Source organism: Nanorana parkeri, unplaced genomic scaffold (genome assembly GCF_000935625.1).
Source record: "Nanorana parkeri isolate BGI_ZX_2015 unplaced genomic scaffold, ASM93562v1 scaffold176, whole genome shotgun sequence".
In the NCBI taxonomy this organism is placed as follows: Eukaryota; Metazoa; Chordata; class Amphibia; order Anura; family Dicroglossidae; genus Nanorana; species Nanorana parkeri.
This window is the reverse complement of record NW_017306444.1, coordinates 958,573-1,102,751: the sequence shown is the minus strand read 5'-3', so window position 1 is coordinate 1,102,751 and position 144,179 is coordinate 958,573. Positions and strand designations below refer to the sequence as shown.

The window sequence follows — 144,179 nt, the reverse complement described above, 5'->3', positions numbered from 1 at the left end:
CAGTGACATGCCGCACAGTCAGGTGACAGCTTTCACTGGACCGATCTGTCCTGCTAACTCAGCTATGACCCCCCCATCACCTCCCCTCCAGTCCAATCACGCAAGTGGGTCACACTCACTTTCCTTGGAGGAGGCTGCATCCCTCCGGCTTCTCCGCTCTCTCCTGTGCTGACAGTACAAGGTGGCAGCAGCCCGGAACTCGCATCACCTCTACCAACTCTCCGCCCCATCCCTCTCAACCACGCCCACCTGGCGGTCCTCTCTCCTGAACCCCACCCCCTAAATACCTAGTGACACGCCCATACGCTAAGCTGGGCGTGTCCCGAGTGCGTCAGCCCCACTCACTTCACTAGTGTATTACTATTAGTTCCCGCCCATATGTTTGACAAAACACGCTTTTTTTATTATTAGCCCCGCCCCCACCTTCAGCCTCACGCTTCGCCCAGCCCTCCGGTGCTGCAAGTTGTGTTTACTCCCAGACCGCTCCCCCTCGTTATGTGTACCTGGCCAGTGCTGTGCTGTGTGTAGTACACTCGGCTGGTCGCTGTGCCAACACCCTATAACGGTTTTAATGGTTTTACAATAGTTTCATTTTACTAACTTGTACGCACACTCCTGTCAGGTCAGAGTGCGGGGCGAGCGGGTGGACAGGACTATTTTATGTAAAGTAAACGTTCTTTCCTTTATACTCTGGCTTCCGGTCTGTTTGCCTAGGCAGAGTTTTGGGATCCTCGGGTTTCCCAGGAGGCTGATGGAAGGCTGTGTGATGATCAAAATGGGCAAATGGCAGAGGTGTAACTAGAACCGACTCAGTATCTGCGCTTATGTACAGACGGGATTAATGAGGAAACCGACATTTCTTTACAAGGTGTTCGTTTGCAATTGTTGATTGTGACCGTTAGTAATATCCCATCCATGGCAGTAAATGATGGGGGGAATATTATTAACGGTCACAATTAACGATTTACACAAAATACTTAGTGAATAAATCCCTGTTCCCTTAATAATACTGGTCTGTGCACAAGCGCAGAAGCTGAGGTCGGCAATTTCGACTACGTTGGCGTTCTCGACAGAACACCGGTATCTGCGTTTAGTATCGGGGCATTTTCACAAGTATGAGTACTCGTGAAAATGCCTAGTATTGGGACTGGTGCATCCCTACTTAAAAATATAATGCATTGCTGGGACTTGTAGTCTTACATAGTTGGAGCTATTCTGCATTGCTGTATAATCATCATACAGCAATGCAGAATACCACCAGCTATGCGGGACTACAAGTCCCAGCAATACATTATAATAAGTCATCTATGCAGAATGCCACCAGCATCCATACACTATAATGCATAATCATCACACAGCAATGCAAAAAACCACCAGCTATGCAGGACTACAAGTCCCAGCAAAGCATTATAATAAAAGTGAGCACTATATCATTCTGCCCACTAACACAGAAGCCAGTCCAGAGTGCCGAGAGCTGGGCTGCGATATCCTGCAACAGGGTCTTGTTGTTTCCCTTTCACCCAGCTTAGCATGCAGAGCGAGGTAGAGATTGTGTCTCCAGACAGGGGAGCTGACAGGCTGCAGATCACACAGGCAGACTGCCACGTCGGGAGGGTAACAGCCAACGGACAGGACGGAGCAATAGAAAGAGCAGTAGCCAGTCGGGAAATGCTCAGCGCTTTAGGTAAAACACTGAGCATTTCAAATCTCCCGGCTTTATGGGGACGGCTGCAGCGGACCTGAGTCACGCCGAGGGAGTGGGCGGAGCCGAACGCCGCTCTAAGGACGTGGCCAGGTGAGTCTCTTACAGGCAGGGAAGGAGCGGCACTCTCTCGGGGGGCCCTCTTCTTCCTCGCTGGGCCCCCCCAAGTGGCGGAACGCCAGGGCCCGGTCGCAATTGTGACCGCTGCGACCCTGGTAGTTCCGCCAGTGGCAAATGGCCAGTAGCTGGAGTCTAAGGTCAGTAACTTAAGATGTATAGTCAAAACTTGTTTTACTTTAGTTTTGGATAGAGTAGGATTTTTTTTTTTGCTGTCCCAATGGGGAGATTTCAATGCACTTCCTGTTTTGGAGACGCAGCAGGAAGTGCTGGGAAAGCTTCACAAAATGAGGGGAACCACCTTTTTATTCACACAACTGTAAACAAAACATTATGAGGAATTTATCAAAACTGGAGCAGACAGAAACGTGCACAACGCGCAAATAACCGCATGCTGAACACGCACGTACATACACGCAAAAACTATACCACCTAGGTGTGAACCCGACCTTAATGACAGGACTGGCCTTCTTGTTGTTTATAACCTGTGCATGCACGGGGAGAGAATGCACCCTGCACATGGGAAGTGTTTGAATGACCCAGAGTGCTCATTTGTGCGCTGATGTGGCCGTGCACGTATAAAACCTTTTTTTTTTTAATACTACTCACCTGATTCCTGCATCAGGGCTAGAAATATCAAATGAAAAATAGATATGTATATGAACGTAGTTCAAATTACAGTCACAATCTAAATTCAAATCTAGATAGAAAGCATATTGGATCAATATTCAAAAAACACAGAGCTCACCAATAGTGAAAATACAGGTTTATGTGAACACAGGTTTATGCATGTCTATATAAACACAGGTCTATATACACATTCTTATAATAAAAAAAAATTCTTATTAAAAAAACGCTTTAACAGCGGTTTAAACTTACCTTATTTTTGCTCCGTGCTCCCGCCCGAGAAAACGACACTGTTCTTATGGCCGCAAAGCATCTTGGGGCGGGCGCATGCGCAGTTCGGATTCTCGGCCGGGAGACAAGCAGAGACGCAAGGTAAGTCTATGGACGCGTGCACCCGCATGCAGACACCGTGGGATCAGAAGTGCCAGCAAGCTCAGAGGAGTCAGCGCTGGATCGGAGAGCCGCCGCGCTGCTGGAGGGACAGATGAAAACATCAGGAAAGAAGAAGATCGGATTAAGAGACATCATTTAAGGTTAGTGCTGACATTAACATTGGGGGGAGGGGAAAAAATGTATCCTTCAATGTCACTTTAAGTTTCACCTTACTGATACGTAAGATGGCTTATATGCCTCTTCCCTTCTTAGTCCTCAGCTTTGCAAAACTCTGCTTTTGTCAAGTTTGTACCACAGATCTTCTAGTTTTAGAAGCAAGCTTGCAGCATAATCATATTCAACCCAATTGCAACTACGAACCAGTCTATTACAGTGCAGTAGATCTACATTTGATTGTCATATGATACAGTTGACTCCTATGGGGATCTCCTATGGGGATCTGGATTTATGAGTCTGGAGTGTGGCATTTCCTAAGAAGATGAGAGTGTAAGTACATTTAATGACATCACTGTACTCGATACCCTTACACATTCCTCTTCTTAGAAAATGTCACAAAGCATGGAAAGTGCTTTCACTTCCCCAATTCATCTGATTTGGCCATATAAGCAATCAGCAGATCTACCCAGTGCCGGATTTACTCTCGCTGCTGCCCCAAGGCTGGGTTCCTCAATGCGCCCCCTTCCTGCCAACCCCCCCTTTTTCCAATGGAGAATGGCAACCAGATGTTGGGGATGGTAGGGTTTTAATTTTTTTTATATATTTTTTTTCTTTATTATTGTTTTCATTTTTTTTTAATTTTACTTTTTTATCTTATTATCTTTTTTTATATTGCTATGACACAGGAGCTAACAAGCCCCTGTGTGATAGCATTTGGAGGTGGCAGGTTCTCTTTATGTAACCTGTTACCTCCAATACAGGAGTTCTAGCACAACACTGAGTGGGAAAGGCTGCAAGTGCAGCTCTCCCGACTCAGTGTTCACATTCTGCTCCCGGCTCTCCATCCTGAAGTGATTGCCGTGGTCCTGTATATATATATATATATACATACATGTATATATATGTATATATTATACAGCATATGTATGTTATATACAGTATATGTATATATAATTTTATTTTCATGCCCACATTCCTACTACTAGTCCTTCCAATTGTTTCTTGTTTAATAACAATACAATTGTGATGGTAAATTGCTCAATTGCCTGTATAGTTCTGTACTTTATAATGCTTCAGTCTCAGTATGTTATCTGAACTGTAGATAGCTCATATCACACTGAGGCCACATTTTCCTGTATAATGTTATTTATGGACATGCATTTTAAACTGTCATGTTCAACTTTTAACGTTTAGCAGTTGTGTTTTCTGTCTTTTGTAAAGCTGCAGTCAAGGAATTCTGGCTCGTTGACATTTATGCATGTTTTCTTATAACAGTTCAACTAGATTAACCACACATATGTACTTTAAGTAATATGTATATTTAGCTGTTTGTCTGGAGTTTAAAAGCACACATGTAGTGTTTATAAGGTATTAAAGCTGAAGTTTAGTCTGCGTATATGTTGCTTTTCCTGGTTCGCCCCCCTCATCGGAATGTTTAAACAAAACCTTTCTGTTTTCATGATATACCTTATTTTAGACCTAGTGAAGGGCCTCTGTGCTTTTCTAGACAATGCAGTCAGATCATGGTAGGTGTGGAGGGCCAGCAGGGTGCTGTACATAGATTCCTAAAAAAAGAGCCCTCAGACCTGATGCAAGCAGTGGGCTGGCTCTTTGGGGGATGCTAATATAAAAAAAGTGCCTTGATGAGTATATGTCAGTCTGGAGGCATAGGCATTCCTAAGCAGGCTGTATTTGTATGCATACCACCCTAGATAACACCCACACTTGATGAGGAGCCTCCGTGAATGAAAGATCTGAAATCCAATGAATGAACATGGCAGACCAAGGGCCCTAAAGCTGGGGAGAAAAAAAGATAGATGATGCTGGAAGTCCTTTAGGAAATGGGATAGGCTCACCGTCTGCAGTTATATCAGAGTAAGCAATTTCAGTACAGGAGAGAAGAGGAACCGGTACCACTGTGCAAGACCAAAGGTAAGGCTGGAGTTCAGCTTTAATGAACCTCTGTCATCAACTTTGTTTTTTCTTTCCCTATATCGTTTCTCACTTGCAATGGGAACCTGCTTGAAAAATTCACTATCAAACACCAAATGGTTTCCACTAATCGACGTCATTGAAGAGTCCAGATGGAACACATGTTAGTTTAACCCCTTGCCGTCCGCCCGTTGTAAGATTACGGGTGGACGGCGGGTGGATGTACATTTACGTGATTTAATTCCTGGCTGCGTGTGTCCCCTAGCGGATGCGCGCCAACGGGATCACACCAAGAATCTAAACAGCCGACACCAGCTGTTATATACAAACATTCGGTCAATCGCTTATATTACTGTCCCCCCTGTGGTGCAGCGCTCCCCCGTCGCTGCCGGTTATCCCAGGCTCCGCTGTCCTTTCTGCGAGCTCGGGACTGGCACAGCCACTACCCGTAGTGAGAAGGAGGAGATCAGCATTTCCCCCATCAATTACATCAATTACGCCTTTAGCTGTCATTCCTCTGGCTGAGAGCCAGAGAAGAAGCTGATGAAGCAGATCCCTGCTTCATCAGCTTCTTTGGGGGTCCCTAGGTGACATTAGGGGTCTTAGAGACCCCTAATGTCTCCATAAAGAGGACCTGTTTTTGGCTATCGCATTGGGGGCTTTCCAGCCCCCTATGTGATAGCAATCAAGTTAAGTGTAAAAATAAAAAAAATCTAGAAGTGTTTTTCTTTTCATTTAGTGCATTTTTGTTTGGCGGGTTTTTTGCACGCATTACAAGGAAATAGCAAAAATAGCGGAAGTCGCCTACCGGAAGTAGTTTTTGCGCTCCATCGAGAGAAAATAACCCAGGCGGAAATAGTTTTATATAAACCACCAAAACAGATTATCCCAATATTTAATACATTTGATTTCTCTTCGAATGGTAATACAAAATATGCATTCAACATTGTACCACAAGTGCATAAAAAAAAAAAAGATTTCAATTGTTTTATAAAAAACAGACAACTGTGCAAGACCAAAAGTAAGGCTGGAGTTCAGCTTTAATGAGACCCTGTCATCAACTTTAAAAAATGCAGCAAAAGCACAGAAAAAATAAAATCATGTATTTTAAAGGGTTACCTGTGGTGTTTTTCCTTTTCCTATATAGTTTTTTACTTGCAATGTGAACCTGCTCGAAAAATTGACTAGTCAGTTCCCTAGCTTAGCCCTCTCCTACCTTGCATATCATTGCCCTCTCCTCATCTGGGAGTGTCTAATTACTGTTTGTGCTGGCACAGCTCCTCCATCTCTTCCCTGGTAATACTATAGAGCCTTGGTTCTCAACTGGTGGGTCCTGACCCAAAAGTGGGTCGCGGCCCCGTGTTCAGTGGGTCCCCGTGTGCTTTCCACTTTTCTAGGTGAGAGGTCAAGCAGCTATTCAAAATACGCTGCCCAGTACCGAGTGTCAGCTTGAGGTGGGGTGGGCTCCATCCCTAAGTGCATTGCTTACAGATCCCTCATATGTCCTGTGCCTGGACCGCAGTGACATCACATTCTGGCTCCCGGCACCTCTACAGGGTGTGCATGGGAGTTGTACAAGCAATGCACATATGGATGGAACTCCACCACAGCACAGCAGCCCACTCCGGACCCCAGGCTGAGGATCCAGTTCTCGTAAGAGAGGGAGACTGGGTGGATCTTAAAAACAAAAATTGTTTGTTTTTGGGAGTGTGTATGTATGTGTGTGAGATTGTGTCTGTGGTTGTGTGCGTCTCAGTGTCTTTGAGGGCCCATTCACACTCGTACAGTGCGTTAATCGCACAGTCCCGTGCGAATAACGCACTGTACCACGCAATCGCACCTACCACGTGTGCTGGTGTAAGAAGTGCATTGCATTGCCATTCATTTGAATGGCACCCCAAACGCACCTCCCGCCCACAGTTCTATTGCCCGCATCGGAACTCGCAGTACCGCAATGCCGCGCATTACATTGCAGTGCAACTTGGGTACAACTTAATGACCAAGGACAAATGTGGGTCCTGAGGTTACACAGGTTGAGAACCACTGCTATAGAGTGTCACTAGAGTAACAGTTGTGTGTCTGCTTGGGCTGCCAATATCGCATCCAAGATGGCATTAGTGTCAGGGGTTTGGGATGCCTACACAAAGGAGGCTTTTACAGGTAAAAACATGCAGACATATGTTAAATGCAAATATAATCTTATGGGGAGAAAGGAATGGTCTGGTGACAGGGTAGGGGGTTTAACACCGCGGATGTCAACTGGTTAAAGAAGTAATACATTCTCAAACTTGTATTCAATATTGAATTCAGATCAAAGAAATATAGATTGCTCAGCAAAGTGTTTCTTTAAGTTTTTGTCCAAGTACTTACTGTCATCATGTTTCGGATCAGCTGGCTCCAAGTCTCTCAGCTCCACTACCCTGAACTTCCTGTCTAGTACAAGATCAAAAGAGTCAGAGCAGTCTCCAGAAACCATCCATCTACTAAGTTGGAGAAATTAGAAGGGAGGAGGAAGGAACAGGGAGCTGGAGAGTGGCTTGTCTTGCTGCGTCTGAGCGTTTGTGGAGACAGACACAGCTTACTAGCATACACAAGGGAGGCTCCATAGGACCCTGCAAGGGAAAGAAGCCACCCTTAAACAGGATATCAGGGCTTTTAGCTTCTGCAGGAAGCTAACACATTTAAACAACAAGCGTCAGCATCCATTGTAAGTGATTTCATCAGAATTTGAAATAGCTGAAAAACATTTTTAGTTTAATATCACTTTAAAGTCAATTTCCACCTTTGTAAGTGGTTGGCATTTATGGTAGTAATGAAGAGGTGCAGTGATGATGTATACATGTGCACATTTTGATCACTCACATTGCAGGCTTTCTTCATTTTTAATATGAAGGTTATATTAGGCCTGACACCTAAAAATTCAAAACTATCTCCACAGGAAATTCAGTCTGACACCAGGGTGTCAGACTGTAATCAGCAGCCCCCTCCCTGTCACCCATTGTAACAAGATCAGTAAACACCAGCTCTGCCTTTACACACAATACAATGTCCGGCGGGGGGAGAAAGATATACACACATTGCTTGCTCATTACAGAGACAGCAATTTCCATGCGGATATGAAGAGGAAAGCTAACAAAAAAAAATGTAAGTTTCTGTTTTAATATACATCAACTCCATACAACCGCTTCATGTTCACTCAGTGTACATTGCTGGCATATGTTTTAAAAAAAAATACCTCTGCAAAGGTTGAAATGAGCTTTAAGACCAGATCCACACAGTTGAATTTCAGCAACATGCAGCAGCGTACCTACGGTGAAGCGCATCACAATGTTTAACACACTATTGAGCTTTGTGGTGCACTGCGTTGCTACAATTAGTACATGCACCTTTTTGGAGCATTTTGGTGTCTTAGAAAGCCTACTAAAATGAATGAGCTGCCTTAATGCAACGCACAGTAGCACACAACATACACACATTAACACATGTGCTTGAACACGCTGCAAAGATAGGTATAGGTATGGGCTGTACACCCAGGAGGGAACCTCTTCAAGTGTGGTTTCCGGGGCTGGAGTGACCCACATTATGAATTCCATGGATACAGATGTACAATTGGGACAAGGACTGACAGAAACACTCTATTTCCTACCCAGGAATGTCTTGATAAATGTGGCCATCCTATAGTATATACTATGTTGGACATTTTGAGGCCTCTACTGACATCTTGTGTTTAGGCTGAGATTACATTTCAACTTCATTAAACAGAAATTTTTTACTACATTAAGCTAAAAATATTTTTAACATTTGTAACTGTTTTACCTGATTTGTCCCCATTCTTCTGCCTTGGATATATTGACATTATGGTATTACATATAATATACTGTACAATATATATGTAACATACATACTGTAATTAAGTGAGCATGAGAAATATTGAGCGCAGTCTAATGCTAGTTGTTTTTTTTTACATCAATAATAGTTATTTATACATGATACAAGTATCAATGGCATATATAAGGTATAAAAGCTGTATATTGTAATATATTATTTGCATCTTGTAAACAGTATATATCTAACCCAGCGTTTATTAACCCTTTTCCAGTTACAGCACCCTTTAACAGTATGCTAAATGCCTGCAAACCTTTCAAAAAAAAATAAAAAATTCAAGGGACCCCGAGGAAGCCAGAAGGTGCCCCGGGGTGCCACAGAACCCGGGTTGAGAAGGTCTGATCTAGCCCATCACATGCAGGGCTATTTTTCTGTTGGTATGCACCGGTACCGACACCTACCATCAGCCCTTTCATTTTGTAATTTTTTTTTTGCAATATTGAACCGCTCCAAAAAAATGTAAAAAGGCGCCCTCGCGGCAAGCATTATCACCCTCTTGATATGAGAGAAATGGCACCAGCACACCAAATTGCTTCAAGGATAATCAATCTTGGATTTATTAAAAACTCATGTCAAAAACACAAGCGCTTTTGGGGCCGCACAGGGTCCCTTCATCAGGCATAGCAATGGCATAGTTGCAAAAACAATGAGAGTATATATAGACAAACAAAACTGCAAAAAAACAAAAGACACTCCCCTTGGTGTCGCTATGATGTCACAAAGACAGCCAAACAGCTTTAAACATGTCATTAGGCATAAAAAAGACTTTCAATGGACATTTTACATGGGAAATGTTTGACCAATGTAACACAATGTAGTTGGTAGTGATAGGCCGAACACCCCTGTGTTCGGTTCGTATTCGAACGGCCGAAAAGTTTGAACTCGAACTCAACGGCCAGACAGCAGGTGGTTAAAAAGAAAAGAAAATTATTTTTTTTTCTTCACTTACAGTGTGCAGTTCCCCCTCCCAAACAATACCAGACCCTTTAGGCCTGGTAGGGTAGGGACCAATTTTTTTTTTTTTTTTAAAGTGTAGGGTTCCCCCTAAAAGTCATATCAGACCCTTAAGGTCTGGTAGGAATATTTAGGAGGGACCCCATGTAAAAAAAACAAAACAAATGTGTATGGGGTTCCTCCTTAAAGTCATACCAGGCCCTTAAGGTCTGGTAGGAACTGTAAGGAGGGACCCCAGCCCCAAAAATGGGGGGGGGAACGTGGGGTCCCCCCTAAAATTCCATACCAGACCTTTGATCCGAGCATAGGCTTGGCAGGGCCGGAAAGGGGCCCCTCCCTTCCACACCAGGCCAAATGCCCTCGGGACACTGGGAGGGTGCTTTTCCAGGGTCGTCCATGGAAATGCACCTTGTCCCCGTGCCGATGGAGATAAGGGCCTCTTCCCCACATCCCTGACCCAGTGTTTGTGGGGGTCTGCGGGCAAGGGGGCTTATTTGCATTGGGGTACCCCTTTAACAAAGGGGGCACCCACACTGTATATAGAATGCTGTATATAGAACGCTGTATATAGGACACTGTATATAGAACGCTGTATATAGTACGCTGTATATAGGACGCTGTATACAGAACGCTGTATATAGGACACTGTACATAGAACGCTGTATATAGCACGCTGTATATAGAACGCTGTATATAGGACGCTGTATATATAATGCTGTATATAGATTTCTGTATATAGATTGCTGTATATAGGACGCTGTATACAGAACGCTGTATATAGCACACTGTATATAGCACACTGTATATAGGACGCTGTATACAGAATGCTGTATATAGCACGCTGTATATAGCACGCTGTATATAGCACGCTGTATATAGCACACTGTATATAGAACGCTGTATATAGGACGCTGTATATAGGACCCTGTATACAGAACGCTGTATATAGGACGCTGTATACAGAACGCTGTATACAGAACGCTGTATATAGAACGCTGTATATAGGATGCCGTATATAGAACACTGTATATAGGACACTGTATATAGGACGCAGTATATAGGACGCTGTATATATGACGCTGTATATATGACACTGTATATAGGGCGCTGTATATTGGACGCTGTATATAGGACGCTGTATATAGGACACTGTATATAGGACACTGTATATTGAATGATGTATATTGAATGCTGTATATAGGATGCTGTATATAGGACGCTGTATATAGAACGCTGTATATAGGACGCCCTATATATAGAATACCGTATATAGGATGGCGTATACCGTGTTTCCCCGAAAATAAGACACTGTCTTATATTTTTTTGGGCTCAAAAAAACACACTAGGTCTTATTTTCGGGGTAGTTCTTTTTTTTTATGTACAATCCACGCTTATTCATGTACAACAGTCTACATGTATTCATGTACAAAAATATGGTGATCAGGGCAATCAGGGGTGCCGTACCTTTCCATGAGCAATTTGCTATCCAATCGCTGGCCAGAATGAGCGAAGCGCACTTATACTATGGATTCCTCACAGGCGGAGTGCATTTGGTATCACTCCGCCTGTGACAGGAGTCGGCACTATAGAGGTGCCGCCTCGCTTCCTCTAGGGCTGGCTTCGTTGGCACCGCTGATTCTCTCCCACGGCTCTTCAGGTTCTCCCTTATGCCACCACCGGCCCTGGGAATGGTCACAACTAGGTCTTATTTTCGGGGTAGGTCTTATATTTTAGCAATTCACAAAAATAGTACTAGGTCTTATTTTCGGGGTAGGTCTTATTTTCGGGGAAACAGGGTATATAGAATACCGTATATAGGACGCTGTATATAGGCCGCTGTATATAGGACGCTGTATATAGAACGCTGTATATAGGACACTGTATATAGAACGCTGTATATAGGACACTGTATATAGGACGCTGTATACAGAACGCTGTATATAGAACGCTGTATATAAGACGCTGTATATAGGATGCCGTATATAGAACACTGTATATAGGACACTGTATATAGGACGCAGTATATAGGACGCTGTATATATGACGCTGTATATATGACGCTGTATATAGGACGCTGTATATAGGACGCTGTATATAGGACACTGTATATTGAATGCTGTATATTGAACGCTGTATATAGGACGCTGTATATAGGACGCTGTATATAGGACGCTGTATATAGAACGCTGTATATAGAACGCTGTATATAGGACGCCCTATATATAGAATACCGTATATAGGACACCGTATATATAGAATACCGTATATAGGACGCTGTATATAGGACGCTGTATATAGGACGCTGAATATAGAACTCTCTTTTTTAACTCCAGCAACACACTACGTAGGGCTACGGTGTAAGCACGCAGCCTTCTATAGTGTGCTGCTGGGACTTAGCTATGAGCCATGATTTGGCAAAGTAAGTCATCATGACTTTGCTCAATCATGACTCTAACTGAGTACTGAGCCCTAATTGGGCAAAGTCTTGCACCTGACCTGTGGTAGGACGAAAATTGAGCAGATTAGTGCCCTTGTGTATCTTTGGTAATCCGAACAGGACAGGAGTGCGTGAGTGATCATTATAGAGGAATTCAGCTGTAGCATCATCAAGCCATGCATTTGTCTTACCTACGCCAATAATCACACGTAGTTCTGTGCGAATACTACGCATGTTCTCATGTGTTGCTGTGTCATAGCTGGAAATATCAGCTAACATGGTCAGTATACCTTATTTTTTAATGCAGTTAATGCGTCTTTGTCCACTTTAGTCATATTTGAATGCATCTTGCCATACTTATTAGCTTCCATCACATCATGTTTGTTCATTCGAACATAGGTTTCAATTGATGGAAACATGCATGGCGGAATAAAGCTGCTCTTAAGTTTAAAAGGGGAGCATTTGTGTGGGTTGGACGGTTGGGTAGAGAAATATTGTTTGATCTGAAGTAGTCTTTAGAATTTGAACATTTCAATTTCAAAACGGAAAGGGTTCAAAGTGATTGGGGGGGCAGAAAGATAGGCCCCTTGACAGAAATCAGCACTCCTCATCTGTCACAGGTCTAGAGGACAAATCGATTACCGAGCTCTCCGTTGGAGTGGACCTCCCTTGTTGTCCATGGATCTGGTTTCTCTGATTCTTGGGCTTGTATCCCCTCCTGGATCGCCTGCGTCTTTGACCTGATATAAAGGGAACCTCTTGTTTTTACGTGGTGAGGTTGCTCCTTCTGCTGATGCTTGTCTGTCGCCATGTCCGTACATTTGCCATACAGGTAATGCGTAAGTGTTTGTGCGGCAAGTGTATGGACACGGCGCATGAAGACAAGCGTCATTACCCCCGTGCAGGGTGATGATGCTTGTCTTTTGGAGCAGTTTACCACCAAACAGATGGCCACTGACAATAAACCTCATTGCCGGCAGGTATCTTGCACATGCTTAGTCACTGCAACTAAGGGGCCAAGCCCAACCCCTGAGAAACAACCCCACACCATAATACCCCCTCCATCAAACTTTACACTTGGCACAATGCAGTCAGGCAAGTGACGTTCTCCTGGTAACCGCCAAACCCAGACACGTCCATCGGATTGCCAGACGGAGAAGTGTGATTTGTCACTGCAGAGAACACTTCTACTTCTCTAGAGTCCAGTGGCAGCGTGCTTTATACCACTGTATCCAACACTTTGCATTACACATGGTGATGTAAGGCTTGGGTGCAGCTGGTAGGCCATGGAAACCCATTCCATGAAGCTCTCTTTGCAGTGTTGTTGTGCCAATCTGAAGGCCACACAAAGTTTGAAGGTCTGCAGCTATTGACTTCTGCGCACTATGCACTTCAGCATGCGCTGACCCCGCTCTGTCATTTTACGTAGCCTACCACTTCGTGGCTGAGTTGCTTTTGTTCCCTGTTGCCTCCACTTTGTTATAATACCACTAACAGTTGACCGTGGAATATTTAGTAGCAAGGAAATTTCATGGATGGACTTATTGCACAGGTGGTAACCTATCACGGTACCACGCTTGAATTCACTCAGCACCTGAGAGCGACCCATTCTTTCACAAATGTTTGTAGAAGCAGTCTGCATGCCTAGGTGCATGATTGTATCCACCTGTGGCCATGGAGGTGATTGGAACACCTGAATCCAATGATTTGGAGGGATGCCCAATACTTCTGGCAGGATGTGCCCTGAGCTGCTGTACCTGCATAGGTTCTCATGAACGTGCAGCAGCAAGCTGCTGTCACACAATGGGGTAGGAGGATAATAACAATATTGTTGGGATCGCTTCTTAGCACAGAGCTTAGCCCTACCCACAGTATATTACATTTAATTTTAAGCTAATGGTGCATTTTTGATTACAGGAGTACATTGCAAAATGTACTCCTGTATCATGAGGAAACTAAATATGCAAAAAAAGTATACCCCATAGCTCTCTTTTAAACAATTTGCCACTGTGCATTGACAGACTTGGTATCCATTATAATAGTGGATGTGGTTACTAACTGGGTCCCATTCAAGAAGTTTTATCAGGTGATTCCTATGCTGGTATTTGTTGCAGTTTTAATGGTGACACAGACTCCTAAAATGTTCTCACTGTGTAAAAGTATAAAACAACACTTAATTAATAAGAGATACAATTATTTGTTGTTATAGAACAAAAAAAGAGACAGACATCAAAACAGCACTAGAGCCCCTAGATACGGCACTGATGAGTATAGGAAATTCCTAAGCTCGTCAGCGCAAATCAATGGGCGCCAGTACCGTGTGAATAGCATCACCTGGCGGAGATTTTACAAATGAACCCCCAGGTTAGTTGTAGGTGTTATATTTTGTGACATGTCAGTAAATTATCCATGCAGAATTGTAAAGCTTCTTAAAGTGTTCTGGAAAAATATTTGTGTACAAACACTTTTGGCATAAATTGTGCTGACATAGTTTCGATAATGCATCAGTCAACAAAATAGCCACAGATGTTATGTTGATTCAAGATGTTATGCTGATTACACAAAACAGACTTAGATGGCAATGTTTTGACCAGAAAAGGAGGTCAAAAAGCATTGAAGAGGAGGTACTTTTTCAACTTCAGTACACACCATGCTGTAACACTTCTGCTCTGGTGATAGATGTATCCTGTTAGTGAAGCAGAAGATTTCAGTAAGAGCAGATGCAGGCAGCTGGGCTGGAGCAAAGTTCATAATGTCTTCACAAGTTTTATATACTGCTGTGATTCTCTTCACTCTTTTGAGCATCTCTAATGCAGCCTGCAATCGAGGTAACTATTAATATGGTCTATTATTAATGTGGGTGAAGTTTAAAGGATAAGCAACTGGAAAACGATTTATTGGGTTTTGGGTGGATTGTGAAACAAAAGGGAGAGTATCTGTATGTTGAAAGAAATTCTTATGCAACCTGGTCTCAGATTTTGTTGATTATATCCATTCCCTATCTTCGAGGGACTGGCTGTAGATTCTTTTCTTGTGTAATAGGAGAACCAGTGAACCGCTTTGTGTGAGCCACGCAGAACAGACATTCTTCTACAATTTCACGTTTTCTTAACTTACTCAGTAATACAGTGTATAGAGCAAAGATGTGCAAAGGGCAGCAACCCATAGCAATCAGCAACCTTCACTGATATGACTATAACATTAAAAATTGCCAGAATAGATTTTACGGATTTGGCTCCCATTCATTTAATTGAGGTTTAGATTAATGTTCAAACTTTGAAACAGTTCAGCAAATAGAATATTTGTGTATCATTGGTTGCTGTGAGTAAAGAGACCATTTTACAATGTGTACATCTTCTGCACTATTATGTGATAATCTTCTCTTGTGTGTAAAGGTAATAAGGATAGATACTGGTTTCACCAGCAATTTTTGATGCAATAGTTTATTAATTTCAATGATTATAGAAGTAAGTTAAGATAACCTACCAATTCTGATTACTACTTCATAGGCAGCAGTGAGGAGACCACAGTACCTGCACTACATTAGGGACGTTTTGTAGGTTTCTAAAAGAACTGGGGAAAGCCCAGAGCACATAGATTAAAATGTTAAAGGGTTTGTGGTATACCATGGTAAAAAGTGGGTGAAGTTGATTCTTACTTCTTTGACTGAACATAAAAATCAAATGTATGATGTTGCTTAAAAAAGAAGAACTAATAATATATTCCAAAAGCGCAATGTGTATATCATATATATCATTGCTAATCAATGGTCTAATATTGTTAATGAAAACAAAATATGCATTGTGAGGCCCAGGTAAACGTAGATGCCAAGCATTCATTAAAAATGCCAGTTTCTATAATTATCTATCCAACATTATTCTAAAGAATTGTGAGGGGAATATGCAGTTACTAGTGGCAGTAAAAATGGAAGATAAAAATTAGAGGATCATACTTGGGATGGCAAAGGACACCTGGAGCTCTAAGTAGAAGACCTGGGGCACATGCCCTGGGTGCCAGGGTCTAGCAACGCCTCTGCATTACATAGTGGCTGCGTAGGTTGAGTAGTCAGAGTTCATATGCAGCTTCTAAGAAACTCTAATTTGGAACTGCTGAATGGGTCAGTCTGGTTTACAATCATGCTCCTTTACACTAATGTTACCCCCACCAGGTCCAACTTCAGATGACTATTTTCTCCCTGGCACATTCTTTTTTTTAATTCAGTGTGATTTTATTAGGGTTTCCATTCTAAAGGACGAGAAATATTTAACAGGTAGACAACGGTTACATCTTAGCCTGTTTAAGGTTGAAAACACATATCTTCAATGCTTTCTACAACAGCATTGTCATGAAACCCTCCAGCCTTTTCATGCAGGGGATGCACCAATACCGTTTTTAACAGTTTTGAGTACGAGTACCAATATTCTTTTATTTGGCACTCGCCAATACCGAAATACGATAACGGCATCTGTGAGCCCGGATTATCAGGAAGCCAGGCGGCAGGTCATGGCCCGCTGCCTGGCTTCCTTATTGCCTGTGAAGCCAGTGTTTTATCAAAAGAACACCGGCTTCACTTCCCTCGCAACACTGCAAGGCAGCCTGGCTTCCTGACCAATCAGAAGGCTGAGCAGCGGGTCATGACGTGCTGCCGAGGTTCCTGATTGGCTAGGAAGCCGGCTTCAATTATTGTTGACAAATCAGGAAGCCGGGTGACACCTCAAGAACTGCCTCCCGGCTTCCTGATATGCCTGGAAGCCAGGCTGCCTAGCAACAAGTAAAGCCGGCTTCCTAGTCAATCAGGAAGTCGGGTAGCATGTCATGACCCGCCTCCCGGCTTCCTGATTAGCCAGGAAGCCGGCTTAATGAAAAAAGGCAGCCTGGCTTCCTGACCAATGAGGAAGCCGGGCGGCGGTTTATGATTGGTCAGGAAGCCAGGCTGCCTAGCACCAAAGTGAAGCCGGCTTCCTAGCCAATCAGGAAGCAGGGTGGCGGGTCACAACATGCCTCTCGTATCTGATTGGCTAGGAAGCCGGCTTCACTTATTGCTAGGCAGCCTGGTTTCCTGACCAATCAGGAAGTCAGGCTGCCTAGCATTAAGTGAAGCCAGCTTCCTAGCCAATCACGAAGCCGGGAGGCGGGTCATGACCTGTCTCCCGGCCTCCTGATTGCCCGGGAAGTTGGATCCATGCTCCCTCGCAGCGCTGCCGGCCAGAGGGAGATCTCCCTCTGACCGGAAGTTCCAGTATCGGTATTTCATGCCATACATATATAAGAAAACTACAATCAGTAGTACATACATAGTACATTGGAGGGGGACACAGATCTCCCTCTAACCGGAAGTTCCGGTATCAGGGGTAGGTATCAAAGTATTTGGGTGAGTACGAGTACTACTATCAGTATGGGTGCATCCCTATTTCATGCCATATATACATAACAAAACTACATTTAATAGTACATAGTACATTGGAGGGGGACACAGAACTATATCACAAGACATAAAAAAGGGGAAATAAAGGGGAAATGAAGAAGGGATAGGGAAAGGGCTTGGCATTGGGACCCGTGACCAGCTGACACACTGAAACAGCTAGACCACCAGTGTGAACTAAGTGTATGAGATGACCATGGTTACAGCTAGTTACTTAGAGATGCAATATTAGAGTTATATACAGGTGAAACTCGAATAATTAGAATATCGTGCAAAGTTCATTTATTTCACTAATGCAACTTAAAAGGTGAAACTAATATATGAGAGAGACTCATTACATGCAAAGCAAGATAATTCAAGCCGTGATTTGTCATAATTGTGATGATTATGGCTTACAGCTCATGAAAACCCCAAGAACCCCAAATCCACGATCTCAAAAAAGTAGATTATTGCATGCAATCAATAAAACAAGGATTGTACATAGAACAATATCGGACCTCTGAAAAGTATAAGCATGCATATGTAATATGCATTACTTTTGCACGATATTCTAATTATTCAAGTTTCACCTGTATTTTGTAGTGGATTTGAAATGGATCCAACAAATCCTGATGTAGGTTTGGTAATCCGTCCTTTGAACTAGCCCATGTGACAGAGTGACAACATAGGAGCACATTTGGGAGACAGGGACAGAGCCTGTTCACTAGGCGTTATTTTAATAGAAATTGAAGATTTACAAAATATTGCAAATTCATTTTGAAATTACATTAACATGTTAAAGCTTGTATGAGAATTTATTGATTGGGTTAACGTATGCTTTAATATCTTTGAAGTTACAGGCTTCTGGGCTTTATAATTTTGTAATTGTGTATATTTAATTACCATGTGTGTCTAGTTATTTCGTAGTACAAGCACTTTAAATGCATTTGGCATCTCATGATAGCATCACACCGTGTTGACTTTTTGTTTACAGATCCAGGTCTGGTACCAGCATGGGCTAAATGGGATCCCCTATAGTGCTATCGTTAGTAAGAGGGGGATCATTGTTGTATTAATCATGATCTTGAGCCTAATTTAGTATAATGTTAATTATTTTAGGATAAACTGTTTTGTTTCTGGTTCGGTTGCTTATATAAATATTTGCTGGTTGACCATTCCGTTATGAAAGATACATTTTTTCTAGTTTACTCCATACCAAGGTTTGCTGTAGAGCAGCGCTTCACTAGCAATCCTGATTTGCTCAGGAAAGGAAACTGGCAAAGTAGTCCAAGGAAGGTGCCATTATGCAAAAAACGATTATTATTAAACACCAAAAGCGCTTTACAAATACAATTAAAATTTGAATACAGCGAAGGAGAACTATGAGGTGAGTGGCAACAAACTGTTTGAGATTAACTCCATTACAAAGACTAGAGGCCACCACCTAAAGTTGGTGGAGAAAAAATTCCAGCACAATGGGCGAAGAGGGTTCTTTACAGTAAGAGCGGTTAAGGTCTGGAACTCACTGCCATCGGCAGTGATTTCAGCCAAGAGTGTACATTTGTTCAAGAAACGTTTGGACAATTTCTTAAGGGACCGTAATATCCAGGGATACCAGTATCCTTAAGAATGAGATGATGCGTGGACCTATATGGGTTGGACTTGATGGACGTATGTCTTTATTCAACCCCAAATACTATGTAACTATGTAACTATGTAAATATGTAAAATTACACTCATCCTCATAGTTAGAGCCGACGTGTGACATTAAAACTGTCACACGTCGGCTCTATAGATCGGGAAGTGAGCGAAAACATATCGTTGCTCGCTCACTTCCTGATCATCTCCCTTCAGAGAGCAGTGACTGTCAGGCAGTGATCCCCCCTCCCCTCTCCAAACCTCCAACACTGACTGGAGGAACAGACGGGGGGCGGGCACAGCTGGCTTTGCCTCTAGATAGGCAGAGCCTGCTGTCAATCAGCCAGCTGGGTGGATCTCGACAGTATTGTCGGGATCCGTCCCGGCTGCGGCATCTCAGTATAAAGCTCGCTATATACTGAGCTTTGGGTGGCAGGAGGACGTAAGTATATAGACATGTGCGATTCGTTTCGTTCCGAAACAAAATTCAGACGAAGTTTCAGAAATTCTGAGATTCGGATGTACCTGAATTCCGAATTACAGTTAATAACGAATGCAAACAAATCCGAATTTACGATTCTGAAATTTGTTAGCGGTAGTCTGTACGAAATTTCCTTTGTTGGACGAAATTTCGTTGTAGCAAAATGACATTTGAGAATTTTGTTTTTTCTCAAATGGCACTTTGCTGCAACAAACGAATCCCTATACGAAATGAAAGTTCGTACAGACTACCGATAACTAATTTCGTCCGAATCCTGAAACAAATTTATTTTCGGACCTTTATATTCTCCTGTGACCCTAAAGAGAACTATGGGATAACAAGGTTACCACATAGTTCTCTTTTAAAGCACAGTGGAGAAATTGCAGAAATAAAGAAATATATACAAAAAACACTGTACATCCTGTTTATGCAAGTTTTGAGAAATAAAGACATTTCCTCATGTTTAGAATAAAGTTTTTTGCAAGCATAAGTTTGAGGATGTAATACAATAATAAAACAAAAGACAGTCTCTCTCTCTCTCTCTCCAAGCAAAATCTCTCCCGTTTAAACCCCAGCCGTATGTACATTCCACCTATTTTCATAAATACAATTTCTATGTATCCAGGATATGATGAAGCAAGGCACATTGCAAACCACTTTTTGTTAAGCAAACGTCCTCAGCCTTTTAGAATCGTGTTCTTCCTTTATATGGTATGTGAATCTGTAGTTTATATCTTATCGTGCCTGGAATTCTTCAGAGTCTTCAGGTGAAAACTGTGTCAGCAGCACGCCTCTGACACCCAGGGAGTTGGAGCTTTCCATAGAACACAGGCAGTTCTACGGTCGGCAGCAGTTCTGTGTGATGAGTGGGCGGGGATAACCTGATTCCCACTCATTGGCTGCTGCGCCGGCTCCATCATTCTTCATGCTGCACCCGGAACAATGTGCAGGGCCCAAGACAGGAGGAAGAGGTCCCGGTATTGATATTAGCGGTTACCGGGATATTAAATATCCTGGTAATCAGCGGTTACTACGGGCCCGTCCTCCTGTCCTGGGACCCCTCTAAGGCCCCATTCACACGTAGCGACATACCTTTTGCAGCGGATCGGCGCGGCCGGGATAGCGCGACTTTCGGGGCGACGTTCCAGCGACGATCCAGCGACGGTAGAGCGACCTTCTCCGTCGGGCTCCATTAGAAAAAAGCAAAATCGCGCAAAATCCGCCGAAAAAAGGGTCATGTAGAAGCGACTTGCGATGCATGACATGGAGCTAAGACAGCTCCATTGAATAGCATTAGCCGGCGACTTCTCGCGATATTGCGCGGCAAAAATGCGCGATATCACGGCGGAAATCGCTACGTGTAAATGGGGCCTAAGTGGCGAAACTCCAGTGCCCGGTCGCACCTGCAACCTCTGCGACTCTGGGTGGAGGGATAGTTGCCATATTACAGTTCAAATATCTGGAGCATGTGATTTCATTTGCAGACTTTGTTCACAGTGGGGGGATTTATCAAAACTGGAGCAGACAAAAACTGGAGGAGTTGCCTATCGCAACCAATCAGCTTCTCGCTTCAGTTTGTTCAGTTAAGCTTTGAAAATGAAAGAGAGATGCTGATTGGTTGTTGTGCACAGCTGCTCCAGATTTTGTCTGCTCCAGTTTTGATAAATTCCTGTCACTGTATGTATGTATGAAGAGTGGTCATTGACATTTTTTTATGCAGCTTTTTGGTCTGTGAGCTGACTGCTGTCTTGGCACCATGAAAACAGTGGTCAGCCATGGGCCGGATGATACAGTGTTCAGCCAGCTGCATCACAACACTACCCCTTAACAAGGAGTGTAAAGTAACCTGCGCTCTAAGGCTCACCATACACATTAAAATATGACTGTGCAATCTCTGTACAATCAACTTTAGACTGAGCTACCAAAACAAGGTGATGTGATGACCTACCTAAACTATCACCTACCAAAACGATATAATATGAGTTAGGTGGGAATTTCTCCCAGCACTTTTACTTTGATTGCTAGGGCTCATTTACACAGGCGTGCACTTCTGTACGAAACCTGCTCCTGGAAGGGACATGTGCAGCGAGTAATTGTGTGCAACCATCTGTAACTCCCGATGGAGGTCCTGCTGACAATGTTTTACCAGACAGGAAGTGAGGGGAACACTGTAAGGGGCCCTGGCGGCCGGGGGGGTGGGCTCCAAGCTATAATTTTTCTGATAGAATTATATGAATAATTACATTTGCATGGTCCCGGGCCCCCCCCCCCCCGCGCTATTGGTATCTTCCGCTGAAGTGCTTACAGGGACGGAGCCTAATTTCACGGACGGAAGCGCCAGAGATCGAGGATGAAGAAGAGTATGTCGGCTGCTGCCTGCCTGGCACTGCAGCACTTCAGACAGAGGCCCCAGGGATGGTGGGGGTTGTGAGAGACTGGGGGGGAGAGAGACAGATCGATCGACGCTGGCAGCTTCTTAGCGTCGGTCGGTCTCTCTCATGCTTGCCTCCCTCCTCTCAGCATGGTCGGTCTGTGTCTCACTCTTTCCCCCCTCCTCCTCCCCTCAGAAAAGGGGGGGAGAGTGAGAGAGACTGACGGACACTGTAGAATAAGAAAATGCTAGTTGCAATTTTTTATGTTGCACGGTTTTTGCGCAAATGTTGATCAAACCAGTATCTTTAGGAAACAATAAACTAAATAAAAATGTAGTGCACAGAAACATAATATAATCAATTTTTTGGTAAAATATAAAAGACAGGGTCACACCGTGTATGAAAACATGTCAAGCCTTAAAAATGCGTTCGCCCGTGAAGCCGCAAAAATTAAATACCCCAAATTTCCTATAGGGAACATTTTAAACACGTTTAATGCTCATCAGTTTAGTGCTAACAGTGATTGATGGCCCTAGAATTATTGCTCTCACTCTGACATTCGCGGCGATATGTAACATGTGTAGCGCAATTGTCGTTTTCGCACGTAGGAGCCCCGACGCGTGTTTGCGTGCGTATGTGCGTGCACATGGGGGGCGGGGGACTTAATTTTTTTTTTTTGCATTTTTTTAATTTTTCTTATATGTCACTTTAATTTTTAAACACTTTTTTTTTTTTACATAGGCTAACAAGCACCCTATTTAATAGCAGATAGGGTGTGACAGGTCCTCTTTATGGAGACATCAGGGGTCTTTAAGACCCCTAATGTCACCTAGGGGCTGCCCTGCCAGTCAGATAGTTATTTCTGTCAATGTCTCTGTTGCTGGTTTTCTCTAACTTCCTGTCTGGTGAAACCGTGCTCAGCAGGACAGGAAGTTAGGGGAAATATGTCCAACAGAGCCCCAGATAGCAGTTAAAGCCTGACAGGTGTTCTATTTCTTTACCAGTCTATCCAAAAACTAATAAAGGTTTTGTTCTTGACTTTTATCCCTTCTCCGTTCACTAATGATTTTAGGACCTTTGTCCACAGTTGATACATTTCTGCTGCCTGGTAAAAAAATGGACTGAAGACTATATTACATAATTCTGTAGTTGACGGATGGATTTACAGAAATGTCAGAGAATTAGTGTATGTTACTGATCAGTGGCTAACAATCACCATAGCGACCCAGGCACCCCTTTCCTCTCCCACAGCCTGTGCCTGCTACTGTGCCACCCCTTTCCTCTCCCACCACCTCTGTGTCCACTGCCCACCAGCTCTCCCCCCAGGGTACAACACACTCACCTGGCCTCTCCTTCTGGGATGTTTCCGCCGGGCGGTCTGTACTCACACAAATTAGGCAGCTGCAAAGCCCCAGCGTGGGCTAAGACGGCTGCCTAATTGACCTGAATACAGTGCAACCTCTGCTTTGGGTCCCGATTGCTCGGTGCGGCCGGCCCAACCGAACAATCCAACCCCCCGCCGCCATGGTACTGTGTGGTTAACAGGAAGGCTGCCGAGGTCCCCAGCATGCGGGAGACCTCAGGCAGCCACTTCAGTATAAAAATTGAGTGCCTGTGTTCTGTCGAGAACGCCAACCCAGTATCTGCATTTGCGCACAGACGGGCTTGTAGTCCTGCATAGTTGGAGCTATTCTGCATTGGTGTATAATGATTGTCCAGCAATGCAGAATACCACCAGCTATGCGGGACTACAAGTCCCAGCAATAAATTGTAAAAAAACAAATCAGCAATACAGAATACCACCAGCATCCCCCCCGCGTGCCTCCCCCTTCCCGCTCCAGATTTACCTGACTCTCAGGCAGGACCCTCTTCCGTGTCTCGGTGTCCAGGGGGCGGGACTAGGTAGAGAAGGTCCTCACACAGCAGAATGTGCTGCCTGGCGATGCCTGCAGCACATTCTGCTGTGTGAGGACCTTCTCTACCTAGTCCCGCCCCCTGGACACCGAGACACGGAAGAGGGTCCTGCCTGAGAGTCAGGTAAATCTGGAGCGGGAAGGGGGAGGCACGCGGGGGGGATGCTGGTGGTATTCTGTATTGCTGATTTGTTTTTTTACAATTTATTGCTGGGACTTGTAGTCCCGCATAGCTGGTGGTATTCTGCTTTGCTGTATCATCATTATACAGTTATGCAGAATACCACCAGCTATACATTTTACATAAAGTCAGCATACCACCAGCCACAGTCTCCCAATCCCCCCGGACCAGCCATCACCAATAGACCCCCCTGACTCACCTAGCTCCTGCAGAACCTCTTTCCTTACAATGTCCTTAAGTTACAATGACCCACACAGCATTTTCTTTTATTCTATTGATATTTTTTGATGTATTATAATTTGTTATGCTTTTATCCTCTACATATTGAATCCAATGTATGTATTGGTGTTTGTGTCTGTTGTTTCTGACCTTTAGTATCCTGGTTTGTTATAAATAAATATTTTTTTTTTTTAAAGTGACCTGCACATGTATACAACCTTGTGTTTAGTTATCCTTTAAGCATTGCAATGCAAAATGGACCCAGAGCCCGACAGTGGAACTAGAGAGAGGAGGGGACCTGGTGGCATACCTGGTCCTGCCAGGTCAATATCCCCTCCTCTCTTTGCCAGTGTCCATCACCAATGTGTGATGACGTTACACCACAGATGTCATAACACATGTGCCGCGGCTGCACCGGGTGACACCCACCCTGGTGCCGCCACTGTGCACTGAATCACAGTTTGATGATTTAGTGGCAAGCAGATGATTTAGGTTTAATGGCAAGCAGATGATTTAGGTTTAATGGCAAGCAGATGATTTTACATCATGACGTGATCTGGTGCTCTCAACCATTGCCAGCAAAAGCGCTTGACAGCCTATGCCCCATACTTGTATTACCATGTTACATGTACCTGAAGTGTACCTTTAAGAAAATACATTAATATTAACTGGTTTTGTTCTGTTTATTTCTACAGCTCAACCAAAAGGAAGAGTTTTACTGCTGGACAATTGTAACTCTTCTGTTTTAGATGCCAACATTAAGTACCATCTAACATCATCTGTCACCGTCCTGGTTGTACCAACGTTCTATGCAATCGTATTCCTCTTGGGTCTTCCAGCTAATGGAATTGCTTTCTGGGTACTTCTTTTTAAATCCAAAAAGATGCCATCCACCCTTCTGCTAATTAATCTGGCAGCCGCAGACTTGTTTTTTTTGTTGGCATTGCCTTTTAAGATTGTCTATCACTTCCTGGGAAACAACTGGATTTTTGGGGAAACTATGTGTCAATTAGTCACTGCGGTGTTCTATGGAAATATGTACTGCTCTGTGTTCTTTCTCATGGCCATCAGCATTGATCGATACTTTGCTTTGGTCCATCCTTTTCTGGCCAGGAGCCTACGCGGTTGGAGAAGTTTTGCATCTGTTGCTACTGGAATCTGGTTGGTTGTTATAGCCGGTGTCTCAATATTCTTCCTAGTTCCCCAAATAAAAACATTTACCGATCCAAATATGACAACCTGCCATGACGTATGGGCAGTTTGCTATGGTTATGAGTGGTACACCACATATTTCCTTGTTCTTTTCATTGTGGGATATGCCATCCCTTTGATTATTATTTTCATATGTTATGTGTCAATTTGGTTCACCTTGTCAAGGAATAGGGGATCTCACAGTCAGGTGATGAGATTGATCATTTTGGTGGTTTTCATGTTCATCATCTGCTTCACCCCCAGTAATATTTTGCTTATCTTTCATTACTTGGAAACACAGTGGGATTGTCACAACCAACTGTACATCTGGTACATGGTGGCATTCTGTTTGACATCATTCAACAGTTGCATCGATCCATTCATATACTATTACATGTCAGAGGACTGCCGGCAAATGGTAAAAGATACGCTTGGCTGGAGCAGTAGTGGAGACAAGGAGTCAGTAGATTGCACGAAGAGAACTAAACTGACTTCAGAGATGGGCAGAATAAGTACTTAATATGTTCCTATTACCTGGGCCATGTTTATCCTTCCTTCATCTCATCATACTGACCACATATACAAAATATGTATTAACTTTTTGCAAAATTATGTATTATATTTTTCTTGGACAATTATGTATTATATTTTTCTTCTTGGACAAATGTTATTTTTCCTTCACGGACATGTGATAAATCGTATGGTATGTTACTGACAATAAAAAAAAACTGCAATAAATGTAAATGGCTGCTTATGTTTCATAAGCAATAGACTGTATGTTTGCAGGAAATATTAAGATTATCAGGGTTATTCACATATAGGAGAAGAGTTTGGAGAAGGCAGGAGAAGTGACCAATTTAGGACAAAATAGCTGATTGGGAAAAATTCTCCAATTCAGCTCACTTTCCAGTTCAGTTAAGTTGTCCTAGATTGTTCACTTCTCCTGCCTTCCCCATACTCTTCACCGTTTTGTGAAGAACCCTGTACAGTATATATGTGTTTGTTGTAGTCTGTGGGGTGTTTGAAGCTTTTCAAATAAGTCTCTGTAAAGAGGATAGTGGTCAAACTGGGGTGTAGTAACCAAAGCAATAAAAGAGTCTGTAGTTAAATGTAGGGGTTATGAGTTGTGCACAGCTTCCAGCTGTCCATTGTTTGGAGGGACTGTCCCTCTTTTGGAACCAAACACCCTTTGTCCTTTTTTGCTCCTCAGTTGTCCCTCACTTTGCTTCTAATTAAAAAAAAATCAGCATTTAACTGCCAATGGTTACGCTACACTAGCATTTCTCAACCCTTTTTCGATCATGGCACATGTTAAAAGTATGCAAAATCTCAAGGCACCCAGTCTACAATATAAAAAACGAACAAACAAACACATAAATGTGAAAAATTATGTGATGGTCCCTCAACATCCATATCAGACCTGTATCCTGAATAGGTGTCTGGTATAGATTTTTTTTTACAATACATTTTTATTGAGATTTTTTCCCAGTTTCTTTTAACAAGGTAATCAGGTACAGAAAACATAACAAAAACACAAAGTAAAAGAATACAAAAATAGCAGTCATCATACAGTTGTTGTGAGCAGCATATAATCCAGTAACCAATAGTTTAGTATCGAGTAGATGTATTTAAGGCTCAGCGCAAACCAATCAATGTATCGATCTTGACCAGACGTTCCAGACTTACAATGATATGGGACCTGACATAATCCCGCACTATATGGAGCAAAATCTGGCATTGTTGTGTCAGACCATCGGACCCACGGGAGCCACTTCTCCTCAAATTTTGGTAGTGTCCCTTCTTTATATGCTATAAGTTTTTTGTGGTGATAGTGGAGCTTCACTATGGATAGGGTTTCGCTAATTGAGTGGGGGATTGCACATTTCCATTTCCTGACAATAGTAATCCTGGCTGCCAGTAGGATATGTATCGTTAAGCATCTACATTTTGCTGGGATGTGTTCAATCTCCAAGGAGAGGACCGCCAGGGCAGGTGATGGGTCTATCAGTATTCCTGTGATGTCAGCTATTATCTGGAAAGTCGCCCTCCAAAAGTTCGCCAGGTGTCTGCACTCCCATAGAATGTGGTGTAGGGTGCCTTCTAGCCCGCAGTCCTTCTAGCCCGCAGTCCAGCACATTGGGGAAGTTGATGCAAACATCCTGGCCAACCTGTGTGGTGTATAGTACCATTGCAGGGCTATTTTGTAGTGTAGATCCCATAGTTCCACACATTTAGTGGTCTTGAGCGTGCAAGAAAGGGCCTGCAACCACTGACTCGCGGAGAAGGCACTCTTGAGGTCCCTTTCCCATTTCTCAAAAGGTTTAACCTTGACAAATGAAATGTTATTATATAGTAGAGAGTAGAATAGTGATATCCCCCCCTTCTTAGGTGAGTTCTTGAAATAGAATCTCCAGGCTGGGTAAGGTATTTTGCAAAGTACATGGGGATTAGAGTGTAGCACCTATTTAATTTGGAGATATTGGAGGAAACAACTAGAGGGGAGGCCATAGCTGAGAGACAGGGCCGAGAAAGGCCGTATTTTACCATCAAGGAGCAAATCTTGAATGTGGCGTATCCCTCTAGATGTCCAATCCCGTAGAGATAAAGAGGGAAGTAAAGCTCTAAGTGCTTCCAATGGGCAGAGTAGAGTGTGCAGTGAGTCGGATGAATGGCGAGGAAGGAGTAGAATCCTACACGCCATGCTCGAGGCCTGGATACGGGGAGCGAGTGTCTTCAGTACCGTCTCAGGGAGCAGATGGGCTATATACATGAGGTGTGAAGTAGCTCCAGGGGTCAGTGCCTTCTCTACATTTTGCCAGTGGGTAGGGCTTTGAGAGTGGAACCATGGTCTCATTAGGATGGTGAGAATGGTCAGGAAGCCGAGGATGGTCAGGATAGTCAGAATGGAGATGATGGTGAGGATGGTCAGTATGGTCATGATGGGGAAGAGGTGAGAATGGTCAGGATGGCGGGGAGGTGAGGATGGTGAGAATGGTCAGGATGGCGGGGAGGTGAGGATGGTGAGAATGGTAAGGATAGTGAGGAGATGAGGATGGACAGGATGGTTAGAATGGTCAGGATGGTGAGAAGATCAGGATGATCTCTCAGGTGGGCTATGCACAGTCTCTGGTATGTGTGGGGTCTCAAGTGGACTCTGCAGGGTCTCAGGGGGGCTCTGCAGGGTCTTTGGTGGGATTGTGGGGGGTCTATGGTGGGCTCTGCAGTAGTGAGCATCTGAGTTATCTGTTCTTCAGAGCCAGCAAAAGAACGTGTTCTGAAGGTAGGTCAGAACATGGGCCCTGTGATTTCTAGTTACGCCCCTGGTCTCAACTGATCTAGCAAAACTGCCATGTAATAATCTTTTAAGTCGGGATAGCTCATGCCCCCTACCTTCCTATGTCTGGTCAGGACACTCCTGGAACACCATGGCTTCTTTCCCTGCCATAGAAAAAGATTGAGGACCCTATGTAGTCCCTTAAAGTAGTGATCTGGGATAGGGAGGATCAAGCGAGGTAAAACCATCATCTTAAAGACTGCCAGTCTGGCAGACGAGGACAGGAAGGTTTTATCCATGGATTTGAGCATACCTGGCAGAGTCCCCAGGAAGGGCTGCTAATTGCTCTCAAACAGGGAAGAAAACTTTCTGCTCATTACAGTGGCTAAGTATGTTATGCCATCCTCTTTCCACACGTAAGGAAAAGAGGACTGCATCTCCCTCCTAGTCTTAAAGTGTACCCCCAGATCAAGGATATGTGACTTGGATGCATTTACTTTGTAATATGATATTTTGCTAAATTTGCCAAGCAAAGTAGATACCGCTGTCAGTTATTTGGTAGGATCTGTGAGTAACAAAAGAAGAACATCATCTGCAAATAAACTAATAACATGGGATTCACCATTCAGAGTTACACCAGAGATGTCAGGATGTGATCTAACCATCTTAGCTAAAGGTTCTATTAAGAGATCAAAAATGAGGGGGGATAAAGGGCAACCCTGTCTCGTGCCATTTGAAATAGGAAATGGAACGGACAGGGCTCCAGAGGTATAGACCTGGGCAGTCAGGGTAGAGTACAATGCTAGGACAGCCAACAAAATCCGATGATTCGGTCAAACGCCTTCTCTGCGTCCAAAGTGAGGAGTGGAGAAGGCGTTTTAGAACATTCTATGTAGTGTAGTAGATTGATGACTCTACGAGTAGCATCTGGGGCCCCACAATTCTTAATGAAGCCTGATTTATCCGGATGGATTAGAGATGGGAGCACTTCCATCATGCGGAGTGCCAGAATTTTTGCATAGAGCTTAACATACACATTTAGGAGAGAAATAGGGCGAAAGTTTTGAGGTACATTCGCATCTTTGCCCGGTTTTGGTAGGGTGACTATCAGAACTTTCAACATTTCTGGTGGGAAAGAAGCAGAGGTTGAGGCCTGCTCAAACACCCGTAGCAAAAGGGGGCTGAGGATATTGCCAAATTGCTTGTAGTATTCTCCAGAGAAACCATCAGGGCAGGGGGATTTATTTAAGGGTAAAGATTTGATGGCATTGAGAATCTCCTCAGTCGTGAAGGGAGCATTGAGTGCTAGGCTTTGGGAGGGTGACATGCTTGGAAATGCAAGAGATTGGAGGAACAGATCTATATCTGCTTTACTGGGGTGGGGGATAGAAGCATCCTCCCTGAGGTTGTATAATTGGCTATAGTAAGCACTAAACGAGTCAACTATATGTTGTGGGTGTCTCAGTTTGTGTCCACCGGTAGGGGTAAGTAAGAACGGGATGCGAGTCTTTGATTGTTGCTCTTTCACTCGTCGGGCTAGTAGTTTGCCTACTGCTCTAGCTCTACTGCCCTGTTAGTAAAAGGATGCTTTCATATGCCTGAAGGCCCTATCAAATTGATCCAGTAGATGGATCCTAAGATCTTCCCTCAGCTTGCGCAACAGGACGGCATAACGAGGGGCTTCTTGTGTACAGCACCAAGTTTCATCAACAAACCCCTAATGTATGCCTTATGGGCATTCCACACACAGAAAGGCTCTTCTACAGAATTCACATTGATACTAAAGTATTCGGATAGATGTTCCCTAAGGAGTTCAGCCGTCTGAGGAGTTCGGCCAGTGCCATGGATATGGGGGCGTGGTTAGACCAGGATATCTGATGGTTGTCAGAGGCCGACACTCCCTGGAGAATATCTCTTTCAACCAAAAACAGATCAATTCGGGAATATGAATTATGAGGTGGGGAATAGAAGGTATAGTCTCTCCTGGATGCATGTAGACAGCGCCATACGTCATAGAATCCCTCTTGGTAGAGGAGGTGGCTAAAAGAAGGGTATCTATGCTGGTTCGTGAAGTCGATGGAGGAATCAGGGGTAACATTGAAATCACCACAGATAATGACATTGCCCTGGCGGACCCGAGAGAGAGTTTTAAAAATTTGATTAAGGAAACGGATTTGGTGGGAGTTGGGAGCATAGATATTTGCAATAGTATATATCTTTCGGTCAATGGAACACACTAGAACTACAAATCTTCCAGCAGGATCCAAGATCCAAGCAAAATGGACATAGTCCCTTACGGCCACCAGCACCCCTTTAGATTTAGTCGGAGAGTGAGCAGCAAAAATATGGGGGTAGTGTTTGTGGGTGAACATTGGAGTTTTGGATGTGTCTCTTGGATGCAAAGAATGTCAGCACCTAGCTTGGTCGCCTCTTTCCATAGGCTGTGCCTTTTGGCAGGATGATTCAATCCCTTGACATTAAAAGAGACGACTGTTACAGCCATGGCAGAGGGGGAGAGAGCGATGTATGGAGTGGTAGGTTGTACTCACTGAGGGTATACTTTAGTAGGTCAGGTGTGGAAAGGGTAGCTTTTTGTCTCTGATGGTTGGAAGTCCGCAGGGCACAATATGTATGAGCAAGAAGTCCAGGAACGTTGTCTGGCTCTATGACTTTGTGGCTGCTAACAAAAGAAAACACAAAACAGGCAAAAATCAACAAGCAAACGTTAGAACAGTGGGTGAATAACAAGGAGACACCCCCCCCTCCCCCCCCGTAGGGATTGTAGCCGCAGTACTACGTACTGAGCATATAATTGGAGGTGAAACAGTAAAAGCGAACTCAGTGTCCTCGAGGCACTTGAGGATGGCAAAACGGAACAATGCTTTGGCACATGATGGGGCCAGATCAGGTGGTCGGCTTTCCCCTCTTCTTGTGGGTCACCGTACGCCACTCCTCTTGCAGGAAAGAGATCCGCTCAGACGATTTGGAGATGTTAACGGTGCCAGGTGTGATATCCCAATCCTTAAGTAAGGATAGACCCTGTTCCAGGGTCGTGATAGAGAAAGTCTCGCCAGCATTGGTGATGATGAGTTTTGTGGGATATCCCCATCTGTACATAATCTTTTGGGAGCGGAGAGCTTTCGTGATGGGTACTAGGCATCTTCGCATACTCAGGGTATGTTGGGAGAGGTCAGTGTAAAACTGTAGATGGTCATATGAAGAAGGTAGGTTGGAAGCAGAACGAACCGACAACATCAGCCGCTCCTTGACGTGAAAAAAGTGGATCCGCAGGATCACATCTCTGGGGATCTTGTCAGTCAAGTGTGAAGATTTTGGCAACCTATGGATGCTGTCCACAGTAAGCTCAGAGGAGGGGACATCAGGGAGGATCACCGCGAGCATATCCTGGGCATATTGGTGGAGGTCAGCATTACATACCGATTCTGGAATACCTCTGATCTTGAGGTTGTTCCTGCGGGAACGGTCCTCCAGGTCTGCCACTTTGGCTTTGAGCCAATTTAGATCTTCATCTTTGTCATTATGCGAGTCAACCAGATCATTAAATGTGGAGGCAAATTCTCCCATCTTTCTATATGCGAGACCCTGTCCCCCACCTGGCCGATATCTGCATCATATTTTCTCATCATATCCTGCATATCTGTGTGCAGCGATCCCCTCAGGGACATGAGCATATGTTTTAAAGTGGAGTCTGAAACCGACTGATCTAGGGTGGGGTATGCGTCTATCGGCATGATTAGTTCCCTGGTATCATCATGGGAAGAAACAGGGCTCACCTCATATTGGGCCTCTGGAGAAGGAGCCATCCACGGTCTAGATTTCACAGGACTGCGGCTGGTAGGAGAGGCAGGCCGGCTGGAAGTGGCAGAGGGCTTCTCCTGATGTCAAGTGTGAGAGGAGAGGCTGACCTGGGATCCCCTGCCGCTGCTCGAATCCCCGGACGATGAGGCGAGGTCCCGGCGCCATCTTGGGCCTCTGGAGAAGGAGCCATTCGCGGCCTAGATTTTACCGCGCTGCAAGCGGTAGGTGAGTCAGGCTGTTTGGTAACGGCAGAGGGTTGTCCCCGGTGCCGGACATGAGATGGAGGACCTGCCTGGGAGCTCCTCGAGCCACCTCTCGACCCCCGGGCGACGAGAGGGGTGAGGTCCCGTCGTCATCTTGGATCCGCCGTTTGTCCGGGCCGAGCAAGAAGTCCCTTAGTTTCTTCAGGCGTGTGGCTCCCCGCCGTTTCTTACTCATCTCTGCCTCCGTAGTGCTCGTGAGGGGAGATGGTAGGGAGGAAATCTGGCCCTAAATGCTGGTTAGACGTGCCTCTTGGACAGCTGTTGCTCAGAGCCTCTGAGACTTGCTGCCATCCAGCTCCAGCCACGCCCCCCGTCTGGTATAGATTTTAAGAGGGACCCCATAAAAAAAAATACAAAAAAGGAAAATGTAAAGGAATTCCCGCCTTCCTATCAGAAGACCCCAGCTTCACATCAGAGCCCTCAGTCCCTCCTTCATCTCAGAGTCCTACCCTATAATCTTCACAACAGTGCAGCTAAATGCTGGGGGTGGTCCTGGACACTGCCCACCCTGGATTAACGTCATGCATTTCCATTGTGATGGTGATTGTTTCACCTGCACCATGGAAATGCATGACTATGTGCTTCAGAACCCTGGTTGAAAGCCTGCACTACACTTCTATATTATTGTTTTTGCTATTTTTAAAAGCTAAGATAAGGGAAAAGCAGTGGTGATTTATTCTTCACGGCTGACAGAACTGGAGGTGTGTCCTTTGCGTACATTGTGTTATATTTAGAAAGTTTTGAGGTATGCATATGGTTGTTGTTAATTATAGCACTTTATACACTGCTTTTCAGCATGCTTGGTTGACTATTTTCTGCACTCCAGCTGAAAAAATAAATAAAATTCATTAAAAAAGTCTTGTTGCTGGCATGTCAGAGAGCTGCAGAAAAAAATCATACCGTGAAAGGTGGGCTCCCCTTTTTTAATAGGTGCAGTTTTGCAATACATCAAAGAGAAACTCCATCTTGTCACATACTGTATGTCCTCTATGCATTTACCTAGTTTTTGAAATTGGTGATGGAGGGAAGGAGGATTTATTAAAGCGGGAGCACACAGTGGGGGGAATTTAGCAAAAGTGCAACAGACAGAATCTGGAGCAATTGCCCATGGCAACCAATCAGCATTTTACTTTAGTTTGCTCAGGTAAGATCTGGAAATGAGACAGAGAAGCTGATTGGTTGCAGTGCAAATCGGCTCCAGATTTTGCCTGCTCCAGTTTCGATTAATTCCCCCACAGAATCTGGAGCAGCTGTGTATGGCAACCAGTCAACTCCTATCTCTAGCTAGAAGCTGATTGGTTGCCATGCACAACTGTTCCAGATTCTGTATGCTCCAGTCTTAGTAAATTCCCCCCAGGGTGTCTTTAAAGTGTAACTTTAATAGCTTGAAGCGGCTTCGGCAGAACTGAGTGTAACCTGCCATGTCTCTGATATTTATATGGAAATGTTGGTATTGTGAGGCACTGACCGCCAGGCTTGTGGATGGTGTGTATGTATCACATAGGTTTCTATCATATACATAATAGGGGCTCCAGGGTTTATGGTTAATATGGAGAAAAACAAAACATTTTTCCTCATATCTTAATTCTAAGCTCTTTTGGGTCCTGGATCCATGGGGCTTTGTAGAGCTTTTTGTGGGATAAAGCCTCCATTCCTAAGACCACAGCTTACCTGGTAGCCAGAGCTCATTATCCACTGTCCACACACATTAAAACATGTGAGCTCAGGTATGTTTTTCTTACTCTCTCTGATGTGGAAGCCTGCTGCTGTGTGAAAAGGCTGAATACTGACAGGAACTGACCATAGTTTAGCAAGTAGTAGTTAGTCACATTCAACTGGATTTGTTCTGTAATGTGGACAATGTTTCATAGTTTATCCAAGCCACTTTGTGAGTCCTGATGAGTAACAAGAAAATCCCCCTTTATTGATATAATGTAAGCAAAGTGATTTAGTCTTATTAACTGGAAAAAATCATGCTCTGCTTTATAATGGCACATCTTATGGTTTACAGTTTGCATTAAGTCTAGACATAACTTCCTCTTTAGTTAAAGTTGTAGGAAGATCACGAGTAATGCTGACATAGAGCTGAAGTCAGACATCAGGATCCTCTAGTCACAGATCCACTTCTGTGCAGTAAGGAACATTTGCTTATCTTTTTTAGCAGCTTAGATTTATTGCCCTCTGAACTTCTGCCACAGACTGTCAGGGCCACAAATATAATGAAGTGGCCCCATGGGATTGTGTCATCCCCTGCACCCACTTAATTCAATTAAATTATTATTTTAATCCAACAATAGTTTTAGTCACGATAAGGTACAGTCTTCTGGAATTTTCCGTTGGGCTGTTTCTGGTTTCCCATTCTGTCTGTTTTTAGTCTGTTTAAACAGCCCCGATGCTGGCGACGTACACTGTACGTCGTCAGTCACGAAGGGGTTAAAAGTTAATTCGTTTATATATTAGTGTTGTTGAATTTAAATAAAGAATTTATATTTTGCTTTTAACCCCAATAAAGGGCCGCGGCCAATATTTTCCACTCATATCGTTTGTATAGTTTTTATTTATTCTGTCATATATTTTAATGTATTTATAGGTCTATACCTAATGCAGTCACAAATCCCAGAGCGTCACCTCTGTTAAAGGAGAACTATGAGGTGAGTGCTTTTCACTCACCTCATAGTTCTAGCCGACCTGTGACAATGAGACTGTCACAGGTCGGCTCAGTAGATCGGGAAGTGTTCGAACACATACCGGCGTTCGCTCACTTCTCAATCCTGTCACGGCTCTTCTGTAAAAAGGAAATCATTTTGTAACCAATCTGACAACAGAAAACTGAGATCAGATTAGCTGTATTGTTTACTGATTATTGCACATCATTGGTGTTCGTTATTCCCGCACTCATTAAAGGATAATTAAAGCCTCGGGTGTTTCTGCATATATCTACTGCTGGTAAGCAGTAGATATATGCAAAAAGTGTAAAAAAAAAAGAACGATTTGAAAAGGGTTAATACTTACCTGTGTCTTCCCCGCGCACTCCCGTCCGAAAATTTGAAAATTCTCGGGCGGCCGCAAAGCATTTTGGGGCGGGCGCATGCGCAGTTCACATTCTCGCCTGGGACGCGAGGAGAAACACAAGGTACGTCTATGGACGGTGTTTCATTGAAAATTCACCCCGAGCCAGACTCGGGAATACCACCAGGGAGGTTAAGGTAAGTGCTGACATTAACATTGGGGGGAGGGAAAAAGATTTTTGACTTTAATGTCACTTTAGGCAAATATTTCCTGTTTGGTTGATTAGAGTAGGCAGGCCTGGATTTTTTGTAGATCAAACCGTGGTCTTATATCCATGTCAAAGGCCAACTGAAATTTCAGTTTAAATCAACTAAATATATTTTAGGTGCATCAAAACAAAAATGTGTTTGAGGTCTTACAGTTCATTTTCTTTAGAAAGCAGCCACATCCAGAGTTGGGCTTAAAGTGAAATTCCAGTTAAAATGAAAAATCTGCCTAAATACACATTGGGGGGAATTTGTCAAAAAATGGAGCAGACTAAATCTGGAGCAGTTGTCCATGGCAACCATTCAGCTTCTCTCTTCAGTTTGTTTGGTTAAGCTTTGAAAATGAAAGGTGGATGCTGAATGGTTGTCATGCACAGCTGCTCCAGATTTTGTCTGCTCCAGTTTTGATAAATTCCCCTCATTTGTTTTCCAATCTTCCCTTGTGTCCCCAGTTGTTACCGGTTGATCATGCCGGTGCTACTATGAAGCCTTCATTACCCTGTGTAGGGCCAGGAACAATATGATACCACTGCGATATTTTCAGCAACATTGTCAGCCATCTGATCTGTGCCTCCCCATTTCTATCATCACACCATCCTAGAGATGTTATAAGCTGGGAAACAGTGCCAACATCACCTACAATTTAAGAGCATACTGCTGCACCCCTCCTATCATCTTCAGTGCCAGTAGACACTGCCCTGAGTGGAAGAAGTCTGAGCAGGATATCACTGGCCATGTGTCTGCAATTCTAAGGGCTATTCATGTGGGATGGACTGTTCTGTATGTTTGATTGTGTATACTTGACATTACAATATACTATAAAAAAGTGTTAAATGTTCAGTAAATTACATAATTCTTAAATGCATTAATATGAGAGAGGCTTTTATAACAGTAATGGGTATATACAGTATGTAAATATTTAGAGGTCATAAGAATTATCAACCCTTGGTGACCATTACAGAAACCTACAAATTCTTAACTCCATAAAAATAAAAGTATAGTGTTTTCATAAATTTTACTTTGCAATTGTTTGTCGCACATAATCAACTAACAAATTAATTAACATCTATAAAAATAATAATAAAAAACGACGGATAGCATATTTAAATGTTTTTAATTAAAATAAGCAAAAGTTCCATCACAAACATATTTGATTACATTTGGACTTGCAACCTTACCTCATTTTAAAACCGTTTTGGTGGAAATCACTTTTGTTTAGAACGCTACTTGACTATTCATCAATGTTTTTACCCAAGATTCACCTTTTTTTTTTTTTAATGAGTCATATGTGAACATGGTGGAAATTATGTAATTCTAGGACGAAAACATTAATAAATAGCCCCCATATTGTCAAACATGGATGTATAGTTGGGGAGAGTAATTGTAAGCCTTGAATGGCATTGCTGTGTAATCAGACTTTAACTTGTTGTGTAATCAGACATAAAAAAAGACAAACATCCAAATGGCATAACTATTATTCCGGCAACTTTACCTTAATAAAATATATATAACTTAATAGTCACAAGAATTAAATAGTTTTAACACATCATTGACTTTATACAATAATGGGAATGGATATTGAGTAGCAATGTGCTGAAGCATGGTACTGATCTAAAGATGAATATCTTTGTACAAAGAATATTTAGTTTACATTTAGGACATATCAAAGCTAAAAGCCAATGACTTCATAGTGCCATGTTAGCTCATGGTTACAGTTTTCATCTGGACTCACGTTCATATTTCAAATCAATATACAACAGAGTGCCATGCCAGAGTTCAAGACTGAAGATAATTCATAGGATAGGGACATACTAGGTCACGTCACTTGCTGACCTGCTCCTGAGCCAGTTTCATTTTTCTTATTAAGCATGGAGTTGAGCTCCTGGACCAGCTTATCTTGCATATTCATAGCAAGAGGCAAGGTTTTCTTCCACACCGGAACCTTTGGTGAGTCTGAAGGGGCTGTTGGCTCAAAAAACAGTGGTAATGTGCTCAGGTCGAGTGTGCTTTTTCCACCCTGTGTTCTTGTAGTACCTAGTGGAGTTCGATTTGGCTCCACCTGCCTTTCTAGGGAATTTGATTTTGTGATGCTAGGACCGGCACCTCTGTCTGCCATGACTGATTTATTGCTATCACTTGGGAAAGTCTTCAAATTTTCTACACAGATGTTTCTGTCTAGAGAATGAGTCTTGTTATAATGCTCTCTGTCGGTCCTCTCTGGGGAACTGGGTTTTGTTGGGAGCGATGTAGTCGCCTTTATCTGGTTTTGATTTGAGTTTAATACAGGCTTTTTTGTCCGGTCCAGGAGGAGAGGCAGATGGACTCGTTCTGTTGATAGTATGCAGTGAAAATTTCCTACTTCTTCATACACAGGCTCATGCTCATCATCTTGGATTTCCTGAAGCTCTTCTAGAGAATCTTGATGCATCTTCATAGGCTAAAACAATACAAAACCTGTCAGAAAACAACATAATACTTTCCCTATAACCACAACAGCTGTAAAGAAAACCTGTGCTTTACTCATGCAGAGCAAAGCAACCAGTTTGCTTTAATGACGTGAAGGAAATACCTGATACGTTTGGGTATTGAGAAGTATGTGACTCACTTCGTATGACATTGCTGGTTCTTCTTGATTGACCCAGCTCTCCGAGGACAGTGAGAGTTCCCCACACTGTTTAAGCTCTTACAGGGGCAATTACAAACTTACAGAGGGCTTCCTTTTTTTATCTCAGTGGTTCCAGAGAGCTCAGGAAAAGTGAGTATGTGCCACTAAGGAGTCTGTCCCTGTTCTGCATTGGAAAATGACAGGTTCACATAAAGAATGTTTTTCCCTAAAGAGTGAATGGCATTTACTTGCCACAAGAACTTGGATTTACTGAACTGCCCATTGAACACTGCATGGCTGGATACAGCAAGGTATTTGGGACAGGGTCAGCACTGTGAATGATAGATCTCCTCCATATGATATACACCAATACAGTGGCAGGTGTGTTCACTGTGATGTTCAATGAACATTCTATATTTTTACAGCTGAGTTCCACTAACCCCGTGGTCTATGCAGTCTAACATAACAGAACATAGAGAGAAACCTGGTAGTTTTTTTTTTCAGTTAATGCAAGTAGTAATACACAATCACATGGTAAGCAAACATACCTTACATGCACATGCAAACTCAAGTACATTCAAGTTAGTCTGTAGCTAAACACCAAAAATAAATATTTGAACCTACTCCCACCAACTGCTACTGGCAACCAAAACCTGTGCCACCAATTGCTCAGAGCAGCAAAGTAATAGACAACTTTCCTAGTTCTGATATGCTGACCATCACATTGCTTTTTAAGCTAATATGATTTGGATATGGGTGCTACTTATGAAAATCTGTATATGTATTCAACAGTTAATGACTGATTTAAAAACAAATGTATGCTAAGGAATGAACATCTGCAGCAGTCATAGAACAAATCTCAGATCATGCTTACTTATAATGGTACTGGAAATCCTAAAACCACTAAATAGTGCTCATTGGTAAAGCTGCTCTCCTTTCACCCAAAGTAGTCATATATCTGGTGTAACAGTAAGACTGCAGAATTATACAGTATCAGTTACAATTTGAAATTTGTCCGCCCAAAAAATATGTGACAGAAGAATTATCTATACTGAAATGGTTTCATAGCAGGGATACATCAGTTGTAGAGCCCTAAAGCAAAATCAGTATAAGGTCATTCTCAATGCAGATTCACCCTCTCTATTTAAACTGGTGACCATTGTTTCCAGGACAGAAAGTAATGGGAAATTCAAAATGTTAAACCCCAACTGAACATAAGAATTATAAGTTGTGATGATTCCAAAGCTATAGGTCTGACTAAGCAGGGGAGTACATCAGACCTATGCAGAGGGAACACTGCTTCCACACAGAGAGCAAGGGTCTTTCTCTACAGCTTGCTGACAGGGACATACTTTCCTATTTAGACTGTGGCGATTTTCTATTAAACTGTAAGACGTTGCACAGTCTTGAAGCATCTGTGCTTCAAGGCTTCATAGCAGTCATATGATCTTCTATCACTACTGTTATGAACTCATTTAGTTGCCCCTATGTAGTCTTACAATTTTTTGGGTAACTGGCAAATATTTCAACTTCTTAATACATTAAGGATAATCTGTTTCATTTACCTCCCACCAGCATTACAGAGAAGACCCTGATCACAGCAGAGCCAGCAGATATGGGGAGGACCTGTCCTTTTTTCCCCCATATGTTTCTAACATCACAGTCAAAGTTTGTACCCTTAAGAAGGCTGGCATATACATGGAGAACTGATAGTTCAGAATGAGTTAACTAGAACCCCAACAACAGGATACCAGGTAGAAAAAAAACAACTTATCCAATCGCAAGCAAAGCTGTCGATCACTCCCATGCCATACATGGCTAGCATATACATGGAGAACTGATAGTTCAGAATTAGTTAACTAGAACCCCAACAACAGGATACCAGGTAGAAAAAAACCCACAAACCAGCAATGGCCTAACTCTGAATACTAGGAAAAATGACATGCTTATTTATGGCTGCCTTTCATGACAACCTACTTTCTGTAAGAGAAAAAAGTGTTCTGTTAGGGTTAAGAAGTATCTTATTTTGCATGCATTTCTTTTGGTTTAGTTTTTTTTAACATGCAAAGTAGTGGTTATAGATGTCAGAAGATTACAGAAACCAGCCGACACAACATTTGTGGCTGCCATGCTCTAGATGTCTAGAAAACTGGTGTGCATTGTGCAAAGCATGGTGAGTGCACATGCAAGGGAGTATACTACCACATATATACTTACAAAGAACATTGACAGAGTCCGTCTTGTATGGAGACGACGCTAAGGAACAGAAACATGGAGGCAAAAACATTGTTAACAAAGGTCAAGGGGTATTCCCTTGGCTTGGGCTGTAATGGTTTCCTCATAAACTTTCCCTTTTGATAATCCTTGTGACTTTTTTAAATTTACTATGGACTCTACTCTCTTTGGATTGTCTTAACTCCATTTCAGAAAGGTCATTTACAGTAACAGTACACTTATCATAAACCTACCAGTAGACTTGCCACAGGCATTTCATATGACGATGCAGTGAATAAGCAGTGACAAAGATGCGTCAAAACGATCAGTAACTCTAAAGATAATGGCAGCTGAAGGTACAAGGAAATGAGGGTGGCCTCATCCCCATCTACCTAGTCATCAATGAGAAAGCCTTATGGAGCGAAAAATACGGTAATTGTTGTGATAATTCATTTTGCAAAGAATCACGTACAAGGAAAAAAATAAAACTAAGTGGAAATTTACTTCAAAGTACAAATGCTGTACTCCTTTATCATAAAGATTGCCCTCTTGTATTTTGTGGGGACTTAAAAGTGAACAATTTTCCAGTGATATACTGCAAATCTTAAAGGAGAACTATGAGATGAGTGATTTCCACTCACCTCATAGTTCTAAGCCGACCTGTGACAATGAGACTGTCACAGGTCGGCTCAGTAGATCGGGAGGTGAGGGAACACATACCGGGTTCCCTCACCTCTTGATCCTGTCACAGCTCTCTGCCGTGACAGGGGGAGGGGCTGGATTCCCCTCTCCCCGCTCCGATCTGCCAGTGCTGACAGGCGGAACGGACGGGGGAGGGGGCGGGTAAAGCTGGCTCTGCCTCTAGATAGGCAGAGCCAGCTGTCACTCACGCAGCTGGGCGGATCCCGTCATCTAAGTCGGGATCCGCTCCAGGTGCGGCGTCTCAGTATACCGCGAGCTGTTGCTCGCTGTATACTGAGCTTAGGGTAACAGGAGGACGCTAGTTTGTGTCCTCCCGTTACCCCAAGGAGAACTATGGGGAAAAACACTGACCCCATAGTTCTCCTTTAAGAAAGGTTCAAATCCCAGTCAAGGCACTATCTGCAAAGACTTTGCATGCTTGTGTGGGTCTCCTCCGGGTACTCCGGTTTCCTCCCAAACTCCAAAGACATGCTGGTAGGTTAACTGGCTCCTGTCTGAATTGTCCCTGTATGTATGCATGTAAGATAGTAAGATAGGGTCCTTAGATTGTAAGCTCCTTGAGGGCAGGGACTGATGTGAATGTGCAACTCTGTAAAGAGCTGTGTAATTTCATATTTCTTGTAGTTGAGGTTATAAAACAAATCTTCGAAAAAGTTAGCTGCAAGGCAAACCAACAAACCTAAAGTCAAAGTTTATTTTAAAGAACAAAGTATTACAATGAAAGAAGCAAGAAAGAACTGAGAGTTCAGTATAGTGTTCTCATTAGGATTCATTTAAAGTCATAGGGGCTGATTTATAAATCTTCCGGCCCAGCATATAGTTAGGTGAATGTCGTTTGCATGGCATTACTGTCACGAGATAAAGCCAAAGAGCACAAGAAATTCCTATGCTCTTCAGTGTCATCTGCAAACCACATTCACCCAACCATAACCTGGTGGGAAGATTTATAAATCAGCTCCACAGTATTACAATGAAAGAACCGACAATTAACTGAAAGTACAGTATAGTGCTCTCATGGGGGTTCATTTCAAGACACGGTATTATAATGAAAAAAACCCCAAAGAACTGAAAGTGGAGGACAGTGCTTTCAGTTTATCATCTGATGTTGGTTTTGTTCCAATTTTAGCCTAAATCAAAACCACAGGCTACAATGTTAGCTCTACTCTGTTAAAGCATACATACGCTTGGTAGATTTCATTATGTTTTGAAGGTGGACACCCATGGTACTTTGTTACAGGATAAAACTCCAATTTCTGTAAGAGGGTATGAAGCATTGCCATTGCCAGATGAATCTGGTGTAAGCTATAGACATCGTATAGGGATTGCATTGCTACAAGTCTGAAAGGTGGGAGTTCTGTCCCTCATTTATTTAGAAGCTTGGAGCCATACATAAATGCAAAGATACCATTGTCAGTGTTGTAACACACAGTGCTCTCTACTTAAAAGTATTCGTGCACCGAAATAAAAATGTCAAAACCGAAAAGAAACCAAAATAAAAAAGAAAATGTCAAGCCGAAACCGAAAATGTTTATTTTTTTAAAAAATTTATTTATTTATTATTTTTATACACTTTTTTTATATTTATTCCTATTTATTAAATGTTTTTATTTTTTACTTTACTTTTAGGGCCTTCGGGGTCCTAAAAGTCCTCAATCTCTTTCTCTGCAGCCCCTGTTATAAATAAACAGGAATCCTTTATGGGTGTTCCTGTTCATTCATAACATGAGGACATAGTGTGTTTACTATAACCACAAATATGAGTGATGAGAGGTGATGTAGATCACTTCCCACTCATTCATAATTGAGGCTATAGTAACCATACTATGTCCTCAATTATTTACAAACACTCAGCGATCACTGAGTGTTTGTACCGCTCTCTATCCTGACAGCTGTTCGCTCGCTCAGCCTGCTGTGACAGCGCTGGCTGTCTCCGCCCACACAGCTCTCCTCTGATCTGTGGCAGGAGGCTGAGCAGTGTGGGAGAAGAGACGTCGGTCGCTCACAGTGCTCTCCTCCCACACCGATCGGCCACCTGTGACAGTCTCTCTCCTCAGTGCTGGGACACAGAGCAGTGCCCAGTGTGGAGGAGAGAAAAAATGGATGCACCGCTGTATCGGCCAGAAAATTGCACTTTTAGCATCATGCCAAAAGTGCCATTTTCGCCCGATATGTTTCGGCGGCCCATATATCGGTGCATCTCTACTTAAAAGTAATGTCACATGCAGGTTTCTGCTTTATACAAAGACTGTGGGCAGCATGGTTTCTTAATGGTCAACACTCTTGCCTTACTGTGCAAAGTACAGTTCCTACAAGGGACACTATGGAATTTCAGCGTTGCTCTTATTGTGTGTATGGATTTTCTCTGGGTAAATGATTTTCTTCCCACGACTCAAAAACTTCCAAACTAGCCCAACTTTGTGGATCTGTGGGTAGGGTTATAGTATTGCAATCTCTTTTCTATGTAAAGACTGTGTGAGTTTTAGCTTCCAATGGTAGCGCATTAAGGACGCATCCACATGAGCCTTGAACCTGACCCAGCATCCTCCTCATAAAGGGCTTTGCACAGGTGCACCATCATTTGGTGCTGGTGGTGGCCCAGACCCAGGAATGAAGATTTCTTCCCACCCAGTTCTCTTAGAATTCTACCGGGTCCAGGATCCCAACTATAATCCAGAAAACCGGAATGAGTTGTAAAACCAGCTCTTTCCTGGTAACAGTACTTTCCTGGAGCCGCTCAGCCAGAGCTGAGAGTCCTGGGTGACCCCTTTCCCACTCTACATAGTGGCATTGCCATGCACTGCCACAACTGATATAAATGGTTCTATGGATTCTGTAATGGATACTGCATGTTGATGCTATACACATTACTATAACAAAGATCATTTCAGAAATTATAGCAACAACATGTGAACAGACCATGCTTACAGTGCAGACATTTCAAAGCATGTCTCCTGATCAGCTCTGTAGTTTGGTGTGGTAGCTTGGTAGCTCTTTGACACGGCATTTGACACACAAACAAGAACTTTACAGCTGACATTTTTTGTAATACTATTTTAGGTTTGTAATATATATATCTCTATCTATAGATATAGATATATATATATGCAACTTATAGAGGTTGTCTACGAAAGTGTTAAACACTATTCCTTTGCTTACAAAGAAGGGGATATCTGTAATGGAAGTGGTTAAGTACAATTATGACAAAATGCCTATCTCAATAGACAATTGTAATACATATATATGTTAAGTTGCTTTTTGCTCGTTTGCCTTCCTCAAAACCTTACTCAGATCCGAAGTACGCAGTAGAAATAGGAACCAAGTTGGCGCCTCCTATTCAGACAACACCCAAGACGAAAGATATAAACATCTATAAACATCTTGGCAGGAAGTTATGCATAAATGGATCTAACCAATGATAAGCTAGAATATATAAACTAACATACTTTTCTGCAATGCTACGCTCAAATATACACGTTCACCTGTTAAATAAAAACCCTGGAAAGGAGAACAGTGTTTTTACACTGACTGAGTTAGCGTGATTTCATTTTTATCTCCGAGAGTATACTCTATTGAATCAGGCCAGGCGGCAGATATAAGTACGGAACTTTTGATCCGATCTAAATTTGGAACCAAGTCCAAAACATATCCTCCATACATTTTTGTGGAAACGCCTGAGTTCGTGGATGTTTTAGATATATCTAAATAACCCTTCTGAGATGGACTGGATGTTAGGGGAAATGCTGCCATAGATATCTATTAAGTTTGCATATCATTGAAATCATTATAAGGGGCTTATTAGCGCTTTCCATAATGCTGGAGCAATGAGTGCCCATGGGGAAAGGGCTCACAGTATCTTGCTTAGATGAAGACCTTCCCTCTGACTGGGTCTCATTGAGCATATTAGTTGTAGGGGCCAGCCACTTGGGTGGCTGCCAGAGCAAGAGATGCAGATCTGCAAACTTAGCAGGGTGGTGAACTATGAGTGTAGCTTTATGTTGGAGTTTTAAAACTGTTGTGTTACCATTAGGGCCAGCTGCAGACGGCTGGATTCCTCTTTGTGCCAGACCTAGCATTGCACTAAAAGAGCAATATTACGCTGTCAACTGTTACAGATAGATCTTCAAAGCAGTTTTTGGGACTGTCACCTAAAAAGTATCATGTAGAGCAGTGTTAGGCTACAACACAGTTATTGAATCAGCAGGGGTGATGGTCATAGTGTAACTGACTGTAAGTTGCTGTTGCATGCTAGAATTTGTATGTACCAGAGCAGGGTCGTCGCTGTGGTGAGTAAAGTTTACACTTACACCAGAGCAGGGTCTTCTGCTGTAGTGAGCAGAGTTTACACATGAACCAGACCAGGGTCTTCTGCTGTGGTGAGTAGAGTTTACACATGTACCATAGCGGGATCTTCTGCTGTAGTGAGTAGAGTTTACACATGTACCATAGCGGGATCTTCTGCTGTAGTGAGTAGAGTTTACACATGTACCATAGCGGGATCTTCTGCTGTAGTGAGTAGAGTTTACACATGCACTAGAGCAAATGGTTTTCTGCTGTGGTGAGTAGAGTTTACACATGCACCAGAGCAAAGTCTTCTACTGTGGTGAGTAGAGTTTACACATGCGCCAGAACAGTCTACTTTGTGGTGAATAGAGTTTACACATGCACCAGAGCTGAGTCTCCTGCTGTGGTGAGTAGAGTTTACACATGCACCAGAGCTGAGTCTCCTGCTGTAGTGAGTAGAGTTTACACATGCACCAAAGCAGAGTCTTCTGTTGTATATGCACATCATATAGGATATTAGGTATAATTGACAATGTAATCCTTCATATTCCAGCCACAAAACATCACCTGACTGGACTTGAGCTCAATATCGCACCTGTCTTAAATAGATTTGGATTGACTAGTAATTTTTTTTATAATTCAGTCATTTGATGTCTTGACCAAATTTCTGGATCAAGCAGCACAACAGACAAAATGTTGATTACAGCATTAAGGCCTAAATGTAGTTATCATGAGCTTTACTTACAACTTGACCTTACTTGGCCTTTGTTAGCAGAGATCCTTTAAACCAGCATGATGTCAAACTATATTCTTTAGAGCAGGGGTGCCCATTAGGTAGATCATGATCTACCCGTACCTCTCAAAGCTGATGCTGGTTGATCACGAAATGTGTGAATGGCGGCCCCTTTACTCCATTTTGGTATATTTATTTTGCTGTGCACTCATGATTACCTATTAGCCTGAGATTGCTGAGCCAAGCTCCCTGAGACCTTTCTGGTGGTTGAAGTGCTATGTATTACATCAAAGAATATTAGTTTACACAGCCTGTTGCACTACACTTTTTGCAAAATACAGCAAGGTGAGCCTGGAGAGAGAGCGGGGAGAGACAGACAGGAGAGAGAGCAAGGAGAGACAGCCAGGGGAGAGAGCAAGGAGAGACAGCCAGGAGAGAAAACAAGGAATGACAGCAAGGAGAGAGAGCGCGAGGAAAGACAGCCAGGAGACAGAGCGAGGAGAGACAGCCAGGAGAGGGAGAGAGTGAGGTAGGTTTTTTTCGTTGGTAGATCTCATGTAGCTCGTCATTTGAAAAGTAGATCTTCACACAAAAAATTGTGGGCACCCTTGCTTTAGAGTATACAGTTAGCATTCATGTGGCTGTAAAAACAGAAGTAGAGCGTCATATTGAAACTGCATCCTGTTTTGCTGATGTGCGAGAACTTCTAAATGTGTCTTTTTAACTTTTCTCGGAATAAGAGTGGAATTGGCAATGTCTGGTCCTAACAAAATGCTGGTAAAACCACCAAGATTTTAAAAATTTTCCCCAACTATAGAGAAAAAGGTATTAAAAAGGCACTTCATGGACACATTTGGTTTCCAACCACAGAAAACATTATAACTTTAGAGCTTCGCAGTAAATATCTGCGAAGCAAATCTGTCATAAGAGAAACAAAGGAGTAGCCAGTGCTAACCTTTCCTTCTATAGATACTTGGTTGTCATCCTTACCCCATTGCTACAATATGTAGAATCACTGGGCAAATACAAGTATTCAGACAAGGACTTTCAATGTCCATACAATTTCCAGGTCAGTGAAAGCATTAAAGTGAGAAGGTCAGCATTACAACCAGGCAACTAATATATTCAGATAGAAGTGAGCAATGGCAGCCCCTGTATTTCTCTCATAACAAGCTTCCTCAAAATACAACTATTTGAAGTCTTGAAAAGTTAAATAATCTGACAATATTTTGTATGTTAGTGAGGTATCTGCTCTTGACGTCATGGACATTCACACATGCTGTGGTCATCATGAGGGGTTCCCACTCTCCCTGTAAGGTATTTATTTTATTTATTAATTTGATGTATATTATGAAGAATGCAGGAGGAGAGGAAACACTTAAAGGTTAGCCGGAACTTCCAAAACTCCAAGTTGGACAGGAACAGAGTCATGAGTTATGGAGGGGAAGTCCAACTGTTGTAGTCTAAAAGACATACACAAAGCCGGGGCTGACCCAGTCCACCAGGCTCTATAAATAACTAAACATGTTTCCTGAAATCTATCATGTATTTATTTTTTCAAACTCTCAGGAGTTAGGATGGGTTCACACCTTCCTGTATGTGTTTTTATACTTGGTGTTAACACGCTATTTTCACCGCATTTTCATGCATTGTGTGCTAGTTTGTTGGGTTCTGTCAACCAATGCAATGTTGAGGAAAGTTGAAGGTTGCAATGGGAGGGGCTGGTTACTATGCGCTAGAATGTGTCAAAACACGTGTTTTTGTGCATTGCCATTTCCTTTAATAGGGTCTGCAAAGTGCGTTGACGTATCAAAAACAGGCATGGGCTTTTTTCAGCCTACGCATGTCAAAGCACCGCACAGATCAGTGAACTAGCACCATTAAGCAGAAGGAAGAATTTACATGCATTGACACGTCTGCATTCATAACATGAAGAGCGCCGTGTGGAGCCTGTCCTATTTGTTATTAGAGTAAGGACTGGTTACGGAATTTGACAGGTCGCGTAACTGGGCTCTACTCCTGTTAGATTTTTCTTATTTTTCTTCAATTCATTCATCAATTCTTTTTAACTGTGCTCCACTTGCTTTGAAGACCTGAAGCAGGCAGAGTGTAATGGACATTTGAAAAGCTCACTGCTGTTCAATGTGTGATGTTTTCTTGTGTTTATTAAAGGAGAACTATGAGATGAGTGATTTCCACTCACCTCATAGTTCTAGCCGACCTGTGACAATGAGACTGTCACAGGTCGGCTCAGTAGATCGGGAGGAGAGCGAACACATATCGGGTTCGCTCACCTCTCGATCCTGTCACGGCTCTCTGACATGACAGGGGGAGGGGCTGGATTCCCCTCTCCCCGCTCCGATCTGCCAGCGCTGACTGGCAGAACGGACGGGGGAGGGGGCGGGTACAGCTGGCTCTGCCTCTAGATAGGCAGAGCCAGGTGTCACTCACGCAACTGGGCGGATCCCAACGTCCAGGTCGGGATCCGCTCCGGCTGCGGCGTCTCAGTATACCGCGAGCTGTAGCTCGTGGTATACTGAGCTTAGGGTAACAGGAGGACGCTAGTTTGTGTCCTCCCGTTACCCTAAGGAGAACTATGGGGAAAACACTGACCCCATAGTTCTCCTTTAAGCTTGAGTTATAGCTTCAATAAGGCCATACTGCTGCTTTATAACTAGGGCCCTTAGTTGTTTTATCCAACACACCATACCATGTCCATTTAGCAGGCTCTACTTTTCAACTCGGTACAGTTTGCTTGATAGAACTAAATGGACCTTACAAAGATCTCTCATCCCAAATGATAATGGATGGGCCTGGAGATTTACACCTCAGGCACCCAATGCTAAATCATGTTGGAAAAGGGTGGGAAATCATGCGTTGCCATATTCCAGTGGGTAAAAGGGACAGCAAACAAAGTGTAAGTATACACAGTGGGAGAAGTCAATGGTGGCATCATGGGGAGGTACTGGGAAGCAACCCATCCATTCATTCTTCATGTAGCATTTTTTGTGTCTTGAGACAGCTCTGGGTGGGGCATGCAAGTGAGCCTGTCCTGCATTGGCAGTGTACAGCTATACTTTGTGACTTGAGCTGCTATAAACAATGGTACTTCATGTGTCCATCTATTACCTTTTTTTCAAATGGCAGATGCATTGAGACCACGTTGGCAACTAGCATTAGCATGTGGAGATTACAGTTAAAGGAAATGGGGGCCACATTTCCAGCTTTGGTCTAACACAAATTCCATTTTATACACAGTCTTTAGAATTAGTGCACATTATCGTGTAAGAAAACTACAAGTCTGCAACACTAAACTTAGCATGCATCATTTTGCCCCAATCATCCTTGAAGCTCCGCTACTCAAACTTACCAGTGTCTGATTAGCTGTCACCATGGTAGAGTTGGTGTCATCACCACGAATCGGAACTAAAGGCATTGTGCCAAATTTTTGCTTGGTTACATCAGAGGAGGAATGGCGCCTTAAAATCACTGGGCGGAGGTCATCATGCTGCAAAATATTTTGTTTTTAAATAGAAATATGAAATGGTTTAAAATATTGTTTTACCATTAAAAAAGGATGCGTGATGTTTGGACATGTTTGTTATTTTTCTCTTTAAAGGGAAACTCTATGTGTGGAGGCAGCCACCTTGTTAGGGGTGGGACTTTGCTTCCTCAAGTTAGAGAGCTGTCCCCCTGATTATTGGTGATCTGGGTAGGGGTAATAGTCAAGAAGCAGCAGGAGGGGTCAATAAAGCAGAGGTCCACAGAATGAAGCAGTATCAGAAAACTGCATGCATTGATGGTATTCCGATACACCTTTCTCTCCATCACAGAAGGGACAGCGAGCAGTACATTGGTAACATCAAGAAATCTCATTCCACCCAGGTGAGTATACACGCTCCATAGAAATGAATTGCGGAGGCAAGTGGGTCTCTTCCATTCTTCCCTATAGAGAATATGCACAATAGCACTGTACCAGAAATATGGTGAAGAAAATTGAAAACCAGTAGCTGAGCAGTGTAGAGGGAACCACGCAGCTTCCAAGCTCTGATTTTTTTTTCTTTCTTTGTGTATACTTTTTAAAGGGGGAAGGAGTTGGGGAGACACATAGACAGTTTATGTACAGCTGTCCATTGAAGGATAAGTCTCCCACAAATGCTTCTCCTTACCACCGCCCTCAGTATGAAGAATCCCTCTAGGACCACATTCCTGATAACTATGGTATATTTTCAGTTAATATGCATTTGAGTTATTAATGTGATTTCTACCTTATTGTCATTTTTTAAAAATGTAATCTTCACATTTTTAGGTTTGTGCTACCATATTTCCATTATTATATTCTACATGCAGATTTATCAGTCCTCCCCCTGTTGGGTATTCAGTTAGCCTTCTTAATCCCCCCAAAAAGTTAGAAAAGTAAAATAAAATAAATACTAATAAAATAAATATATTTTAAAGCCCCATTCCCTGCATACATGAACATGCAAACAAAAAAGTCAGTTAAGCCTGTAAGTGGAATGTGTAGATTCAGAAGTGGATGAAACTCCATTGTATAAAATGGATATTTTGTGTCCACAAGCTACAGAAGCAGCACTTGCTCTTGTTCTAGGGCAGAAATGGGCAACTCCTTCCAGCTGTTGTGAAACTACAAGTGCCATGAGGCATTGCAAGACTGACAGTTACAGGCATGACTCCCAGAGGCATAGTGGGATTTATAGTTAAAGCACAGCAGGAGGGCTTGCTCTAGGTTCTGTGGCCCTTGATCTAGGTTCTGTGGAACAAAACAATGGTTGTTCACTTCATTAGTTTTTTTTTTAAGTTGCCAAAAGTGAAAGATAGAAGCTGATTGGTTGCCTTGGACAACTGCTCCAGATTCTGTCTGCTCCAGTTTTGATAAATTCCCCTCGTTATATATATATATATATATATATAATTAAATTACCTGTGCCTTAAGAATACTAGTGATCCAGTCCCACATCTCTGCCTGTGTTATGCAGCATAGGCACCTGCAATATAATATGTAAAGACAGGTTTACATATAACAATTAGATATTTTTTCATGAATATAGGAGCAATCATCATGCCTTGGCACAAGTATCTTAGCGCTCAGTATACTTACAACTGCTGTTTATCCAAGTGTATAGTGAAGCCCCATCTAATGAAGAAACAGGGAATTGCAATCAGTAAAATGTAATAAAACACTGGTAAGCTTTGTCAGGAAGGCAGCACAGAAGACAAAGTTCATTTTAAAATGTATATCATATAAACCCTAACAGTGAACTTCCTTTATATGCTCCCTTTTGGTCTGTTAACTATACCATTAAAAATGTTTGGTTATAATTAGGGATGCACTGATACTATTATCGGTATTGGTGCCGATACCGAGTATTTAGGCGAGCATTCGTACTTGCCCAAATGCTCAGATACTGGAACTTCCTGTCAGTGGGAGATTTCCTCGACCCGAAGTGCCACAAGGGAACATGGATCCGGCTTCCCAGCCAAGCAGGAAGCCGGGCAGCAGGTAATAACCAGCCATTCAGCATCAATCCGGCCAAAACAGCATGGAGCTGGCTTCCCGGGCAATTAAGGTTCTTTGAGCTGTTTTCTTCTCCTACCACCATTCAGTAGTTACAGGGCACAGGAGGTCAGTGTTACTAACACTGTTCAGGAATATTGGTTGTGTTCTGCACTTTATTTTGTCTGTTTATATGCTAATTTTTGCTTTCAAATTCTGGCGGGATTTGACGTCAGTATGACGTCATGGGGAGGTTCTGTGGTGTATTCTGTGTGGTTCACCGGCCCGTTCGGCATTTGTCTCCCGAGCACCGTTCAAACAGGCCGAAAATCTTACGATTTGTCCCTAGACAAAAGACGTGCGACCGTACAGTAGAAACGGTCACACGTCTTCATTCACACTGCTCGATTCTCGTACGATAGTGGGATTTCCCGCAATTCTCGTACGAGAATCGAGCAGTGTATGGGCACCTTTAGAGCTCTGGGTGGGATGAGATCTCCAGTCCTGGGGCCAGGTGTTACCAATGACCAGCTTGGGCTGATCAAGCAGCTGAGAGTAGCCTTATTAGGAAGCCAGCCCAGAGTTGTGGGAGAGTTGTGTGGGTGCAGGAGGCACACGGACACACGCAGACTCGGGTGCGTGCTGGACACGTGGAACAGCCAGGGAAGGCTGGGAGAGGTCGGGAAGGTCGGTGACCCTAGGACCTGTGGGACACGCTGCTGAGAGAGCAGAGTGAGGGCTCACGAGGGGTGAGCAGTGCCAGTTTCTTGGAGCTATGGAAAGCTACAGAGCGAAGTTAAAAGACTGTCCTTTATGTTGCTGCCAGAAACTGTCTTGTTCAACAGGGGAGGTCTACCCTGTGGATGGAACGAGATGTTTGGAGTTTGCCCTTAATAAAACTGCATTTTACTTGCACCCCCTGTCAGTGGAGTGTCCTTGTTACTACATATATATATATCTCATTATTATTATTATTTTTTGATGCAGAAATCAAAAGTAAAATGTAAATCAATGCATTTGTGATAGCTGAAGTAGTTATTCCTAAAATGTGATAAAAGATGAACGTACGGAGTTGGCGGTTTCACTTTCTTTCTAATTCCCATGTAAACCTTGGCAGTTTCAAGAGTCCACTCTCTTTCTGGTTTGGAACTCTGCAACATAAAATAATACGTTCAATCAGTATTTACATTTAGGCTAGTGCATATGTAAACCCAATCACAAAAAAATATCAAATGTCATATTAAATATATTTAAATCTGCATCTTTCATAAAAAAATATCTGGTGATCCTGTCATTAAGGCCCTTGTTTAGATACAAAGGAGTCTCCTTATAAACAATTTGGAAAACCATGTGTTCTGCGTATCTCTGCATACCTTCCAGGCAAAAACAAATGTTCTTAGTATATTTTCTTTTCAAGTTGAATGTCACATTTGGAAAATACTGCATTCCTGCTGGTACAAATATATCCTTTCTTATGCACCTATGTGGCCATAATGAGTATTACATGACATTTGCAGGGTGAATTGTTTATACAGAGACCCCTTAGTGTTATGGGGTGACAACACTCTGTGCCTGTCTCCCAATTGTCACTCTGCGACCCGAGCATCCAATGGCGACCAAAAACATTTTGCCACTGCTGTCACTATCAGGACACCTGCTTTCAGAATTGCCATACAGCCATCACTGCATGCAGACAGGAAATGGCTGCAAAGAGACTTCAAGAGATCAGCAGCACTAAGATGCAAAAAAGGATGAAAAGGTACAAAAAAAAGTATTTTATTTAAAAAAAATGCACAGGTTTATGATACACAGTGCTCCAGCAAACTAAATGGCAGTCTGTTATGGCATCTCAATAGCAGCACATTGATTTTAGTGTACTGCATATGAGGAAACTCTCTGCAGCAAGGAGATTTAGGGGTCTGTTCATCATTTTTTTTCACCCAAGATTAACACATTTTTCTAACTGAATCTGATGTAACAAAGTTTGTATCTGGGGTGTTCAAATCTGGGGTATATGAATCTTACGTGAACATATTGATAAATAGACCCTAGCCTTCAATGGCAACTAGCAAATTAAAAATGTGTCATGAGGGTTAAACTCTGTTTTCTTAACCAATTTCTTGATTGGGGTCCATAGCTTTCCTAAATGTAGCTGCCGGTACATTTGAGAGAACTGTGGCTGCAGCGGCCTGTGTCACTTCAAATCCCCGCTGCTCTCTGCGCCTGTATTGGCAGAGGCAGCGGGGACACCGACCGCTGCATTCCTAGCTGCCCCTGTACCTCTGCTGTTGTCCCAGCGTCCTCTTCCCGCGGGCCGTCTTCTTCTCTTCCCCCGGTCCGGCCGATCCTCCGCTCCGGCCGCGGCTCCTTTGCCCCGCCCCCTGCTTCCTCTTCGTCTGCAGGCTGGGAGCCATACCCAGCCTGCTATTGGATATTGTAAAATGCAATAGCCAATAGCAAGCTGGCTATTGCACCCGCCCACTGCCTGCTGTCAATCAGCATGGGAGGACCTGATAGAGAACTTTCTCCTTCAGGCCCCTCTTCTGCTGAGTGACAGCAGGCAGATGCAATAGCCAGCCTGCTATTGGCTATTGCAATTTGAAATATCCAACAGCAGGCTGGCGCCCAGCATTAAAATAAAATTCAAAAAATAAAAAAAGTTTTAAAACAAATAAAAAACTAAAAAACTTAAAAAGACTACAAAATTTAGAAAAAAAAAAGTTAAATAAAAGTTAAAAATGCAAAAAAAATAAAATAAAGTATATTAAATTAAAAATAGAAGAAAACACTTTTTTGGGTGTGTAATTTTGAATACATTTTTTTTTAATTATACTATTATCTTCTGAACAACAGGAACAGACAGCAAAACAAATGTGACCCTTCCCTATGCTATCCAAAACTAAAAAAAAATTTTTTGGCTGGAGTTACACTTAACAAATGAACCTGTTCCGACTTGCATACAAATTCAACTTAAGTACAAACCTTAAGTGCCTATCTTGTATGTAACCCGGGGACCGCATGTAGTGTGAAAGCAAAAAAGAGGAAGTAAAATAAAGTTATAGGAAGTAGAAGAGGGTTTAAGACGTACACACCTTTTTCTCTTTAAGCAGAAGAAGTTTGCGATCCTTGATAACAAAATATCTCTCCTGAAATTTGCTGGCCAGCAGCTTTGGGGTCTCTTCTCTGCATTTCAACAAGCCACATTTTGGGGTTTCTCTCTTTGTACCTAATGAACACATGTAAGTTAGGGGTGCATTTGCTTTTGAAAATCTTTATTAAGTGTCAAATATACAGTACATACGGTATGCACATTTAAATAAGTAGGAATTCCTTCAAAGCAGTGTCAACCTGTGGTTAGGCTATGGACATCACTGTCCTCTGTAGCTGCAGGCACAACTCATCCTTAAATGAGTGAAAATCACTCATCCTCATAGTTCGAGCCGGCGTGTGACAATGAAACCGTCGCATGTCGGCCGAATAGATCAGGAAGTGAGCGAACACATACCGTCACTCGCTCACTTCTCGATCATCTCCCTGCAGAGAGCCGTGACTGACAGTCACGGCTCCCTGCAGGCATTTTCCCCCGCTCCGATCATCCAGCGCTGCAGCTCGTGATATACTGAACTTTGGGTCACGGGAGGAGGTTAGTATATGTCCTCCTGTGACCCTTAGGAGAACTATGGGGGAAAACACTTACCTTATAGTTCTCCTTTAATAACCCTGAAACAAGTGTGTAACACAAAAGGGGCCATTTAGAACGGAGATCAGATACCTCCATCAATAGGACACCGCCATTATATTACAAAAATGCAAAGCACAGCGTGGAGCCTGCAGTGTTGATCAGAGTGTTTACATTACACTGCAAAGAAAACTCCATGATAGGGGGACAGCCCAGTTATATGACCTTTGAAAGTCATGTGACTGGTGTCTTCCTGCTCCTCCCAGAACTATGGGAAAAAACACTTACCCCATAGTTCTCTTTTAAACTCGCAGCAGAAGCAATGAAATTCTTCAACAAGTTGACTCTCAACAGCAGAGCTCAAACTGCTCGCAACTTCCAGTACCAACTTAGCTGCCTTCCAACCTTCTAATCTCTAAGGCTGGGCACACACCTTACAACCATCGCAAGGCTTTTGTCTTGCGATGGTTGTAAGGTACTTAAAAAAACGTACGATCTGCCTATCTTGCATAGGCAGATCATACTTGCGATGATCACAAGCCACGCCCCCTGAGGGGCGGGCTTCCGATGACCGCAATGCTGAACGGGCAGTGTGCGCTTGCGCACACCGGCCCGTACGGCTTTTATCGTACGGACATGCCACAAACCCGCCGAACATCGTACCATGCTCGGCGGGTTTTCGAACATGTCCGTAAGTTTAAAGTCGTGCGACCTTACAGTAGTAGAGGTCGCACGTCTTCCACACACCTTACGATAATCGTACGATCGCGGGATTTCCTGCGATTATCGTACGATTAGCGTAAGGTGTGTGGGGACCTTAATGTAGGGGTCAGCAGAGTGAGCTGAGCTGTCCAGAGTATAAACTTAGCTAACTTTAAGTGTGGTTTGGACTAACAAATATAAAAATATAACCAAGGCGCTGCTCAAAAAACAAAAACAGTCTTCAGATGAAATGACCAGATAACCAACAAAGAAGGATCACAATAGACCTTATTTGCTTCTAGTCTGGACATGTATGAATCACCTACAACTCTCCTGTGATATAGTTAATGGAATTGATAATGCTTATATGAGATGAGATATATGATCATGCAATGACTGAATCAATATATAGCTCTAGCTCGATCATTTCCATTGTCCCCCCAAATTATATGTATGCTTTGTATCTTCCTAGATTGTCAATATTTGTCAGATTTTCCCATCATCACGGAGGGCCATATTTCTTACAGATTAGGACAGTATTTCTCAACCTTTCTCGAGTCACAGCACACTTGTAAACTCTGCAAAATCTCAAGGCACTCCAGCCCAAGGTGTCATGTTGGTGCGCGTCTTGTCGCGTGTAAGCTTATTCATTTCATTGGGCTGTGGCAGGTGCAACAAATGCGGCAAAGAAGATCATGCAGCATTTTGAGCAGAAAGCTTCACACGGTGTTTGACCATGCATTTGTGTGCATTTGACGCGCCTCAGCGTCAGGCAAAAACATGCATTTTACCAGATGCGTTTGCGGTGCCATTAACAAGTATTGATCCCACAAGCACGTCACATGCATGCACTACTTTATTGTGGTACCATGCGTTGCATTGTGGGTGAAAGGTGTGCTTTTAGAGCCATTCAAATGAATGGCTACACAATGCACTTGCTGCCCTTTAACACATGGTAGGATGCTCTTGCATTTGCCGATGCTCTCGGCAAAGTATGTCACATATCATTGTTTGTCCCGCAAGTTGCCTGACTGATTCCTAGCAACCAATGATGTCATCCATCACTAAAGATATTGTCAGCAGTCACAGTTTAAGACTGTGGCCGCCAACAGTGTCTATAGCGACAGATGCTTTCATCAGTGGCTAAGATTCAGTCGGATGCCTTGTGGGATGCCCGCTGGCTCCCTTGCTACTGTGGAAATGGATACCCACAAACTGCAATAAATTTGTGTGGGCTTTTTGGATCCATTTTGCTGCGGCATCCTGGATAAACTCAGGCGGCACACCAGTTTTGCGGCAGCACCCCAGTTGAGAATACCTAGATATGGGCCCATAAGAAATAGATACCATGAATAGCCTGATCTTCACATGTATGAGTCCTGTGCATGTGACAAACATGAAAATGCTGAGAGTCAGCAGTGGCCAATGGAGAAGATGACTGTTTTGAGAAATGGGGCAGTGTCAGAGGTAACATACTTCTACAGAGGTCTGTGGCCATGATCTACCTGTAAACAGACAGCTTCCTTCAGCAAATGAAATCTTCTTCACAAGCAGGTAAGCAGAGCTAGGCTCTGCCAGCTTGCACCACTGCAGGGCTTGCTCTAGGACTCTCTCCTTGGGATGTAATGGTCTCTCTGTAGAAAAATAAGAACATAGTAAATATCAGCAAAGAGTGATTCAGGAGTGGACTTGCCATGAATAGACAAACGTGGCTTTTTAAAGCTGCTTTTGCATTCTCATAAACTTGTATGGTTTGAAAACAAACAATAGACCATGTTCACAACCCCTTACAAAGCTCTTCATACTACCCCATCATTTTACAGGTTTTCCCTTGTTTGTTTAACTATTAGAGGTGCAGAGGGTAACTATTAGAGGTGCAGCCCCTGTACCCATGAGGTCAGTGGGCCCAACATTAATACCTCCCCTAAAATGAACATTAACAGTAAACCTCCCCCTCAAACACCTAACCCTGAAGCAACCCCTTAATACCGAACACCCTCAGCACTAACACTTAAAGCTTTAAAAAAGTGAGGTTCAGCAGGTTTAAATCTTTAAAAGATGGCTGCACTACTTGCCTTCAATCCAGAGCTATCCCCTGCAGTACTTCTTCTCTACCACTAGTTGCCACCAACCTTCCAGGTTGAACGATGCCCAGCATCAACCTACTGCTTTGAGCCCAGGCCATCATGGACAGAAAGAGCTGCAGTATATGTTAGTGCTATAACTTGTTCAGTAACCATCCTGGCCACATTTTATCATTAGCATTCATCGCCTTTGCTTACCCAGTTCACCATTTTCAAAAACTTCAAAGGTCAACCAGATGTCTGTGCTGGCTGGAATATTCCTCATGTCCAAAACCTGATTGGTCAGTTCTTCTGCAGTCATTATAGGAGAGACCTAGAAAAAAACATAATTTTTATAGTAAATCTTCCTCCCACTACTACCCATGGTGAACATTTGTCATTTTTATATAAGACGTTACGAACTAAACTTTTCTTTTTATAGCTTTTAGAAGCTATTGATATGGGTGTCCCTTTAGGCCTGGTTCAAACTGTTTGTTGGTGTGCTGTGGTGCCATTCATTTTGAATGGCACCCCAACACACCTTGCCAACACACGTGCATTGCAGCACAGCACAGCTCCCACTAATGTGCATTGGTGCGCCACATTACAAACACACCTCTTTTTTGGTGTGTTTTAGTTGGTTAGGCAACCGTAAGAATGCCCTTACTCAACACATGTTGCCTGTGATGTAACACATGCATTATCACACCACAACCGTGTGAATCCAGGGAGTAAGTGGCTCTAAAATTCTGGTGTAAATGTCGATACTAAAAAGAAAGAAAATGTGACACTTCCTGAGTGGTTTAATGATCTCTTAAAGACACAATCAATTATGTAATTTTAAATAGTCCATGTTTTTGAGTTTGTGATATTACTAACAGGGTTGCCCATGAAGTCCATTAAATAAAAATTAGGGATGCACCCATACCGGTATTACAGCTTCCCGATTAGCAGGGAAGCCATCCCCATGCTTCTCGTCACTAGGTGACGAGAAAGCATGGAGCCGGCTTTCTGACCAATCAGAGGAAAGAGGTTTAACATTGAGGAAAAGAGGTTTAAACTTTGCCTACGAAAAGGATTCTTCACAGTTAGAGCTGTGAAAATGTGGAATAAACTCCCCCAGGAGCTAGTTCAAAGCTAGCTCGGTTAATTGTTTTAAAAAATATCTGGATGTATTCCTAAATGCACAGAATGTTACTGGATATTGAGTTATTATAGGTATATTAGGCATCGGAGATTGTGGATCCAGGCAATATCCGATTGCCTTATGGGATCAGGAGGGAATTTTTTTTCCCCCCTGTTGGAGCAAATTGAACCGTGCTTTATAGGGTTTTTTTTGCCTTCCTCTGGATCAACATTGGGTAATTGTGGGCATAGTGTTCTGTTTAGGCTTTTCTTTTCTCTATAGGTTGAACTCGATGGACTTGTGTCTTTTCTCAACCTGACTAACTATGTATAACTATGTGTAATGACTCCCTGCCTGGCTTTCTGATTGGTTGGGAAGATGGCCAATCAGGAGGACGAGCACCATGTAATGACACGGCACCCGGCTTTCTGATTGGCCCGGGAAGCCGGCTCCATGCTCCCTCATCATGAGGTGACGAGGGAGCATGAAGCCGGCTTCCCGGGCCAATCAGAAAGCTGTGCGTCATGTCATTACATGGTGCCCGGCCTCCTGATTAGCCAGCTTCCCGACCAATCAGGAAGCCAGGCAGGGAGTCATTACACGCTATCTGGCTTCCTGATTGGTTGGGAAGCCGCCTCCATGCTCTCTCGTCACAAGTGCTCGGCACCGATACCGATACTAGTATCAGTATCGGTGCATCCCTAATAAAAATGATTCATTATTGTTCCTTTGGGATGGGGGAACCCTGAAAATGTCTTTGGATTTATACATATACCTGTGTTATAGTTCCATATTCTACTATGGTGTAATGATCACTGACCTTTAAAGTGACACAGCAGTCTTGTTCTTTCCTTTCCAAGTAAACCTCAATAATGAGATCTCCGGCTTGTGACAGCTGTTTAGAGAAAAGTATCTTTTTTATTAGATTTTGCCCCTAGTTAATAATTCAAGAACATCACTTGTTTCATAGTAAACATAAACTCCTGTAAAACATGAAAACATTTACATTTAAAAGATAAGTTCACTTTCATACTAACCCCACCCCTGACCTAAACAATCCCACCGTTCCCCTCTGCAGATCCGTACTTACTTAGATCTGATGGGCACAGTTCTTCTATTGTTCACATTCAGCACTGCTCCCTCTGCTGCCCAAACCTGCACATTACAGTCCCAAAGACTTATATGGCGCTGTCTCCCAGAAGTGGAAGAGATGGGAAGTGTCATGTGTTCCCCCATACCCCGTTAGACCAGGTTTTTTTAAATTTTTTACTGAGGCTCTGGCAGCAGATGGTGCTGGTGTTAGCGGAGAAGAAGTGTCAGTATAGTGGGATCTGTACTTTGCAACACAACTTAAAAGCCACTTTTTAGCTGTATGAAGAAAGAAACCATTGACAAACTACACAGCAGAGGTGAACGGCTACTAACCCCTCAAAGGCTATTAAAATGATGGTGCCCGGAGTTCACCTTTACCTCGTTAAGAGATTCAGGGCTTGTTGACACCATCCCCAGACCAGAAAAAGGTCATCTTCATTTTTGTTTCTGTATTCTGATGCATTTTTGTTAGTCTCAACTGACTTTCTGGTGTGTTCCAGGGCATTCTGGTGCGTTTGCATGCGTTTACATGCCGTTTAGTGCGTTCCAGAGCTGAGAAAATATTGCATGCAATATTTTTTTTTTTAAACGTTCTGGAATTGAACGCACCTCACTTTTTACCGTAGCAATGAATAGGGATGCATTTTCTGGTCTGGATCTGGTCTGCACATGGTGTGAATGGGTCCTAAATTTCGATAGAATGCATAACAAAGAAACACTACAGGTCATGTTACCTGTACATCTTTCCAGGAGGTGATTAGGCTGTTTTCCAAATCCATTTGTGTCACCTGCTCTTCATCAATCTAAAACCAATAATAAACACATTTATTTTTAGTTTTTGTTGTCAAAATTGTAATTAGACAAATGATATAACCACTCCATCATTCTAGAAAAACTGCAAGTATACGCTCCTCATGGTACTTTCAAGAGTGATTTGTTAGCCACAAAGCTGTATGTGGTAGACATTGTTCCACTTCCTGTTTCCTTCCTTTTTGAGTAAAATAAATGACAAGGGGGGGAGGGTGTTCATTTACTAAAGGCTGCATCTACCGTACGGTCGCACGATGTTTGTCTTCCTAGCACGCTGGAAAACCTGCCGAAAATCGTACGATTTCCGGCGGGTTGGTAGCGTGTGCGGAAGACGAAAGCCGCACGGGCCGGTGTGCGCAAGCCGATGTGCGCACACTGCCCGCTCAGCATTGCAATCATCGGCAAGCCCGCCCCTCAGCGATGATCGCAAGTACGATCTGGCTGTCCAAGATCGGCAGGTCGTATGAAATTTTAATGACCTTACAACCATCGCACAACAAAAGTTGTGCGATGGTTGTATGGCCAGCTTTACCCTGCAAAGTGCAAATTCCCTTGAAAAGTGAACAGCCTCTTTGTCTTTAGCAAATCATCCCTGGCTATCAAGCCAAACTGCTCCACTGTATTCACAATAGCCAAAAGTGATATTGATCATGGCCCAATTTATAGCATATATAAAACTAAAGTGAGTGTATGTATCAAGTTCTTTTCATATTGTTATATAAGATTTATTTGAATTGGTTATTTATCCAACTTCTTTAATTATTTTGCCATCTGCTGGAGAAATGTAGGCATTACATGCACTGTAGCTTTAAAGGAAAGTTATACTTTAAAGCAGGGTAGCCAAACTCCGGCCCTCCAGCTGTGGTGAAACTACAAATCCTATGATGCATCTCTCTCCGGGAGTCATGCCTGTGGCTGTGAGAATCTTGCAATGCCTCATGAGATTTGTAGTTCCACCACAGCTGGAGGGCCGGAGTTTGGCTACCCCTGCTTTAAAGGGTATCTAAACCCCAAACAAAAATATAATATATTACAACTTACCGGTCCTTAGATATAGTTAGTTCCCCATTAGTTTCCTTTAACAGGCATTTTCCCTTTCTACCTGGTAATCCTGCCAATAAACACACTTCCTATCCCTTTGTATCTACACTTTTTTTCTCCATTGTATCTACTTAAGGAGCCAAGGTTGTCACCCAAGCTGGACTTTAAACATGTCTATCTTTAAATCACCTTCATTATATAGTGGATTTAAGGGATTAGTAGATTACAAAACGAATGTTGTTTGTACTTTCTGATAATCTCCAGGAAGTGACAAGTGCACTGTATTTTTAGCCACATCAACTGGTGTTTTCTGTACTTGATGAAAATGTTGGTAGCTGAAATAAAAAGGATTGCAGCCACCACATCTAAGGACTGTTCAGTTGCAATGTATTAAAGTTTTGATAATGGTTTCAGATATGCTTTAAAGTCATAAGAAAAGTATGGGGCTGCCATAGCTGACCTCTCCTATGAGAATATTAGTTTGCTGGCTGTCCTGCTGATGCTTTGGCTTCAATATTTTCTTTGTTGTTGACCCAGAACAAATAATTAGAAAAGGAAATTATCCAGAGTGAGAAAGAGCAATGGCAGACACCACACCTTTCTTAGTTACTTGAAAGTAATGTAGGAAATACTAGCCCCACTTGCTCTTAAAAACATTACTATATGCCCTGCACATACCTCAAATTAGACATGCATCTGCCATATCCTTTACAGCAGCATAAGGGACTAATGTGTGGCCTGTGTAGTGCATGCAGCCTTGGGGGAATTCAACTGACTTTAAAATAATTTGCAGAAATACGGGAGCTGCAATTGATGCTTGCTTCTGACATGCACCAGGGCTGTCATCCTTACTCTTTATTCTACCTTTTGAGTCACTGATCTGGCATAGGCGTTACACATGCTTGCTCCAAGTCAGTCACTTGCTAAGTAGTAAAGAATGAGGATGCGAGCCCTGCAAACTGCACATTCAAAGACAAGTTAGTAGTAGTATATGCCATATTTCTTACATGACTAGGTCTACACCTGAGATCAACAATAGCTCATCCAAGCAGACAAACATTTATAAAGTACATTACTTACATAGAAAACACTAGGATAATTGTCAATCAAATCCTCCATTATCTTCACTTCATGTTCTCCTTTGCCCTCTGTTTGGAACAAGCTCGGAGCAAACAAAAGTGAAAGATTCTTGGTGCACATCTGGTTTAGGTCTGCACATTTTTGGACCCTGGAATATCACAAAAAATAAAAGTTATATGGAGAGATTATAAAGGAAAGTCTACAAAGCCAATATGTAATGTACCTTCTATGGTACCAAAAAATACTCAAGGACATCTAAACATACATTAACAAATTATTAACAGAGGAAATTAACATTCCAAATGTAACTCACACAACAGGGTTAGCTGATCAATAAGTATCAATATTACTTTAAGTAGAAACTCCAGCCAAACCTGTACTAAGCACAAGCGACTTTTACTAAGCGCCTGTGCTTTTCTCATTGAAGGCCTGAGGTTGAGTTGGATTTGCCAGTGCTTCTTAGCCCTGCAAGGGAGTCTGCTTACAAAGCTGCAAGGGTCTTCTACAAAAGAGCCAGGTAAGAACCCAACCAAATATGTCACTAGTACATTAAATGCAGAGGTGCAAACCTGGTCATAACAATTACACAGCAGTCTAAAATAAATACATGAAAAGAGACCAAACAACTAACATGAGAGCCTGTATGCATCATCTACTGCTTTTTTTTAGCACTGTCCATCTCATTGCTGTCACTTTATTGGCTCCAATCACACTACCGTATATAATATTGACTATATCTCAAAATTAGTGTTTTTTAAAAACTTTTTGCAGTGTACAAATTGACTAATTATGTATCATAAACAATTAGGTTTGGAACAATCACTTGCATTTATGATAATTGTCCTATGTACCTGAAGTGAAATGATACAAGCATCAGACATTACCTGATATAATAGCATGTACACAAAACAATGGAAAAATGCATAATAACTGAGATGAATGTCCTTCTCTGTGCTGAGGAAAACTACACTTGTAAAAAACTACAAAAAAAAACTACATACTGCTATGGTTTTTTAAAACAATTTCAACCACTTTCAAATAAGCCTACAATCACAAAAACAATGGCATGGATCAAAGCAACCAAACAATATCCCACCATATGAATATAAAAATTAGGGGTGCACGATACCGTTTTCTCAGTATCGAGTACAAGTACCAATAATTATATTTCGGTACTCGCCATTACCGAGTACCAATACCGGAACTTCCGCTAGCATGGATCCGGCTTCCTGGTCAAAAAGGAAGCCAGGCGGCGTGTCATTACCCACCGCTCCACTTCTTGATTGCCCGGGAAGCCGGCTCCATGCTTTCTGGCCAGCTCAATGCTAATTGGGCATGGAGTCGGCTTCCCAGCCAATCAGGAAGCTGGGAGGTGGGTCACTACCCAGCGCCCCGGCTTCTTGATTGGCTGGGATACCAGCTCCATGCTGTTTGGCCGGCTCGATGCTGATAGGCCGGGAAGCCGACTCTATGTTCCTTCACGGCACTGCCGGTCAGAGGAAATTTCCCTCTGACCGGAAGTTTAGGTATCGGAGCATTTGGGCGAGTACGAGCACTCACCCAAATACTCGGTATCGGCACCGATACCGATACTAGTATTGGTGCATCGCTAATAAAAATATACATTCTTGGTGGTAGGTTGCTTTCAACTGGACTATTTTGTTTTTATAATTAAAGGTTGGTTAAAAGTACTAGAAAATTGCTCCATGCATGCGGTTGTGAAAAATGTTTCTAAAACAACATAGTCAGCATAGCCAGATTCAGGCTTTATTTCTTATGGTACAGGTTAGCAGATAAAAAGGAAGAATCGGGTCAGTATGAGCAAAAGAGACACTGAAATTTATGTACATAAGGTCCACTGGTTGAGAATCAGCATTATACGCAAATTAACTGTCAAAAATTAGTGAAGAGGAAACCCACACCACCAATAGTGGACTCTGCTATTCTCTTAGCTAGCATGTATGTTAGATACCACCGTTAACTGTTTTATTGAGGATGTTAAACCTTATTCACTTTGGTGCCTAAGCAAAGTGCACAGCAGATATCTTCACTGCAGGAGGGCCGCAATCCATTGCAATGCCAACTCCTGCAGATCACTATCCCAATAAGCAGGTACTCATTTCCTTATAAAATGTTATCCTTTGGACCACTTTTCCAGTTAACAGATCAGTTTGTCTACAGCAGTGGTGGTGGTCAAACTCCGCCCCTCCAGCTGTTGTGGAACAACAACCCCCATGAGGCATTGCAAGATTCTCTTAGCTTCAGATATGACTCCCAGATTTCTGAGTCTCACAAACCAGTTTGCTGATCTTTATTAGTCATGACATGTCATGCCCCCTTAGTTTATTAGTTCATTTTCCGGACTTCTAAACATTAAAAAACCATGACAGGTTTCATGGGTTATACATACTACTGCATATTGCAAAAGTTCTGTAGGCACTCAAACAGGTCTTCAAACAGGACTAAAAGTGTAGGTTTTATTATACTAATGTTTTCGCAGGTCGCTGCCCCCCTTTCTCAAGAGTGCCTACTGAATTATTGCTATACTACTGCTACCATGTTTTTCTGGATTGTGTGCTGCTACCAATTTTCTACATAGTATTGCTGCATAATAATATAATATTATAAATATATTTTACAGTTATGGCAAGTGTAGTATAAAGTATTACCGGTAGAGGTGACCAATCAGGGCAGCCAGTGTAGCTCGATTGACTTTAGGAAGGTGGTCAATCAGCTCCATGTATTTTTCTAGCCTCTTTGACCTTTCTTGATGTTCTTAAAATGAATAAATAAGAAAAATGTAATGTCAAACATTTAGACAGTAGGATGAACTGTAAACAGACATATGATGAAAATTCTCATCAGCATAATAGGGTTTTTGTACTCTAAAATCCTTTTCTTGGGAGTCAATTGAAGGTCACAGAAAGTCTTTAACCTACTGGAGGACTGGACACAGTAGCGTCACGAGAGCCCGGCAGTTGCTCGATCGAGGAGGGAATCCTGCAGCATACCGTATCCCACCGGGCGAATGTCCCCTCCTCTCTCTGCCGGCGTCCATCACCAAAATGGATACCAGCAGGTAGTGCGTGATGTCATACACTTTGTAATGTCTCTCTGATACAAAGTGGCTATCTGATATTAAGTGTCGTCATCAACTTCACACTTAGAAAATGGCACTAGGAAAAGGCACACACATAACTGCCTTGCTCCATACAGACTGCAGGTAATCCTGTTCACTCCATTCACCTATGTCTCTACCAAATTTGATTTCGACTCTCCATCAGTTAACATGCCTTCTCTACCACTGCTTTTCACAATTATGTCCTCACTTCTTAAAATTTATTTTCTTTACTCCCCCTCTCCACCCCACAAATTATATATTGCACCGTCTCTCCTACCCTCTCCCTATTACTGCACTCATCAACTCCTGCTCATTCTTAACCCACATGCAAGGGTTACCTCCAGATCATTGGGGCATGTTCACTCATATAAATCTCACTCTCACCTTACTTCGCTCACCCTTCTGCTTCTCCTTACTTCTTGGGATATGTGTCCCAATCCTGGCCCTATGTTTTATAATATTCACCCTCCGAACCAGCACTCCCTTTCCTCTGGCAGCAGCCGCAATCAACGCACCCTCATTTCTATCCCCCTGCTTCCTAGAACCAGCCCTTCCTTCTCATGTGCCCTCTGGAATGCCCGTTCTGTCTGTAACAAACTCACTGTGCATGGTCTTCTTATCTCCAATTCTTTTAACATGCTTGCGGTCACTGAAACCTGGCTTCAGGAATCCGACTCGGCCTCCTCTGCTGCCCTCTCCCATGGTGGCCTCCACTGGACGCACTCACCCAGACCCAGTGGACGGAAAGGAGGTGGAGTGGGAATCCTTCTATCCCCACAATGCACTTTTCAAGTTCTGCCTTCGCCTCCCTCTCTATCCCTCTCCTCATTTGAAGCTCACTGTATTCGTCTTTTTTCTCCAGTTTCTCTGAGGGTTGCTGTAATATACCGGCCTCCTGGACCAATATCTCGCTTTCTTGATTACTTCTCTGCTTGGCTACCGTACTTTCTCTCCTCAGAAATACCCACTATCATTCTTGGTGACTTTAACATCGCAAATAACAAACACCCCAGCTTCCACTCAATTTCTCAACCTAACCTCTTCTTTTGACCTAACACAATGGACACACACCCCTACTCACTCTGATGGTAACATACTAGATCTGGTTTTCTCTCACCTGTGCACACCTTGCAACCTCTCCAAAATCCCTTTTTCCCCTCTCGGACCATAACCTTGTCAGTTTCACCTTCACCCTGTCCCCAACCATGAATCCCCCTACACGGCACACTGTCACCCGGAGAAACCTTCGCCACCTCGACCCTTCTCTTCTCTACTCTGCTACTGACTACCTCTATGACAAAATCTCACCCCTGTCCTGCCCTGACCTGGTTACTTCCGTATTCAACAGCTCGCTCTCATCCTCCCTAGACACCTTGGCTCCCCTCACTACACGCAGACTTCAACCATGTCAACTACAACCGTGGCAAACTAAAGAAACCAGAAACCTCAAGAGACGAGTGTGGCGTAAAACTAGGTCTCTGCAAGACTTTACCCTGTATAAAGATGCCCTCCTAAAATATAGCTCCTCCCTCCGTGCTTCCAAACAGACTTATTTCGTCACCCTTATTAACACACTCTCATCCAAATCTCGTCAACTCTTTTCTACGTTTAACTCTCTACTATGTTCCCCACCGCCACCACCCATTAACTCACTCACTGCCCAGGACATTGCCATTCATTTCACAAACAAAATAGATGCAATCCGAGATAAAATGCCCACTGTCCAGTCACTTTCCCCTATTTATGTACCAGGCCCACCATCACCCTTGTTACTTTCCTTTTTTGAGCCTATCACCACAGAAGAGGCTGCCAAGCTTCTCTCTGACACCCACCTCACCACTTGCCCCCTGGGCCCTGTTCCCTCACCACTACTCCGATCACGCTCTTGCTCTATCCTACACTCTCTTACTTACATTTTTAATCTTTCCCTCTCCACTGGCATCTTTCCCTCCCCTCTAAAACATGCACTGGTCACCCCAAAAACCTTCACTGGACCCCACTAACCTCAGACCAAATCTCCTTACTCCCCTTCACCTCCAAACTCCTCATCTTCAATCGCCTGAGCCTCCACCTCACTGATAACAACCTTCTCGATCCCTTACAGTCTGGCTTTCGCCCCCCAACACTCCACTGAAACTGCCCTCCTAAAACTCACTAATGACTTACTAACAGCAAAAAACAACGGCCTTTACTCCTTACCCTTGCTATTAGACCTTTCTGCTGCTTTTGACACAGTTGACCACCCACTGCTCCTCAAAAAACTCCACTTGCTTGGCCTACAAGACTCTGTTCTCTCATGGTTCTCTTTCTACCTATCTAAGCGCTCTTTTAGTGTAACCTACAAATCTACATCTTCCTCTCCTCTCCCCCTGTCTGTTGGGGTCCCCCAAGGCTCTGTCCTCTGACCCCTTCTCTATCTCCTCTCTTGGTCAGTTAATAACCTCACATGGCTTCCAGTACCATCTCTATGCTGATGTCACTCAAATATAGCTCTCCACTCTACAACTCACCTTCTCAGTCTCCTTACGTATCACTAACTTACTAACTGACATATCAGTCTGGATGTCGCAACATTTCTTAAAGCTCAATCTTTAAAAAAATGAGCTCATGGTATTCCCTCCCCCCCATGCACCCTCCCGCAACTTTTCGATTATGATTGATAACACAACCATCGTCAACCCTCACCCCATGCCAGGGTGCTAGGTGTCATCCTTGACTCGGACCTCACCTTTCTTCCCCACATCCAATCCCTATCCAAATCCTGCCATCTTCAACTTCGCAACATCTCCAAAATACGCCCCTTCCTCACCAATGAACCCACAAAGCTACTCATCCACTCACTTGTTATCTCTCGTCTCGACTATTGTAACTCCCTCCTCATTGGCCTACCTCTACACAGGATATCCTCCCTCCAGTCTATCATGAATGCTGCCGCCAGACTTATCCACCTAACCAACCGCTCAGTATCTGCAACCCCCCTCTGTCACTCCCTGCACTGGCTTCCAATCGCCCAAAGGATAAAATTCAAAAGATTAAAAGCCACTGACAAAGCCATTCACAACTCATCCCCAGGTTACATCTCCAACCTTGTCTTTAAGTATCACCCTAACCATCCCCTACGCTCCTCCCAAGACCTCCTGCTCTCTATCTCCCTTGTCAACTCCTCCCATGCTTGCCTCCAGGACTTCTCTAGAGTCTCCCCCATTCTGTGGAACTCTTTACCCCAACCCAAGTCTATCTCTCACTCTGACTGCCTTTAGGCGATCCCTTAAGACTCATCTCTTCAGGGAAGCCTATCCCACCTCTAACTAACCACTGAACCATCACTTTCTCAAACAATTCATCCCCACACAGCTACCTCCTCATGTATCACTTGCCCCTGCCTTTTAGATTGTAAGCTCTCACGGGCAGGGCCCTCCTTTCCATCTTGTCTTGAATTGTATTGTAATGTCTTCCTTATATTGTAAAGTGCTGCGGAAACTGTCGGCACCATATAAATCCTGTATAATAATAAATAAATAATAAGGGTGAATACCCAAGGTGCAGACAAGAGGCCGAAGGGCAAAGCCCTACTAGTGGTGCAGATGTCCCATAGTTTTTTTGCATAATTTCTGGGCATTCAGATCAAGATAGGGTGGATGCCCTCATTAGGAACTGGGGCAAATACATCTTAATCCAGAGGATTTTAAGGGGCTTGACGGAGATCTGCTATTCAGTACAGTAACTGGTAGTGAGAAACGGAGGGGAGTGCAATGAGCATCCAGGTATCTGAGGTGCAAGCTGTCCATGTGTTCACAGACCTAAACCTTGTGAGAGGACAGATAGACAAGCTTGAGGGGGTCTCAAAGTAGAGGTTGAGGGAGTGGAGCAATCAGATGGACATTTAAAAGTCAGAGAGGGAGATTTCACCAGTAGCATCTTTGTTAATATTATCAAGAGCTGGTCCAAAGAGATGTTGTCCCTTAAAGGCCATGCAGATCAAATGCTTTTTGCACAAAGGTTTCACAGCCCAGCACTTTAGCCAAGGTACCCTACGCATATGTACTGATATGAGATACATGCATGAAAGAAGAATCTTACAGAAAACTGTCAGAACTGAAGTATAATGGTACAGCTATCTGCTTCACGTGTTCAATAAGCAAGGGCTCCACTTTAGAAGGAGATAGATCTCGTTTAAGGGATTTAGACCAGTCAGACAAAGTTAAGTCACAGCCAGAACAGAGTTAAGAGCAGGGCCCACCAGAGAGAACAAGAGAGAGAGAACAAGACTCTACAAAGGGCTTCCAACAGTTTGTTAGCTGGATCCTTTAAAACAGATTACCTTCTTCACCAGTATAGTCTTGTTAGATTGGAAATGGATACAAGGCTAATAAGTGCTTAAGGGGATCAAATAACTTACCAATATGTTTCTCTTACCAATCTGCATAGAGAAACATTTGAAAAAAATAAGTCTCTGGAGCCGATGGCTCGAAAGTAACACGGGCTGAGGGCAAATCAAATATAGAATCTGCAGAAAAGGCTGCAATCAGAGTAAGCAAATACCTGCGTGATTTGGTCCATAAAGTCTTGCATAACCGTAGTAAAGACCCCAGCCAAAAGGGCAGAGCTCCTAGCCACATTTGACAAAGATAAAGAGGTCCCTAAGACAGGTGGTAATCTGGTTCCAGACTGCAGACGTCAGCAACGTCAGTAGGCGTGCTGCAAGCAATCCCAAAGCCCTATGTAGAAAGTGAGCTGGGGGGGCATTCAGTACAGTAGGACTGCCCCTCCTATCGCTAGACATGTTGTGGTCATGTGGAGGTAAGGCAAAGAACAGGTATAGGTATTACAAATTCAACCTGTGAATGTGGCGCACTAAATTCACAGGTTAAAAAGATTAGCGCAGCATACTCACAGGTCAATTAAGATTCATAATCACACATTATAGTGCTTGCTGCTGAGATATACAGTATATTGGCACAAGGTGTTTTATAGGTATTAGGTATAGGCTCAAGTTAAGAAGCAAAGGCACTCATGGAACCCAGGCAGCTGGTAGCAGGTTAGTGTTGGATGGCTGGAGATTCCCAAACAAGCAGAAACGGACTGAAGATCAAAGTTCCATGCGGCTCTTTGCAAACATGAGCAGCAGCGTCCTTGATGCTTTATGGTTGGAAAGAGGGCATGGAGGACACTCCACTCAGGAAATTGCTGCAAAGTCAGTGCTCAGCTCCACAGCGCTAATCCCTTCCACAGTAAAACCGTCTGGAACAGGAAATAAAGGTGCCCAGCGCCCTATGTAAATGAGACAGTGTGGCCTACTCACTGAGTCTTTACAGACAGTGCAGGTGCTGATGCAATGCAAGCGGTTTTGGACCTGGAAAGTGCTCCACAGCAAACCTTTGCCAGAAATGAGTCTTGAAAGCACCCAAAGCGGAACCCAGTGACCGATGGTCACTTCCAAGCTATCTCTGCAATGTCCAACTGCAATTCAAAAGACAAAACTCCAGCAATAACAAGAAGGGTCTTTAATTAGGGAAAATTGAAGACAAAAAAGGTGCTAGCAAAATGAAAGTTAGTCTACCCACAGCAGAGCTGTAGAAAAGATGTACTGTACATCCTCCTATATCATCCCTCAAATAACTGCAGTTTCAGCGCCATAGAAAGCATGTCGGCAAATGAACAAAAGGACATTTTAGTTATTTAACAAGATTCATCCAGAAGAAGATTTGTCCAAAGGTGAAAAATAACTCCTACTGTACTATCAACCTCTGCCTTGGCAATATTCACCCAGCAAATGTCATATAATACATAGCACAAACCCTACCAGAAATTGCTGGGCAAATCCCAACAAATCTTAATTTGGGTGAATTTAGATATTTTTACTGGGCAAATTTCACAAGTGAATCATTGATAAATACTCCCCTAAATGTCCCTTTTGTCTTTCATAATGATACAAAATATGTAAGCTGACTGTAAGAGAAAAACAGAATCGTTATCCGTTTACAGCAAGAAGGATTAATAAACATGCAAATAGAGTGCTTCGCCTCCATGTTACTGTTCTTGATTTTTAATTTCATGGTTTAATGAACAGTATTTTAGTTTTATGGTAAACAGCAAAACAACAAAGATAAATGTGTTGCTGCTGTAACAAAGAGTCGGAATGTCACATGTGAAACAGTACACTTAGCTAACACAAAAGATTTAAAGAAGAACTCCATCCAAAAATAACAAGATAAAAATTAGCTAATTAAAAAGATAAAAATCCCAAACCAGCTTTTGCTGTAATATTCACCCTCAATCAAGAGCCTGAGATTATATTTTAACTGACAGGGGCAGATTTTATTTTGGTTTATTACCTGCAGCTTCTCTCCACTGCGGATGGCGCTCTGTTGTGAAAATAGGATCATCCAGCTCCCTGAAAAACCTCTTCAACACATCTGTGACATCCTCAACGAAATTGTCGCTGATGCGGAGTTTGACGTTTCGGGCATCTTTTCGGAACTCGTCCATCAGCAGTTTAATCCGAGATTTGGCTCCATTTTTTCTATATATCCCCTCGTGGCGGAGACCTGTGCAAACACACTGTTATGAGCCCTAAATATCTATATATGCCTGGCAGATGTGTTCCTGAGACAGGACAACTAACCAGAATATGGTGAAATAGGCAAAAAAAATATGGCATGCACTAAATTCTTTATCTTCTGCCTGTGTACTTCAAGATGCAGAACAGCGCGCCTCCACTGTGCCCTCTAATATCTCAAATCATGGAACATCTGTGTATTGTATAATGTGGAACTGAGCACACTCTAAGCATGTTAACCCAATATGCTTCAGATTTATAAAAATCTAATCCAGTCTTTCTTAACCGTTTTACCTCTTAGGCACCCTTGAAATCATTTTCAGTTCTCAGGGAACCCCACTAAAGGCAATTTATCTGGGAACCGAGGGAAAAATACACATTGCATTGGCGCTGAGTGGGAAGAATGCCCCCCTTACAGTGGTGACCAGAATGTCATGTTTTTTTATAGCTAAAAAGATCATTGTTGTCATGCTGCTGGCTCTTTCAAGTGGCACTGGCCCAGGAACTATGCAGGTACCATCAAACGGGAGGTCAGTATGGCACAGCTCAAGGAACCCCTGGCAGTCTCTGGTGGAGCCTTAGAGTTCCATTGAACCCAGGTTGAGAATGGCTAATCTAACATGCAGGAGATTTATAACAGGCATTATCTGTCTGCCTCTTATGGGTCATGTCAATTGCTGTCATTTTGACATGAAAGAAATATATAAGAAATCTCTGTACCATCCAATGTGCATGGAACTACTTAGTAGTTCTTTTAGATAGGTAAAGATAACAGGCAAATTTCAAAGAATCTGGTTCAGTTATATAATCCATAAAGAATCCTAGAACTTTAAAGATCCTATTACTCAATTCTCTCTCTAAACAAGTTGAGACCTACAACATGCAAATTAAAAATTCTATGTTGACAAATATATATATATATTATTTTTTTAAACACTGATCAAATGGAGTCCACATGTTTATTAAAGGAGAACCACAGGGTTAGGGATTTTCCCCATAGTTCTCCTAAGGGTAACGGGAGGACACAAACTAGCGTCCTCCCGTCACCCAAAGCTCAGTATACCGCGAGTTGCAGCTCGCGGTATACTGAGACGCCGCAGCCGGAACGGATCCCAACAATTATGTCTGGATCCTCCCAGCTGCGTGAGTGACAGCTGGTTCTGCCTCTAGCTGGGCAGAGCCAGCTGTCACTCACGCAGCTGTGCGGCATCTCAGTACACCGTGAGCTATACCCGCCCCCTCCCCAGTCTGTTCCGCCAGTCAGCGCTGGAGGATCGGAGCGGGGAGGGGGGAATCCAGTCCCTTCCCTGCCACGGCTCTCTGCCGGCACAGGATCGAGAAGTGAGCGAGCGCCGCTATGTGTTCGCTCAATTCCCCATCCACTGAGCCAACCTGTGAGTTTCATTGTCACAGGTCGGCTCAGATTTTGAGGCTGAGTGAAAACCACTCACCTCATAATTCTCCTTTAAGCAATCTACTACCTTTTAGTGAACATACGTATATGATGCTCATCTCTTCACATGTACTGATGTGTGTTACATAACAGTACATGATGTATGTACTGATGATCAGCGTATATATGCTTATCCTTTATGCTCCCAATAAAATTCAATGTAAAATTTTTTTTTAATTAACCTCAAGATCAAAACCTACATGACTTGGATACTAAATAGAATATAAAAAAAAAAACTATTACTAGCATACAGAAAGATTCCCATTCTGGCACAGATTTTTAGATGCTTCACATTGTAAATGATTCGTTTCCTGTTAGTGGCTATTTTAGGCTAAGAAAGAGATGACTGCTGTTTGAATGTTACTAATATCCATTAAACTGTTTATACACCATATTGTAATTTAGGACTCAAGTGTGTGTTATATTTTTTTGGAAGGTTAAATACAGAGTGATGACTTTTAATTGTATCTGGCAGCAGTGTTGGTATATTGGCAAGTATTGATCAGGTAGGAAACAATTTTTAAATGACATGTCTACAGTGAAACACGTGAAGACAATCAAAGCTAAATATAGAATGAACAGGTTGCACGTAATCTGATGCTAGAGCTTATCAGTGATCCCCTCTGTGACTCTACTTTCTATAGACTCCATCAAGCACAAACAATCTTCCAGAGTTTCTTTAGATTTTGCATATTAAATCTCCATAATATTTCTGGTAAAAACAATCACACTCACCGTACTGAGTGAGAAACGCAATGCAGCTGTCCACAATGATGGGAATGTCATTCCTACTAAGTTGCTGGTCACGTAACATGTTGCCACCACTGCATGCTGCTGTCTGGATATCTGAACTCCATGCCAAGAAATCTGCCCTTGTGAAACCCTGCAAATACAGGGTCCTACAGAGTGGAAGTAAATATCAAGTCGATTTAAAAAAACTGAAAATATTCCCCGCACATAGAAAACATTGTTTGGTTCATGTACACTTTACAAAGCTATAAAATCTTCTTTGGCAACCATTTTCTCATTTGCAATATAGCAAGTGCAATTACCTGAAAACTATCCATCTGAAACATATAGAATGGCCACCAGGTGGCAGAGGAGCCCCATATAAAATAATCTGACTTCTTTTGGAATAAAGTGTGAAATAGAAATCACAAACACAAAAATAATTAACTTAAACGTACCTTCCTTTTTCTACCAGTATTAATATATCTTTCTTCTCAGAATTTTCCGCTGCTGGTGATACAGCTAAATATCAAGAAAGAAATACGTAGAGAGATGCTCATTAAAATCAACAGACTCTAGTTTCTAACATTTTATACACCTGCTTATAAAAATAGCACAAGTGCTTAAAGTGACATTAAACCCTCAGATTTTTTTTACATAAAACAATACTGTAATGTGTGCCTTACTGTAATCCATGGTTGTTTCCCTTCTCTTTGCTGTTCTTCCTTTTAAATCCTTCTCTCTTCTCATGATGGCCACAACTTCTGTTTTGCAGCAGACTGCCTTGTCTCTGAAATGGATACATGGTGTCTGTGTGTAGGTTCACAACCTGAGACAGCACTACAGGAAGAGGCACTCAGCTGCAAAGGAAGTTCTCCCCAAGCATGAGAAGAGATGAGGATTTAAAAGGAAGAGCAGCAAAGAGAAGGGAAACAACCATGGATTACAATAAGGCACACATTCCAGTATTGGTTTATGTTAAAAAATCTGAGGGTTTAATGTCACTTTAAATCTGGACTTCAAGCACTTTTAGGGTTCGTTCACACAGGTGCAGAAGTCCACATACTGTGGAGATGACACAGACAGTCTGCTTCCAGGGATACGCAAGAAAACACACTGAGCAGTGTCTACCAGTGTACAACTGCAGCAGGTAATTTACTTATACAGACGGGCTGTATGCATAACCTATAGCTCCCTGGCACGGACTTCTGCACCTGTGTGAATGAGCCCTTATTTAAATACATTCCTCAGTAGTAACGCAGGACAAGAACCAACTTTGTGTGCACCAAATTACTTTCTAAACCCAGATGTTAGAGATGCTTACTAACAGCTAAACACTGCCTGTTGTGTGTACACATTGGAGGCTTATCAGGCTGCCAAGGTTCTATTCCAATAAAAGATAATTGGAAAATAGTTAAGATTTCTGTGCCATTGTTAAGAACTTTAAAGATTGATTTCCACAATGGCTGTGGTTACAAGGCTGGTTTTAAAGTGATTTGACCACTACAAATACTGCAGTGTGCACTAGTCTGGGAATGGTAGTGACTGGCTGAAGAAGTAATCACCCTTCTCCAGAAACTGAGAGGCATACTAGAATCATAAGGAATACTGAAATCATAGAAAACAGATTGTTTTCTTTCCTATAAATTCAGTTCTACTGGTTATACTCAACCCCACAATACTGGCTGAGACACAAGTGGTTCAGTGTGGCCAGTCATAGTTAAATCCATGCACACAATACCCCAGAATAGGGTACTTCAATAAATCATAGACTAAGAACAGGGCCATGGCTATGTTGGCTAGGGGGAAATAACACAAGACATTTTTCAAATGGTTGTAAAAAAAACAGTGGGTGCCAACTGGTCCCTAGGGCACATTGGTTGACAAGACAAACTTGGCCTCAACAGCACACACCCAACATACTAAGGGCACCACCATTATTCTGTTACAGGTACAAAAACCTAAAGAGGAGTGGTGGCCAGGGAACCCACCCACTCTTTCCCTGGATAGACTTCATAGGGATAGCCCTAATGAGACAGAAATAATTTTGTGCAACATAGACCCTGTTTCAACTGAGGCCATTTGTAACATCTGTAGAAAGCTGTCTCTATAATACTTACTGAGCTCCTGGAGACTACGCAAATTGACACTGTCTTCTGCTGCATTCTGTTCCTCTGGACAGATAAAAAGATGACTTTTCTGTAACAGAAAGAAGCCTTCCTTCCACTGATCTGGGTTCAGCATTGCTTTGTAGCGCATCTTACCCACTCGCTGGAACTCATATACTAGCAGACAGTGGCAGCTGATTGGGGTGAACCACTGCATGGAAAGAAAAAAAACGGTGTCACAGGTTTTAGAGCATAACCCTTCAAAACCTAAAAGACAACTCTAGCAAGTGAGGATTGGGGAGAGAGAGAGAGAGAGAGAGCGAGAGAGCAAGAGGAAGTCAGATTTTCTAAAGGCATGGAACAAGGTTATAAACGGCAGTGTCATTTATTCTTTTTTCTTCCAGTCCACTATTCTCTGGATGCATTGTATGGAGTTGTTCTAAAATAAAAGACACCCTTTTTCAGTTATGCATTCATATACAGAGTTATTCACAAAAGGGTGAAGAGTTTGGAGAAGGAAGGAGAAGTGAACAATCTAGGACAACATAGCTGATTTGGAAAGTGAGCTGAATTGGAGAATGTTTCCAAATCAGCTGTTTTGGCCTAGATTGTTCACTTCTCCTGCCTTCTCCAAACTCTTCACCCTTTTGTGAATAACCCTGTAAATGTTTTTACTTTATATAAAGCTATAATATTTCAGATTTATAATAGCTTCCAAAAACTCCTGCTCAGCTGGACCAAGAGAGGACGAGGCAGTATTGTGAGGAAACAAAGCTCTGCTTCATTTAATTGCTCGTAGCTTACGTATAAGAGGAGAGAGCACGAGGATGACCTCATAAATGAACTGCTGCTATTTTGCTATCCAGTCACAAGCTAAGAGGAGTCAGTAACTAAGCTTTGAAGCTTCAAGCGAAACTTCACCCAGATCCACAAAAATAAAATAAAGGCACTACTATAAACTCTGTGAAACTGCAATTAAAAAATATATATTTCCTGTTATAAGCAGGTTGTTGTTTCCTTGATTACCTTTTTGTTTTTAACTTCTGGACCTTTATTCTGGTGACCATTTCTAGCAAGGGCAAAGGATTATGTCTCCCTTTGCTTCTCTCAATAACTTTCCAGCCCCCCATGATGTGCAGAAAGACCCTATGTCTGCACAATCAGCATATACACACAGTTTTATGAATGAATTAACAAAGTCTTACATGATTTAGTTAATTCATGCATATCTCTGTATCTGCCTTCCTGCAGACGTCATCGGTTGAAGAAGAAACAATACTTTTCCAAAATAGATCTTGGTAGATCTCGTAGTTTACTAGCAAGATCGCCCTAAGAGAAGCTGGTGATGTAGCCCTCCAAAGGGGCAGCATGAAGTCGTGGTTACATTACCAGTGGCTTACTATACCAATGTGAAAAAAAGAGGGGTTTCCAACCTGACTGTACTATGTGTTTGGGATCTCAAGATTAACAGAATTTTTTTATCTTTTGGCAGATAGGAAGAGTCATATATATATATATTACTTGTGAATTTAGCTGTTATCCTGAAGTTGTCATATCATAAATAACATGTACAAATAGAATAAATAGAACCTCACCTTTCCTATGGCACTTGTCCATGTCTGCAGTGTCTCAGCAGCATCAGTCCCAAACTGGTGCACTTTTTCAGAAGCCAAGAAAATTTCAAATATGTACCGAAACCTAAAATGTTAACACATACAGATCGGTCCAGCACGAATGATTATACATTCACATGTTTTTAAAAGAGGAGAATCAATATAATGAAACAGAATTTTAAAAAATCTGGTTAAAACCATCTACTTTCTACAACAGGTTTAGGCTGTTGGTTAATTATAATCAGCCAAAACTTCCAAAATGGAACATTTAAAGTTAAGTATTACAATTAACATTTTTCTGTACACCGTGTGCTTTTGGCAGATCAATTAGTCTATGGTGCTGAGATCTTGGTGTAGGAAGGGCAGTTGGATCCAATAGCTTTGTGGCTTGATAAAGTAAATATGACATTCTAGCAGTTATTTGGTGTTAAGAACCAGGCTGGGATCAAGTTTAAAATTTACAGAACATTTTCAGGTTAAGTGATAGGTTAAGAAGTTTAATCTTATATTTTGCCTTCCCTGGTTTCTCCCTTTGCCCTTATAAACATGCTAATGAAATAACATTTCAATAAAATATTTTTACTTTAAATACATTTTTAAGAAGAAATTATGTAATCGTTATGCCATGCAGGAAAATCATGGCTGGTGCGAGGGACCGGCAAGGTGCTGTACAAAGCTTCCTGAAAACATCACAGCACCCTGCCTCAATACTCCTCCCAACATCATGAACTATTGACCCTGCCTTGTATATAATGAAGTCAGCGTGAGACTGCCGGCTGGAGCACTTTAGAGTAGGGGCTTTGGGGAACACGTCACAGAGATGGAAAAAGCCAGCCGGAGTAAACTATAAGGTAAGTAATACACCTTATTCCTCTACCAGTAGACTAAATGAGCATTTAAACCTTGCATTGCAGGGGGAAGGGAGTAGAACTGGAAGGGTAGATTTGTGAAAATCCGAGAGTTGGGCCTTAAAGGCTGCCATAAACCCTAATATTGAAAGTACTCTGCCATTTATGTAATTGGTTTAAGCTGACCATACACAGATCAAATTCCATCTGTTTCCTTCTAAATCAGCCAAAATAGCTTGAAGTGGTTAGCTTAAGATTACTGTAGGTCTGTACTTCAGGAATAAGAAGATTATCAATGCAAGAACAAGAACAATTTAGTATATATAATCTACAGCTACTTCCTGTGGCTACCAGAAAGTGGGCCTTACTACAGCATTTTGTAAATCGCTCTTACTACAGTATTTTGTTAGTTGATGTCACCTACATCACCAAAAGTGACTTAAGTGTCTTCTTCTATATACAAAGTTCATAATTGTTGCTGACTCAATAACAGGTGGCTTCTGCAATAACCTGTATTTCAAAGAAAAGCAGGTTGGCCTGCACATGTGATATTTGATTTCTGACCTTTCCATGGGTGCTGGGCTGCTCAAGACGTCGAGTTTGTTCACTCCTAAGCAAACCACTTCTGATGGACCAATCTTCCCAACCAGTTCTGTGCTTTTGTCATTCTCATAAAATAAGAGGGATCTTTCCAGGACACACCAGTGTTTATGGTAGTCTGTTCAAGGAAACAAATGGTACATATCTGTAAAGAGGATGAAACAAGACAAACTAGACCTCTCAATGTTCCAGTAGATACTTTCTTCTATTAAAGGGGTATAGACTCTTGTCTCTGTACACAGCATCAGTACATTAGTAGTCTCTGTACGCTCATCTGGAGTATGCAGTTCAGTTTTGAACACCAGTTTACAAATAGGATGTTGTGGAACTGGAGAGAGTGCAGAGAATGGCAACTAAACTGATAAGAGGTATGGAGGAACTCAGCATGAGAAAAGAAGAAGAGAACTCTCCATGGAGAAGAGGCGATTAAGGGGGATATGATCATTTTTTGCATCTGGAGAAAAATAGGTTTCACCTCGGCTTACTCACAGGCCTTTTGTAAAAATGTGAAATAGACTTCCACAGGAGATAGTTCCAGCCAGCGCGTTGAACTGTTTCGCTAAATAGCTGGATATGTTTCTAAACACACAGAATATGATTGCCTATTAACACTGATACCTAATCACACCAGGGGCAATATCGAATTGGCTCAGGGCAGTGGGGGTCAAGTTTTTTAAAATAGTGGGCCTCAAGTGTGGCCCCTGACATTACCAAAGGGACATAATCAGTGGCAGCAATGCCACAGATACCATAGCTGTCAGAAACTGCAGACTTAAAACAGCAGATTCCTGAGGAAAGAATCTGCAGATTTTGTGGCTGGAATCACAGGTGGTTCCAGACATTTGTGGCTATTCAGCCTATACAAAGCAACGGCAGGCTGACAGGAGCCACAGCAGTCCACTGCTCTTCGCATGTATTCACACATCCATCAGTTACTGCAACTAGGGACAGAATACCAATCCTATATGCAGACAGATTGCATCCAGGGTCGATCATCTGTCCCTTGCCACTGACAACCACTGTATGTGTGTATACATGGCAAAAAAGGCGATCAGCTGAAGTTCCTGTTAGCCTGTCGTTGCTTTGTACAGGCTGAGCAACTGCAGCTGTTCAGGAACCATCTGTGCTTCCGGCTGCAGGAATCTGCTACTGGCACTAAAAAGCCCTTTTGAATGAGGCCTAAGCGTGCATTATACTACAAACATTTAATTAGACATTTGGGTGGGTTGACATTTTAAATATTTCTACATTGTTGTTTCATTTGTGATCAACTATTATCAGTGTATGAATCAACATGAGCCATGAGCTTATTCAATAATGCAGTGCAATGAGGATGTGCCACATGTCATCCAAAGCAACTATTCAGATTTTAGTTTACTGCAAACTAATCAGTTAGGAGGTTTTATTTGATTGGGTTCCTCTACATTTCATTACTTCATCGCTATTTTCCCTGCACTGAATCGTTCTTACCGTCTTTTGTTTTCTTGGCTGTAAATGTTTTGCTCAAAACAGCAGCCTTGTTCAAGTACCCAGAATGCACCACGGGCTGCATGATCTCATCATACACTCTTCCTTCGTTTGAGTCATCTTGAAAGAGTCCTTCAGGTACAAAAGTAACAAGCACAGCACAATTATTGTTTGCATTACACATAAGAGCACATTGTTCAGACCCTCGTTTATAAGCTGCACCTAAATGTTTTTGTTTTTTTCCCAATAACTATGGCCTAACCTTTTTTGGCCATACTTCTCTTCAGGGTCACAGGAGGAAAAATACTAAGATCCTCTGGTTACCTAAAAAACTCAGAATATAGCAGGCCATTGCCCACTATATGTTGAGAGCGCAGAGCTGCGCCGCAGCCTGGACAGATCCCAACAATACTGTTGAGATCCACCCCGCTGCCTGATTGACAGCTGGCTCTACCTCTATGTGCCCCCTTCACTGTCTATTCTTCCAGTCAGTGCTGGAGAAGCGGAGAGGGGAGGGGGGAATCCTTGCGGGGAGCGGTGACTGACAGTCACCATCCTCTGCAGGGAGGAGATCGGGAACTCAGCGATCGGCAGTATGTGTTCGCTGAGTTCCCGATCAATATAGCCGACCTGTGACAGCTTCAGTGTCACAGGTCGGCTTGAATTATGGGGATGAGTGTATTTCACCAGAGGGGAATGGCGGACATTGATTAGTTGGTAAGGTGGATGAGTCTGGCAGCAGCGTTCATGATAGACTGGAGGGGGATAGCCTGCTTAGTAGTAGGCCAACAAGGAGGCAATTACAGTAGTCAAGATGACATATTACAAGGGAGTGAATCAAAAGCTTTGCAGTATCGTTTGTTAAGAAGGGACGCATTTTGGAAATGTTAGGGAGGTTGAATCGGCAAGATTTGGATAGTAATTGAATGTGGGGCTGAAAGGAGAGCTCAGAATAAAGGATTACTCCGAGCACCCTGGCTTGATGGGAGGGGCTGATTATAGTGCTGTTGATAGTGATGGAGAAGTCGGGGGGAGGGAACACGGAGAGGAGGAAATATTATAAGCTCAGTTTTGGACAGATTTAGTTTGATGTAGTGGTGTGACATCCAAGTCGATAAGTCAGTGAGTAGGTTAGTGATGCATGAGGAGATAGAAGGGGTGAGCTGAGGGGTAGAGAGATATATTTGGGTGTTGTCAGCATAGAGATGGTAATGGAAGCCATGGGAGGTTATCAACTGACCCAGGGAGGTGGTGTAGATGGAGAATAAAAAGGGACCAAGCACAGAGCCTTGGGGGACTCCCTTGGATACCGGAAGAGGAGAGGAGAAAGTAGAGCTATAGGTGACACTGAAACCCACCGCTGGGTTAGGTAGGAGGAGAACTTTTAGATTGTAAGCCCTCAAGGGCAGGGCCCTCCTTACCATCTTGTCTTGATTTGTATTGCGATTGTAACATCTTCCCTATTTTGTAAAGCGCTGCACAAATTGTTGGCGCTATATAAATCCTGTATAATAATAATGACCATGAGAGAACAGAGTCCTGGAGGTCAAGGGATTGGGGTTTGTTGAGGAGTGGGTCAAAGGCAGCAGGTAGTTTCAGGAGTATGAGTACAGAGTTAGTAAGTTAGTTAGTTAGTAACTCATTAGTTAGTTTTAGAAGGGCAATTTCTGTGGAGTGTTGAAGATCGAAAGCCATATTGAAAGGGGTTGAGGGGGTTGTTAGCAGTAAGGTGGCAGGTCAGGCGGTTGTAGACCAGGCGTTCAAGAAGTTTGGAGGAAAATTGGAGCAAGGAGATGGGTCTCAAATTGATCAGACTGGTGGGCCCCACTGAGGGCTTTTTTAAAATGGGGGTCACCAATGCTTGTTTTAGAGGTGTAGGGACAATGGCACTGGAAAGGGAGAGGTTGAAGATGCGGGTAAGACATTGTAGAATAGAGCTAGAGGGTGACCGGAGTAGTTGTGATAGGATGGGGTCCAAGGGGCTGGTAGTTAGGTGGATGTTGGATACAAGAGTAATATCTATACATTGAGGGGCTTATTTAAAAATCAGCAGTATGGTCACACCACGGCCATAATGATGGGCTAAAAATAACTACAGCAATGCCCTTTAGAAATGTACTCTATGCTCCACCGGCTTCAAAGTACATAAGAAGCTCAACAGAACTGAATCAAGAAAAAAAAAAGGCTGGAGGAGATCCCAATCATGGGACCTGTCAATGTCAGGTGACCAGCTCTTCTCCAATCACAGAGTTTACTCTGCTCCTTTAAGGATTGAGAACAATGTGGGGCTCTATCTGCTATACACCCTGGCCCAATTTTTATGAATGGGCTGGGCTGCAGTGTACATATGGAGGCAAACTGTAATGGAGATAAGTGGAGCTAATGGTATATCTGTTCTCCATTGTAAATGAGGTCCTAAGTGGAGAAGGGTTCAAACCACTAGGCTCTGCTACTGCATATTCCTATTGGCTCATCAATGTAATGGGCTTCCCCAATGGCCAATTGGAATGTGTGCAAAGAGGGAGGTAGTGCTGAAATTCTGCTTGATCATAACAGTCCACCTTTGGGCAAACAAAGGAAATTAAAAACTGTTGCAAGTACACCTTTGGATGTCTGGCCTTCATACCAAAAACACAAATGGCCAGCACACCAAATGTTATAGGCCTCATATCTTTACCAATGTCTTAAGGGCCAAAATAGCATAGCACAGTTTAAAAAAAAACATGGAAAACGCTTATGTTTCTGAGACACCATGGCTCTGCTTCTTAAGGTGCCAAAAGTCACAAATATAAAGTGGATCATAGGATCAAGTCTAGACCTCAGTCAAGACTTGAAATGTATAACCCTTGGAGCACTGGCCATTTTAGTTTTTGGATTTACATGGTATTGTCATAGGTTGTGCACCCTCATTCAGACATTAAAAGGTGCAGGTGCAGGATGGATTTTGTTCATGTATACCAGTCAATAACGTTCAGAATTCTTAAAATAACAAAGTTTATTTAAGTAGTACATAAAAAAAAATATTAGAATTTTTTTTTTTCATCTAAATTGTGGGTTTTGTCTAGCCTAATTGGGGTTCAATTCAGTGGGTGGGGAGTTATGCTTAGAGAGATATTGTGAATGAGACATGACTCTTCTACCTCTATCCAATAGGGGGTGGAGTGTCTTCAAGTGTTTGTTAAATTATGTCTATTCATGCCGGGATGCAATTTGGAATAGATAGAAGGCTAGTTATAGGAGATAAGGTTGACTGGAATTGATATTGGATTGTATACCCCTCTAGGTATTAGAAGGCTGGGTAGAAGCCTGCAAACTCTGGAGGAGAGGGAGAAAATGGACCATATTGGTGTTGAGAGAGATTACTAAGGTTGTTTTATTAGTACTAAAGTTGTTTGTTTAGTCTCCTCCTCTTGTTACCTTTAGGAAGAATTTATATACTAAAACTATGTTTTTATGGCAGCATTTCATACAGATTTGTTGATTTCCTCTTATTTCCTTGTTTAAGAGTTAACCCTGTTTTGCATTCATTCTTTTTAACAAAACAATATCAATTAAAAACCACTGGTGAGTTATTCCTTACTGCTTTTGAGGACAATGTGATTCATTTTTATGAATCAGATTGAGTGCAGTCAGTGCTATAGTGTATTCATGCACATCACATGCCATTAACCCCCCTCCCCCTGGACAGCACGTGGTCTGCTACAATGAGCTCTTGTTTGCAGTGGAATTAAACTTTAGGGGAATTTATAACCACAGCTGATTTGCCTTATAGGGGCAGGAAACACATCAAGATGATTTATTGTAGGCTGGCAATATGCCTTTTCTCTGAGATTGCTAATAACAGACTTTCCTATACTCCTGCTGTATAGATGTGTGGGGTACCTTGTGTTTCAAGCTCTACTATGCCATAAAAGGACTCTACCCTGTATTCTTTCAACGGTTAGTCTGTCCAATATGACTTTTAAGTTGTCCTGCTTGTTGACATAAGCCACTGGAATATGAAATAGGTTAAATCTTCCTAGTGGGGGTTTCAGTAAAAACCTGACAAAGGGTCCAATCTTTTTACACCACATCAAAACAGCTGATAAGCAGCCTTTTTTAACCCTTCGGTGTAAATCCAGCATCAATGACTTTTTGTTTCTATTAAATAAATAAACATCAAGTTAGGTGATTTGGAACAGTTCACTCCTGCTATTCCACCTTCATTTTAAATAAATTAATCTTCTGTTTAGCTTCGGAATGCATACGTCTATGAACGCTATTATATAAATCAATTAATAATTTTGGCAAAGGGCTGCTATACATTTAATTTTGCACTTCTGGCTCCCAAAGCGCCAACTAGATATATTTCTTAAGTTTTCTAAAAATTGGTAGTTTGCATTGCATTGGCAAAACCAGAGCTGGGAATGCATTCTGGTGCTTGGCACTACAAGTGATACTTTGCAAGACAGAGATGGCCGTTATTCCCTATAGCTGGTGCTTAGTGAATATGTACCAGAATGATGTCTGTCTGGGCAGGCTATTTATATCTGGATAGTATAATAAGAACACATTCAGTACCACGTGCTGCAATTGAGAAAAATACTTGGTGTTCAGCAAGAAATCCAGGGTGCTCCTAACATCCTGTGTGAGCTAACACAGTGACTTTTCTGTACTGAAATCTAGTGTTGTCAGCTCTGCCTGTTGGACTAAAGAACTAACTATCCCTTGCCCCTCTCTCTCTCACTCCACATACTCAACATTGATTTATTCCCAAGGAAAACAATGCTGCTACTGTGACTCTCAGGACCCTGCCTACACACGGTGTGTAGGGATGAGGCTCTTGTGAGGAGTAGTTTTGGGGGAGGGCCAATATCAACAGGAACTGAACTCCTAGCAGCTGCCCCTGCAAGAGTTTTGCAAACATGGTGAGAATGTCACAGGGAATAATAAAAAGCTGTTTGCCTGAACATACATTTTAACTACTGATAATCATTAGACAACCTGAATGTATTTGCTAAGTTGCTGTTAAGGTGTGTAAGATTTCTGGAGATACAATCAAATGTACAGTGGCATCATAGCTCAATAACTCGTATAAAAACATTTACTGTTTTTCTATGATAAACTAAAACATTTTTATGTGAACCAAAGAAGACTAGTATTTTTATTACTTTTCGTTGAATAAATTAACTAGATTTCAGTAACATAAATGAGTCAGTCAGTTTATCTCTGTTACTCATGGCTCTAATATGAGGTCACAGTTTCCTTTGGAAATCAACAGCTTAATGTTAAGGATATTCATCACTCCCACAAGAATGGTAACCAACACCACTTAGGAATTATAATAGAATATAGTAACAGAACACAAAAAAATCATTCAAGTGCCCAGCCAGCAAGTAACTACATACTGTAGACTACAAAATAGCCACAGAATACAAACACAAAGCTGGATTTAGAAAATACTCTACCATCTCCCTCTAATGGACCATAACTAAATGTATATTGAGCACTCACAGGCCAGCGACATAAGAATCTGATCTTTACTAAAGATTAATGCTTAGCTGTCCTGGAATCGCATTGTGCTGACACAAGCAGCCCGCTTTAAAGTTTTATAAAATTGACTTTTTATGCTCCTCTGTTACCAGCTATCCTTGTTTAATTGTAAGATTTAATTGTTAGCTGAGTCCTAGCTTACCACTACAAGCCCTACCATGCTGGCCGTCTACTGTGCTCACCACACACGTTACATTCTGATTGTACAATCACCTTTAGATCTACCAACAACTATGCCATGCAAGGACCTACCTGACTGGATAGAGATTGTTTGGATAGATTAGGTAGGTCAAATCTAAATTTTAATGTGCAAAGATTGTACAGTTAGATTGAATGGTGACCTCTAGTGTAGCTCTAGAAAAGCTAAAGGATCAGAAAGCACAGACAGTGATAATATTTGTACATGCAAATAAAAAAGAAAATATTCTTTGTATGTCTCAAGCTGCATTTAACTACTTTAGATTCTACTTCTGTGCCTTCTTGGTGAGTTAGTTATCTCAGTATTTAATCAATGAAGTAAGCCATACAATACTCCATAAAGACTGAGTCTCAGGAGGCATGTTTTCTTACATAAAGCAACATCAGAGGGGGGACATGCAGCTTAATTGATTGGTCAAGATCAATTTTTGGTGCAGCAGATTTTTAAGTATTTTACATTTCTGTTTGTTAAAAGTAGAAATACGGAAGTTATGTGATTACTGTTGAGGCTGTATGAGCTTGCCCTCCAGTTGTCCGCTGAGTAGGCAGAGAGAGTAGGGCTGTCAAATGGCTCGGCTACAGATTCAGCATCGAGGAAGAACTGCATGACTGTCTTTAGCAAGTTTGGTCCTGAAACAGCACCAGAGAGCACCTGAAAAACATAATTATCCTTGTGAATCAGCAATTACACGAAAAAAACATTGTTATGCATGTGATACCATGGGTTATCTTGGTGCGCATGTATTCATATACATGTATGTTGTGTTGACATTTTGGAAAACTCCTTCTAAATTGGCTTGAATGATAAAACACAGGCCAACGCATCTTCCATTCCAGCACATCACAGATCAACCTGCTGGTATGAGCAGCCTGTATTGAAAGCAATGGATGTATGTCCATACGTTTTGCCCGCACTGAAAAATGCAGCAAAAAAGAATGAAGCCACATCTGATGTAAACGAGGCCCAAGTTTTCCACTGCAAGAGGAAAAAAAATCTATGGAGGATTCAGCTTGGAAATTAATAACATCTTTTGGCCCTTCTGCATTTTGATCTTTTACTTTATTCTGGGTGCTCTTTAAAAAGTACCCACCAACAAAATTGATTCTATTGCAAAGTAAAAAATGCTTTTCTTTCTTTTTTCACTCTAGATCTTCTTTTTATGCTTTGTTCCGACTCCGACCTTGTTTTCTCTTTCCTACATCTAACTAATTACTCCTAGGGGCATTTTTATAAAGCAGTGAATGTGAAGTTTACCAAACATTCACTGCATGTGAATCAATTACTCTAATTTGAAACAAATGCATCGGGATGATACAGCTGCAGTGCTTCATAGGTTTACCTTCAAATGTTTCTGAAGCACATCCCTTTCCCTACTCCTCTCACAAGAAACACCTTCCCTGTAACTACTTGGGTTTCAGGTGCCATTTTAAAATGGCACAGGAACAGCAGCTGTTCATCCCAATGCCTCCTTAAAATGGCACCCAGACCCAGCGGCTCCTGCGGGTCCTAGCATGTGGCCTGGAACAACCGGCTGTCACTGACAGGCAATATCCAACACTTATCCCAGGAGCTGAAACCCCCCTCAACTCAATGATAGCTGTCTGGGGCTAGATAATCAGGTTAGTGACAGTAATAGAAGGGATGATTAGCCTTCACCTTAACATTTCTCCTGCAGGAATTAATAAGCTGACCTCACTTTTCATACCCTTCCTTTAACAATATGAGTATTTTTTAAACCCAGGTTCAACTTGCTACCGTTTTTATTGTATTACCAGGATGATGTCTTCTTTACAATGTGCATTTACAGTAAGTGTATGATTGTACATCTTCGTTACCTTAGTTCACCTGTGATGTATCATAAATAAAAAGTTGAAAAAAGCATTGTTTTCATGTGCATTTCATACATACTAATGAAAATTTGGCAGATATAGTCTTTCCAACAATCATGCTTGACATTTACAGTGTATTTTACCTTGAGAATGTCCTCTTGTGTGCTGTGGCTGGGGTGAGGACCTCTATATTTCCCATCTCTGTACTTGTGTGCTATAAAGTCTCGTCTTTGTTCAATACTGTCTTCCGGATGAAGTGCCTCTGATGGTGGAAGCCGTGCAGCCCAGAACCGGTTTGCTCGATCATTACCCAGGATAATAAATAGCTGTAAGTGATAATATCATTTTCGGTTAGTTATTCTCTCTTCACTATTGCCTCTACTGTTATAAGTCATCAATGGGAGTATCTGAACCACGTTAGCAGTGCTTCCCTCCGGCAAAGACTAAACATGAGCAATCATGCAACCAGTATGTCCTAAGTATAACGGAAGCTGGACAGTAAGACATTGCAACATAGAGCAAACACCATGCTGTGATGGCTATGGCCTGCTTTTGTCTTAAGGTGCCCAATGATACCATAAAACACAAGTCATACATGGATTTGTGAGTCACATATGGGTCACATATGGGTCACATAGGTGCTTCTACTCCAAAAACACTCATTCATTCTTGTTGTTGCATAGACACTGGAACGTTACCCCAAACTGAGACTCTCACAAGACTGAATTCTAATGTGTATAAGCACCTGTATAGTAAACCTCAATTGCAGTTGTTTGTATTATTGCTACTGGTGCAAAATTCTTTCCACTCTAACAAAAAATTCAGGCACAAACACTGTCATTTTGGATATGTTGCATCCACTTTCCTATGTTCCAACAAAGTACATTTCTCTAATGCATGTACTAGTAGTTGTAGGCCTGGCAGTAGACAATGACCTCATCTCTATGGTGCCTGGCACACACAAGTAAAGTAGGAATGTCAGAGAAGATCCACAAAGCATAACTATTTAACAACAGTAAATATAAATGAACGGACAGACAAAGATTAGCCATACCTGTACAATCTCATTGCTCCAGATGCTTGTGTCTAGTTTCAGACTCTGCACTTTGGAGATGTTCGTTCCCAAGCTCCTGTGCTGACCTGTACAACAAAGATATGTATGCTAGTCAAATTGTTTCCTTTCCAAAACAAAATGAACCATAACTTACTATAGCAACAGTGAACAATTCATAGTCAAGATTTCTCTCTAGCCTAATCACCCTCATCTGGTAATTGGTTCACTACCTCTCCTAGGAATCTGAATAGAACTTTAAGTGGAGCTACGGAGTTGAAGTTTGGAATGCACACTCAATGGACGATTTATTAGGAACATAATACTAGGTCAGGCCTCCCTTCGCTCTCAAAACAACCTTAATTCTATCCCACATTTCACAAAAATGTCTGAGATTCTGGTCCAAAGGAATATGAATGCATTATGCAATTTCTCCAGAATTGTCAACTGCACATTGATGATGTGAATCTCCTTTGCATCCTTTTGGATCAGATCTGGTGACTGGCCTACCATCTGTGTGCCTCAACAGAAATCACAATTTATCTGACCAGGTTACATTTTTCCAGCCTTCGACATTCCAGTTTTGTGCCCGATGCTCTTGAGTGACAGGCGGGGAACCTGACGTGCTCTTCTGTTGTAACCCATCCACCTCAATGTTTGCCAGGTCGTGCATTCTGAAATGTTTTCTGCTAACTACAGTTGTAATGAGTGGTTATCTGAGTTATCATAATCTTTCTGTCAGCTTGAACCAACCTTGCCATTCTCCTTCTATATTCCTCAAATATATATCTCTGTCTACAGAACTGCCACTCACTGGATTTTTTTGATTAAACTCTAGAGACTTGTGCTTGAAAATATCAGGAGATCAGCAGTTAAAGAAATACTCAAACTAACCTGTCTGGCACCAACAATTATACCTGTTGGAAATACACCAGCAAATGCTGATATGTATGATTGCATTACTTGTGTAATTATGTCTTTTGAGCTGCAGATGGTGCTGTAGTGCAATGTTAGTCTCTATGCCTATGTATGTTTGTCTATGATACACAGGAAGTTCTTTCTGTATGATGTAATCTTCTCCTAAGCAAGTAAAACCTAACTCAGCATTCCTCAAGATCTCAATGCTTCGTCTAAACACATAACCAACAATATAACCATGGTCATAATCACTGAGATCATATTTTTTCCTGAATTCTTGTGTTTGATGTAAACATTAAAGTTCACATGAGACAGAGGCCACCAGGACAAGCAGAGAGGATAAATCTCCCTAGCAGGGGTATGACAACAATAAAAACATAGTAGAGGTTCTAACTCATCTATTCAAAACTAACTTCAACGGTTTTGGCTTTACATAAATTTAACTCAAGTTCCTGACTTGTATCTGTATTATGTTATACACTTTGGCCACTGCCCTGCTGTCACATGATTAACTTATTTGACAACTGCAAGAATAAGTAGATGTTCAAGTGCTACCAATATATTCCTTGGTGACTGTAGTACTTCTGGCGTGTCCTTATGTTTACTGCACTGAGTTTCATTTGTTGTGGAACACCGACACAGAGTTCTAAATCTTTTTTTCTAAAAAGATGCTATAGCTGAAATGTCCCATATTACAACACTTGGGCATTCATTTATAAAGTTCCGCCTGGTGTATAGCCAGTTGGATGCTGTTTGCACGACACATTTACCGTAGATGCTAGTGCCATACAAACATGTAGTAAAGGCAGAACCTCCCACTAAACACTTAAGATGCAAAATGTCAGCACATGCACCGGAATATCTTATCTTAAGATCTACAAAATAATATTAAGTACAGCAATAAAACAAAGTTTATTCAACCCCTTCTAGTGTTTGTAACTGGCCTTTGCAAAACAGGAGCTTCGCTTTAAGTGACATTTAGGCAAAACTACATAACTAACGAAACAATACAAAAAAAGTGTATTATTTGATTACTAAAACTCACCCGCACACTGCTTGCATATGATTACACACAGGTTAATGGAGGCCCAGTCTGGGCTGCAGGTTCGGCAGTCTGCACATGACTTGTTGGCTTTGTTTGACCAGATCTTCTCAGCGACCTCATAGTCTGACAGGGACTCAGATATACATTCCAACAGGGCTTCCATCCATTCCTTCTTCTCCCTCTCTGACTCTGCAGTGAAACTGGAAAACAATGGCTTATTGTAACAGAAAATATTCAATTTTGGATAGAGTGGGGTAAGATTGGAACCAATGTCAGGTTGGCAATAGCAACTTTGTTTAAGAAGAGGAGGGAATGCTATAACCCCAGTCAGCTTTTTATTTTCTGTATCCATTACGGATTTTCTCTCACTTCCTTTCTAGTGATACTGTTGTCACTGGAGCAGTAAATGAATAGAGAATGCTCTGACTGAGTACCTAAAAACCCAATAGGGGTTCTATTCCTTTCTCACTCTATCCAAAACGTATATTTTTTCAGGTATCTTGACATTTTGGTGTGGCTTCAGATATATTTCCAAATTTCTGCAAACAAGACCTCTAGTTTTAAACTAGTTATTGTTAGGATACCTTTGCTAAAACACAAAGGTCAATTTGATAAGGATATTGAATGCTGGGATCGATTAAATGATAGGACTGTAATGCGTTTGGGCACCTTAAACATTTTACACTTTCTCCTATTTTTTTATCAGCTAACTTGCCTTTCCATGGGAATCACAATAATCGTGCAAGTTTGATCACAGATATGAATGAGAGTGAATTTATTTACCTGAAGGTTTTATGTGGCGTGATCAATTCAAATGTCTTGTTCTTTGCGTCTCGGATAGTAGAGCCATTCATATCGATCACAAACATCCCCATTCCCATTTTGTAAAACTACAAGGAGGAATGATAATCATTACATGCCTGATTTAAAACCACAATCAAATGATATCAGACACAATTGCCATAATAACAATAATACAAAAAATATACAAAATACAAAAAATTGCAATAAAATACACAAACAGATATTATTTCTGACCAGTGTAATATAGTCAGATCCCTATGTTGTCTACTCTGATCTGTAATAGCATGTGAGAATAGATGAAACTTCTTAGAGAGAGAATACTTCCACTGCTGGGGTAGGTCCCGGCATTATGGAGCAAACGCATGCAGCCTTGTGCTTTAGCTGTGATGGTTTATTACAAGCCTCTGAACTTATGTCCTGCATAAGTTATGTCCATCTCAAGTACCTTGTAGATGAAGTCTTGGTTGAAGAGAATAATATAGGAAAATGGCTAGCAAAAACAGATACACTTTTCTCAGTACAGAAAAGACACCCATCTCCAAAGAACACTTGCAAAAAGGTGTCCTGAGAGTGGGAGAGGTTATACCAGGCAGGTCAGATTTGTGTTGGCCAGTGTCAAAATCCTCCTGTAGGTGGCAACATAACCTAATAGTCTCTGAATCATGTGACTCTCAATGAAAGACAAAGAAAATGATTTACTGTTTACTTTTATACACATTAAAACTGACCTCCAGGAAGATTAAATACACAATTTAATGCAACTATGCATTCATTAATAAATGATACAAGTATTTTTAAATGCAACTAGTGGTAAGTAGTACCTGAATTTAACTTTATATTATATTATATCTTGCAAACATCTATAGCAGCACTCAGCCCAGGAGGGGCAGGACTGGGAGCCAAATTAGGTATTCTGCATGCAAATGTGCTGACAAGGAACATGTTGATAAGAGAAGAAAGCAAATTGATACACAAAATTCCTTTATCACTCTTTAGGCCCCATTCACACTGAACGATTCGCAAATTGTGCGTCTGTCGCGCGATTTGCATTTTGCGCGATATCACGCGTTTGTCGCGCAATACCGTGCAAATGCTTACATTGAGCAAGCTAGAATCGCGGCAAAATCTGCTCCAAAAAGGGTTCTGCTGTAGCGACGCACGACCCGCGACAGACAGAGCCTCATTGCCATGCATTGGAGAGCGATATCGTGCGGTAAATAGCCGTGATATCACGGGAATTACCGCGCGATAAATCGCTCAGTGTGAACGGGGCCTCAGGCTGGGTTCACAACTAGGCGTATCAAATATGCGCGTTTGTCGCGCTTTTTGTGCCGCGTTTCTACCGCGATACGCGGTAAAAGAAAAAAGCGCGACAAACACGCGTTTCTGAGGGCTACCTGGCTGTATAGCAAGGGATACGCGTGGCAAATACACCCCAAAGAAGCTCCTGTACTTCGATGGGCGTAGGGCGTTTTGCAGCGCGTTTTGCAGCGTGTTTTGCAGCGCGTTTTGCAGAGCGTTCCTACGCGCTGTAAAACGCCCAGGTGGGAACCATGCCCATAGGCAATCATTGGTTTTCACATGTTGAGCGTTTTACAGAGCGTAGGAACGCGCTGTAAAACGCCCAGGTGTGAACCAGGCCTTACTGTGCAGTCACCAAGCTGAATGGTGGAGAGAGGACAGCAATGTATCACTTCTAGACTAACTTTCATTGAGAAAGTGGTATCAACCTCCATGCTGTGCTGTCTGGCAGGGCTTAGATGGTGTATTTAGCCGTTTTCTAGCCGTTCAGCTTTAAAAATACTAGACCTTACATCAAATTGTCTTATTTTCCTCTATTTCATTTTTAATTTTATTTGTAATGTTGCTTCCAACAATATTCTGAAGTTGCCTCCTAAATGCACCAAGATCCCAAATCTCATGAGAATGCATTTCTGTGTAGGAGCACATTCTTGGGGGAACCATGGTTTTCCGAAGAGGCTGCGCTAAGGCTGACTGTTGATACCAGTTCCTATGTAGTAGGTTGGAAGCCCGGCGTCTAAGGTAAGTATCCGGCGTCCTAAGTAAGTATCTTTTTCTACCGTTATTACTTTTTCTTTGTTTTATTTATTTTTATAGCGTTACATGTGGGCGTGGGGCTATTAAATAGTGGTACCTTGTTTTTTTTAGTGCAAGGTTCACTTTAAAGGAACCCTGTCATGTACATATGATGCCACTGACCTCTGTCTGCAGATGATCAGTGCCTAGCTGTATGCTTTTTTGTGCTCAGTTACCAACCTGGAAAAAGTATGTACATCAGGAGTTATAACTTTACTCTGCCCTTACTTTGCTACACAATTATGCTGTAGCGCAAAGAGGGTGATAAAACCAGGTACCACATCTGCAAATGCACCCAAATCTTTACAGAAACTTTTCTGTAGGTCTGAATAGATAGAAGTCTAAATATTTACTTTGTAGTCATTGTACTCAAAGATCTATGAGTTTCTCAGTACCGTTTAGCCCCACTCACCCTACTGTCACTTCAGTTTTATCTGTGAAAAGGAAACACTAACTTCCTTTTTTGTTACCAAGAAACAAAAATAAGATGTCACAGTCGTTACATAATCTGTTTAAAGGTGGAGTGAACAAAATGTATGATTTCATTTGTTTGCTAATATTTTATTTTCAAAGCTAAGGCTCTTATTAAGCCCAATATCACATGACAATCTTCATATCTTTTGTCTAATGTCTATAGAGCAAACCCTTCTCAGGAGACAAAGTCACTAAACAGGTTAAGCTGGCCACACACGGTTTCTATGATTCAGCCAACATTCCAACCATGAGTGGCCCTGTCGGCACCACCCATCTCAAAAATCTTTGATTTGACAATTAAAGGCGAAGATAGGAAAAATTTTAGCCAAACAGTTATTGCAGCCAATCAGCTGCAGGTACTGTGAGGGTATTCTGATATCTGCGGGTGTCAGTTGTCACAGTACAATAGCCAGCAGGTGAGATTCCTCGGGTTGAACAAGTAAAAACATAAAGAGGATAAACCCATCACGCAGGACATGGTAGTGACACAAATATTACTTAGTTGTGATTGCAAGTTGACGCTAAAATTTAACTAAAGCGAATGGCGCATGCGCGGAGCTCGAAGGAGGAAGTCTGAGTCCTGAGCTCGGCGCCTAGACGGGTCTGACCTACCCCCTCAGCAGCACGAAGCAGCGGGATTTCCCCTACCCACGGGCGGCGATCATTGAAGCGGAAGGAAGCCGGATGGCGGGCGGGACATCAAAACGCAAGGATGCTAAACCCTCGCTGGGCTCGAGGACAGGGGGCGGCACTGCCAGGAAGATGGTGGCGGAAACCGGCAGTCGCTCGAATACATCTGACTTCGGCAGTATAGGAGCCGGGCCAGGCTCACCTCTCCTGGGCGCAGTGAGTACGTGAGTACGGGGTCCCGCAGGGCCCACTCGCCGGCATCCACCTCCTCCTTGATAGAGAGGACGATGGAGGACATATTATTGGCACAGCAGGTATCCAACCCTTCTAGTCCGGATACAGCTGACTGATGTAGATCGATCTGGGACACATGGAAATATCGATCTAATAGCTAAATTCTCAGACATGCTGGAACAGGGCTTAAGTAGAGTGGCTAAACAAATTACATCTGACATATGTACTGATATAAGAGATTTGGGCACTCGTATAGAGGCACTAGAACTTAAACTGGATAAAACAGTGGAGCGGGCCAATCAGAATACGAGGCATATCCTAGATATTCAACAGCAACTAGATGAAGCTATTTCTAAAATTGACGATATGGAAAACAGATCACGGCGTCAGAACTTCCGTATAAGGGGACTCCCTGAATCAGTCACAGATCTTAAGGGGGCTGTATCAACCTTTATCAGAGATCAGATGGCCACCCTAGGGATGTCCTTGTAAAACCGCACTTCTTTAGCATCAAGGAGCAAGTTATGCAAAGCACCAGGGATCAGTCGGGACTTACCATATTGGGACACTCAGTCCAGATTTTTTCAGATATCTCGCCAACTACGATTCAAAAAAGGCGCAATCTGAAGCCATTGCTTCAGGTGTTAATTGCTAAAGGGATCAGATATAGATGGGCATATCCCTTTCGCTTATTATTCTCCTTAAGAAATCAATCATATAATATATCTTCGTATCCGGAAGGAGAAACCTTGTTTTACCAGTTGGGACTGTTACCCGATGCTCCTAAAATTGGGCCCTCTGGCCTCAACAGCTCCCCGGGGGGCAGGTCGGCCGGCCCTCTCTCGCCCCTATGGTATAGGACTGGCAGAGGAGCCTTGCCACCCTCTGCTATTTTGGCGTGAGAGGGCCCGGTAGGGCACTATATGTATTGAGCCTCCACAGAAGGGGATACTCTCCTATGATGAATGTAATTTATAGTATCCTAGGGGTAGAACTGTACATTAGAGAGTCGTATGTTACTCTTAGTACCCAATAGCATAGGGCAATAGAATGAAGGGCGGGAAGATTGACCAACTTGAAGCCCTGGATCCAAGGTTTTTTTGTTGAAAATGAATAAAAGATTTTGAAAGAAAAAAATTTAACTAAAGCCGTTTTTGCTTAATTTTCAAGAAAGTGGGGTAGGATTATGTTTTTATTGATGCCCTGCTGGGGAGATCAACCCTGTCTGTTTGTCCCGGTGATCAAGGTTACTGGTTCTGAAAGGGGTATTAACCATTCCCTACTCTACCTGAAACAAAAAGTAAAACGTTTTGGCTTAAGAAATACTTTAAGAGAGAAGCTAATCTTGTTTTTCTTACCTGTTCATTCTTATGAATCCATAATTGATCCGTAGTAAGAACAGCATAGATTTTTGACTTATAACCTTTGAGCTCCAGATAGCCGAACCTCTGACCGAAGAGAAGACAGCTTGAGCGTGAGCGAGGATTAAACATGCGCTGTTCTTTCACCTTGTTTTGGATCGTTGAGCACCATTCACTTCTTTGAGCTAAGGAATTCACATATTGGCAGAAGTTAAATCATTTATAAAACCATTCTTGCTTTCAGTTGACAACAAAATGTTATCTAGTTATAGATGTGCTTAAAGTGAAATTAAAGTCAAAAGGATTTTAAGCTATTTCAAATTCGAATGAAATCACTTACAATGGATGCTGCTTTATAAAAGTTTTAGTTTCCTGGAGAATGAGCTGGTCTCCTGAGCACTGGTCATGACTTCCTGTTTTAGAGTGACTCCTTTATCAAGCAGAGTCTCCACAAACACACAGACACAGCAAATCAAGCTTTTTCCCTCCCCCCTGGGCCCCTCTCCTCCCTTCTCCCTCCTCCTTTCCCCGTGCCAGTAGATGAACAGTTGGTGGAGTCTGCTCTGTCCCTTGTGATTTTGTACTGGACAGGAAGTTCAGGAAAGCTACCCATGTTAACCAGTTGACATCCGCTATAGAGCCGCTGATCGGTTGTATGTGAAACAGCCGTTAACGGCTGTAGTAACAAGCGGGTCTTTCCTGCCCGGGGGCGCGCGCGAGCAGGAAAAAATGCCGTCTGGTGACGGCAACCCGCAGATAGGAGTCAGCCGTCCGTCCGTTTTTTTCTTAACGGGCGGACGGCAAGAGGTTAAGTAAGCACAGTGTAGGATCAATTGTGGAAAAGTACATGCATGTTATTACATTTTCCAGCAATCTTCCAGCAATCAAAAATCTTCCAGCAATTTAAATTATTAAATTGCTGGAAGATGTTGTGGTACTGGATCGAGAGAGAGAGAGAGAGAGATCGGGAGAGAGAGATAGAGATCGAGAGAGAGAGGTTTCAGTAGAGACAATGCCAAGATGCCCTGTAATAGTCACAAATAAAACCATATGTTAAAGCAAAGGCTTACATCAAAAAATTGTTGGCAGTTAGGATTTTATTGCAGAAGTGACTCTGTATGTCTCTTCTGCAATAACAGCTCAATCTCAGTCCGTGTGGGAGCCAGGATGAAGTCATCTGAGGCTGATCAATCAAGATGAGTAATGATTTTGGACCAGGAAGAAGACTAGGGGAATATGTCAGCAAGTGTAGGTAGAGTGTGCATGCTGCATCAATGAAGGAGGGTGCTTTGGGAGGTAAATGTGTCATACTTGCACATTATGGCAAAAGCCCTGGGGGATCTATGCATTAGGTTCCACTTGAATAAGTATACAGGATGATATGGCTCTATAAAAGGAAGCTTTACTTTTCTCTGCATATGACTATATTTGGCAAAGTTAAAACAAATGTTTCAGAAATAGGATATTGGGGACAAATCAATTGTTATCCTGCAACAATACCATGTCATCTTCTTACACTAAGGAGAAACATTTATTTGAATGACATCCAGACATCCTGCTCTGTAGAACAGGAAGTCCTACTTTACTGCTAGTAAAAGTCAGGAAGCAGGAAGTCACTGTGATCTATTGCTGGAAGATTTCAGAAGACAATTACTGAAGTTCAAGATATCTTGTGTCATTGGCTATTAAAGGTACACTCCAGTCAAAATAAAAGTTAAGCCTTAAAAAAGCATATACAGTAATAAATATAGGCTACCTGCTCACGGCTTCAGTTTTTCTTTTTTCTTTTGCTGTTAATCCCACTGCTTTTTAATTCACTTCACTTTAATGTCAACTTCCCCAGAGTGAGAAAAAAAGGCATGTTTAGACCCTCAGCTGCTATAGTTTGAGCTTACACAAGACTAAGGACTCCCTCCATGACCCCATGTGACAGTACCAGGCAAATTACCAACAGTGGCACATGAGAGGAAGGGAAGTGGCTAGCGGAATGAAGGGTGGGTTAGCTAAGTAAATGTGTATATGTGCTTATGTGGGGGGGGGGGACAAATTAACTTGACCCTTTACCCTACAGGTTTACTTTAAAATGGTGAAGAGGGAAGAGGTTCCAAATGTTGAATTGGGAGCAGGATTGGGCTATTTATGGCCATGCTTTCTACTGAAACAGGTAAATATTTTTCCAGTCTTATCTATGAGCTTTATACCCAAATTTAAAGAGATCCTGTCACCAACTTAAAAAAAATTGTAGATAAAACCACAGAAAAGTCTAGGATTTTAAATGCTTAAGTGCAAAATGTTTCCCTTCCATAAAGAATATTTAATGACTTGCAATGTGCATCTGAATTTGTAGAGAACTGACAATCCAAAAAGTGTAAATTCCCTTGCACAGTCCCCTTCCCCCTTACTCTCCTTCTGCGAGTTTCTAATTACTGTCTGAGCTGAACCAGCTCCACCCCCTAACCTCCATGTAACAGCCAAGAAGACAGCAAAGAGGAATACTATAGTGTGTCACTTGAATAACAACTCTAACTCTACTACATCACATTCAAGATAGTGGCATCAAGCAACAGTCTCAGAGCTTTTGAATCGTCTGGTGATAGTCTAATATTGCGCAACATAAAAATTTGCAACTACCACCATTTTATTCTATAGGGTCTTGGCATTCAGAAAATATATAATGTTGGGGGGTTTTAAGTAATTTTCAGGCCTAAAATGTGGAATATAACATGGGTACAAAAAATGAAAAAAAGGCCTCAGTCATGAAGGGGTTAAAGTATTATTTTTGGCAATTATATGAGGTTTATATATTACAAAGAGCAATGCAAATAACCCTGTACAAAGCAGCTGTCCCCTCATTCTGACAACAGTTATACAGATACACACACCCACTGGAGCTTGTTTTGGTTGAAGCATATGAGTATGTTTTCTGAAAACTTAGAGTACACCTACACAGACATATGGAAACTTTGTGTTGAGAGCCCAAACTCTGCAAAATAATTATGCTAGCAAAAAAAAAGTGATGATGATGTATACATTGGGCACATCTTAAAAATACTTAGGCATACCTTCACTCTCAGCTCGGAAGACAAAAATCCTGTGTTTGGTGACCACTTCAAATTTGTTTTCCTTTGTTGAGCGGGCCATTTCAATGGAGGCCAGGGGTATCACACCTTTAGAATATATGTCCTAAAATAGGAAAGAAAAGAGTCAATATTGCTTTCTCCTTATATCAAAAACTAGCCAAGGATTTAGGACAGCTGTCAATGGTAAGAGAAAATTCACACTTTCTTCCCACCACCAGCACACTTTTATAGAATAGTATATGTCACAATACCAATAATCCAACCTAGCCAACATATTTTACCCCAAAAGTCGGAGTCTTGAAAGTCTTTTTTTCTTTTTGGCTAGTGACCAGCAATTCAAATGGCAGTTAATGTAATAGATTAAACATATTTAATACCTTTATTATTATTATTATTATACAGAATTTATATAGTGCCAACAGTTTGCACAGCACTTTACAATATAAGGAAGACATTGCAATCACAATACAATTCAAAAAATTATTTAAAATGTACCTAGACCCAAGAACAAAAATGCAAGATATTAGAGACCTTAGATGTGGTGGCTACATTAGCTTTATTTTTTTCTGGGGTTTTTTCCCTTATTTTCACTTGTCAGGAAAACACTTTCTGTCCTAAGGTGACAATGCTCATTCACTGTACTCTATCTATGAAGGAACAGCCTAGGATGTAAAGTGTGTTAGAACTACAGAACACCTTTTTTTCTCCATAAGGTACTCTGTAGTCCTAACACACATCCTTATAACATTGTTTAATATAACACTACAGAGTGCAGAGGACAACAACTGATTTGTGGCATTATCTTCAGGTTTTTTTGTACTCTTTCAATAGTATATATTTAAAGTGGACCCCCATCACTAAAAATCACATCAGCATGCAGCTCTGCATGTTGATATAAAACCAACTTACATTCATTAGTTTAACAAACACGTTTTTATTTACATATATAACTGGGAAGGTTACATCAGCAGAGCACTGCTGGGAAATCTCATCTGTAATCTCATGGGATCTCAGGGAAAGGCATTTTCCTCCCCTCAGATGACGTGCATGGTCACATGTACTAATCACATGTGCCAGAGTTCCAGTAAGTGAAGGGAAGATTAATCTGCCCTAAGTAAAAATTGCCAATTTTAGAAGACTGGGAAAGAAAAGAGAAATAAGGTATGTAAAGAATGAAAAGCCTGCAATTATCTAAGTGTGTGTTTGTAGATTGTCATTACTAAACATTTCTAATGGTGCCTTTGTTGTTATTTTAAAGATATGGGTAAAGTTTTTCTTTAACAGGCCAAAAGTAAGCAAACAAGTAGTTTATTGTTAGGGTTTACATATACTTTGAATGCACCAATTTACAGATTATTTTTGTTCAATTATACAATTATTTACTCAAACAAAGACTAATACGTTAGTAAAACATCTCCTGATGGTACACTCTATTCTATATGCAACACAACTGAATTTCTTCAATTTCTCTGTTCATTTCTCTCTGAACACCAATGTTTATAGGTCTTCTGATCCATCTTTTATTTCACTATATATTACTTAGAAATATTATTTGGTTTGTCTTCTCTTGTGGAGGGACCATTCCCAGCAATAATTTGTTATTAAATAAAACACATACACTAACTTCTGATTGTCATTGATTTAATAAGGGATCTTTCCATAAAAGTGGCTCTGCCCCAATCTACACTGAAGCAAATCTGTTAGAGGCACCTTACCAAAGGGCTGCTGTAGGGGAATAACGGGCACTTCCAAGTGCCTGCACCTTTCTTTAATTTTGTTACTGAGTAGCTGAGAGTGAGCAGAGCCAGGCTGATGTCCCGGAGAATGGGAGCAAAGCTGCATAGCAGAATGCCCCAGGATTTGTTTATCCAAGGGCATTCAAATGGAAAATGAAAGTAAAGACATTTTGGGTGTCTGCTATTGCATCACAGCAGGGTGTCCACCAGCACCACATCCTCCCTTTTTTAAAAATATCTTAACTCCACCATAATTTGGTTGAACTCCTGCTCACATAGCTGAATTAAAGGAACACATGTAGACTATGCACATAGAAAAGCATCAAGTTTACTGCTTAGAATTGCTAGTCTGGACAAAAATTAGTATTTTAATACCAGTGATAGTCCCATAAAGTTACCTTATTTCCAGTTCCTATGGCATGGCAATGGGAAACAGAAGAGGCAAGGTTAAAGAAAGAAGGGAAAACATGAATGAAAAAAGAATACACAGAAAGTTTGTATTGTAGCCATTGCACACCTCACTGGCTTGCTGGGCACTGTATTGAATTGGTGGATGCAGACACCATGTAATCATTGGAAAATAAGGACAGCAACGGGCATCAAAAGCCGACATTTTGTGACCTCGCTGGATCCCTTTCTGCCTTGGGAAAGAAATCCCGCGAGGTCCCAAAACATCAACTTTACGTAAATAAAGGACAAAATTATCCTAGTTCTAGGTGTGCTTATGAAGATCCTTATTTTCCTATGAAAAGGAATATAGGCATTTGTATAGGACAGTAAGGAATGTTGGATTCTGTTTATATGAGGTTCATTATGACAGTGGTTCAGGTGCCATACATTGATGTCTGTGGGAACTTAAAAAGAACCGAGCAAAAAAAAAGACACTGCATGGATTTCAGATGAAATATACTAAACTGGAGTTCTTAAAGCTTGGAAGGGAAGCTGTTTAGTATCATATCATACTAATGCTAAAGAAGATGAAGAATGAAGAGGGACAATTTATGTTTACAACAAAGCAGCTGGAGCTACAGTGGTACTACTTGAAACATACACAGAACTGTGCAATAAGTGCATCAATTTGTGAAATTCATGGAAGAGTAGCCACACCTGCTTTTAAAGCCATGCCCCTTTACAAACAAGGCACAGCCCCTGATTTGCATCATATTATTTATATTGCAATGCTACGCCTAATACCTAGAGAGCCATCCTTCCTTTTATTCCTGCATGTGAAAGTTCACATCAAAATGAAACATCAAATGAACTGCTTACCTTATCACTACTGAAATACATCAGATTATTTCCATCAAATTTTACAAATCTTCTCTGGAAAACATAGTTCCTGCAAGAAATAGTAGAAGACACTCATTATTCTTATACGGATGGTTTGCAAGCTTGTGTCTCATAATTCATTAATTTTTGGATATGTTTTTAAAATATGTTTTAATGCATTTTTCGGGATCATACATCCTGTGTAAAATTCATGTAAAAATTCATGTAAATCACATGTTACATAGTTAGTCCGGTTGAAAGAGACACAAGTCCATATTAAACATTCTGTCATTAAAAACAGTTCTTGAGCCTCAGAGTTACTTTGCCTAGGCTGAGATAATGTGGCCAGACTGCTAAAGTAGGAGGAAGCATTTTCTAAAGGTGGCCATACATTGTGCGTTTTTTTTACGGAAATAGTGCTAGAACGGTCTTTTGAACGATATTGAAACAGTTTAAGGTATGGTATGATTTTAATTTTTGATATTGTGATCGGTCCGGTTGGAAAAACATTTTCTGACTGAATGATAATCCATTAATTTTTTCGTCAAAAATCTCAGCAAGAGCACAGCACATGAGCAAAAGGAAATGATTTCCGTCGTTCATCAAAAATTGGTTGGTTGGTATGGCTAACAAACTATTTCCAAAATCAAAATTTGTCTACGCTTGATGGGGTATTTCAGCTATAATCAAATGGGAGTTCATGGCATATACAAAATTTTCTGACCGAAAATCTACTAGTGTATGGCTACCTTTAGTCTCCTCTCTCTCAGGGATGAGACTACAACATTGGAATGTTGTGGCTAATCATACTGTGAAAGGTGGAAGCAGGGGCTAAGCTATGCCAGATATCTGTGAAAAAAGCAATGAACAAAGGAGAACAAATCAGGCATCAGGATTTACATCACCTCTGAGCTGCCATCTTAGTCCTGGAAATAAATATTGACCCTGGATGAACAAAGATGAAATCATCCTTTTGGACATAAAAGCAGATGAAGGCATTGCCAGGGGAAGTGCTGTATTTGAGAGGTTGTAAATCCCTGTAAGTGTTATACTTACACATTATGTACCAAGCATGCACTTACCAAGATAAAACTTAGATAATAATTCACTTCAAGATAAGCCTGGTAAAAATGTGTAATAGAGCCTAGAACCCTACCTGCTGTCTGGAAGTAATTAATGTGACATATCCAATGCAATATTTTATATGTGTCTTCTCATTATTTTAGAATTTCCATCATGTTATTAAAATAATTATTTTACTTTCCTCAGCATATTCTTTTATTAACACTTTACATGCTTTTTGGTCTGTCTTCCTTGGATAAAATCTTTCTTTAATAAAAAGTGGATGTTTTATAATGTAAAAAAAATGAAATATTAATAGATGAATTATTCGTATGACAACTAATATTAAAAACTGGAAATGTAACCTACCCTTGTGGGGACAGCTTATCCAGCCATCCAACTAGCACTGGCCTTGACTTGTCATACATGGAAGTGAAGCTAGCGTAGGGTGATATGGTCATGTCCTCTGTTATTTCATCTGGGTACAGGTGAGAGGGGAGGCTGAACCTTTTGTCATCCACTGGAGAGTCCACAGTGGCGTAACCTTCCTGGTCATTGTGCACAATCTGTGTGATTCGCTGTGCTTTCCCATCTTCAACCTCACTCTTCTTCTCCATTGGTGCATCGCCAGAATTCCTATAATAAATCAACACACTCATTTATGGAAGTAGAAGATGCATATAATTATGAAAAAACTGATTACAACAAAAAGTACTAATTTGTATATATAAGCTGCATAACAGATATTGTCAGATTTTGATTTTTGCCTGGATTTCTTCTTTAATCCTTGATATTTCCCTTGTGTTTGGAAAGGTTTTCTTTTTCACCTCTAGATGTATTTAATCCCCTCATTGGAAGCCGATTAATCGATGATTGAAAAAGTTGACAACTTTTTCAATAATCGATTATGTCGATTAGTTGTTGCAGCCCTACATAAAACCTTTTGAAAATTAAATGTTTTGCTGCCTCTTTTATGCTTGCTGTAACAAGCCTCTCCCATATCTTTTTGCAAGTTGGTGGGCAGACAGTTTAAGAAGGGCAGCAATAAATGTGCACTGATTTTCTAAAGCTTAGGCAGGAACACCTTACTTGATATTATACTAGCTCTCACACACCAGAAACACAGTAGTATGTTAACTGTGAGTGGCTTTTATATATACTGTGAGTGGCTTTTATATAGCTTTAGATCATAGGTTATTATTGGACCACTTGAGGCATCATGACCATGATGGGACTTCTTTCTATGTACAAGGTCTTATACCAAAGAGGTTACAACACCTCTGGTGAGCAATTTAATTTCTTTCTTTCCTTCTTTGTCCTCACTATGGCTTTCGTTAAGAAAAACAATGACAACCTTGTCAGCACCATCTAGAGGCACTAGTGCCACGTGAATGGTATCTGTCCAGCATGTATAATTGAACCCCATGCTGTCAGTTTGGCATGGGTAAGGAATTATACATTTCTTTCATTCAGCCTCTAAATTAGAGAAATTATAATCATTAAGCAGCTTTAGAATTATTAAGAGAACGTAATAGACCCAGTTTAAACTTCATGATTTCTTAAAATGAAGCTAGCTTTATAAATAAAATACCCCCAAAATTCACCCTCCACCCACCTCATGACATAAATCATCATAAACACAGACCTAAGATCATACATGTCTGTGATCCTTAATTTACCCTCGTTCTAGGTGGTGGGTCGCCTACTACTTCATATGTGCTAACACTATCATAGACTACCAAAGGTGTTTCCGTGTCTGCCTATCTGCTTGTCTGCAGGTATTCCAGTATACGGTACTCTATGACAGAACCTTATGCTTTGTACCAAAAATATTGGGCGACCCTTAGGCTAGAAGCAGAGGAAGATGCTGGATGATCACACTAGGCTGAAGGTCTGTGTCTATGTATAGTTAGACCATGGAGATATGAGGGGGCAATTAGCAATATTTTATTTATAAATTCGGTTTTTATTTAAAACAGGACTTTTTGCATTCTGGGATATTTTAGATCATGCTCTATTGTTCTCTACTATTTATTAGAGATAAGCAGGCACCTCAGTGTGTTCCACTACCTGTACATCCAGGCATTGCATTGCAATAGAGTGTCCATTACTTGTAAAGATATACGGTATATCATATAGACATGCAATCAAGTAATAACACATCTTACCAGGAATGACATCTTTCCTCACCAGGTGTAAACATTGGCATGGTGGAACATGTTCGTATTTTGCCATTCTTGTTATCCTGCGTAATTAAAAAGTATTTCTTAAAACATTTATTTATTTTTTTAAGTTGCAGCCCTGAAAAATTGACAAAATGTAGCTGGCAAAGGTTTAGAGGTCCATGTGATGAAAGATGCCCAGGAACATAACAGAAATTGTGATCTTAGGAGACAGCAAAATACTTTTACAGTGCTGAAGTCTACACTTGATTGCTGCTACTGCCTGTCTAAACGATCCTTTTCTGCACACACAAAATCTCAATTGAGCACCAATTCATTTATGACTTAAACTTGTTTGTCTTTAAGAGAAACTGAACTGTAATTTAAATTTAATTTAAGACCGAAGATTGGGTAAGTAGATCTTTATTTACGCTCCTTAGACAAAATGAGCACTTAGCCCTTAATTTTTGTACAACCTGGAAATCTTCTTTAAATAATGAAGGTATGGTATCTGTCTGTCTGTCTGTCTGTCTGTCTGTCTGTCTGTCTGTCTGTCTGTCTGTCTTAGCAATAATAATGATAACATTTAAAAGACAACCTAATTATTACCTTTGGTTCCTGAGTGTGAGAGATTCGGTTGAAGACGGTTTCACAGTAAGGGTTGATTTCTTCAGCTGTTACTAAAGTAAAACATGTAAAGTAAATACACAGGAAATAATAACAGTTTGTTCAGATATTTCATAACACCCTGCTTCATATGAGCGTTCTTCTACAACACAATACTAAAAAAGAAACCACATAGAACACAAAAAATGACTAAAACACATCTAAATAGTAAGTTAAAATGTATTTATAAATATTTTCACACCTTAACACAGGATACACACATTTTTAAAATGAATCCAATCAGAAAAACAAGTGAAGTTTGGGTGAAAGCCATGTGAAAACATTCATAAATAGATCCCTAAATGAGTAGTTTACAAGCATTGTCCATCTACAATTCAATTTTAAGTGCATGGTCATACTAGTTGTAGTGACGGCCTTTATCTGCACTGGATCAATGCCAGTCACTGCAAGGGCACACAGAAGATAATCGCTTTTTTATGTACCCCGTTCACACCACAACGCTGGTGTAATGCGTGGTGTGGAAAAAGGCAGACATGCTGCATTTTTTCACAGCCTAATGGATGGTACTAAAGGCCTCCATACCACAGCGCAACATACTGCCGTGCTGCACGGAGACCCGAATGGAGCGTAGACTGCTAATAATAAAACAAGTAAACATAGCACTGCAATGTAGCAATGTACCACCGTTACACACCAATGCCACCTAGAGTTCACCAGCTGCACGCTAAACTGGACTGTTTTAGCATGCAGCTGGTTTGAACCCACACTTAGTATGTTTCTGTTAGCAATCAGAGGGTTTCCTGAGTGTGGGAGTATGGTATGGGTCTGAGCTTAGGTAACCCATAAAAAGCATCAGTTTTCTGTAAATATCTAAATAAATATACAAATCATGATCTTTCTCTTAAGTGAACCCAAAACAATAAAACAAAATCTGTCCCTTTTGGATTGCATATATCGAAACTTACCTTCTTCCTCTACTTTAATTTTTCTCCTCCTAAAGTAGACTATACACGGTAAGAATTTTGGCCGGTACTTGATGAGCCAGACAAAATTTGCACATTGGGTGCCGCTGTTGTCACACTTCCCCTGATCAGCTGGATGAAGGAGCAGGATAGAAAGTTCTCGGACGGACATAGCTAGCAGCCAATCAGCTGCAAGCTCCATTCGGGTGTTCTGACAGCGGCTTCCTCTATCTACGCTCATAAATGTTAATGGAGAGATCTGTTATATTTTCTTTGTTCAGGTCGCAGGTTGTATACCCAGCTTAACTCTCCCTAATCTAGATGCATACAATGAAAAGTCTCTATTTAGGGTTCAACATCACTAGTTAGTTAATGTGTATCTAAACCGAGCAACAACAATTTAATGTTGTCAAGCTTAACAGTCCTTAGATGTAGCTTGTTTCCTTTTATTCTTTTTGGTAATTCTGAGAATAACACCCTTCCTGCCCTAGGGTTGCTACTCTCGCTCACGCTACTCTATCACTCTACTGTATCTATGGAGAGAGCCAGCCTTTAAAGTAGAACTCCAGGCAGAATTTTTATTAACCCTTGCAGTGGGGCTACCCCTCGCACTGCAAGGGTTAACTGCTCCTTTTAGTCTAGGGAGGAAAATAACAAAGTCATACTCACCTGATCCTCTGAGCCAGCCGGCTGTGACAGTGCTCCCTCCAGCCTGTCTCCTCCTCCTCTCCAGCAATAGTATGTCACTAGTTGTCCGCACGTCCTACACACAGTGTATTGAACGTGATGACTCAGGGACCTTAGACAGCTACTGCCAAGGGGAGAGAGGCTGGAAGTCCGGTCTAAGAGCAAGCTGGCTCGGAGGATCAGGTGAGTATAACTTTTTTATTTTCCTCCCCAGACCAAAACAAGCAGTTAATCCTTGCAGTGCAGGGATAGCCCCACTGCAAAGCTTAAAACAAATTCTGCCTGGAGTTCTTTCAACTGAATATCCCTGCCCCCATATGAACATCATTGGTTCCAGTCACAATATATCTACTACCAAGCATTTAGAGTAAAGAGTAACAAAACTTAGACATCTTACCTAAACTAGAGACGGGTCTTTCTGGAACCACGGGCAATGCAGCTTCCGAAGAACCTGGGCAACTTTAAAACATAATACAATTTAATATAATGATTCATATTATCAGAAACATCAAATAGATTGCTGAACTTTTTGTATATTCTTATCATGTATATACATTCATGTAAAGTGTTTTGTACTTCATTTCTTTCTTTGTTCATTAGTGTCTACAAAATATTTGTTCTTTAATTTTAAAGCTGAACTCCAGTCAAACAACTAAATACACAGATACACTATATCCGAGCTGTTTTAGCTGCCAAAAGGCATACAGTATATATTTATATCCATCCAGACATGAGATTTACACAGCTCTGCCCCACGGCACAGCCTTGACGGGTAGGGCAGGAGACCCACTTTTTCTCTGCTGCAGTTAAGTAACACTGAAGCTGGCCATACACTGTTCTTTTTCTTCGTTTAACCTGCTGGCCGCTGTCAGAATACCCAAACAAAGCAGTCAGCTCCCTGGCTTGTGGCTCTATTCATACGAACATTTTCCGACCATCTTCTTCGATCAGCTGATCAAGGGATGTCGGTTGAAAGGATGCCGACAGCGGCACCCACAGTACGAATTTCAGCCGGTTCATCAAGAACCGGTCTAAATTCACACAGTGTATGACCTTTACATCCCTCAACCTGTGAGTGGACAGTGAAAGAACGCGCATACTGATGAGCTTGTCTCTGTCACTCTCTCTCCCCATCAACATGTCCCTTGTTGGCACATGAGCACTGCAGCATAACTGATTGATTCCTTATGCTGCTTCTCTCTCTCCCAGCAAAAATAATTTTTTTCAATGTATTAATGTATATAGTGCTGCAATCATTTATATCAATTTAGTATCCGCCCCTGGAGTTCACCTTTTAATATAAGAATATTGCATATTAAAAAGGATCTTTCACCTAAATATATCTAGCATCTATCCAGCAGTCCCCTACCCCCTACCTGAAATTTATTTTGATAAACATACAAAAAAAAAACCCAGATTTCCCAGGAAACCACAAGGAGGCTCCATAATGTTGCCTAGACCAGCCTTTCTCAACCAGGAACCCCGGAGTGCCTTCTGGCTTCCTCAGGGGTTCCTTGAAATCTTGGGATAGTAGGATAGGTTTAGCTTTGAATATAAAAATATTGCATATCAAAGAGGATCTTTCACCTAAATATTTCCAGCATATATATATGACAGTCCCCTACCCCCAATCTGAAATGTATTTTTATAAACATACAAAAAAAACCCTCAGATTTTCCAGGAAACCACAGGGAGGCTGAGTAATGTCCCTGTTCCTAGACCAGCCTTTCTCAACCAGTATGCCGTGGCACCCTGGAGTGGCTTCTGGCATCCTCAGGGGTGACTTGAAATCTTGGGATGGTAGGACTCTGATATGAAGGGTGACTGAGGACTCTGATATAAAGAGTGACTGAGGACTCTCATGTGATGGGGGCTTCTAATATAAAGGGGGGGGGGCTCTGATGTAAAAGGGGGGTTCTGATGTTAAGGGGGACTTTGATATAAAGGGGAACCCCACTTGTGTTTTTGTGTGGGGTCCTCCCTTAAAATTCATTACATGTTACACTGGGGTGCCTTGAGATTTTTCATGCTTTTAAAGAGTGCCACAACTGAAAAAAATTGAGAAACACTGGCCTAGACCAGTAGACTGGAAGCCATGTTTTAAGGCACTTAACTTCTACCTTGTATGTTCACAGACAGAAAGTTTAGATTAGGGGGAGAAGAGTTACCATGTAGTTGTTAGTCATAGTTAGATGAAAGGGATCAGTTATAGCTTTAATATTTTGAATTCTTGTTTTAAGCCAGTTGGCTAAACTTTACAACATTTCCATTTTTCATACATTTTCCTTTTCAAGCTCATTGCTTTCAAGCTACAAGCACCAGACTGACTTATCGCAATGGCCCATTCCCTAAAGGGGGGCTCAGTTTCAATCAGACAGGTACTGATCTGTTGTCTCTTTAGGGAATCTATAGAACTCTAATAGTCCTTTATCACATATCAAATGTTTATTTGTAAAACAAAATTGTATAGAAATAGTGAGAAGAATATAAAACAGTTTCAAAACCTTTCTTTGAAAATAAATGAATAAATAAATAGACCCAAAAACTATTACAGTGCCCCTTTAACTTGGAGACTAATTGATATACAAAATCAGAAATAATACATGAAACCACAATCTTTAGTTTTAGATTAATGTTTTTATTTTTTACATTGACAAGGGAAATTGACAATTCTAAAAGATCTAAAAGAAAACAAAAAAAAAAAAAAAAAAAAAAAAAAAAACGAAAGCTGCATTTTAAAGATCAAGGTAAAACTTTTTTGTTATATAAGAAGGTCTTCAGGAATTTAGAAAGTTAACCCTTGCAGTGGGGGCTACCCCTGCACTGCAAGAGATAAGTGCTCATTTTGTCTAGGGAGCAAAAATAAAGATTTATTCACCCGATCCTCAATCCCACCTGGCTACTAGACCTGCAGCCTCGCTCCGGTTGGTATGTCCCTTGGTGTCTTCATGCCTGCCCCTGTAGGCACCCTTCTGTGTGGCATCGCTCGATTAGCTAATCGAAGGAGCAAGCTGAAAAATCTTCGGCCAAACGGAGCTGCAAGCTCTGTTCAAGTATCTTGACAGTGTCGCCTGCTGTCAGACTACATTGCAGAACAGCAATTAATTCCTCCAACCACAAACATAAGCATTGATGGAGGAATCTGTTATATTTTCTTTGTTCAGCCTGCAGGTATGTGTTTACCCAGCTTAATACACTGTATTAGACGTGAAGACGTCATGGATCCTTAGATTACTGGATCTGAGGGGGAGAAGAGGTTGCGGGGAGCAATTGAGCAGCCAGGTGGGATCAAGCATTGGGTGAGTATATTTATTTATTACAGGTATTTATATAGCGCAGATGATTTTACTCGCCGCTTTACATACTACAAATTCAAATCAGGAGCTTACAATGTAAGGTCTCTATTGGACACACATACAGAGCCAATTAAGAGAGGAGCCGATTAACCTTCCAGCATGTCTTTGGAGTGTGGGAGGAAACTGCAATACCCGGGGGGAAACCCACACAAGCACAGGGAGAACAGACAAACTCCTTGTAGATAGTGTCCTGACCAGGATTTGAACCTGGATCCCCCAGTACTGCAAGGCAGAGGTGCTAACCACTAAGCCACTGTGTTGTTATTTTGGCTCCCTAGAAAAAACAAGCACTTAACCCATGCAGTGCGGTGGCAACCCCACTGCAAGGGTTAACTTTTCAAGTTCATGGGGTTCCTCTTTAAGATATGGTGTGTCCCTTCCCAGCCCAATTTAGCTCATTTTAGGAGTTACAACTTTATGAAAATCAATGTTTGCTGTGTTCCTCTCTGTTATAGAACATGCAGTTTCAAGGTATCCATGATGTGGCGACAACCAGAACTCACATTATAATTTTTTTTCTAAGAAGCCCATCGTGTACATTATGATTAACTTATTATAAGAACCAGAAGTATTCAATGCAGCCAAAGGAAGTTTCCCATTCACAAATAGATTGGAACTTTTTTACTGCTTCATCAGCACAGTGCAGAATTCAGGCCTTCAAGTAGAGAGTGTATCCTAGTGGAGGACGTCTGCTTGTTAAAAATCATCATAACAATTTAGAGTTTTAACAAATAACAGGATGTTTGTAAAACAGTTCTGTATATGCTTCTCTTAGAGACACTGATACACAAATGGGGTACTGATACAGACAGAGACCACCCAACTTGTGGATTTGGATTCCAAAAGAGATTTCACAATCCATTTTTGTTCACTGCAATTAGATTTTGGTTTATTGAAGTCGGTTTCCTAAAAGATTCATTCTGATTGGCTGTTATAGGCAACGGCATTTTACTGAAGAACACTCTACCAGAAGCCATGATTCTGAGGTTCCACCACAATAATAAAAATGATCCTCACAGATTAAGTTGATCAATTCATAAAGAACGAGTTGAATAACTTAAATAACAAGAATAAAACAAGGTGCTTTCACAATGTTTATTGTGTAACCCAATAGGACAATTTGAAAAGTACAGAAATAAAGTCAATCCATATTTATACAACATAGGAGAGGATACTAACATGAAGAAAATCCCAAACTGACTGAGGAAAGCAAAAAGTTGAATTATGCGCTTTGCTCATTGTAAAATATAGACTAGAATGACTATATAGGTTGCCTCCTCTAAAATTAGGAACACATCCATATATTTTTATATATAGTTATTATTTCTTAGAGCAAAACTCCAGGCAAACAGCTAAATACACAACTAAAATACATATAGGGGGACTGTCTTACTTGTCAAAGGATTCATATTACTGTCTATCCAATCCTAAGATTTACACAGCCCCATTATATGGCACAGCCACCCTGGTGACCTGACTTTTCTATTCTGAAGTTAAAGTGACATTAAAGGCTATATTTTTTCCCCCCACCCAATGTTAGTGTCAGGACTTACCCTAAATCATGCCTCTTTATTTGATCATTTTCTTCTTTACTGTCCTTTTCATCCCTCCAGCGCTGGTGCAGGTTTGCGATCCAGTGCTGACTCCTCTGTCCTCCTCTTCGCTCATGTCCCATCGAGTATGAGCGGGTGCACGCTGCTCCATAGACTTACCTTGTGTCATTGTCTCCCGGCTGAACATCTGAACTGCGCATGCGCCCGCCCACAGATCCTTTGCGGCCGCCCGAGACTCTTCAGATGTTCGGACGGGAGCTTGCGGCGAAGACACAGGTAAATTTAAACCTGTTTCAAAAGTTTTTTGTTTTTTTTAAGTTTTTGTATATATCTACTGCTTGCTAGCAGTAGATATATGCAAAAAAGTGAGGGTTTGATAACCCTTTAAGCAAGCCAGCTAGGTCACCTATCTGTCTCCAGCCTAAGGGTTGAACAGTGAAACAGCAGTAGCAGGCTGATTAGGTCATCTCTAAGTTCTCTCCTCCCACGAGCATGTTCCTTGTTAACACATGAGATTGTAGGATACCTGACTGGTCCAGAGTATTTCCCCACCCAATATAAAAATTGGATACCACAAAATGTCCTATATTAACATGATACACCTCTTTTTCAAAGACTTAGTGCTGCTGTACAGAAGAGGCTGAATTTAGGTATTTAAACCTGTTGTTTTCATAATATATGTAAAGCTTGAATGTATACAGTATATAAATGCATTGGTGCTTTTCAACATCTGCATGCAATTTAGCTTTAAAGTGACCCTGTCATAAGGTAAGTAAAAAAGCCCAGCCTGAAGGGAAAAATCAATACCTACCTGTCCTATGACACTGATCTTTGCTCTGTGGTTCCATCTGCCAGCACCTATACTACTACAGGGTGTGATGCAGTAGTGATGTTGGAGGCGGCAGAAGGAACCACAGTGCACATAGAAGTGTATTGGATACAAATAAAATAAATAGCGTAGCTCTGCAATGGAGCAATGTCACAATTGCACCTGAATTCTGCAAGTGCATAGATTTTCCGCAAAGGGTAGTGACTTATAGCATCCAATGAGACTCCGGTTCTTACTGCAGTCAGACTTAAACGCCTGAAAGATTTAAGGATAAAAGATTATTTCTGATTGGCTGATATGGGTCACTGCACATTTCACGCCTTATTAAAAAAAACATGTTTGAGTCTGTGCATGGCTACATATAAAGATCATACACTCCAGGACTGGAAGATCTCTCAGCAAGGCGATGCCTCTGTTTGTTAGATCTTCAGCTGCAAATGTTAGGTCCCTAAAAGTTTCTTTACAAAAATGGCCTACAATTATTTGAAACCAGAAAACTGCAACAGAAGAACTCAGGATCAGGAACATACAAAAATAATTGTTATCCTAAAGAAGTGACTCCAGTGATTTAAAAAGTGAACCCCTGCAGCTACCCCCATACTGCAAGGGTTAACTGCATGTTGTTCTCTAGGGGCCGGAATACAGAAAGCATACTCACCAGGCCCTCATTCCTACACCGGTGGTGAGTGCTCACCTTTCTGCCCCTCTACTCTGGCTGTGTCCCTCAGCATCCTCACATCTAATACAGGTGGATGGACTGCAGTAGACATGATGATGTCACGGGTCCTTAGACTGCCAGAGTTTAGGTAAGAATTGGCTGTGGGGACCGGTCTAGCAGTCAGGTGGGATTGAGGATAAGGAGAGTATAGTTTTTTTTTATTAGAGCCCCCAGACCAAAATGAGCAGTTAAACCTTGCAATGCTCTTTGAGGAAAGGTAGAAGCGAGGCACTGGATTTGGATCCTCAACCTATAGGAAAATAAAGCCCTTAATATAGCCTCATGACTTGTGTTTGGCGGCAGCCACACAACTTATTAGCACAAGTTCAGGTACTTCAACGGGTTGCATTTAAAAGCATATAACTTTTTTTTAATGAATACACAACTGCATTCATTGGTATTGGTTTTATATCCGCCAGGATTTCAGCTTTAATCTTACAGAGAGTCTATTCTTTACAGTCAAGTCACAAAAGGGTGAAGAGTTTGGAGAAGGCAGGAGAAGTGAACAATCTAGGACAACATATCTGAACTGGAAAGTGAGCTGAATTTTTCCAAATCAGCTATTTTGTCCTAGACTTCACTTCTCCTGCCTTCTCCAAACCCTTCACCTTTTTGTGAAAAACCTGTTAGATTTTTAGGCATCAAAAAAGAGGGGCAGTGAATCACAGTCATTTTGCAGTACTTTAAAGAAAGAAGCAGAGTATGCAAATGTAAATTTTAGAAACTATACAAAGAAAGAAGGTTTTCTACACTTATTGATAAGATTACTACATTACACTAATCACATTCACATATATAACTTAAAAACTGCAAAAAGGCTATTGTCTACCTTGAAGGATCAAATAATTACAAAAAAAGATGGAAAAGTGCAAAACAAAAGAACAAGCCTTTACAAATTATTTCTGAATATTTAAAATAAAATATATTACATAGCTGAGTCTTCCCTCAAGAAAGGCTACAAACATAGAAAATCAATTCATTCTTAAAATGTTAAAACAAGTGCTCTAAAAAAAGTATTAAAGTAGGACTTTCCACTATCCAGTAGTGGTAGCATAATTATACAACATAGCAACAGTATACATAGCTCTTATAATATGATTTTTATGATATTGCTTTATTTATTTGATTTTTTTAATATATATTTTACAATATCAGCTTCTTAATGTTTTAGCAATTAAAGACTGTTACGTTTCCGCATAGCCCCCTAACTCTTCATTGGAACAGTTGGAAATCACTGGTGCATCTGGGTATGAGGGAGCATTGTGACCTCCTTCAAGAATGCACTGTCCTGAGGAAAAGGACAGCATCAACTCTATGCAAGCGCCAATAACATCCTGCACAAAGTCTATAAAGGTTTGATTCTCAGAGGAACTGAGTGGTGGGGAAGCACTACAAAGGTGAGTATAGTTAGATCGCGGGCAGGTTGACTAGCAAGGAACCCTATGACTTTGTTCGGAAATGGCAAAGAAAGCTAGAAGAAAAACATCAACTGATTGCTGTAGGTTACTGCCCATTTTATATCAAATTCCTCATGCTGCTTTATTAGAAATGTTCAGAGGAATGGGCTTACTACAGTACTGAACACCACTAAGCCCAAGCAGAGCACAGGGCCCCACTCTAACCAAGTGATTCTATCAACAATAACCAATGTCTTTTGGACAGCTTTCGTTTTGACAAATGAGGGATGGTACCGAGAGACTTCCTTCGATGCTTTACATGGTTACGCAGTCCTTAATGAGCTATGACTATTTTGCAGCCAGGTAAGAACTAGTCAATCAAAAAAAAATAAACTAGTCAACCAATCATATCTGTTCTTTCACATGATCCCAAACCTGTCATGGGATTAAAAAAGGAGGATGCCGTTGTTCTTTCCTTCTACAGAGGCTAGTTGTATTAATGTCACCCTGGCCCTCTTTCTTCAAAACTTTGAATAGTTAACCTTTTAAGTAGGCTTTCTACTTTTGCTGGACTTTTTATTTCAACTGCATGCTTGTTCCAGATCAGCAGCTAGAAGTTTTAAAGCGAGCGGGCCAGCATGCAGCCAGGCAACTAGCAGTTTGAGAAGGTCTGTAATGGCTGACCCCAAATGTCTCTCATGACAGGTTTATTTAAACTCAGAATGCCCCTTCACTAGCTGTTCCCATACCCACATTAAGAGGCCCCATATGCATATACTGTATATACAGGGATCCCAACCTGAAAGAAGCAATTTCAGGGAGGTGCCCTCTCCCCCCCCCCCCATCCGCGGAGGGAGGGTTAGGGGGGCTGGGAGGGAGCACCCCCCTGAAATGATGGCAGATAGCACAGGAAGCTATAGCTTCTTTGCTATCTGCAGGCTTTTTTTTTGAGCCGCTATCTAATAGCGGGAGACTCCCGGAGCGTCCGGGAGAGTTGGGATGTCTGTATATATCAAGTAGGAACTGTTATGATTCTCATAACTACTGTCACAGTTTTAACTGTAACTGGAGTGAGGCTATCAAAGTGGAAGTGTTACCTGTTTAGCCCTCTGTATACAATTTACTTATCTTTGTCATCACTTGTCACTTAGGGCCCATTGCGATTTATGCATTACCGCAGCAAGGTATCCCAAACCACTAGTACAACAGTGGAAAACACAACCACACTGCAGCATGCTACAACACGCATGCTACTGGCATTGCATTGCTATCTGCAATCTTATAGATACATTTAAAAAAAGGGTCAGGTGCAAAACATGTTCCATTAAAACATGTGTGTTAATACAATGCATAGCCTGATTGGGCCCTTAAGGTCAACCAAACAAAACTACTAACACCATTGCTGAGAAAAGAAGCAACAAGGTGGCAAAATCATAGTTGCCAAGCATTCCTCTTTATGCAGCATAATCACCCCATTTTGCATATCAGTGCAACAAAACTCTTAACCCAGAATATATTGCTTTAAAGCTGAAAAGGCCCAAGCAACCTCCACCATTCTACATCACCAGGCAAATGCAGAGGTTTTCCAGGGTACTGCTTAGAAGCTCCTATAAAGCTCCCAGGGGACAGAGTATACTATATTTGAAAGCACATTTTGAAGAAAGTTGTAGGAATCTTTCAAAGCAGAAAACATAGGCCACAACATTGCAAAATGGAATGCGTGCCCACCAAATAAGATGTTCAGTATTTAAAGATGTAAAGTGTTTTAGATTTTCTGTCCATCAAAATGATTAAAAGTTTTCAATATTACCCATCTTTAGCTTTGGAAATCCGATATTTTTGCTCAAGGTATTCATCACTAATATGAGATCCCAACAGCCTTGGCCTAACAAGGACTAAATGTTCATCCTGTATTGGCCTGAATATAGTTGTACTTGCCCTAAGTGCTGCCTCTAGAGACTCTTCTGTTAAGGTTGTATCCCAAGTGTCAGAGAACGTGTTATGTAGATCAAGACTGTCCTCTACTGGAGGTAAATCCTGCACCGGATCTGTCACATCATTTTCCATAACTCCTGTTACATTAGGAGCAGCTTTCCACCCTGGGGAACACACCATATAACTATTTTCTCCTGCTCTGGAAACTGGACTTTTTATAATAGTAATTTTAGGAGATTTCTTCTGCATAAATGAGAGCCTAGGCAAAAGTTGGCTAGCTAATTTTTTCGGTGAAGTTCTTGCAATGCCTTCATTAGGCTTTTCATAATTAGGTGAACTCTTTGATTTAGTGGGTATTGATTTATTTTCCAATGTTTGTGGTTTTGCTGTGACGGTATTAGTAGGGGTGTCATTCTGTTTTGTTTTTGCTGGAGGAGTTTTTTTGATCACTTTTGAGAGAGATATGGTGGAGGTACTCACAGGCCTGGCTACTTCAACATTCCCTAATGTCCTTGGCGCAGTAACACTCTGCTGTGAGTTTTTCGTACTTGACACAACATTCCTGCATTTCGCTGTTTGGGAACCAGTGTTTCCTGTTTGCTTTGGCCTCTGGAAAGTTATGCTTCCTGCAGATTTCTGTATTGATAATCCATATTTTTCTGCTGGTTTCTGCTTCAGTGAAAACTTGCTTCCCTTTGTTTTTGTCCTTTCAGCAGGGTATTGTTCTGCTTCTGGTTGGGGTGATAAATCATTTTTTGTAAGTCTTGCTTTTTGTGTGGCTGCAATCCCTATACATTTTGTCCTTGGCACCCATCCAGCTGGCTTTATTTTCGGTTTAGCAGTAGCTTCAGGGGGTCCTTGATGTGAGAGAGTACTGTCTCCAACCTTTGATTTGGGCGTAGGCAGGCCACTTACTGCTTTTCTGGGTGAAGGAATAATTGAAGCAGACTTTCCAACATATGATTTTTTGAGGGTCGAAGATGGTGACATTCCCATTGGAGATGGTCTTTTTGATTCATAATTATCGGTAACATTTGTCATATTTTTCACATGTACATCCTGAGTTACATCTAAGCATGCTGAAGAAATTGGTTTCACTGCACTTGTATGTGTTGTGGGGACATTCTTTGCAGTTAGTAGCCTTGAGGGGATAGTGTACCTCATCAGAAATGATTTCTGAGATGGAACACTACCTGAAGGAGTATTGGAAGTACCTGCATTCCCAACTGGTGTTGGTCTGTGTGACATGTCTTTCGCTGTCAGTGGAGATCCCGTGGAACTGATTCTGACGTCAGCCGAAATTCTGTTTTTCGTAACAGACTTTTGTCTCTGCAGTGATGAGTTTCCTGTTACATCCTGACGTCCTGTCAACTGTTTTTTCTTTGTTTGCTTGGAAGATGAAGGATTTGTTATAAGAGGGCCATCATTCTTTGTTATGTCTGACACTTCTGGAGGTGAACTCTTCCCACGGGGCAGCAATGGAGAAGCAGAATGTCCAATCGGGGGAGGTCGTGGAAAAGCTGCATGTCCTGCCCGTGAAAGTCTTGGTGATCCAGAATCTCCTACTGGATTTGGTCTTAGAGAAGCAGTTGAAAAAGTAACAGGTATAATGCTTTTTTTCTGGCTGGGTGGAAGATGAGCTTGATAGCCAGCTGGCACCTGTCTCGCTGGGGCAGATGTTCTCACTCTGGTAACAGTCGGTGATGCTGAAATCCCTACAGGTGCGGGTCTTGATGAAACTCCATCTCGTATCCATGCTGGAGTTGGTGAAGGCGTGTTCCTCATTTGGGCTGGCTTTACAGTTGAATTCCTCATCGGTGGTGATCTAAATGAAGCAGCCACTAATCAGGTTTAAATGCTAGTCAAACTATGCATCCACCCTGCTCATGCTGCAGCAGAATCTATCATCCATGCATGTAATGGTGGAGCAGGCTCTACAAAAACTGAAATATTACTGTATCAGATAAAATGAATCTGTGGATGTTGCTCCCTTGAAAGCAGGCATTGCTTGGCTGTAACTACTGCCTTTAATGAGTTATGTAAAGTCATTATTATAATTTCAGCAAGGTCAAGACTTCCTTCAATTGTTTGAATCCAGCTGTAAAGTAATCTCCACCCTTTCCTCAACCACTGGCTCCAGGAAACTATCTTAGACTTCCATGGTTGGCTCCATCTGTATACTTATCTGTAATAACCCAGTGTTCCCACTACTAAGATCTGAGCACACATATTAACCTCTTCCTAACCAGTTTATACACATATTTTTTTGTATTTATCGTCCTAACAATTATAATGGCTATTACATAAATAATACCAACAAACACTATGCACCATGTGATAGGCTTTACCTAACCAAAATGAGGCTCATATAACCAGTGGTCCTCCAGATGATGAAGAGCTAGAAGTACCAACATGTCCTGCCAACAAGCTATGCATTGCATGCAGGACTTTTTAGTTTTCTAGCCAGCAGAAGAGCTGTGTTGTTTAGGACTTCTGTAATTGTTGTTTTACTTACAATAAGTCTTAACAAGGATTTCACACAAAGAATATTTTAAAGAACCACCACTAGAATGCATCTGTTTCTACACCATAAAGGTAGTTCCTCTGGTGCTTTGATTTGCAATAATTTCATTTCATACTCATTATCTCATACTCATTTTAGAATCCCACACTTCTATTTAGACAGCCGCGGCATATATAGTCTCACTGTCTACCTAAATTTGTACCCACTGAGTTTTAATGATATATTTGCACATCATACAGATTTGAAGCAATAGTCTTCAGATGTTTAGAAAAGTGATCTATAAAGTGCCTGAAAGTTAAGGAAAAAAATATATGTTTTATACAGTTTCTTGATTTTTACTGATTAAATTATTTTAATTCTGTTATATTTAAACCTATTTGTATAAAGACATACCTAATAGAGGAACCTGTTTAAGATCTTAGCCTAATTAAAAAACTTTGCAATGTTTTTTTCCAAGGGTTTAACTGTATTTCCAAATAAAGATGAAGTGAGGTTTTTTTTTTTTTTTAAAGTAGCAATGAAATTAGCAAGTTTAATTGCTCTTATATTTGTCACTAGTTCATTAGATAGTTTGCAACTACATTTAGTAAATAGATTGTGCTTCAGACATGCATGCTAAAGATTCTTAGAGTACTGGAAAAAAAACTTTTAAGGTTTATGCATAATAACAACATATAAGGTAGGAGAGTTAACAAAATATACTTACTTCTTTCGCTCTTGTGTTGATGTTGTTTCTTGCTTAATCATGTCAGGGGAGTTTATATGTATTTGTGGGGCTTCAGTGTCTGGGGCACAGCTGACACAGCCAGTCCTGGAACCAAACCCAGAATAGATTTCATTGGATATAATTGTTAGTGTTTCCTGTGGAGAAGAAGGATTGGTTGAAAAGGAGGTGACTTCCTCTTCATTTCCAGCAAAGGAAGACAGACTCGATAACGGGGAACACTGTATAGTATCCGCTTCCATCTGAGTCTTGTGTTGCTGGTAAGAGGATCCAGGCTGTAGACTTTCTTTGTTCTGACGCATAGGCAGAGAAGGAATGGGATGAAATGGTTTCCCAGCCTCAGCGGATGTAGTCTTAGGAACCCCAGCCTCCAGCTCCACCCCTCCTGGCTTTGGCTCCATACATGAATTACAGTTCTCTGTATCTAAGTTGTTTCCCCTTGGAACAACTGTTTCCTGAAAAGAAGACCTTCTAGCGACATTTGAATAATTGTCTAAAGAAACAGGTGATTGAATGGCTGATATGCTTGCTGCTGTTGTAGCATTTGCATTGTATTTACTAAATACTGTCCTAGGTTTCGGCACTGGTTTGATAACCGACTCCGAATCACCTAATTTTTCATTGCTGGTATTTTTAATAATGTTATCATCATTTTGAGATATGTGGGAATATTCCTGGGAGTCAGTCTTCTCAATGTTCCGAAAAGTTGGTAATGAGTTTGATTCTCCAGAAATGTGACGCAGTCGACTCATGATTCTTTTTCTATGGCCAGTTGCTCCGACACCAATTTTCTGGAGAACATCATTGTCCACAGAAAGGATATCTTTGACTCTATGGTACCCATGCTGCCTAAAGCTGTTCTGGTACCTTTCAAGATGGATGGCAGAAAGCCAGTCTGCAATGTCCAGCTGTTCATTGTCAGGGGAAGTCATGGCTGATGTGGCCAGCAATCATCCGCTTACCAAAACAAGAGCCAGGAGACCATATTGCTGGTGGACAGCAGATGGATCTAAAATGCAAAAAAAAAATGATTTAGACACAATAATAAGCACAATAAATTACATAGTTACTCAGGTTGGAAAAAGACACAAGCCATCGAGTTCAAACCATTAGAGATAAGAAAAAAAGAAAAACCTAAAACAGAACGCTATGCCCACAGTTACCCACTGTTGATCCAGAGGAAGGCAAAAAAACACTATAAAGCATGGTTCAATTTTATTCCAATCAGAGGAAAAATAATTCCTTCCTGACTCCATAAGGCAATCGGATATTCCCTGGATCAACAATCTCTGGTGCTTAATATACATATAAGAACGTCAAGTAATATTCTGTGCAATTAGGAATACATCCAGATTTTTTTAAAGTTAAAAAGTGTACACAATGTTTGACCACATTTTTGTAAAGTGTATATTGTACAAAGTTTAAATAACCACAGACATATACAGTAGCCTAGGGAAGGGTTAAATATGGTATGCAGGATAGCTGTGTTTGCTATTGTGCCCCTTTAATATGCATGTACATATATACAAAAAGGTTGCATTTGACATGCAATTTTAAGGATAGCTACAAAGCTGTATTTACTAAATGAGCCATTGCCACACAAAACGGTAGTTGAGCACATCACACAAATGCGAGAGAGGATCACCAAGGTAATGCCTTTGGTGAAAGAGCATTTGCAGAAGCAGGGCAGGGTGTATAACCGGTCTGCTAAGGTCAGACAGTTCCAGATTGGGGACCGGGTGGCTGTCCTTATACCCACGGTAGAAAGTAAATTTCTGGCCAAATGGCAGGGTCCCTTCGAGGTGGTAGAAAAGGTTGGTGAGGTAAATTATAAAGTACATCAACCAGGGAAGAGGAAGCCTTATCAGATCTACCATGTAAACCTGTTAAAACACTGGCAAGACAGGGAGCAGGTAGTTGCTGTAGCCGAGGTTACATCAGGGCCCCATGCAGGAAAGAAACAAGTGCCAGTTGGACCCACCCTGTCAAAACATCAGACTCAGCAGGTGCAGGAATTTTTGCAGAGGAATAGAGACATTTTTTCAGAGTCGCCAGGCCTTATGCATGTAATTCAACATGATATCGTGACAGAGCTGCAAATAAAGGTGAGAGTAAGACCATACCGCATTCCTGAGGCCCACCGGAAAGCAGTGTCTGAGGAAATTCAGAGAATGCTAGAACTCAATGTCATTGAGGAATCGCAGAGTGAATGGTCAAGCCCGATTGTGCTGGTATCTAAGCCCAATGGAACTCTGCGATTCTGTAATGATTTCAGAAAACTCAATGATGCATCGAAGTTTGACGCATATCCAATGCCCCGGGTAGACAAGCTGATAGAAAGGTTGGGACCAGCCCGGTATATTACTACCTTAGATCTCACTAAAGGGTACTGGCAGATACCTTTGACTAAGGGGGCTAAGGAGAAAACGGCATTTTCCACACCGGGAGGTCACTTCCAATATAAGAGAATGCTGTTCGGATTACATTCTGCTCCGGCCACTCTTCAAAGGGCGATGGATAGGACACCCCGCCCTCATCAAAGATACACCTCTGTCTATCTAGATGACATAGTCATTTTTAGCACAGACAGGGAGTCACATCTTCCCCGGGTGCAGGCGGTGTTAGACTCCCTGAGATGGGCAGGATTTACGGTAAACCCTGAGAAATGTGCCATCGGGATGGAGGAGGCCATGGGGTACATTGTGGGTAGAGGTTTGGAGAAACCCCAAATGAACAAGGTAAAAGCCATCCAGGCTTGGCCCCGCCCCGTAACTAAGAAACAGGTCTGAGCCTTCCTGGGCATAGTCGGTTATTACCGACAGTTCATTCCCAACTTTGCCTCTATTACTGTTCCGCTGGCTGACTTGACAAAAGGTAGGAAGTCGGTCATGGTTCAGTGGCATGAAAAAGCTGAGACAGCTTTTCTGGAGCCGAAAGCGGCCTTGTGCCGAGATCCTGTGTTGGTTGCTCCGGATTTTTCCAAAGAGTTTGTTGTCCAGACTGATGCGTCTAGTGAAGGATTAGGAGCTGCTCTGCCTCAGGAAGTCAGTGGGGAGGAACACCCGGTGGTGTTTCTCAGTAGGAAGTTAACAGCTGCAGAGAAGAATTATGCAGTAGTAGAGAGAGAATGCTTGGCCATAAAGTGGGCTCTAGATTCTCTGCATGGTGGTCACCTTGTATTCAGAGCCTCCATCCCTGACTACAGCCAGTTCTGGTAATGAAAGAGTTAAACCACCAGTCAGAGGGTGTGTTAAAAAGGAACAGGAAGCCAGTCAGTCTGGCTGTGTGGAGTGTTTGGAACAGGACACATGGCTATGTGTGTTAAGCTGTGGAATACATTCTGCCGAGACACTGCTGGGGCACCTGCGTCCATACTGGAACCCTCTGTGAGCAGGCTGGGACTCTAACCCTGACGCTGGCACTCTAACCCAGAGGTGGGACTTAGTATACAGGCGCTAAGCCGAATCTTGTGTTTGCTGAATATAAGCCATTTAGTTTGACTGTTTGTGGAAATTAATAAAAGTTTATTTTCTGATAAAGCTGGCTACGGGTCATATCTGAAGAACGAAAGAGGTTCACAAGGTAGGACATAGCAAGGGGATTTTTTTTATTTGAGGAGGCACTGTTAATTTTTGAAGCACAGGACCCAAACGCAGAACGTTACATGAAGGTTGCAGCAGCCGTTGCAGCCCAGTGCTACCATGTGATCTATGACGAGAAAAAAAAGAGCTACTACCCTGACATCACTGTATTGTTTTTTCAAGAGGGTAAATATAATTGATTCCAGCAAGGAACCAGAACCTGTGCCATCAACGTCAGGCGTGAGTGAAATTGCAGCTTGCCCTCTGTCTCTTATTGCTGAAAATCCTTTAGCTCCACCGTCTCCTCTCCCTCCTCCAGTCAGTAACTCTTCTTGCCTGTTTACTCAATGCCAGCCCCTGTATGCCAGCTGTTGTACTGTACTTGATATTTTTGTGTTTGTTTTTTATGTATTATTTGTGTAAAAAGTATTCTAAACCTATCACAGTACAGTACTATAGAGCAAATTATGTTAGTTGGGTACCCCTGCTAACTTTTTTGGACTTACGAACAATTTGGACTTACGAGTGCGCTCTCGTGTGGAATATCTGTAGTGGAATTTGTAAGTAGGCCACTTACTGTATGAAAAAAAAGCTTTACATCACCCTTGCCCTGAATGCAGAGAATTGCCCAAACTGTATTACTGCTCATGTTTGATCTCACACTGTATGAATTAATGTCTTATTTTCCCCTGTACACAGAAATGTTACTTATGTGTAAACTGTATATGCATGTGCCTATATTTACTGTAGATGTAGAAAATATTTCTAGCTATTTGGAGCCAGGCATGATACTTTATTTGCAGTAAAGATACGCAATGATGTCTGCTAATTCTGTAAACAAATAGAAAATCAAAAGACTGTGTCCAGACGTCTTCAGGCTTACTCATTGTGGGCTGACATCCAGCGGGGGAGTGAAGGGAAGAAGAGGAGCCAGAATATCTTGTGTCTTCTCAGCCAGAGCATGAGAGAGGTCAGTATACCACAAGAACAGGTCCCAGAACAAAATTTAGGAAGCAGGAAAGCTGTGATTTTCTAAACAATTCTATTGCTTATCTGGAATCCACACTACCCCATGATCCTGCTTCTTCTAGGGCAAACTAGAGAAATTAGGTGCTATGTGACTTTAGCTGTTAGATATAAGCATTTACTTTACAGCTATCTGTTCACAGATATACAATTAGCTTTGAAGTGTGGTTAACCAATGGCATATGACACTGACATATGGTCTTACGGCTCATTACCTCCACAAGACGTGTCAACAAATGCAATATATCTTTTTTATGTAAGGTGCAGTACAATGAATAAATGCAATCATCTTGCAAAAAGAAAAACATTTGCATTTATTAAATTTTGCATAGGGGTCTGCAAAACATTACAACCACAATCGGTGAATCACAGGTGCAATTTATTTATTTCAGGTATTTATAAAGCGCTGACAATTTACGCAGCTTTTAGTTGCACAATCACATCAGTTCCTACCCTCAAGGAGCTTACAATCTAAGGCTCCTATCTCACATAGGAGGGCCAACTTAGAGAGGAGCCAATTGACCTACCGGCATGTCTTTGGAGTGTGGGAGGAAATCGGAGTACCCGGAGGAAACCCACGCAAGTAAATAAGGTATGGACCATTGGTTATCAAGCCAGGGGAAGTTTTCAATGGACCACAAGTGCGGTGACATCACCACACTTGTACTCTATTAAAGGAGATCTTTGAGGTGAGTGCTTTTCACTCACCTCATAGTTCTAGCCGACCTGTGACAATGAGACTGTCACAGGTCGGCTCAGTAGATCGGGAGGTGAGCGAACACATACCGGCGTTCGCTCACCTCTCGATCCTGTCACGGCTCTCTGCCGTGACAGGGGAGGGGCTGGATTCCCCCCTCCCCGCTCCGCCAGCGCTGACGGGGGAGGGGGCGGGTACAGCTGGCTCTGCCTCTAGATAGGCAGAGCCAGCTGTCAGTCACGCAGCTGGGCGGATCCCGGCATAATTGTCGGGATCCGCTTCAGCTGCGACGTCTCAGTATACCACGAGCAGCAGCTCGCGGTATACTGCGGCGTCTCAGTATACCGCGAGCTACAGTTCGCGGTATACTGAGCCTAGGGTGACGGGAGGACGCTAGTTTGTGTCCTCCCGTTACCCTAAGGAGAACTATGGGGAAAAGCCTTAACCGCATAGTTCTCCTTTAAGAACTACAAGTCACTCTGCTACGGTGACAGACAGATCTTCACTGACAGATCCTGAATGATGCGCTGAATTAAAAAATACACAGGAGCCTGCGGGGACCAGCACCCTGTGAGTTAGTGGGGTGACAGGTTTAGGGTGCTGCAGAACAGCGCCATGTTCCATATTAAACTCATATTTAGGGTACTAAAGGTGGAATAAGGCTTTAATAGGCTTTGATTGCACCCCAACGGACAGTGAGCTGCAGTGCACCTGCGCTATAGAAAACCTCAATGCAAAGATACAAATGCTCTTTTTGTTGCTGTATGCTGCACTTTTAAAAATAGAGCATGAACTGTTTGTGCATTGAGGTGTGTTCACAATCTATTCAAAATAAATGGGCCGCCTTACACTATGCACCTCATTGCTAGTAAATGCTTGTGTTAAAGCACACCACTTGTGGTATAAATAATTCTTCAAATAAACCTTTACATCCAAAATAACCCCTCACTGTGTAGGAGGCACCCTCCAGTTATTTTGTAAATTTGTCATGTTCTTGTTCCATGTCCCTATCCAAGATACTGCCCCTGAAAACATCCTGTATAAATCCCAAAAACACCCTAAGACTGATACTGGTAGGCATAACCCAGCCTCCTTGTTTCCCATGAGACGGGACTTAGGCTTGGAGATTGACTGCTCCAACAGCAGGATTAACTGATTAATCAAAAGAATTATCGGCTAACTAATCAACTATGAAAATATACGTTAGTTGCAGCCCTAAATAGCACATTTTTACTTGAGCCATTATAAGCCCCCATTGTGCCTTTGCTAATGGTCATACTGCATGGGGGGGGGGGTCACACATAATTACAACTCTACAGTTATGGGCATACTAGTGAAAATGCACAGTGTCTTAGGTTGTTATCTCTGTGGTTAGAAGTACTCAATGCTTCCTTTAGTTTATGGAAAAAATAGGTAAGTGGCATAGCTTTTTTTAACAATAAAGAACATGTCTTCCTCTTTGAAATGGTGGAGGCTATGATCAGGTTCTGGTGTAAAAACCATTAAAGTGACACTAAACTCAGAAGTTAACCCTTAAAAATCGATTTTACCTAACCTAACTATTTACACAAATGTATCTTATTTTTACATCACTTACTGTCCTTCCTTCTGGAGGTTGATTACTTTTGTTCCCCATGGTCACTGTGTGTTGTAAGGTAGCCAACGCCCCAAGCTCACTCCTGTGATAGACTATAACTTCAATATAAATTAGTCAAATAAATGTGAGATTGTAGCCCATCACGGGAGCGGGCTTGCGCCGGTGGCTACTTTACAACACATGCAGGGACCATGGAGAGCAAAAGTAGCCACCATTCAGAAGAAAGGACAGTGTCAGCACCAATTCAGAGATGATTTGAAGATCTACAGCTGAGTAATGCACAAATAAGATACATGTTTGTTAATGGTTAAGGTACTGGAATGCATTTTTAAGATATAATTACTGTGTTTAGTGTCACTTTAGGCCCCCACGTTCCTAATTGTTTTAGTAATACAGAATACTTTATGATTTCATAGCAATTATATAGGAACTTTTAAATTGTATATACATTCAACTTATCCAAATGTATTAGCCAAATGCTATTGCCACCTGCATAATTCACTAAGGAGTCAGACAGCTCTGGACCCTGTGTTAATCATATGGTCTTGTTGAATTTCAGTATCTCATAATCCGTTCTCTCTATAATTAAAGCTGAACTACAGACCCAAATATTTTGATTTAAATATATTTCTTAATAGCACCAAAAACATAAATCCACTTTGTGTGCACTAAATACTTTAAAAATCCCAGTTGTTACCTTGTAAACGTAGCGGTGACATAATCACTGTGCTGTACTTAGCTTGTGCAGAGAGCAGAGCTGTGGGAGAGACCCAGCAGGCCCTGCCCACTACAGTCTGCCTGTAGAAAACTATAGAAGGGGGTGGAAACAAGAGCAGTCACTCTGCACAAGGAGAGAGCAGCAGCAGTGACTGGTCTTTATTACAGGAAGCTCCTGCACAGAGGCAAAGTGTTTACACCAAATAACCGCACATATCTAGAAGAAATGCACAAAATACACCATGATTTAAGTAAGAATACACATGTCTCTTGAATCTACAATATATGCTCATCACACAGTTTAGCTTTACAGTGACCCTTACACCAACTTACAGAAAAACACTGAAACATTATGTATTTTAAATGTTTACTTGCAGTGTTCTTCATTAACAGGGTAATTCACTAAGCTGCCAAAGGCAGCCGAGTGAATAACCCAGCCGAAGTGAAGTGAGCCGAATGCTGTTCGGCTATTCACTGCTGGCTTGTATGGCTGACTTCAGCCGTACATTGGCTGAAATCAGCCGTACATCGGCTCTGTGCGGCTGCCTTCGGTCAGCTGAACATGCTCTGCACTTCGGCTCCAACATCTGGATCGGCTGAGCCGAAGCTCCGGCAGCTCACTCGCTGCCGTTCACCCTTATTCTCATAGGGGACGAACGGCAGTGATTGAATAGCTGAATGCAGCCGAGCAGCATTCGGCTCGACTGTTCTGCTCGGTACCTCCATGGTACTGAGCAGAGTAGAAAATCAGTGAAAATAGTCGGAAAAAAAAAGGTTGAAAAATGTTTTAAAAATGTAAATAAATAGTAAAATTAATAAATAAATATTTTTTAAAAAAGAAAAAAATAATAAGAACAAAAAAGACAGTTGGGCGGAGCTAGCAGTGACAGCTAGCGTCCGCCCAACTGTTTCCTATTGGTCGGGACCTGCTAGAGTCTTCTAGCAGGTCCCGGCCAATGAATAACAACTGGGCAGAGTCGGCCGTGACGTTGCAGTCGGCTCCGCCCAGTTGTTATTGTTTAATGACAGTTCAGCGTCCCCAGGTCATTTGGGGACACTGATCTGTCATTACAACTGGGCGAGCCAGGCATGAGATCACGGCTGGCTCCCTCCCAGCTGTCATTTGCGGAGTGAACGTCCGGCCTTCGGCAGGCCATTCGCCCCGCTTCGGCTGACATTCGGCTCAGTCGAGCCGAAGCATGTGCCTCCGGCACGGCTGAGCCGCTTGGCCGCCTTCGGCTGCTGTACAGGCTATAGTGAATAGCCCACACAGCAGCCCTTCGGTTCAAATGAACTGAAGGGCTCCGGCAGCGGAAGAAAGCCAAAGGATCAGCCGAAGCTACGGCTGGATCCTTCGGTTCCTTCCTGAATAACCCCCTAAAAGTTTTTTTTTTCACTTGTAATGTGCCTTTTAATGTGCTAGAACATTTGACTACTCCAGGGGAGTCAGTTCCATAGCTGACACTGTCCTTCCTTCTGGAGGGTGGCTACGTTGATTCCCCATGGCCCCTGTAGCCACCACTCCCAGCTCGCTCCTGTGATGGACTACAATCTCATGTTTAGTTAGCTAATTTATATTGAAGTTATAGTGTATCACAGGAGCAAGCTCGGAGCAGTGGCTACTTTACAACACACACAAGGACCATGGGGTCAGCACCAATTCAGAGAGGATTTGAGGATCTACAGCCAAGAGATACACAAAAAAGATACATTTTTGTTAATAGTTAAGGTACTTGAATACATTTTTAAGATTTAATTCCTGACTTTCACTTTAGTTTCTTTATTGTCAAAAACTGATATAGCTTCTACCTCTTCTTGTCTTACTGAAACCACTTCTCTAATCCTAGCAGCAGATACGAGCTCAGCCATTGCCTAATACCTCCAGAATTCTCCATTCTGCTTTCTTACTCGTGATATAACATTACTACTGCATGTGGTAAAACATTGTTCATATGTAATAGATTCCCCTTCCAAGATGACAAATTAAGTATCCCAATGAACAATATAAACAATAAATTATGTACTGGAAATACAATAAGGTAAAGTGAAACTTCAACAAAACATTTCTAATATTAGATAGTGCAGAAGTGTTGTCACAACCTCTGTCAGCATATTAGTGCTGCAAAGTTGAATTGAGTTTTGTATAGCGAAAGGGAGAATACAGTAAGAAATTATAATAATCCTTATCACCTTTTTTTATGCCACATATGTCGCATTTGGAAGATTTCTCTTCACTTCGTGCCTGAGGGGCACAACAGGAAGTGAGAGGAAATCGCTCCAAAGGAAATCCCTGTTGGTCACCAGGATTAGTGTCCTTATTGGAAGATTTCCCATCTATTCCTGTTCTGTTGACAGCCCTTAAATTGGGAACAAATAGTGAGGGTGAGTTTCCCATAATGGAGACACAGAGCAATAAAAACCGGACAGGTGTTCTAATCCCTCTCCACTCTATCCACAAAAATGTTGGCTTCAGTGGCACTGGTCATCGTGACCACTGTAAAAGAAAGTGAAGGGAAAAAACTAAATGTTATTGTGGTCACCATGACAGTATTAGTGAACATATCTTACAATGGGGGCACTTGTTTCAGTGTACATGTAGGCCTAAGCTGTCTAAGGTGGGATTTCCCTCACTTTGGAAATATTTCTCTGACTTCCTGCCCTATTTCTTAGACAGGAAATGAGGGTAAATGTCTTTCAAGTATGTATAAATAGTATAACAGTATAAATAGTGTAGATAATAATGTACTGTTTAACTATTATAAGATATAAACAATAGACCTTGTATTGTAATAACAAGAATGTTAAAGTGGAACTCCAGCCAAAACCTTTTCTAGTAGTGGATAGACTGGGGAAGGGTTATAACCTACACCAAACCTTTCATCTTGTTATTTTGAAAATCCAGAATAAAGGAAACACAGTGACGAAAAAACGCACTTGTGGATTTAACTATTCATTTTAACCCGCGTCCACACTGGTGTGATTTACTGCGCACTCGCCATTGTGCTACAATGCATGTAAATGGAACTTCCATTATTGTCTATGGTGCCATTCACACCTATGCAACATGATGCAGCATTTTTTTCTGAAAGGTGCAGGTGCTTCTTTTTGTACTATGCATTTTTGTGCCATCCTCAGGCATGCCTCTTAGACAGCCCTTCCATAAGCACAACTGCTCAATTCCGATTAACGATCATGTTGAGGGTGAGGAAAGGTGGCTAAAGGGGGAAATAAGGGGGACCCAGTTGCTGTCAATCAGGGAGCAAATTTTGAATATGTTGGGGTTGATTTACTAAAGTCAAGTAGGCTGTTCACTTTGCAAGGGACTTTTCATTTTGTAAGGGATGTTTCTCCTTAGTTTAGTGAATGAGGTGATGCTCCACTGACTTCCATCACCCAATCATGTCCAAGCAAAAACACAGTTTTTTCCTTGCACATGATTGGGGATTCTTTGCAGATATACTACGTCCACCATCCTCCCTCCATCCAGATCTCTACTCACCTCTTCGTAAAAGGTTAGCAGGTTGGTCTGGCAAGAACGATCCTTCCTAAATCCATGCTGGTTATCAGTTATTATGCCATGATCCCGGATGAATTCCACTAAGTAGTCCTTAATAATTCCCTCTAACAGTTTACACACTATGCATGTTAGACTAACTGGTCTGTAGTTCCCCGGTTGGCATTTTGACCCTTTTTTGAATATAGGTACCACATTAGCCCTTCACCAGTCGCTTGGCACTCTACCAGCCATTATTGATTCCTTAAAAATGAGGAACAATGGTCTCGTTATCTCCTTGTTGAGTTCCTTGAGTACCTTGGGATGTAGATTATCAGGTCCTAATCCTTTATTTGCATTTAGTAGTTTAAGCCTATGTTGTATCCCAGTTTCAGTCAACCACTCAGGTGTATTTCTTGTTAAATTTTGTGTTTCACAATGTACATTAAACCCGTCTTTTTCCTTGGTGAATACCGACGAGAAAAAAGTACCAGAGCTGGCAATTTGTATCTTATGTCAATGTACCCTAAAGCCCATATTTAAGTCTTTGTGCTGCATCATGTGCTCCTATCATTCATGTTAACTTAATCCTATTCCTGGGCAAACTAAAAAACTACCTCTGCAGTGGAGCCAGCCCTGCACTGCAAGGGATAAGTGCTCATTAAGGCCTAGGGGACATGCAAAATATATTTTACTAACCTGATCCCCACTGCCCCTGGCTCCCACCGGGATGCTAGATTGGTCCGCACAGTGGTCTAAGGGCTGTTGCCATCATTGCATCTAATGCAGGTTCCATAGAGGGGCAGTCCACAGTCAGAGAAGAGGGGTAAGCGCTTACCACTGGGGCAGCATGGATCAGGTTAGTAAAAGTTCTTTACACAGGTCCCCTAGGCATAAATGAGCACTTAAGCCTTGCAGTGCAGGGGTAGTCCCACTGCAAGCTTATTATTATTTTTTTTTTTGGGGAAGGGGGCTTGCCCTGAAATGGCAACAAAGTGAACAAAGATTATAGGAGCAGATATAGTGCAAAGCCTTAAACAATGAAGGTTCACATTCATTAACTAGGTATCAGTTGCCATGCAGAACCTGGATTCTGACTAGGATTATTAGTGCATCAAATTCTACAGTGTCTGAAATCCTTGTGTTTGAATGCCTCAGCATACAGTGAGGTATCTTCAGTTGCACCACATCACAAAATGAACAGAATACATCCTTTGTCCAAGACTAATCATACATTCTTCTTTTACTTGCACTGCTCTCTCTGGCTAGGCTTCTAGTAGCAGTCAACGTAGGAAAACAGGGATCTTCTATACAAGTGATGGATGAGCTACTGCAAACAAGTCTATGTATACAATGCATAGCTGAGGAGACAACACAAGCTTGACATGAGAAAAATACTGGAATTTTGAGTTATAAATAGTAAGCAGGAAGGCAAGGGATTTAAAAACAAGATTTCATAAACAAAAGGATGTATTTTAAAACAGGAGAGAGGAAGACTGAAAGGGTTATTAAACCCTCAGCGGTTTTTGCATATATCTAATGCTAGCAAGCAGTAGATATAGGCAAAACCATAAAAAAAATAAACACTTTTAGAAAGGGTTTAAACTTACCTGTGTCTTCGCCGCACACTTCCAGCTGAACATCTGAAGAGTCTCGGGCGGCCGCAAAGGATCTTGAGGCAGGTGCATGCACACTTCAGATGTTCGGCTGGGAGATGAGGAGAACCACAAGGTAAGTCTATGGAGCAGCGTGCACACGTACAGACTCCATGGGACGTCAGAGGAGAGGAGGACAGAGGAGTCAGCGATGGATCGGAGACCCGCACCAGCACTGGAGGGACAGCTGAAAAGGTCAGTGAAGAAGAAGATGATCGAATCAAGAGGCATCATTTAAGGTAAGTCCCTACAGCAGGATTGGGAAGGGGCCAAACAAGTTTTACTTTGATGTCACTTGAATAGTAACAAAGACAAAGACTGTGAAAGTGTAACAGATCTATGCAGTAAGATCCAGAAGGTGTCTAATATGGTCCACACAGTGAAGGGTAAATCTGCCTGGCTTAGATTCACCAAATTTTGTTTGCAATTCAGCAAAATACTGAAATTAGACAAGCGAATCCCATTGAAGTCTATGGGGGATGAATCTTGTTGGTAAATTCACTGGCTTAAAGCAGAAGTAAACCTAAAAAAGAAGTCAAAACTGATGGAAATTTGGTTTGTTGGCAGGTCTCTTCTGCAAAAAAACTGTTTTGTGTCATAAGATGCAAGTACTGTGCATTCTGTATACTTGCAAATAAGGTCAAAAGCCTACCCACCACAGCGGACTTTACTTGTGCAGACAGTTTCAGCGACAGTGTACACTGGCAGCGCATATCCAGCTATGGAATTTATTTTTTCCTTTTACGATCAGCTTGGTTTACATGCAGCAGCACCACCCGAATCTGATTTAATCCAGTTTGAAAATGTTTTGTTTTTCAGGTAGCTTTACCAGCTACATGTGCTTTTTTATCATCTAAATGGCAATAGGCCAGCTTTGACTGTCATATAGTAATTGGCCAGTAGTTCGCTGTGGCTGTCCTTGCTCTCACTTGTGCAAACTGTCCTGCCACTGGCCACTGTCTACCAAGCTCCCATTAGGAATTAAAAGACTGCAGGTAATCCAGCAGCAGCAGGACATTGTTAATGCGGGAGAATAGGACGAAATGTACTAGAGAAAAAGAGTACAGGCAGGTGTTTCACTACAAGAGTTAGAAGACTGCAGATGACACAGGAGTGTATATTTGACCAGCAGCAGAATCATTTTAAACAGCAAGCTGGGCCCAACTTCACCAGAGACACAAGCTGGAGCTTTACCACAAGAAATAAAAGGTACTGCAAAGGATACAGGAGTATAGAATCTGCCAGCAATGGGACAGTTTTAATACAGAATAATATGCCAAAATGTACTAAAGACAAAGAATCTCGAGCCCAACTGAACTTTTAGTTTAAATCAGCTAACGAAATATGTTTAATGTCTTAAATAATGTGTTTTCTTTAGAAAGTAGCCATAGTCTGGGTGTAAAAGCTAATTGCTTGCTCACAGACTAAAGAGAATTACCCCTCCTATCTGTGAGGAAGCTGTGGTCTCTCTGCAGGTCACACACACTCCCTGATGAGTCAGACCATTGGGCAGCCATAGTAAACTGTTACCACCATAAACCATGATGTGCAGCAGCTGCATTTAGACTGGAAGTGCCAGAAATAGGCTGTAGAAGATCAGAAGAGATGAAATGCAGTAAAGGATGAAAATAGGTCAAAAGAGTATTGTATAAACAACATAAAAAACAAAAACAAATAGCAATTATAAAACACAGTGCTTTAGGAAACGAAATGTTATTTAGTATGACTTTATACGTACTATATGTACATATGTAAAAGGTATGGTTATAAGCAAACAGAATAAAACATTCATCTCTGTTTGACACAAAAGTTTGAAAAAAAAACCTGAATGACTGCTGTAATTGCTATGTATAATCAATGTGATGTCTGTCTTGCATATTTACAAAGTGTAGCCATGTGTGGTGTGTGATATATGGTGACGAACAAATGGACAGCAAAGTTCAGAGTTCAGTTCCTGAAAAGAATAAAGGGTAGTCATTTATCTACAATAGATGTTTGCAGTAATGCAGAATTTTAAAGATAATATTATCTATAAACATTCCAGAGACATGGAATACAATACATAGACCACCGCAATCGGCATTGGTGGGCGATTCCGTGCGGTCACGGGTCACCCTAGTGTGACCCTAGCCTGAGCAATAGATAATAAAGCACAATAAAAATGAACTTTCCACCAATACAGTGAACCTGTCATATCCTACAAACTGTACTGTATATGATAAAGATGAGGCACCTTCAGGTCCCTGAGAGTGCATGCTCTTAGCTTTGAACAACTCCATTTGTATTTGTAGCATTAGAATAATTGCCCTTGAGATGGAATTTAGAGAAGCAGGGTTTGGTTGAGATTACTTGCTGACCCTTCCTCTACTAAACCCCACCTCCATTATTAATTATTATGATTTGACAGGTAAATGACAGGGGGTGGAGCTTAATTCCACCAGAGAGAGAAATTAAGTCCCTGTATTTGAGCCTGGGCTTAGGAACAAGGGTCCCCAGGACAATGGGTCTGACTTAGAGACAAGCATGAGTATTTGTGTCTGGAGACATTACCAACAGTGTTAGCTAATAGAATTTAGTAAACATGGCAGGTTTATTTTAAGTAATGTCAGACGAATGGTTGGCAGTTCATTGCTTATTTGTTGCTGGGGGTGTGACAAATCAAGCATCACTTGGGATAAATCTACTTTACAAATGATATTAAACAAACCTGTCACCCCTCACAGGCCCTTCCTAACATTACAAAACAAGAAGGCAAGTAGAAATTGTAACCGTTAAGAAGCCAGGGAACCCTTAACCAATTATAAGCAAGTTAAACTACAAGAAGAATTTTTGTAAATATTTGTTATTTGTTTAGCTTATGTGAATAGTAACATGTAACAAATATAAAATACGTGTTATCCCAATTTGGCTGGGAAAGTGTTAACATGTAAAGAGTAAAGGAAATTAAAAAAAGGAAATGACCCTTTCACCCCCTCTTGTACATCATCAACATGCTGGCTGATATGGAGAGAGGACAATATAGATCTCAATGTTTTAACAATGTGAGTGATGGCAGTCAGATGTCTCACCATCTGTCACAGAACAAACCGGTGGACTAAAATGATTTTCCAAACACTTATTTAATCCAATAGTAAGCATCCCTAGGTATATAGCACCCTGGAGCCTGCAAATCTGGGGAGCTCTGATGCCCACAGTTCAGCTCTTTTGTGCCCACAGATGCCGATTATTACTGAGTGACAGTCGGCAACCAAGGAAGTTGTTAATTTTTGCAGATTACAGTATTCCAGTTTTGCAAGTAGGACATGCAGACTCCTAAAGGTAAATGCCAGTTTGGCTCATGATTTCAGCCCTCTGGGGCGCCATAAAGCTGTCTATAGGCATGTGAAGGTGCGGGAACTCATATGCCCAGAGGCATGTCTATTGAAGAGCCATACCCCAAATATGCATGCTTGGCTCACCTGACTTTTAATATTTAAAGAAACCAATGCTTGCTTCTCTAAATTCCAGTTCAGAGGCAATTACTCAAGTGCCCTGGTGCCCAACACACGGTCCACTGGCTCTCTCACAGCCCAGCTCTTAAATCCAACTGGTACTGCCGCTGATCATCAGTGCAGGGAGTGGGATAAGGTGGGGTTAACAATGGTTCCCATAGCATCAATTATTATTGTGGCCACTGTCACCAATGTTGGTGTTTTTTTAGGGCAACAAACACATGCTGGGGCTTATTATTATTATTGTGGTGACTAACACATGCAGGGGGTTATGGATGTGTGAAGCCACTGAGACCAATGCTGTGAGGTACTAGTAGTGCCACTGACACACACGATGGTACTTATTTCACCCCCACTTTCATATAAATGTGTGGCAAAAATACAGCAGTAACAAAATGTTTTGGCGTTGGGGTGTGCTAAAGCCCATTCTGCATGTGCTGCCTAACTTGATTCAATGCACTTGAATGCACGAAAATATGTTGCTTTTGTGTGGCCCTGGAAGTCTTGGGTGCTGCCGTAGAGGCCCTCTATAAAGTTGACTACCACTGTAAAACAGTATACAAACAGCTCTCACAACAATGGTATAAAGGTTCCCAAACTATATTTAAATTCATTTTATCCTAATTTATTTGTTAAATGTTTTTGCTATGCGCATAAGCCACTTTGAAAAATACAGCCCTGGCTCCCTTGTCACTTGGTGACGAGGGAGCATGGAGCCAGCTTCCCAGCCAATCAAGAATCTGGGCAGCCTGTAATGACTCGCCGCCTGGCGGCCTGATTGGTCGAGAAGCTGGCCAATCAGGAAGCCAGGCGGCGAGTCTTTACCTGCCCCCAGCACCCCCGGGTTCCTGATTGGCCAGCAAGCAAGCTCCATGCTTCCTCGTCCCCTGGTGACGAGGGAGCATGGAGACAGCTTCCCTGCTAATCTGAAAGCCGGGTGGCGAGTCTTTACATGCCGGCCGCCTGGCTTCCCAGCAATCAGGAAGCCAGGTGGCAAGTCATTACACACCGCCAGGCTTGCTTAATGGGACTTCTGGTATCGGTATTCGGTATAGACGAGTACCGAAAAATATCGGTTCTCGTGCTCGATACCGAAAAAAACGGTGTCCAAAACTGGATAATCAGTGACTCGCCACAATTATCTAACTTGAAACGTATGCTCTTTAAATTCTTTTCTATGGACCTGTTAGATGTGCTCAACTGTAATGCTGTTCGGGCTAAAAACGTTTCGGAATGGGACGACTTTATTCAAAAAGATATCTCTGTTCACCACATGAAAAATTTGCGCTCATTTATTCTGGCCACAACTGGATACGATCACCGGATAGACCTAGAAAACATCTAACACATTTTCCAACCTAGACCCTTTACTGCTACCAATTGCCCTAACAGGTCCCAGTTACGCTGTGAGAACGATATATAGTTTATATTTTGAAAATGTAATGTTCTGTTTAGTTAATTATATAGTTAATTGATAGACCATAAGTTAAGGTCGGCATCATCATTAATCCATGCCCTCAGTAGTTTTATGTTATATTTTCCTCTTTTAAGATGAAATGTCATTAGTTTATCTTGACTAAACAAGGATGGTTTCATTGTGGTGGAGACCCTCCCTCTTAAAAGGTATAACATCTAATCGCTTTAATGTCTCATTGATTACTTTGGAAAGTTACTGTATGACTATTTGTTGTAAACTCGCTATATACTTTTCAATAAAATCTTATTGCTAAAAAAAACAGTGTCAGTGCATCCCTATTTTAAAGGGTTTACATTTGTTCCTGGTTCGAAAACTACCAGCACTATGCCATCAGTTTTTAGCAAGTTTTTAGCACCAAAATGAATGTATCAGATCTAGGAGGTGTAACATTGGGTGAATCAATAATGAAAAAAGATCCTGCTGTCAATCTAGATCAGGCTTTCTTAATCTTTTTAACATGGATGAACCGTTGAAGGGAACTCCTGATTATAATTATTATATCTACAGCTCAAAGAACATTAGCATGAGCTTTACGTTGTAGATATAAGATTAAATAAAAAAATAACGAATGTGGTGTATTTAGCTTATTGAAACTAAAATAATAATGGCCAGAAAAGTTATACAGACTTTGAAGATTGTACTGTTCCCTCGCATTTGTAGTCAGTGGAAAAGAGCCCCCTTAAATGTGTGGTCAGTAAAGGGCTACATTACATTAATCCTAATAAGAGTATAAATATGTTGAGCTGTTACATATAAAAAATCTTATCAAATACTAATGTAAACAGTGTTGCTCTATAACACATAAACCACATACAAAATATCTTATCACATACTAATTTTAAGTGTTGCTCTATAACACATAAACAGTATACAACGGACATAATAAATAGATGTGTGAACCAAACTGCAATAAATAGTACTAACAGTTTGTCACATCAAAAGACAAATGGAAAAGATGTCAAATAGTGCAATATGTGCATCTGTGTCTGTACAGTTCATATATATAAAACAAAAACAACAAAAAACAAAACAAAAATATATGATATAAGTGTTGATTTTCCTCCACCGTGCATCCCTGGCCCTGATGAAGTCAATCCCAAAGTTACATACGGAAATTGTAGAGGCGGAGCAGGTGAAGGTCTGGAGAAAGCATACAGCTGATCTGGTGGTGTCCCTGCACACACCGCAGTGGTTTTATTTATGTGATTAGGCTGTATGCCTACATTTTATGCAAGTGCATTTTTAATAAAGTACTTTATTCACTGAAGCAGTGTGCACTATGGCACTTGTTTTCTCTTATTTTGGGCTGATATAACTTATGAATTGCTGAGTACCGAAGAGGACCAGGTAGAGATTTATAATTAGTGGATCCAATTGTGGGCTTAACCCTGCCCAGCCACAAAGGGGATAAGCGTGACCAGACCTACTGTTTAGGTCTGTTTGACAGGTCCCCTATAGGGTGGCTGCATGGTGGAAATTGTGTGGGAACAGGAATATCTACACATATCGGTGGATGCATACTACCCTATGAACTCTACGGACACTGATGAATGTATTGCATTGACATTGCCTACATTGATGGTCCATGGGAAGTGAGAAGCCACCTTTACAGATATCTGAAAAGACCACTGGTTGTAATGCTGTGACTAGCACACTTCCTGTCTCTTCCAGGCTACACTCACTTTTCCACTGTACCTATAGAAGGAGCCATGGTTGTAACACAAACTGGACTTTAAACATGCCTGGCTTTGCTCCTCTCCATTAAATGCTAGTTGATGGGGTACGTAGTTCCCACAAGAAATATAACATTGTTTTTGCGGTCTTTTTATCTCACAGGAAGTGACAAGGACACAACATTTCTTGCAAGACCAAGATGTATTTTCTGTACTTGCTGAAAATGTTCTCAGTCTGAAAAAATTAACTAATGCAGCCACCACATCTAAGAACTAGTAAGCTGCTATATATAAAAAAAATTTGGGGGGGCTGGGTTAAGTAAACATGAGTTGATCATTGGTTGGACAGGAATCCTCATATCTATGTCCACCAGACTTATCGCTTAACTGATTTTAGGGAAAATACCAGTTAGCTGGTATACCCTACCCCCACCCCCCTGAAAGGGTTAACGTCTCGTTAAGTCAAGAGTTTGAGGAATAAGGTGTAATACTCCTCATTTTTCTGACACTCCTGGTTGTAGGCAGGCCTCTGACGTCCTCACGTACACTGCAGGATTATTGACCTTGCATTGTACTTGGTGATGCTAGCACGTGACTGCTGGTCTTAGTGTTTTAGAGAAGAGGCTTTAAGGGACTAGTCGCATAGATGGAGGGAGCCTGCCAGAATGAGGAATAACATATTTCCCAGAGTTAAGCTTTCATTTTAGCCAAATGGTTTGGTTTTCCCCTGTGCTAAGCTGATATTTTGGGCCCTACTTCCCTTATTGTCTGAGTAGTTATGAGACAATCTCATAACAAGTGATAGAAAAAGAATAAAAAAAGTCTTTGGGATGGCACAATTTGACTACTTTCTGGCAGAATTAACAAATTAACTCTTACAAACTGTGAAAATGGAGCAGATCCTTCTCCTAATTAGAGAACAACTCCAGGAAAACATTTTTCTTAACCATTACATTTTTTTGGAACTTAAAGAAAAATTAGCAGCAGTGCGGGTGTAGCTTCACTGCAAGGGTTAACACATTTTTTTTTTTCCTGGAGTTCATCTTTAACAAAGGTGGCACACATCTCTTTGTTAATTAAGAGTGATCTGCTCCATTTTCTATGCTACGTCAGATCTGGGCCCCCTCTGCTTAACCCAACTGCATGGCAAGGAGCTTTCCCTGCATATGCAGGCTTGCCCATGCAGTGAACACACTACAGGCATATAAACTGTCTTCCAGGTTACCGGCAGAGAGTTCACATGCCATACGCCAGTTCCAATCTGGGAAGGGTCTGCAATCCCTTTGTTAATTTGGGAGCAAAGTGTCACCAGCACACCAGGCAAAACGGTCAAGTGATTGTCCTTTATTGACGCATGTTATCACATTGAAGCAAAGTTTCGGGGCCATGCAGGGTCCCCTTCAGCAGGCTCAGTATGAAACAGATCTAACTGCTTTGTTAATATGGTGCACGCCACTCATGCCAATGTTCAGCGCCCTTTTAAAGGCGCAAAAAACTTTGTTAATTCCCCCCACTGTGTGTATATGTGACATGAGGTGCTGGAGGTTCTTAATATTGTATGTGGTTATGATATTGAGACTGTTCAGTTACCTTGCAACTGATGAAC

At 41.8% G+C, this 144,179-nt stretch overlaps 3 protein-coding genes across 4 annotated transcripts in view; 1 reads left to right on the top strand and 2 right to left on the bottom strand.

The window, feature by feature from the left end:
* FCHSD1 (FCH and double SH3 domains 1) overlaps window positions 1-218 on the bottom strand; it is a 75,673-nt gene extending 75,455 nt beyond the window's left edge. For both annotated transcript variants that reach the window (XM_018554884.1, XM_018554883.1), the window contains exon 1: window positions 120-218. In XM_018554884.1, the coding sequence (XP_018410386.1) occupies window positions 120-140 (21 nt within the window). In that variant the 5' untranslated portion in view covers window positions 141-218. The remainder of the gene's footprint in view (window positions 1-119) is intronic.
* Window positions 219-13,078: 12,860 nt separating this feature from the next.
* On the top strand, window positions 13,079-26,119 carry LOC108785739 (proteinase-activated receptor 3-like). Its single transcript, XM_018554871.1, has 3 exons — window positions 13,079-13,183; window positions 18,599-18,653; window positions 25,104-26,119. The coding sequence occupies exons 1-3, from the start codon at window positions 13,079-13,081 to the stop codon at window positions 26,117-26,119; spliced, it is 1,176 nt and encodes a 391-aa protein (XP_018410373.1).
* An 11,565-nt stretch (window positions 26,120-37,684) lies between these two features.
* ARAP3 (ArfGAP with RhoGAP domain, ankyrin repeat and PH domain 3) lies at window positions 37,685-127,634 on the bottom strand. The gene is made up of 34 exons (XM_018554886.1): window positions 127,617-127,634; window positions 123,149-124,074; window positions 110,528-110,589; window positions 108,464-108,534; window positions 107,861-107,937; window positions 106,062-106,328; window positions 104,631-104,700; window positions 101,608-101,728; window positions 98,543-98,730; window positions 93,729-93,835; window positions 92,946-93,145; window positions 90,986-91,071; window positions 90,075-90,257; window positions 88,603-88,753; window positions 82,375-82,509; window positions 80,869-81,022; window positions 79,439-79,541; window positions 77,856-78,054; window positions 76,194-76,257; window positions 75,742-75,905; window positions 73,330-73,542; window positions 66,543-66,648; window positions 63,874-64,021; window positions 61,677-61,745; window positions 60,671-60,745; window positions 58,944-59,058; window positions 58,167-58,295; window positions 55,373-55,506; window positions 53,349-53,431; window positions 51,885-51,920; window positions 51,708-51,771; window positions 50,136-50,273; window positions 41,053-41,091; window positions 37,685-38,667 (listed from the first exon to the last, which is right to left on the bottom strand). Exons 1-34 carry the CDS (start codon window positions 127,632-127,634, stop codon window positions 38,047-38,049), a joined length of 5,316 nt encoding a protein of 1,771 aa, XP_018410388.1. The 3' UTR covers window positions 37,685-38,046.
* Between the last annotated feature and the right edge of the window lie 16,545 nt (window positions 127,635-144,179).

Excerpts from the sequence above, each read along its gene's own strand:
- LOC108785739 (XM_018554871.1), top strand. The coding sequence starts at position 13,079 with ATGAAGACAAGCGTCATTACCCCCGTGCAGGGTGATGATGCTTGTCTT. Across the intron at positions 13,184-18,598 it reads ATAAACCTCATTGCCGGCAG|ATCCAGGTCTGGTACCAGCA; the intron begins GTATCTTGCACA and ends TTTTGTTTACAG. Across the intron at positions 18,654-25,103 it reads CCCCTATAGTGCTATCGTTA|CTCAACCAAAAGGAAGAGTT; the intron begins GTAAGAGGGGGA and ends TTATTTCTACAG.
- ARAP3 (XM_018554886.1), bottom strand. Across the intron at positions 101,729-104,630 it reads TGTATTTCAGTAGTGATAAG|GACATATATTCTAAAGGTGT; the intron begins GTAAGCAGTTCA and ends TTCCTATTTTAG. Across the intron at positions 91,072-92,945 it reads CATATGCAAGCAGTGTGCGG|GTCAGCACAGGAGCTTGGGA; the intron begins GTGAGTTTTAGT and ends TTTGTTGTACAG.